Source organism: Eupeodes corollae, chromosome 2, assembly GCF_945859685.1.
Source record: "Eupeodes corollae chromosome 2, idEupCoro1.1, whole genome shotgun sequence".
Taxonomy (NCBI): Eukaryota; Metazoa; Arthropoda; class Insecta; order Diptera; family Syrphidae; genus Eupeodes; species Eupeodes corollae.
In genome coordinates, this window is record NC_079148.1 from 137,084,442 (window position 1) to 137,206,337 (window position 121,896).

Here is a 121,896-nt window from a genome sequence, read left to right on the forward strand (position 1 = left end):
AGGTGATGTTCTATCCCCTCTCCTCTGGAACCTAGTGGTGAATGAAATCCGCACTAGTCTGGATGCGGAGGGTTTCAGAGCGATAGCCTATGCGGACAAAGACGTTGCTATAGCAGTTTCAGGAAAGCATCTTAACATCATAAAAGAACTCTTACAAAATGCCTTGGACAGACTAATACTTGTGGCTGATCGGTGTGGACTGGGTGTTAACCCCACAAAACCGATTTGGTCTTATTTTCGAGGAGATAGAACATTCCATTTGTCAACCCTCCCTATATTAAACTAATCCAATTAAAATTATCAGACGAGGCTTAATACCTGGGGGTTGTCTTAGATAAAAAACTAAATTGGAAACGCAACGTACAGAAAAGAGTCAAAAAAGCTACTGTAGCTCTCTTTTCTTGATTACATCGGTAATCAGACCGATTTTAATGTACGGTGTGGCAATATGGTGGACTGCTTTAGAGAAAGGTATAAACAGGGATAAGTTAAATAAAGTCCAACGTTCAGCCTGCCTATGTATAAGCGGATCGCTTCGCACGACCCCGTCTTCGGCACTGTAGACCTTGCTCTACCTTACACCTCTTGACATATTTAGTAAACAAATAGCTGCAAGCTCTGCTATTCGCCTCAATGCTTCGTCGCAGTGGACTAACAACAACATTGGCCACTCCGTAATTCTAAGGTACTAAGAATCAATTCTAAAGCACACAGACTACACCATCCCCCAACTACAATTCGACAGAAACCTCCAGATTTCTATACCTGCCAGATCTTTTTGGGAGGATAGGACATTCCTGGAAGATGGGTCAATCCATTTTTATACAGATGGTTCAAAAACAAAAAAAGGGGTTGGTGGAGATGTGTACTCTGAACGACTGACATCAAGTCTCTCATTCCGCCTTCCCAATCATTGTAGCGTGTTCAAGGCGGAACTTTTGGTGATAAAGGAAGTCTTGTCCTGTCTTAAAGAAAACGTAATATGAACATCTGATATCCGTATTTTCTCAGATAGCCATGCCGCTATCAATTCTGTGGACTCTGTCTCTACAAGCTCTATAACAGTCCATAACTGTGTTTAATATTCACCTTTGCTTGGTGCCGGGCCATAGAGACATTCCAGGTAACTGTAAGGCAGATGAACTTGCCAGGAACTGTACAGTACACCATCCTACCACGTTTGGCAAATACTGGCATACCAATCGCTACTTGTAAACTGCTACTAATTCAAGACGCTGTGAGGAGGGCAGGCACCAGGTGGAACAACATCACCCCGTATCAAGTCACAAAACACATCTGGCCAACACTGGATTTAAACCGTTCAAGGTGCTTGCTCTCTCTAAGTAGATCGCATATAAGCTCGATAATAGGTGTCATAACCGGACACTTTCTAATAGGAAAGCAAGCCACGAGACTAGGCGTTTAATCAAATGACTTTTGCAGAAGCTGTATGGACGAGGAAGAGGCAGAAACAGTTCTTCATCTTCTCTGCACATGCCCTGCTCCGGCTCGAAAACGCAAGAATTACCTAGAAGAATTCTTCTTTAACAATCTAAATAATATCAGTATAATCAGCCTCTCACGTTTCATAAGGGATTCAAATTGGTTCCATTGAGCTTGGGAGGAAGCCTCAAGATTCATGTGGTATCACAATGGGCCATTAAACTTCCCTAAGTGTGTCCGTTTCCATCTTGGACAGCCACTATAACCTAACCGCACCTAATAACAAATACTGAAATACTGTATTTCTTACTTGTCATATATCAAAAGATGATAGCTTCAAAAATTACAGCTGCACAAATAGGGACTATTTGACATGCATTCCGGACCGTTTCTCTGATTTTTAAGGTTATGTTTTATATATAATTATTACTGAAATTTTACATTCATTGATTTAAGTAATTTTGCGTTATAAAACCAAATTCATTTATATAAACAAATCAAAGTATTTTACGTCAGCTGTAACCTTGTCCTATTTGTATTTTCTAAAAATGCAAACTTTATAGGTACCTCTTTAAAATTTATGTTGACATCAGTTTTAAATAATTTTCATAATAAAATATTTACGTGTTTTATTTTATTTCGTCTTCTTTCAATAAAATTAATAACCAAAAGAAAACAAAAAACAATGATAATTTAAAAAATAAAAAAAAGGAAAACACAGAAACAATGAAACACTTAAGAAAGTAAACTTAGTTTTTTTTTCTCGTCATGTCTTTTATTTTTATTCTTTGGCCATTGAAATAATAATTTCCGCCATAAACTTCGACTGTGTGTCGTCACGTCACCAACATTGTGGGAAAATATTTCCATTTTATTGAAAGCGAATAATATCCATAGCAACGATTTTTCTTTATATAGCTTTAGCATCCTTGCCACAGGGAAGGCAAGGGTAGGGAAGAGCGTAACATTCGCGTGATCATGAAAGGAATATCATTATTATTCCCAACAACTGCTGTTAAAGTTGATTTTATATTTTACTTTTTGTCCTGAATTTCTCTCGCTTCATTGTGTTCCATATATCGTGCTGGATGGAGTTGGAGCTGATGCTGGTGCTGGTTCTGGCTGTTCCAAGTGTCATCACAGTCAAGGATTTTGATTAAACCACTAAATCAAATGATACCTCTTCCTATCCCATCAAAACTCCCCTCGGGGTGGTTATCTTTCCCACAGCTCATCCTACCTAACCTCATTCTAAATACACGCCATTTTATATAAATTTCTACATCAATAAATATTTAATTGGTCAAATTAAAATGGCTGCCATTTGCAGCACCACCAGCAGGACCTGCAACAACAACAACAGCATCAGCACAGGATGCAGGATGCAGGAACAAGCAAGTGATTAAATATAGAGGCATGGGTGGTTTTGAAGTTGCTTTTATTGGAATGAGTATGAGTACCGAGATTTGCCATCAAAAACAGATTATATTTCTGGCTTTTATCAATAAGCTTTATTGTTTTGTTAGATGCAAAATGTGTACACAAATATATGTGTAGAGGACATATTTATTTAAGGACTAGGTATGAGTACACAGAACATAACAAAAAATATAATTATTATCGTGTGATGATGGTAAAAAGGGAGTTGTTGCCACAATAATTCGCATAAAGACTTGCACAGAAATTAGGTCAATGAGTTATGTACAATTTTATACAAGGGTTGACTTTCAATTTTGAGTAGAAAAGGGCCCAAATTCGAAGGATCCTGAATTTCTATTAATATTTTAGCATCTTTAAAACATCGTGTAATCAGAAAACTTTCAGAACTTCCACTATTTAAAACGATTCTAAACCAACAGTTTCAAAAAATAACATGTGATGTTTTCATAATTAATGATTTAGTTTCATTGTAAGGCCCCGAACCTATATTTCTCTATATGACCTATTCCGACCCTGGATGTTTTTCTCATATATTTCATGAGTGGGATATTAATAATTGGAAAAATATGGATATTATATTCTCGTTTAATTATTAAAATGTCGTCTCCTTCCACATCGCATATGCCAATTCATTCATTCAACAGAATATAACAATACCACTCATATACAAGCATACAAAGAAATATATATACATAAATGAAAGCCCTGGTCGGGACGGTCGTCAACGACAGGATGTTGTTATTGACTATTTATTGCTATTTCCGAATTAAAATACCCATTTATGCGAAGTAATTTCAATTTAATAATAATAAAAATAATAACCAATACAAAAAATAAAACAAATTAAAAATCAAACAGTGTGTGAGAAAGAAAATAAATATGGGAGAAAAAAAATAATTTTGTTTACGTAATTATTATTGGTAATTAAATATTTTTTTAATAAATAAATACATTTTTAAATGTAAATTAATAATTCATGCATAAAAGTACAGAGCTCTAAGGGTATAGTATATTTGTTCATATTTTATTTAAATACATAGAAAGGAAATAAGGTTTTTATTTATCTATATTAATTTGGATGAAAAATAAAAACCACAGGAAACAATTTGTATAAATGTTTATTTTAAATTATATAATATAATAATAATAAAGTTCCAATGCATATTGAATACTAATTATGTTAAAGAGAATTTATAAAAGTTTAAAATGTAATTATGATTTATTAAACAACATTTATTGGTTGTTTTTCAAATTTACTAAGAAAAATAATGTTCAATTATTTTTAATTAGACTTTTATTTTATTCTGATTTAGACCACTAAAGGGTATTGAGTACTCCTTATACAATTTACATTGGTGGTTAATGAAAATTCAGTGAAATTTAACGAATATATTGGTATCCTTAGCAAAAATATGTATGGTCTTCGAATAAGAGGTTTCATTTTGATATATATAAACAAACGAGAGTTTCAAAGAAATTAATGAATGTTTATTTCGATAAGGAAAAAAATGTATTGCATTAATAATTAAAAACAATATTAGCCAAATAACTGCTGCAGTTAAATTACCACATCTCTTTGATGAAGTTTTACATGGCCAATTCAGACAACAGATTATTCATCATAGTTAATTGTTCAAATTGTGTTTTTATTAGTCCTTGAATATTATAATGCTGGATGAATTAAGAGTTGATTTAAGCAACATTCGTGGGCTTAGAAAGAACAACAAACAGGCCAGCTGTTTTGGCATTAAGTGAAACTCAGATAGGTGAAGATTCCAATCAGTTGGAATCTAATCTAAATGGGTATAGCTTAGTGCCATTATTCTTTTTCCATTACGGATTAGCCGTGTATATAAGAAATGATATTGCGTACCAACTTCAACCTTTGTGTTCTTAGACAAACTTTAACCTCATGTAGTTAAAATTTACGGTTCATAAGCACATCATCCACGCATGTTTTTTATATCGAAGTCCAAATCTGGACAGAAATTCAACTTTTAACGAATTTGATGCTCTGTCCGACTCCATTCAAAGAATTTTTGCCAATTATCCTCACACTGAAATCATTATTGCGGGCGATTTCAATGTACACAATTCTTCTTGGCTTCGTTATTCTGGCCAGTCAACACCGAAAGGAAGGTATGTTGAGGTCTTTGCTGAGTTAAATCAATTAACTCAGCTTGTCGATGAGCCAACTCGAATCCCTGACGTTTCAGTTCAATCCACCAACACACTAGACTTGTTTCTTACTTCTGATCCTAATAAATACAAAATTAGTGTATTACACCGCCTCTAGGCACATCAAACCATTGTATTGTTTCTGCAAATTTCTCTTGTGCAAAAAACCCAGTTAAAGAAAAAACTCCTATGAGAACCGTTTGGCAATATGAGAAAGCCAACTGGGACTGTCACTGGTCACTATGCTTTCTCGATAGTGACGCGACGTAGATTCCAGCGCAGATATGGTTACAAATTTAATTCTTTGTGGAATGAGAAATTTTATCCCGAATAGGGTAAAATTTATCAAACCTAAAGAGAACTCATGGTTTGATTCGAGCTGTAAAGAGGTAATTAGGATCAGAGATGTAAGTTTCCAGATTTATAAAGCCAACTCTACTGAGAAAAACCAGAATAAGTTCAAAAAAGCTAGAAAGACTTGTAACGGCCACATTCGGCGAACCAAATTTTTGCATGACCAGAAATTAAAGCAAAAAAATACTACAATGTCCCTAAGGTAGTAAACATTTCTGGTCATTTGTAAAAAACGTACGAAACAGCACGTAATCCTCGGTTCCAACGCTTGCCCACAATGACGCTCCCTATGTGAGCTCGATCGATCATATTCTTATATGGTGCTGAACTATTCAGTTCTTCATTGTCTTACACCAATCGAACTATTTCACTTGCACTTCATAAGAAACATCGAAACACCATTTGCATTTTAGAAAGTGCTGTAGAAACACCAAGAAGATTTATTTAATTTAAACTGAGATAAACCTTTGGTGAAAACATTGTTTTCTCTTGCAAAATAAGCCCGTTAGTCCATTTCCATTAACAAAACTAAGTGATATCAACAGCAACAGATTGATTTGTTTCCCAATGGAAAACACATGATTCCAAATACACAACTACTAAACGCGCAGAGCTATAGAGATAACAATGCAATATCAATTGTACCAACATTTGAGAACGAAATCACATAAGATCCATTCGAGACTCGTATAAATGTCAAAAACCCATCCGTAGTAAAATTCTACTTTAACTTTTATCGGTAGTACTCATATTGCGGATGTTTTTGTTATTCGTGTAAAATCCTACAATACTATTGATACTATTGATTTTCCAACAAAACACGGGTAACATAAGTTTTTCAAATTAGCCTGAAACTATCTACAGCTGATTGCTTTCAAAAAGCCAGCTTATTTCTAGAGTTTGAATGCAAGGTAGAAAAAAAGAAGTTGTTAAAATTAATCAGAGAAATCATTTTTGGTTATTCATAACCCCGCGTTATCAAGTGTTTTTTTTAAGGTTACGAGACTTAAAAAGGCCCAGTTTTTCACTACGAGATCATCCTTGTTAAAGAGTTATGACCTTAAAACTTAGTAAGTAAAGCCAGGTTTAAATATTTAGATGTTTTTTTTACAGGTAGTGAAATATTAAAAATTAAAAATCAGTTGTAATATTTATACTGCAACTTGGGCGAATTCAGTATACATCCATACTAAATTTTTAGTTTAACTTTCGCAACCAAATCATTTTAGTGGCTGAAATACAAACACGTTTAGATTCGGCTTCGCCGGACGTTTAAGAGTTTAACCATAGGAATTCAATGAATTCTTTCACAATGAAGCTTCGACCTCACGTTTCAGTTGACAATCGTAAGGAAATAACGTACTGTTACGTAATGTGACTCCAAACGGAAGCTGTAGTTCAAATTTGCTTTGTCTAAAAGCTCAACAGCTGTGAAAAAGTCAACAAACAGAATACATTTGCTTTTTCAAAACTATTTTTTTTTTCATTTTGAGAAAAATAACAGCTGCTAATGGCAGAACTGTCATTTTAGAAATGTCATATTGGAAGTGTCATTCAAAGGGTCCTCAAAGCAGGCGCAACGTAATGCAGACAAAGCCGAAGCTGAAGCGTGTTTTTGTTTCAACCATAATTTATTTGGAGGAAAAGTTCGAATTTCGTTTATTCATATGATATAATTAAAAAAAAAAAACATCAGATTAAAACAGCGGCTGGCGTCTAACAAAAAAACATTAAAATCTCTCGAATTCGATAGTGTTTTTGACAATTGAATCGATAACGTTTCTGAGATACCAAATTAAAATATTCATCATGATGTTAAAATTAAACCCCTCCTTACAAGCTTTTTTGCAAATTTACTCTAAATTCAGGAATAGCTAGCTCTAGGCTTAACTCAGCACTAAACTAGGCCTCACTGATGTTTAAAAAAAAACTCCCCGTGTATATTTTTAAATTTTTTAGTCTCTCATTGACAGCTGTCAAAAGAAGTTACATACCTTTTGAAGTGATGTTCTTTAATATAAAAACTCAAATCTGAAAATTGGTCAGTTTATATTTTTAAGATCTCAGAGATTTTCGTACTCTCGTACAATATAAACAAACAGCAAAATTCAGAAATTTGACAAGAGATTTTATATGATTCCGTTCCTCAAAATTTTTCTATCTCACAATTCAAAAAGATTGGAAAGATTTGTAAAACTTATTTAATTGCTTTGAATTATGAATTGTGTTTATATTTCATTCTCCTGCTCAGTCAAACCGTTAAAAAAATTCTTAGTAATCTTAAAAAATATAATCTTGCCAAATATAAACAAGCTATCATTGACAGCTGCCAAAAGAGTTATACGGCGTTCAGTAATATTTGTGCAGTTTCTAATTTGCAGGAATTTCAATAAAACAAATATCGATTTTATATGTATTTGATTTGTTAAGTCATTATTTCGACAAATGGTAGTAAAAAAGGAAAATTCGGACAAATATTGATTTATTTAACAAACGAATAACACGTTTAGTAACGTGGCTTCTAAATTTTCTGAAAATTCAATACTGATCTACAGTGCTTGAACGTTGTATCCAATAAGCAATTTGACTAATTAAATTAATTTTTAACAGATGTCACTTTTCTAGTTATTTAATTGAATTGGAAGAAGAATGTTTTAAAAAGATTTAATCCATTCTGATTGTGTTTTAATTCAATTCAGCTTGTCTCAATTCAATGAAAATTTAAAAATGTTCACTTTGATTCTGTCAGATGTTGAATTTAAATCGATAACTAGAAGAAGTGTCATTAATAGAGTTTAGAATTAAGAACGCTATAAAATCAGTGATGTGAACTTAATAAAAAAGTACAAATAATATTTTACACTTAGCTTTGGAGAGAAAGGGGCATTAGTTGCTGAGGATTGTTTTTTAATTCAGAGTTATCAATTTTTTTAGGTGAGAACTACAGTTTATTGCTAAATTACACATTCTGAGAAAAAATATTGTTTTATTAGTAAGCAGAAGCTTATGGAATTATCACATATTCGATATTGCCAAAGTGCTGCTAGGTGCTTAGGATTTCTCCGACGGTGCAAGAAATTTGTCACCCCTTTTGATCTGGCTTTAATTTAAAAAGCCTTCATTCGTACAAAACTTGAATATAACCCGCATATTTGGGCAGGTGCCCCTAAAACAAGTTTAAGTATTTTTGACAGGATCGAAAAAAGAGCTTTACAAATGATAGGCGATAGAACTATAACTTATTAACTAATTACTTCACACGAACATCACCGTAATGTTTCATGCCTTTCGAACTTCTACCGATATTTTTATAAACAGTGTTATTTCGATTTAGCCAATTGCATTCCCCCCTCAAACAATTCAATCGTAATACTCGTAGTTCGAGGAATGCACATCAGTTTCACCTTGAGCTCAATTTCGGACGTACTGTCAAGTATAGCTATTCTTTTTTTAACCGCACATCGAGAATGTGAAATGCTTTACCCAGCTTTATGTTTTCCCTACCATTTTTATATTCAAAACTTTAACACCAATATGCATCGGTATCTCCTCTTTAATCCTTCCTTATTTTCCTAAAGCTCGCACTGTGTTTTAACTTTAAACATCTTAAGGTTATTAATAAGAATAACCCCTGGAGTGCCCGTTAATTATAAAAAAAAGCAATTAAGAACTTTCGATAAGCTTTAATGGCTTGTATAAAAAATGTAATTATTTGTATTTAAAGGTCAGTTCTTCAATGAAAAAAAAACTACAGAGTTCAAAAATGTAGAAAGTTTCGAGCTCCACAGGTTTTGTTAGAAAATTGTTCATATTTGCGCAACAACATAAAACAAATATGTTACCAATACAAAATCAAACAACATTTTTTTAGAAAAATTCATCTTAATTTTTAAATTTATTGATAGTATTTTGTAAAGAATTTCATTTGTTACCATTTTGTAATACATTTACTTTTCAAAGGATCAAAAATACACTAGTTAGTCAACAATCGAATACAGTATTCCTAGGTTCGCTAGGATTTTTGGAGTTATTAATCTTTTTGTTTCTTACTCAAAATAATGAAAGAATTTGGTTAACTACTCCTAACGCCTAATGTCTTACATGAAACGCTCGAAATTCGTCGATTTTTTGACTACTCATTCAAGTTATTTTCAATTTCTTTCTTTTAATATCATAGTATTGAGATAACTTTCTCAGGCACTCTTGACCTAAAAAAGGACTGTTTCCTAAGTGCGTAATAAAAACAAGTAATGAACAAAGTTACTGTAAGTAGAATCTTAAACTTTCACTGTAATTTTAAATAAAATATAAGTGTAGGCCCTGAGAAATAAACCATCAAACACACCTAAGAAATACACGTGTTTAAATTTTGTGTTTCTTATTTAAATTTTATTTTTATTTATTTAATTTTTTTTATTTAACATTAAACAATTTTTATTTAAAATTAACTTTTTTAAGTTTAAATTAATTTTTCTTTTGCACCCTTAAAAGCTTTGTGCATGATCTGTGTAAATTATTAGCTATCCATATAGAATATACCTATCAAGTACCGCTATCGCAATATAAAAATCTAACAAACTATACCGGAGTATATTATATCCAGAAAAATAAAACCACAACCGATACCAAAACCAAAATCAAAATCCATCCCTTACCATCGTTGAGTTCTACTTCTGAGCTTTTGACATCTCGTATTTTTTCCTAAACATGCTCGTCCTCTTCTCTCTGCTCTTCTTTATACAGAAAAACCCGCTTATGTCTCTACAATTCCTTTGAAAAAACAGCAACTTTTCCTGTGCTTCAATATTGTGTTGTTGTTTTTTTGTTTTGTTGTATTGTGGTTGTTTTTTGAAGATATCGATTCTGTTCTTAAATAAAACAAAAGAAAAAGAATCCTTTCTTTCAAAAAAACAAAAAATTAAAATATTTTAAAAAACCATCCACCTATCGTCATATTTGCTGTATTGATCGAACCACAAAAGTATACCACAAAACTCTCTGCCTTTACTACTTTTTAAAAAACCACCAAAATAAAGTATCTCTGTTTTGAAAGCTTCGCAATCCCCCGCCAGTGTTTTTTGTAAATATTATTATTATTTATTATACCTATACGTAATAAATATAAAATATTGTATATATTTTGTTTAAACATAACTATTTTTTGTCTCTAAATTGTGATTTGTGTAACTTTAGAGAAAAATGGAATCCCATTGGTTTTTGTGATTTTTGTGTTTGATTTGTTTTTGAATTCTATTTGAATGGCTTGAATCTCAAAAGGCATGCAGAATATTTTTCTTAATTAGTTTCTTGCACTGATACTCTTTTCTTTGCCAATGAATTACATATTTTTTCTCTTTCTATCTCTCTCTCTTTTTCATCTGCAACCCTAGTTTAATATTATAGTTAATTACACAAATTTTGTACTTTTGATTTTAATTTTTTTTTGTTTTTTGTATATTTTTATGCTTTTCAAATCAAAATTTTTTAATTGGAAAAGAAAAAAATATAAAATATGGCAAACAAAAATGGTTTCTTTTTGTTTAACTGCCATTTGTGTGTGCAAGGATTTTTTTGTTTTTTTTTTTTTTGTTTTTTATTTTTGGATTTATGTATAATTCTTTTGTTGTTGTTTTTTTAATATTTCTGAACCTATAAAACTTGAGAAACTTTTTCTTTGCAAATTCAAAGTAAATATAAATTTAAATTAAAAAAAAAATAAATATCTACCTCAGCTTTTATATCCATCATGATGCTTTTGTTGATAATATAATCCCTATAACCAGCTTAAGCTTAGTACTTTAGTTTTATTTTATTTTGTTGTCTTATTTTGTTTTCCTTTGATAAAAATCTGCTTACTTAAAGATATAATCCTGCTTAGCGAAAGGTTAATTGAATAGTTGAATTAGATTGTTAAAACAAGTCATGTTTTTTATTAGTTCTGGAGCTAAAACGTGTAATATACCTTTTGGCCTAATTTAGCTGATTTAACTATTCAAATGGACCTGATTTGCTGAATCGTTACAGTGGTGATCAAGTATATTATTTAAAACAAAAACGCTTTATTGCTTTGTAAAACATAATTGCATGTGATGTGTCCCTCTCTCCTCTGTCAAAAGATAAATATTTTAATACGACAATCTGTGGTGAAACTAATAATAATTGTAAACATTTTTAAAATATCTATGGGTAAATTTAAATTTGATAATGATATGAAATGAAAACTTAAATTTTATGGATTTTTTATTTTTCGTTGGGTATGAAATTAATGTCTTTTAATAATTCTAAAAAATGATACAAATAGGTGAGGAAAAATGTGATTTTTTTAACTCGAATCAAAATAGTATTCTTATGATATTCTTTACTTAAATAATTTCCACTTGATCCAAAATATGAAATATATTTTTTTGTTTGTTACAAAGCATTTTGCCATGTTTATAACTTTTGAAACTTGCTATGAAAGGTTTTTCTTTAATAATGAAACAATATGCAACTTTATTAGGTATTTATAAAAAAGATGACTGGTCTATACTATTTGAGTGTTTTTGTAGGCAGAACTTTAAGATTTGTTTTTAAAACCAAAACTTTAAAGATTTTGAAACAAATACTGCATGTTTATCGTATATTTTAAGCAGATTATACTATAGTAGCTTTTCAGCAGACATAATTTTAGAGTCTTATGCACAAGAAAAAAAGAAGAAAATTTGCTAATAATTGTATTCCATTATTAGCAAATTACGTGCAAGTACACGCCCCAGTGTTCTAGGTTATCGTGTCGTTTAATTAAACTTTGTCTTTGCATGTTTTTTTAATCACAAACGTCAAAACTAACTATCTTAACAATGTTTAGCGAAAAAAATAGAAGAAGGAATAAATTTACTTATTTTTCAAGTTCACTTAAAATGTATCAAAATATATAATAGTTAATAGTTCCAACCAAAGCTGAAACAGTTTTGTTGATGCTTATAGAAGAGTTTGTTTTAAGAAAACATGTTTTCCTGCTTTATAAATCAAAATTGGTTTGACTTATACATTTTTTTTCAAGTGATAAAAGTAACTCCTGTCACTTTTAAGTCAGCTTTTTAAAAAAATTTTGTACTTCTTTTACACAAAACAGCTTAAGCATGGTATTGATGCTACGGTCAGGAAACTTTTTTTACAAAGTTGGAATTGTTTTGTTCCTTGTCTGTCTCGTAGCAAGCACTGTTTTTTTGTCTGTAACATAAACACAACAATATTTATATTTATTTATTTGTTTAATCTACGAGCTACAGGCTCAACAGATGCAAAAAAGAAATAATACATAGGTATATAAAAAAGAATAAATAATTTACAATTCATGATTAATTTCTTAAAAATAGATAATACAAAAAACAATTTTGAATTTGTTTCTAGGCCATGCTATGTCAATATGACTAATTACTTCGTTGAACTCCCTAATTGACCTTGAAACTGGTTCATTCATTCCTAAATTTGTCCTATGCTTAGGTTGAAAAAGAAGGTATCTTTCCCTCAATGGTTTAATCGGGGCTTAAATACAAATTAACGATAGAAGGTTAGAACACTTTATGTATATAGTGAAATAAAATATCTCACACAAATATTATATCATGAATAGTTTTAAGCAATTTGAGAGATTTCAGACCGAGAAGATTACGTCGAGCTTCAGAATCTGGACAAAAATTCCAGCGCATTTTACAAAACACATATTTTGTGAAACAATTCTGAACTTTGACAATTCTATCCGAAAATGTCTGTTGGAAAGGATTCCATATAACATCAACATAGTCAAGTAATGATCTATCTAATGACTTATATAGAGATGTAAGCGTATAGGGATCCGAAAAGTCAGTTGAGTTTCTTTTAATGAAACAAATCATAGAGTTGGCTTTAGCGACAAAAACATTCATGTGCGGAACAAATGTGAACTTAGAATCAAGGGAGACACCCAAATCCTTTACTGTAGCAGTTATCTGAAGAGGGATACGATCAAGAGAATACGCCAACTCATAAGTTGAAAGTTTCCTAGAGATAGAGATTGCGAAGCAATTCTTGACATTAAGTTTAAGACAGTCAAACACCAGTTTGATAAATGATCGAAGTCTATTTGGAGATTAAAGCAATCATAAATGAAATTCACTAAAAAATAATTTAAGATTATCGGCATAAATGAGGCATTGGCAGAATTTTATGTTTTTGCAAATATCATCGATAAAGATTATAAATAAAAGTGGACCAAGATGACTGCCCTGGGGAACTCCTGAGGTACATTTAATAGATCTCGCGGTTTGGTTGTCAGGTTTTCGAGCACTTCGGCCGGAATAGCCCGAATTTCTTCGGAAATGTTGTCTTCCAAAGCTGGAATAGTTGCTGGCTTATTTGTCAAGACTTTAGACTTGACGTAGCCCCACAAAAAATAGTCTAAAGGCGTCAAATCGCATGATCTTGGTGGCCAACTTACCGGTCCATTCCTTGAGATGAATTGTTCTCCGAAGTTTTCCCCCAAAATGGCCATAGAATCGCGAGCTGTGTGGCATGTAGCGCCATCTTGTTGAAACCACATGTCAACCAAGTTCAGTTCTTCCATTTTTGGCAACAAAAAGTTTGGTAGCATTGAACGATAGCGATCGCCATTCACCGTAACGTTGCGTCCAACAGCATCTTTGAAAAAATACGGTCCAATGATTTCACCAGCTTACAAACCACACCAAACAGTGCATTTTTCGGGATGCATGGGCAGTTCTTGAACGGCTTCTGGTTGCTCTTCACTCCAAATGCTGCAATTTTGCTTATTTACGTAGCCATTCAACCAGAAATGAGCCTCATCGCTGAACAAAATTTGTCGATAAACACATTTCGAACCGAACACTGATTTTGGTAATAAAATTCAATGATTTTCAAGCGTTTCTCGGTAGTAAGTCTATTCATGATGAAATGTCAAAGCATACTGAGCATCTTTCTCTTTGACACCATGTCTGAAATCCCGCGTGATCTGTCAAATACTAATGCATGAAAATCCTAACCTCAAAAAAATCACCCTTTATATCATCCTGAATTCGAATAGTGACTTAAAATTTTTCTATCACATCAGATTTTTAAAAAATAAGCTATTTAAAAATACTAAAGCTAACAAAAGCTAATTTTTGAAATAAATAAATTAGTCGTGATTTATTTTGGGATTCCATTGTTTTTCCAGAAAAAAAAGATGAATTAGTGCTGTTTTTTATATTTGAAAGTTAATACAATTGAAAAAATTTCAAAATGTTTTCTTACTAAATTGTATCAACAATTTTCGAAATCCAACGACTGTCAAGTTAGCACTTCATTTTTCGAAATTCAAAAAACTGATTATGCAGTTAATTGTAGCTTTTTTGTTGTGAATTAGTTGTGGAAAAAAAAATGTAGTTCGACAATTTTTTAGAAAAGTGGTTTGTAGTGCTAAATTAGCGCTGCAAAATTTTTCGAAATTTCGAAAAATGTAATGCGAAGCCAAATATCAGCAATAATATATATTTAATTGTTGTTTGTATTTTTTTAATTTTTTAAATTGAAGCTGAATTAAATAAGAACTAAGAGATATTGGTTCGTTCGTAGGTTTTACTATGTGTAGTGTAAGTGTGGCAAATATGGCCCACCCTTAACATTTTTTTAAATAAAACCATACATTTAAGTCTAATTCATTTATTTTGTTTAAATATTCTAACAAAACATTTTTAATTCAGCTTTTAAAAACATTAACTAAAAAAAGAAACATAAAAAAAGTTAAAAACTAAAACTTAGAGGAACTTCATAAATCATATTAAAAAAAATTGCAGCAAGTATGGCCCACCTGGTTTTAAATATGGGCCATATATGTATAGATATACATTTTATAATTTTTTTAAAATCACTATACCACACATGTTAAAAAATTATTAAGCACAATTTAATTAAAAAAAGAAGTTTCCAATTTAACTTAAAATTGAATGGTAAAATTTAGAAAACTTACCAAAAAATTTACAACCAAATTAAAAAAAAAAAACAAAGCGCCCCGTATGTCTTTCCCAACCGTCGCGACACATTAAGCACGAAAGACTTAGCCTAAACCGGTTTGAACGTGTTCGTTAATCGTAATGCAACATTTTTCTTCGCATTGTAGGCCATATTAGCCACGTAGGCCACATTTGTCGCACTTACTCTACATCTTCTCGTCCAATAGTAAGGTTTATTTGTTGAAACTTACTTGTTGCCAAATGACAAACAAATATTATAGTTTATGTCTATTCCGTAGGTAAAGTAAAACAACTAATTCGATGTCAAGAGTCGATTTTATGCTTAGAAACGATGAAAACCAGATTGAGAAGTAAGATTTGAATTTTCTTATCTTTATCTTTTTGAGGACCTGGAAAAACTTTTAAAGCTTTGTCCACACCAAAAAACCTTTTCTGTAAACAATGTTTAAAAATTTTTCTGAAATATTTTTCATATGTTTAAAAAATTCAGCAACTTTTTTTGATGTGGCAGCTTTGAGAAACATGTGTGAAATGTTGCCAATTTTTGTTTCATACATTTTCATCAATTAGATAAAATTTTCGTTGTGTCCCACCTTACGCAACATTTAATATTTATATTAAAACCACTCACGCACTTTCTACCTATGTAAATGCTTAAGAAATATTTCTCTGTCTCTTCAATGTTTCAAAAATATTTATTTGGTCTTGACAAACCTTAAAAAACACCGCAGCAACTTTTAAAAACATTAGAGAAATAGAGAAACATTGCAGAAATATTTCGGAAATATTTGTCAAATGCTTCCAAAATACATATTTTATTTTGTTCGGAATTCCTGAAATGTTTCTTTGTTTCCAACGCCGATGGAGAAACTTAATTTGTTTCCCAAGCATTTATATAGGGTGAGTTCAAAAATGCAACTAGTTGCACAAGCCATGCCGAAAAAATGCATGCAATGCATTAAGGAACAGAGAAACTACTGCAAGAATGCGACAGATATAAAATATCAAAAACCATTTCTTGAATGTCATCAAAGTAGACGCCTATAAAAAAGTATGACAGAAATAATTAAGTTTTTTCTTTGAGTTACGCGAGTTTTGGTTTTTTAGTGTCTTAACCAAATTCTTTCAAAACGTTTAATAAAAATGTTTTATTAGAATGTATTTTAAATGTTTTGAATGAAACAAATTCATTCATTTCTATGAAATAAAAATATTATATTTCAACTTATTTTTGACCAATCATTTTATTTTTTGCCAAAAATTTAATAAATATTCAATTATTTTACCTACTCATCTTGTTCTTACACTTTCCTGCAGATCGGCGCGGCTTCAGAAATAAAATGACAGCAGGTTTGATCGCATTTCAGCTGCCAGACTGTATTTTTGAACAGAGTTACCGTCTGCGGTAATGCAGTGTGTTTACATTTATGAACGCAAATCTTGCATTACTTTTACTTTTTACATTAATGAACTTACCCAGAAGCTTCTTGAGTGGTTATTAATATATGTAAATACAAAATGTTTCAAAAAGTGTGGAGAAATGAATGTTACGCAATTGATAACCCATTTTGTAAAAAAAAAAGTTTTTTATGTTTAATTCTGAAGGCTAGTCAAACACCCATAAAACAATTGGCTACTCAAATTATTCAGCTAAAAAACCTTATGTTCTTGCTTCAAAAACGCTTTGACTTAAGAGATCGCACAGCTTTCTAGGACACCAGCAGGATACAAAATGCAGCGTTTTGGTTTTCCGTTAGTTTGGATGTAGCTAAAACATGATTTCTTGAAAAGTGCAACAAACAGTAAAAGTCTTAATAAGCTCTCACTGAAAAACAACATCCTCAATTTTTAAGTTTCGACGAAACATTAGTTGTACAAAAACAATAATTACTTTCTAACCATTTTTTCCTAAAACCGTTTTAGCAAAAATGGTTCAGCTTTTCTCAAAAATGTATGTAAGAATGTTGAATTCTAACGACCTATGAAGATTTTTCGAAAATCTTATAAAGAGGCCATTGGCTTAGAAACCAGTTAGGAATTTTGTTTAAAAATAAATCTACATCATAAATCTAGAACTTAAAACAATAATATCTGAAAAACCTGAGGTGATAGAATAGTTTTCAAGACTGATTGAAATTGAGTGTTACTCTACGAACCATCCAAAAGTGCTTCAGTTTTGGGAACTGTGACAGCACAATTTACCATTCTCTTTCACTTTTCAAATGTCAAAGAAAAATAGTTTTTAAAGCAACAGCTTCCCAAAAGCAGGGAATTGAAAATGGAAAATTGTTAATTGAAAAACTCTTAACCGATTTCTTTTATGATTTTTGGTTCTTGTTTCATACGTAATTTGAATATTTTTAAGATCTCAATCAAGGCAGTTTCATTATTTCTAAAAACATAGCCCAAAAGTATAGACCAGTAGTAGGTATAGTAGGAATAAATAATTTTTTTCTAGGTGTGTATTAAAAATTTTGAAAATCTTTAAAAGAATTTTTAAGTCATTTAGAAAATAGAAAAACCAAATACTTATCAAAAGAATGTCTGGTAGATTTCTATGTGAACTTCTTAAACAAATTCTTGTCATCTTCTTGTTTTTTCTTTTAATATGCATTTTCTAAATAATTCTCTAAAATTTATTAACATAAGTCTGAATTTTTTGAAATATCACCACTGTATATTTTATATACAGTCTCTAAACAAATAAAAAAACTATCAACAAAAAAAAACAATTTTTAAAAAAAGTTCACGTATCTACATCTAAAATGTACATAAAATAAAAATAATCTTAGTTAATAACATTTTAAATTATTTTTTTTTAAATATTCCTAATAATAAATCGTTGCACACAGTTTTTGTTTTTGATTTTGTGTAAGATAATTATTTTTAATATAAATATATTTTTGCAATAAAAATCAATCCAATTGGACTAAAAATTAATAATATGTTATGTTTGTTCCGTTGATTGTTTATTTCTTTTTTCGTTTTCTCATAAATTGTTTTGTTTTTTGTTAATTTTTTGATCGAATTTTATGAAACATGTTTTTTTGTTTTGCATAAAAATATAAATATTCATTATGACCTAGATATATCTATATAAATATATTTTTTAAGTTATCATATATAAAATAAAATTAACATCAAATTTCCAACAATTCCCCGCCCCTAAATAATTTAATTCCTTATTCACTCAAGACTTGTATTTTTTATTCCCACTTCGACTTCCAAAAAAAAAACAAATACAATCGAAATAAAAAACAAAATATAAAACAACAGTTCCGCCACGCTGGATTGTCGAACCAGCCGACGTAAATGTAGAACGAAATCGACACATAATGTTGCACTGTCAGGCCCAGGGTGTTCCTACCCCGAGCATTGTTTGGAAAAAAGCGACAGGTACGGGTGAGAGATGCTTTCCTTCCGGTCCAGCAGTTGTACAAAATTATTATCATGTTGAATACATTGTTCTCTCTGGTTTTTGTGTTCTGCGCATACAGGTAGCAAATCGGGGGAATACGAGGAGGTAAGGGAGCGGCCATTCACCAAATTGCTTGGAAATGGGTCGCTGTTGCTGCAACACGTCAAGGAGGACCGAGAGGGTTTCTACCTGTGTCAGGCGAACAATGGCATCGGCACTGGAATTGGAAAGGTCATTCAGCTTAAAGTTAATTGTGAGTGTTCCATGCGAGAAGGACACCTCCTTGTGTTGTGTGGCTCCTTCTTTATGCCTTTGCCTTCCATACACAACACAGTCGTGTTCGGTGTGATGTTTTTGGGTTTTTGTATTTTTGAATTTTTGTTTTTGTGTTGCAGCTTCCCCGTATTTTTCATCCACATCGAGGTCGGTGACAGTGAAAAAGGGTGATACTGCTCTGCTGCAGTGCTCGGTTAGTGGGGACAAGCCAATCAATATTGTTTGGATGAGGTCCGGGAAGAACACTCTGAATCCGTCGACGAACTACAAGTGAGTTTTGTTGTTGCTTGTTTATGGTAGTAGCCTTGTAATTTAATCGGTTACCTGGGTTACAGAATTTCGGTGAAGCAGGAGGCCACTCCAGACGGGGTGTCGGCTGAGTTGCAAATCCGCAGTGTCGAGGCAAGCGACAGTGGACCGTATTTCTGTCGAGCCAGTAATTTGTACGGCAATGACCAGCAATTGGTGCAGTTGCAAGTCCAGGAGCCACCCCAAGCCCCGACAGTGTTAGAGGCTGCTATGGTGTCCAGCAGGTCGGTAAATCTAAAGTGGCAGCCTAGGAACACAAATACTGCTGAGGTGTCAAAGTACATTGTGGAATTCAAGGAACTAGACCGTAAGTGTGAGCTATTGGCCATGGAAAGGATATATAGAGTGTTGCAAGGATTACTGATTGATCCCAATTTGTTGTTTCAGCACTTTTCATTGAGCAGTGGCAGCAGATGGAAGTCACAGACCCACCGCAGTTTACGGCATTGATTGAGAATCTGAAACCAGCGACGCGTTATTCCTTCCGCATAATTGCCGAGGGAACTGCTGGCCGTAGTGCTCCTAGTCAAGAGTTAACAATAAAAACTGAACCGCAGAGGCCAGCGGGGCCACCGCTAAATCTCTCTGTGAGACCATTATCATCCACGGAATTGCTAGTGAGTTGGGTTGCACCACTTGTTGAGCTGCGACATGGTGATATTCAAGGCTACAACGTAGGCTATAAGTTGGCAAGTTCTGGTAGTTCGTCGTTTAACTTCACTTCAGTTTCTGGCGATGGGGAGGGTGGAACTGGGGAGCTGCTGTTAGGTGGGCTCCAAAAATACGCACGGTATAATATTGTCATCCAGGCATTCAATCAGGTCGGACCGGGACCTCTTTCTGAACCGGTCTCAGCACAAACAATGGAAGATGGTAAGTTTTTGTTTTTGGAGACCCTATAGTCCTCCATGACTAAACTTGTATGTTTGTTTTATTTTATAGTTCCTAGTCGCCCACCGGATGACATTCGCTGTGCGGCCCTAACCTCTCAATCACTTCAAGTTTCCTGGCAACCACCACCAATCTACCACACCAATGGACTACTTCAAGGCTACAAGCTCCTGTTTGAGCCAATCTTAGATGATTTCTCGCCAGCAAAAGACGAGATAGAGAGTCGTAAGACAACTGCCCTTACCACCGTCTTAACGGGCCTCAGGAAATACACAAACTACAGCATACAAGTTTTGGCCCACACACGAATGGGCGATGGAAGTCTATCGAATCCACTTTACTGCCACACCGAAGAAGATGCCCCCGATGCACCAGCGGATATCAAAGTCGTTGTCAGTTCACCACAGTCCTTGTATGTGTCATGGCTGCCACCAGTTGAACCCAATGGAGTTATAACTAAGTTTAATCTCTATACAAGAGTGGTTAACGGAAGGGAGGAGTTGAACAATGAAAAACGAAGCCTGCCCTCGCAACAGGCCAACTACGAAGCCAAGAACCTCCATCCTCACATTGAATACCAGTTCTGGGTTACCGCTTCGACTCGAGTGGGTGAGGGCAAGAGCTCTCGCGTGGCATCTCAAGTAACTACAAATAGAGTTCCTGCACGAATAGTGTCATTTGGAGGTCCAATTGTCCGTCCGTGGCGTTCAACTGTCACCCTCCCCTGTACGGCTGTGGGAAAACCCAAACGCGAATGGTACAAGGCCGATGCACCACTCCGACAAGGTGGACTCCATAACTCACAACTACTTGACTCAGGTGATTTGATTATTTCCAGCCTCCAAGTGGCTGATAGTGGCAATTATAGTTGTCAAGTTGACAACGGCATCGGTACCGATCGCCTCACGCACGTCCTCATCGTGCAAGTTCCTCCATCGGCTCCAGTTTTGTACGTTACAAGTGCCACTTCCAGCAGCATTCTTATGCACTGGAAATGTGGCTTCAACGGGAATGCTCCCATCACCGGCTACACTCTATTCTATAGACGATCGGTTGGCAATTTGGAGGAAATGCATTTATCAAGACATGCTTCCAGTCACGAATTGAAAGGTCTAGTTTGTGGAAGTACATATCAGATACATTTAACGGCGCACAATAAGGTTGGTACATCACCGGCTAGCATAACACTGCACGTCCGAACTCAGGGCCAATCACCTGGGATGCCAGCAACTGCCAATTTAATATCCCCGAATTCTACTTCGGTTGCTATAAGACTGCACACTTGGCCGGACAATGGCTGTCCTATGTTGTATTTTGTATTGCAATATAGACCCGTAACGGATGGAATAAACAAAGACTGGATATTAGGTAAGAGAGGCTTCTATTTTAATGCAAACATTCTGTCAGGATATAATCCCAAATGATTTCATTGAAATGGGTCATTAATCCACAATGACTTCGGAGGGAAGTGGAACGTAATTTCCTTTTTCTAAACTTTTTGTATGAAAACTTCATATATGATGTGACTCAACCCAATATTAATAGTTTCAAAAAATAACAGTTAATTTTTTTCCTCATTTCTTAATTCCCTTTTGGTTCCTTTCTTGCAATGACCAGCTCTTAGATAAGTGCAAATATCAGAACATTTCTTGCATTTCGAAAATGAAGAGACTTCAACAGAAGAGAAAATCCATTATGGCTGAATCACAAACACGATGCAGCTTCGGCTTCGTCAGCGTTACGGTGGCCTTGCTTCGAGGTTGCTTTGAATGACATTTCTATTATTTTATCACTATAAAGAGCAAATATTTTGTTTGTTGATATTTTTTACAGGTGTTGAGCTGTCAGACAAAGCAAATGTTCAGATAATTTAACTAGAGCTTCCGTTTGGAGTTACATTACGTTACATTACGTTCTTTTCCTTACGATTGTCAAACGAAACGTGAGGTCGAAGCTCCATTGTGATATCATGCATTGAATTCCTCTGCCATCTGTCAAAGTGGTTCGCCTTAGAAAAGCTCTGTAGAAAAACTAAGAAGAAGTCGATATTTTCTAAAAGAAATTCAAAAAGTGCTTGTGAAAACCTAAATAAACACAATATTTACGTCTGCGGATTGAAATATTTGTAAGCCATAGCATTTAAGACACTAAAATCAAAATTTAAAGATCCGCCAAATATAAGCCTACTTATGAACAAAAGAGCACGTGACAAAACTTCCCCTGTTCATTTGAATAATCCAAAAAGAGGTCCATCTAAAGTTCTAGTAGAAATGTCCGGAATCAGTGCAGACCAAATAAAGGAAATCCTAGCAAAAAACAATTTAAAACTTGTCTCAGAACTTGTTTCGAAAGCCGACTTTCAATTGTTCCATGCCGACTTCTCTGCCCTAAAAACAAAACAAGACGATTTATCTGCAAAAGTTGTCTTCCTGGAAAGTCAGAATAAGATACTCGAGACACAAATTGATCGACTTATGCAAAAAATTGTCGAAGGCAACGTTCTAGTACATTTGCCTACTGATCTTCACATCGACCTAGTTGAAAAAGCCAAAACCATATCTGCTGGAAACGCACCCACTGCTGTAATTGTTGTCAAATTGAAGTCCCCAGCAACAGCTTTAAATTTTTTACGAAACGCGAAGAAACTTAAAGGAACAAAAATAAGTATCAACAAAGATTTAACACATTATGCCCGCCAAAGAAGAAATAAGATGGTATTAATAATGAAGGTACTCCCAGAGTCAAAACCTAGAATGAAAATCTTCGTAAGAGACGATGGGCTGCATGTGGAATGGGCTCAAGAATGGGAGCAAAAAAGACAGTTTGGCTGTAATAAAACACTTCATGGGGAAGATTCCTCATTCTTTTACAACATTATTAATTAAATTGCAATCTGAAAATATAATCAACAATAATGAAGTGCCAATGTCAGCCACTGATAGAAACGTCAAACTGCAAAATGCAAGAGGTGCAACCACAATGGAACCTAGAACCGCTGTACAAATTGTGAGTGTATGTTCACACAGTACTTCATCCAACTGAGAAGAATCCGTCTGCCAGGCGAACTTTAATGTTTCAGAACTTAAAATCATAACCTAAAATGTCGGAGGGCTTAAAAACAAAAGTTTATTTACTGAGTTTTTTAATTACGAGTATATTAAGCAATTTGAGTATTGATTTTGATGGAGATAGCTAGTTTTAAGAATATTCTCATGAGCTACGAAATTGAATTCATACCAGCTGTTAAAAGTGACATATTTGGGAGAGGAAGTGGTGGTGAATTGTTCGGGTATAAAAGGGGACTTAAAGACGCTGCAATCAATTTTAAGCAATCCCGCTTTTTTCAAATCAAAATAGAAGAGAGTATTCTTTACGTTGTTCCAATCTACTTGAACTGCAGCCATTGGCAGCGCGATTTTGACAAATTTCGAGACATTATAAATGTGGTGGGACCAGCAAATCTCATGTTAATTGGTGACTTTAACGGAAGAAGAGGCATATGCCAAAATAATTTTAATAGCGGAGTAGACAGAAACCATACTCATGCGACCGTAAATCAAAATGCGATTCAAAAGGGACCAAAATTCTTGAGCTGGCAGATGCTGTGGAGTGGCGAGTTCTAAATGGAAGCTGTGAAGTTGATCGCAATGGTTAACTCACTTTTACCCGCGGAAAAGTTGGATCATTGATCGATTATTGTTTTCTGTCTGGAGATTGGTTCCTCTTTTTTGATGGTTTTAGAGTAGGAGTAAAGACATTTTCGAATCACATGCCGCTAGAGTATCCTTTAAAATAAAAACATCTCGTATGAAGACAACTGAACCTGCCCTTACTCTTCTTCCATAGCTTCAATGGAAAGACAGCTACATAGAGCTATTCCAAAGAAACCTAAACAGAAAGCTCTTAACTAATCTAGACATGCACATGTTAAAGAAACATTATCAAGAATGCAGCGCCCATCCCCAAACACATCGGTTTTGGCAAATAAGCAAAAGTGGTTTGAGAGCTAGAAACCTATCTTTTGCGTACTTGAAATTATTCAGAACAACCAATAACCTCAATTTTAGAATCCTCTATACAACAGCGAACAGCGAAATCTTTGTACAGCAAAAAAGGGAAATTTTGACGAAAAAAACATCGAAATGGTAAAAAGGCTTGTGAGTGGAAAAAAGATTCCAACGGCTACAGTACTGCACATTGAACAATTGAAAATCCATTTACAAGTTTGCTCAACACTCCAGTTTCTGTGTGCGCCTATATCCGAAAATAAGGTAAAAAATAGTGATTGAAAAAGCAAAAAAAGATGAAGCACCAAGGGAAGGTAGAATAATTTATGAATATTTTAAAAATTTAACACCAGATTTCTTACGGCTTCTAACTTTGGAGTACAACAGAATTTTTGACACCGCTGACGTCCCCGAGAGTTTTCTAAAGGCAATTATTTTTCCGCTACATAAAAAGGGTAATTTTGAAGATCCATTAAATTATAGAAGCATCTCATTTTAATAGACTCAACGAGTGGTTCGAATCTGAGCAAATATTAAACGAATTCCAAGCTGGCTTTAGGAAAAACTACTCGAAAATTGACCAAATTTGATTAATAATAAATATTGCTGATATCTATAAAAGTAAAGGAAAAAATCTTTACGCTTTTTTTGTGGATTTTCGAGCAGCCTTCTATTCAATTCCTCGGAAAGCACTTTTTTATAAGCTTTATAAATATGGAATCTCAACTAAACTTACATCTGTCATTAGAGCTACGTACGAAGAAAATGTCGCACGAGTTTGGGATGGAAATTCTCTTTCAGCTGAGTTTGGTACGTCAATGAGCGTTAAGCAAGAATGCGTTTTAAGTACTCTTCTCTTTATCTTATACATAAATGACACAACTGAGGGAGAAGTGGACGTTTCACGAGGAACCGATAGAAATAGCAAAGGAATACAAATATCTGGGAGTTTTGATTGCATCTAACTCGGATCTAGAAAAACATTTACAATCCAAGTTATCGGAAACAAAGGGTGCTGAGTTTTGGCGATGGGTGACGAAAGAATTCCGCGAATAGTAGCGTTAAAGAGTGGAAGAAACTGGCAATTGAATGCTCAACAACTTTTTGAATACCAGCAGAAAAAAGTCGGCAACATGATGTACGATAAGTTTATGAGTGAAGCTGAAGCATATATTTACAGATCTTACTACAGTAAAGTTAATCATTTCTTGAACCACAACACCTACTTCTTGGCCAAAAACAGTACTCAAAAAATCAGCTTGGTACTTAAAGTAAGAGGTGAACTCATCAATTTGAACTACATTCCTCACCGTCCAGAATTGCAAATATTGTGCGATTCATGCAATCGTAAAGAACGGGAAGATACTCAAGGAGTTCCGAAAGAGCTAATTTGGGATAGATGTACTCGGTTTAGAAGAAAAGATCAAAATCTTGAATAGAGAACTAGCTTGGGACTTACTGCATGAATACTCATTGAACGCTCTTCGTTTTCAAAGTTTGAAAATTATAAAGATTATTTTATTGAATTGCATCTAATCAGCTTTTTTCCGTATATATAAATTTAAAACAAAAATGTCAGTCTGGTAGACGGCCTTCGGCCAAACCATTTAAAAACTTGTGTAATCTTACAATTAAGAATATAATGTTTTGTTCTTGTATCTTTTGAAGTCAATAAAACTAAACTAAACCATTACAGAAGCGTTGTGATGGTTACGTTTGACCCTTAGAAAAAAAGATAAAATGGGTCATAAGTCCACAATGGATTCTCCAGGAATCTACATCGATTTAGTATGAAATTTTTGACTCATCAGAATAAGCTTCAAGTTCTCAATTGATATGTAGATATATAATCTTCAAAAACAGTTAAGAAACATACATTTTTCACCTGTGGACTTTTGACCTTTTCCCAGATTTCGTATTGTTGACAATTCCACCAAAATGTTAAGTGAATTTAATAAACTCCTTATAAATTTGTAAGCATCAGCAACTTTCTCTCAATTGGTTAACCGACCTGAATAAGCAAGATAATTTTCAAACACATACATACATATATGCTATATGTATATAGGTAACACATTTCACCGGCCTTAATTCATGATTTAAAGCACTCGGAAGTGCAAGTTGATGGGATACCACAATAAATATTCATGCGTTCAGGACGTTCTTCGTCGAGTATTAATCTTTGAAATTATGCATATCTCCTTGTGTCATGTTCATGTTCATTGACCTGGTTGTATACTTGATCTATAGCATTTCCGGTTGCAAAATTTATCTACAGACATAAACCTTCTTATAACAATGCTCCATGCTTTTGCTCACTGATGATGTGGTCTCTGCTTCTTTAACCATAATCTCAAAGTCCCATACATACTTGAGAAATTTATTCACCTAATTATCCTTGCGTATACATCATGATTCTATTCTTAAGACTCATGTTCCATTCCATTCAACTTCAACCATTATATTATCTTATAATGCTGCATCATCAGATTTTCTTATTTGTTTTTTTATTCTTTCTTATTTTTAAAACAATATCCTCTTATCTTTTCCTCATTCTCCAATCTATGCTGCTGCAGTGTCAAACGCACTTAAACCACAACGAAGATTCATCATTTCTGGACTAAGCCCATCGACTCTATATCAAATGAAAATGGAAGCCCACAATGTTGCTGGAGTCTCGAATGCCGACTTTACATTTGTCACCTTGACCAAAGACGGTGACCCACCACCACCCGAGATCGTTCAACGAGGTCATCGCTCCAACATATTCTATGGCAACATCAATCTTTTGATTCCCAGCATAGCTGCTGTCTCGGGAATGATTTGCACCATAGCCCTTGTAGTTATATGCTACCGGCATAGTAAGTTTTTAAGAGGACCCTTTTTCTGTTGATATTTGTACGTATGAGTAATTTTTTCTTCTATTTTAATGGTCTCGTCCCGCCAATAGAACAAAGCAATCGACTACAAAAGGAGTCCTTGGAAAATCGACAGAACAACGAAGCTGCACAGCGTGAACGCTACTATGCAACCATTCATAAAGTGTCCCTCCAGAACAATGAGAAAATTCCTGGTAAATTAAAAAAATATATATACGAGTATGAATGTGAATTTGTAAAACAATTACACTCAATCCCAATTTATGCATATTGCACATAAATTATCTGTAAAGGAACGCATGGCGCGAGCGTTTCCATTCCATATAGTAAATGCAATGCCCTGCGGCTCGCTGCACGGAGCACAGGACTAACAATAACTTTAACAACTATCTACAGCTCATCTCTCAGCTTTTCATTTTCAATTTATTTATGTATGTTTTTTTTATGTTTTCCATTCCAACAGAGACATCTGAAGACATCTCGCCGTATGCGACTTTCCAATTGTCTGAGGCCAGCACTCTGGCGCAGCCCCATCACACCGGACCTGCCAACACCTTGCTGCATTCGTTCATGTACCATGAGCGGGCCCTTGCAGAGGGTTGCTCGTCACCACCACCACCCGCGGTACTTAAATCAACCACCCGACACAATTCCTCGTCCTCACCATATTACAATATCGTGCGTTATACCGTTGTTTTCGGTTTGAGTTCATTTTGTTTGTATTCTTCTTCTTCTTATTCTATTCTGTACTGCTCGTATTGTAGTATTGTACTATACTATTTTTGCTCTCGTTCGTAATTGGCCGCTTCATTATTATGTGACTTTCAATTGTTTTGTTCGTATGTATTGTACAATTATCTGTCATCTCTCAGCAGTCAGCTATAGTCCTGGTACTTGAAGAGCAGTTCCTGAACTGAACGTGAACTGAACTGATGCTTGATGCTAGTGTAGTTGGAGAGTACCTATACCAATAAAGATATAGCGAGCGCTTGGTATAATTTACATTGCAGTTCACTTGGTTAGGTTTACTTCTAATGAATATTTATTTGAATGTTTAATTTTTTGTTTCAGGTAAACAATTTGTTAAGTACTGAATACAATGTTAAGGGACTTCACGCCACAGGTCTTGGGTTTGATCCCTGCCTATGCCATCTAAAGTTTTCTTCACGGGTTTTGCTTATTGCGAGGAATTGGCAAATCCTCCAAGAGTAATTCTTGTCATAGAAAGTGCTTTCTCAAAAAAGCCGTTCGGATTCAGCTTAAAACTGTAGGTTCCTTTAATCCCTGACAATATTATCCGCACGCAGAAATGGTTGAGATCTCAACGGACTGTTGCCCCACCTAATTTTTCATTTAGATCTTTTAGGTTGGCAGCACTTTTTTGTCTGATGGCGGCCATTTTGTCAGCTGTCAAGTGGTAAATTTTTAGTTTAGTTTGACATTTCAACATAAATAGACTGACGCTTGAACACAGTTTCCAAAGGGTGCGGAATATGCACAAAACAAGATTTCCGTTGATTCCAATTTTCATAAATGAATTTTGTTTAACGATGGAGCTCCCTTTTGCTTGAATGGAAAAGTCAATAAACAAAAGTATCGTATTTGAAATTAAGATTATTCTAAAGTGTATGTTAAGAGAACGTAGTATCAAAAAAAACTGACTGTGTGATGGGTTGGTGGAATAGTTGGTAGTTTAAAGTTCTTTAAACACAACGCTGGCCAGAATATCACAGTCAATGATGACCGCTATAAAGCCTTGATTACTGACTTTTCCATTCAAGTCAATAACCAACAGCTATGATGTGCACACAGCTTGTGCCAAAGGAAACGTTTGGTAGTCGAATAGTTTCACGTTACCTATCCAAGAATTCTCCAAGACTTCAAGATCGACCGATTTGACGTCACTCGACAATTTTATGTTGATATATGTGAAGTTAAATACTGAAATTAATCGAAAATTATACCTCGACTACAACCTATATAGATAGCTTTAAGGTTTAAGTACATGTGTCAGAAATCGTATTCAAATTTTAATGCCGGAAGATAATTTTTCGAATATTCATTTTAAAGTTATGCACCTTTAAAAAAAAAAATCTTTATATAATTACTGCCTTGTACCCGTGGCATGATGGTTAGTGCGTTGGACTATCATGCTAGAGGTCTTGGATTCGATCACTGCCTATTCCATCTAAACATTTTTCACGGATTCTGCCGCTTGCGAAGAATTGACAAATCCTCCAAGAGTAATTCTTGACATGAAAAGTGCTTTCTCAGATTAGCCGTTCGGATTCGTCTTAAAACTGTAGTTTCCTTCTATCCCTGACAATATTATCCGCACACAGGAATGATTCAGAGTTTTAAGTCAATAGGCCCTAGTTCTCAGCGGACTGTTGTGCCACCTAACATAATTATTTAGAACTTTTAAGCTGGCAGCACTATTTTAACTTATGGTGCCATTTTTTCAGCTGTCAATAGGGTTTTATTTTTATTTTAATTTGACATTTCAACATGAATAGACTGGCGAACATAGCTTCCAAAGTGTGCAAGATATGTACGAAAAATATGTTTAACAATGAAGCTCACTTTAAGTTGAATTAATAAGTCAATAGGTAAACAAAAGTATCGTATTTGGAGTGAAGATTATTCTAAAGTAAAGGTTGGTGGAATAATATGTAGTTTTAAGTTCTTTAAAAACAACGCTGGCCAGAATATTGCAGATTAAATAAGATTAATTCTTTATTATACAAATAATGGTTTACAAATAGTATTTCTTAAGAATAAGAGCATGGCTTTTCTGCCGAGTATTACAGTCAATGGTAACCGCTATAAAGCCTTGATTACTTACTTTTCAATTCAAGTCAACAATCAAAAGCTAAAATGTGCACACAGCTTGTGCGAAAGGAAACGTTTCGTTGCCGCAAGTTTCACGTTACTGATCCGAGAATTCTCGGAGGCTCCAAGATCGACTAATTTGACGTCGCTTGATTATTTTATGTTGATATACATATTTGAAGTTAAATGTTGAAAGTAATCGAAAATTTGACCTCGACCTGTGATATGTAGATAGCTTTTCGAATGAGGTAAATTTTATGTAAACTTAAAAAAAATATCCTTTTTAACAATTTCAAAGTTATGCACCCTTAAGAAAAAAAACCTTTATATGACTACTGCTACACATTTACTTATGATTTCTGTATATAAGTTTTGGCAAAATGGCTAAACTATTAAGGAGAATAATTTGTTTTTAAAATATTCCAATGAATATTTTTTAAAAGACATAAAAGGAATGTATATTCAAAATTTTAAATAAATCTATTTAAAATTTCCCGAGTAACAATTTTATCAAATATCTCACTTCCGCTTTTTTGCTCTTTATTCATAAAATTTATAAAAGTGTTACTGTAATCAGATTTAGTTCAAATATAAGCCATTTTGTTCGATAATCTGTTTCCATCTAGACGGCAACTTCATAATACCCAATTCTGCAGATAGTTTCAAATGGTTTTGTGACTAACTGCCATCTTCTGGGCGATGTCACATGCCAGTCTAACTGAACGTATTCCATGATTTGGTATTCGTCGTCACCGGTCTTCTGCCGGCTGGCTTATCCACGGTGTTGTTTTCACCAGTTCTGAATCGTTGAAACCATTTCTCGGCGGTTCAAAATGATAGAGTACCATTCTCCAGAACGTGTCTTTAGCTGATTTGCCTTTGACGAAGGAAAACTTTAAAATAGCGTGATCATTCTGCGTTATAAACTCCATGTTTACACGTCTGTAACTTTTGAACCCAATATCCAAACTAATCATGCATAGCGTCATTTTGTAGGTTATGTCGAACCCTTTGAAATGATGTATAGTATTGGCAAACACAAGCTCTGTAACGCCTTTTACCCAGGCGCGAAATTCAAAAGACAAAAAGGCGGAAGAGAGTTATTTTCCAACTTTTTAAGAGTGCGTCTACCTTTTTTTATTGAGATAAACACGATTAAAGTTTTAAGTAAAATTAAAAAGGGTGAGGAATTTTGTAATACCTTAGATACTTAGATTTGAAAACCGAGTAATTAAAGGTTTTTCCCAAAATCTTTTGACATTGAAATTTCAAAAAAAGTCGATTTTGTAAAAATTCTAGTGTGGCCTTATTTCTTTATATTTCCGGGAATATTTGTCATTTGAAATAAAAAAAAAAACTAACTGGAAATGATAAATTTAGTTAAATAAATGTTTGTATTTAAAAAAGGAGTAAGATACTAAACAATATCTCAGGTTTAACCGTAACTCCAAAAGCCGTTTTTAATAAATCAGTAAGAAAGCTGAACACTCTTAACATGATAAACTTAGCTATTAAATTATATTCATCTTGTTTCACAGCCTTTTCCTTTGTTTAAATTTGTACTCCTAGTTTAAATTAGGTATTAAAAGTGTGTAATCTTAAATAAAGTATATTTGAATATACCTAACCAAGTAAACCGCAGTATATGTATTTTATTTTGTATTTAAATCCGCCACTGAATGGCGCGTGTTGTTTAATTTTTTATATATTTTTTTTTATTTTTTATTTTGTAATTTCTTCCCTTTTCATATTATTTTTATTGTTTTTTTTTAATATTTTTATTTTAATGTATGCGTCGCTTATTTTGTAGTATTTAATTGGTACTTTTTTTTAAATACGTGTACTTTATGGTAAATGACTTCTTTTCTTATTTTCCTTTCTTTTTTTGTGGGAATATACACTTAAAAATGTTGTGTAGACTTCGAAAAACCGCAGAAGGCATTCACGTAAAACTGAACCAGAAAGTGAAGAATCTGAATCGGATCCAGACCAATTAACATCAAGTCGAACGGAATCATCAAATCAGCATGAAGCCAAAATAAAGCATAGTAAGTTAAACCGAGCTAAGTATTGTTTAAATTATTATAAAAGAAAACAAACAAAAAGTTGATACGTGATTGAGTGAATGCAAAAGTATTTGCATGTATAAAGCCTCATTTAATAAAAGCGGGAGATTTTGGGCTTTGTCAACGGTTTTTGGCTTTAGATACTTGTAAGCAGACATCAGCAATAGCAAAATCGCATAGTGTAAACAACACTTAAATGAGTTGTGTTCGTTCATTATTAGAAATTGACAGCCTGATTGCCTAAATCACGAACATACCATTGTCAGGAATTCCGTACGTCAACCCGTCAAAATTCAGTATTTAATATTATTTCTCAATTTTTGCCGGTGTAAACATTAGAATCATTTGAGGCCGCTCGTTAAAGTTTCTCTTTATTTTGTCTTGATCACAATTCCTTACATTTGCTATTGCTGTCAATAATGATGACTTTTAGTTAGGTATATTAAGTTTAATAACCTCTTTTTTGATTTTTTATTATTAAAATATTCAAGTCAAACCTTAGATGACAGATTTTTCAATTTAGATTTATGTATATTGTCATTTTATATCTGACGTTGAAAAATGATGAACGTACCCATTGGCTGGGTTCAATCTCAGATCAAAAGAAATTCTATTATGTGTGACTACTTGCGGAACAGCTGTCAGCTTATAGTTATTAAAGTTATCCGTTGAAAATATGATTTTAAAATAAATTTAACACTTTGTCTGCTTTTTGTGAAAAGCTGAAAGTTTATTTAATTTTGACATCTTTCAGCTATCCAACTCGTTCAATGTTGTATCTTAAAATGTTTGAACGCAGCCATTTAAAATTTTAAGATGTTTATCAACGAAATCTGACAAAAAAGTGCTTAAACTGAACGACAGTTGAAGTTTGAGAAATGAAACCTTTTTGTCAGTGATGCCAAATGTAATGATTTCACTTAATAGATCTCTGTCTGAAATAATAAGGCCCTACAAATCTTTTTTTTACACATAATTACATCTGTTTTCAATTGAACAAAAGAACTAAACTTAAATGTTTCTTTTCAAGATATTCGTTTTTGATAAAAACTTTAAGAAAACGAATTCAGCCAAATTTTCTAACATTTGTTTCGAGTTTTTAAAAACCAATGACGTTTGTCAAAAACTGACGACAGAAAATACCTTCCCATTCAAATCATCCATTTAACAAATGTTCACTAGCCAAAACAAACCTACCTTACCGGCAAAACCTTAGTATTTAAGACTTATCTAAACTTAACGTTATCGTTAAACTAGTTTTTTTTTTGTTGCATTCATTTTCCAGCCCAGCACTAAACATTTCACAAATTTTAGTTCTTTTTTATGTTTATCTCACCTCTCTACCTTGTTTTTATGTTTAATATCATATTTACAGGTATCATCTACCATGGAGCACAATCAAGCACATCCTCCGATCTATCACCAATGTCCGAACAAAAATCATTGCCACGTCGCGGCAGATCAAGGTATCATCAACAATATCATTTTACGACAAACACCACACCAAGACACACTAAAACCACCAATCCGAATAGTAATAAACAAATTCTATCACCACGTAGTAATAACAATTTGAAATTGTCCAATACGTTCAAGTCTCAAGACTCAATTCAGTGTAATATCTCGACATTAGTCAAGTCGCCAATAACACCTAAGCCTGGTGTTGGTGGTGGTGGTGGAGGAGGAGGTGGCGGCGGTGGTAATCTGCCACCGCCACTGCCACCAATGCTGCTTGCCCCAAAGCCATCATCGACAAAAATCGATTTGTTAGATAGTAATAATCCAGCTTCCCAATTCCGACCCATACCCCACAAGACAATCCCCTCCAATACGGACACCATCCTGAATCCTTCCACGGCACCATTGTCGTCGAAATTCTTCTCTGCGACAACGTTGCAAAAATAAAAAGAAGAACCAAGACGCACAAAATATCTGTTTTGTTGGTACTCCTTGTGATGATGAATGTCACTGTCACTGTCACTGTCACCTCACATCAGACACACCACAGCTTCTTATACTCTCAATCTCAATCTACTGTCAAACCTACATATAAAGTTATAAACAATATGATTGCCATCAGGTGCGCGGGCTGGGCCCCGGGGATCCTGTTAGGATAAATGTAGTATATTTTTTGTTCTATATGTTAATAAGGTTTCTGTAGCATCATTTAAGCATCATCATTCATTACGAATCAGTCCAAAACATATAAATTAAAAATTTAACAAAAAAATAAAAAAAAAAAAACACACACTGCCATCTTAAAATGTCAAATGTCAAAAATAAAAATAAAAAACGAAAAAGATGTTGAGTTGATATATGAGAGATATACTGTGCTGCTTATCCCGAACAGGGGAGGAGCCATGCGAGCACTACTTCCTTTGCAATTACAAGAGAATCTCGCCAGCGGCATCGGAGCTGGCAGTGGCTTCCATCAGATACCAATCGAAGGAAGCACTCCCGATAGGCCGGAGCTTTCGGAAGCCGAATGCGATATTGATACCTTGAAGAAGCTGAAGTTGGGTTTGCGATCATCGTTGTGGTCGCGACCATCATCCACTGTCAGCAGTGTTATCCAGCATTACCACCCACAGCAGCACCATCCACCGCCAGCACCACAACAACAACAACAACAACAGCAGCAGCAACAACAGCAGCAGCTACAGCAACACCAGCAGCTTCAAGAGCAACAACAGCAGGGATTACCTGCAAAGCGTCACTCCGATTATTCGATAGCGGTGTGAAATACAAACCAAGCTCTAATTTTTTAAGCCCACGCATAAAAGGCGACTTTTTTAAAAGGGATTTGTGTTGTTCTTCAAATGTGTGTTTTTTTTAAGCATTATATTTAGTTAGTGTTTTTGGAACGAGCGATTGGTTGGTTGTATCGGGGATATGTCAAAAGGCCTCGATCATAATTTAGACGAGAAGTTTCTGTCAACTTTTTCTTCGAAAGAAAGCCTAACGAAAGTTACTTCAAGCTAAGTGACAGATCATGTGAAAATAGTTTTTACCACTTGTTTTGTTAACCGCTACAACTTTTGGACTCCAAACAATCCTCCCTGTAGCTTTGATCCGAGCTAGTCGGCTTGAAGTGGATATATTTGTATGTATAATTTTAATAGTTTGGCAACACTTTTTTGTAAAATTCGTAATGCAAAGGGGCGTACAAACTAATCCAAGATTTAATTCACACACTCCAAAGATCTGCGATCTACTCCTGTAAACTGTAAACCTGGTCAGAACTTTAAGGTCTTTTCTCTAAATGTCAAAATAAAAGCTAAAATTCTAGAGCCAGTTAAGTTTTTCTACATATGTTTACCAAAAAAATCTATTTTCAACCGGCTGCTCTGGCTAATACTCTGTAGCTTTTTTGTGTTCGTTGAGAAAATGTCTGCACTGACTTTTCTTGTTTTTGACGTATGACGTTTTAGCTTAAGCAGGCTTATATGGCTCTGACAGTTATCATGGCTTTTTTCTAGTTGAACAAAACTATTTTTTGAAATTGTTTTGACAAGTCCCCGGTGCTAACTGCTCACTCATTTGTTCTCTAAATAATTTTTTCGATCGTCAATTGATTTCATCTTTAAAAAATACTTCTTTCTATCTTTATCTCTCTCTCTCTATCTCTCTCACATCATTTCCATCATCATAAAATTAAAAGAAAAACAAAAATTAAAATTAAAACATATTTGGCAAGTTTTTTAGGACAAGAAAGATTCAAAATTTTTCGACAATCATTTTCACTTCAAAACAATAAACTCACCAGCAGCAAATCAAAAAAAATAAAGAATAAAAAACATTAAAACCAACATAACACATAATTCACAGTCCTTCATTTCCCCTCACTAATTCCAGGTCCCATCCCCAATATACCCCTCCATTATTCCACCATCAACAAAAGTAAAGAAATTCCTCCAAAAAAAATCTACTTATTGCAAAATAAAGAAAAATTAAAAAAACAAATAAATAAATAAATAATAATAAAATAAAATAAAACTTTAACTGAACTGATTTATGCAAGTAACTATGTATCTTTTTCTAATGTATATTTATATTTTTTTATACACATTCCAATGTGAATTTTTGGTCTATCCAAAGTAAACTAGTAACATTAATGAAAAATAACAAACAAATAAAAAAGGAACGAAACCAAACAAAAAAATAGAGCAACAACAAAAACAATGACAAAACAAAAAAGTTAAAAAACACAAAATGAAGAAAGAAAAATAAAATAAAACAGATAAATTTAGACTTAAAAAAAAAAAAAAAACAAATGAAAAGAAAAGAAAAGAAAACTTAAATCAAATAAATTGTAGTTATATAGAATAAATATTAAAAAATTGTTAGTTTCTTGTTTAAATAAATATTTAAAAACAAACTTATAAATAGATATACAAAACAAAGATTGAAAATAATTGCCAAAACAAAAAACAAAAACATAAGTTAAACTATAAAAAAAAATTGTAGTAAAGTAAATTAAGTAATAAAAAAAACAATAATAATAATTATTTAAAGTCTACAACAAAATGATATGTGTAATACAAAACAACAAAAACAAGAAACCAACTGAATGTTACAAAATACAAGCAAAATATATAAGAAAACAAAAAAATACATTTTTAAAAATTTTAAAATAGGAATTAACAGAAAGAAGAAAATAGTTTTTCACACGTTTCGGAAACCATGTGCCAAAATTTAAATTTAAATTAACAAAAATAGTAAACAAAATAAAACAACATACAAAATATTTTTTTTTTATAAAAAAAAAATTCTAGTTATACTCTCGATTTTTATTAATACAAATTATATAATAAATATATATATATACATATATATTTCTATATATTCAAAATTAGTATTACATAAATCAAAAAATTGAAAATAAAAATAAAACTGGAGAAAATAAAAAAACAAAGAGGAAAATAAGAAAAACATTTTTTACAAATTCAATTTATGCAAAAGTGAATGCAGCAAAATGAATAGAAGAAAAAATTGATAAACTAAATCAAAATAAGAGAAAAAAATAAATATATTGTTTATTATAGAATGAATGTGTTAGCAAAGTTTTAAACAAAAAATGGGGAATTTATCCGTAGATGCCAACTATTTGTTTAAACAAAAAAAATTAAATGAGAATTTAATTTTGACGAAATCACGAAATTATCCGTTTTTCCATTAAAAGCTTTTCAAATGTCTTATGTTAACTCAATTTGTTTTTCTTATCATTTGTCAAGCATATCATTTTATATTTAGTTAGAGATGTCAAAATCATGATTTTTGAAGTTTGGCTTGCCCGTTCAAATAAATTAAATGAACATAGACCTTAACAAAATCCGATAAGTCATAAAACAAACTCTAACTTTTTGAATTGGTGTCATTTGAAAAAAAATCAAACAAGCAAGCACATAAAATAAGATCAAAAACCGAAAAAGTGTTCCATTCGCAAAGAAAAACTCAATTCGGAGCAAGAATCCTAATTTAACAATAGAAACAAACTTATGCAAGTAAGATTTAAATGAAAATTTAGGTTAAATGCATTCAAATCTGACTGAATTGAGTTTTGAAAAGTTAGAGAAATACAGGAAGTTCGATCTATCACAAAGTGATTTCAGTAATGTTGTAGCTGTCAAATTTGCATTCAAGTACGTACACATTTCATAATCGAACAAATTCAAACTGACAGATATGATGAAGGGTCAATACTCGATGAATTTAAGATCTGGAATTTTGATGTTTAATTAAAAGTAAATCAAATTATTTTGTCAAATGAAACTAATGTTTTAGGTTTCTGAACAGTAATAATATTTATTTTCAATACATCAAACATATGAAAATTAGTACAATTTGATAACGATAAAATAAACTATTCATAAAAAAAACATAGTTTAAATTAATTATTTCAGATCCCGTGTTTAGGAAAACTACACAACAGAATACAAACATTCAGGATTCAAATGAAACGGTAGGCAACTGGATTTAATTTGAGTTCGAAAAATTCTTATTCCATGGTGTACTTTTCCTTAACACGGGAGCTGAAATAACTAACTAACACCCCCACCAAATTTTTTACTTTTATACCAATGAGAGTACAACAGTTGTTATGTTTTGTAGCAGGGAGTCCTTTGGTTAGAACATCAGCAGGCATCTCTTCATTTTCAAATATTCTACTATTCATTTATTATCTTGTATAAGACCTCGAATGAAATGTTGCCTTATATCGATGTGCTTTGAACTTGCGTGATAAATGTTGTTTTTAGATATGTTTATTGCACTCTTGTTATCGCATTGCAATATAAGTTCTTGATTCCAATTAATTAGGTCTCGCAATTAAGATTGAAGCCAAAGTGCTTCTTTAGATGTTGAGGCTAAGGCCATATGCTCAGCCTCTATGGTGGAGAGAGCGACAGTAGGTTGTTTCTTTGCATTCCACGAAATAGGTCCTCCATGGTATTTAAAAAGAGTCACTAGCCCAGTCAGCATCCGAAAATCCTTCTAAACATCCTTCAATGTCTCGAGTGTATTCTAGCTTGTAATTTATTGTTCCTTTTATATAACGGAAAAGTCCTTTAACCGCTATCCAATGATTTTTTGAAGGATTATTATTAAATCTTGATAAAGCCCCCACTGCGAAGTGGGACTGGACAAGGTCCAGGCCTAAGCGCCATAAATGAGAACCGGGATGATGAGTGTATCTATAAGACACTGTATCTATAAGACACTCATCATCCCGGTTCTCATTTATGGCGCTTAGGCCTGGACCTTGTCCAGTCCCACTTTGCAGTGGGTGATTTTAGATGCTCGAGAGGACTTTACTTCTCAATTGCCTTCTAAGTAAAAAGAAGTAGAGATTTGCAAGAGTTATTCTTCGTTTAATTTCAGCGCTATTGTAGTGGTCTGTGTTTATCGCGGTGCCTAGATAGGCAAAGTCCTTAACTACCTCGAAGTTATAGCTGTCCATGGTGACGTTTTGTCCAAGACGTCGTCGTTCTGTCTTGCCCTCATTGACCACTAAGCCCATCTTCTTCGCTATCGTCGCAATGCTCAAAAACGTACCACTGACATCACGCTTTGATCTTACAATTATATCAATATCATTCTGCGTATTCGAGTAATGGATGGACCTTTGGAAGATTGTGCCTCTAGTGTTGACGGTTGAGTATTGCACAATTCTTTCTAGAACGATGTTAAAGAAGTTGCATGACAGTGCATCGCCTTGTCTACAACCTTTTTTGACCTCAAATGCATCGGGAAGATCTTTTCCGACCTTAATAGAGCGTGCATTCTCCATCGTCATTCTGCACAAACGGATTAGTTTGACAGGGATCCCAAAACTAGACATTGCTCGGTAGAGCTCTTCCCTTTAGATGCTGTCATACGCGGCTTTAAAATCGATAAAAAGATGGTGGGTATCGACTTGAAGTTCCTGTGTTTTTCCAAGATCTGCCGTAGTGTGAATATTTGGTCGATAGTGGACTTTCCTGGTCTGAAGCCACACTAATAAGGACCAATCAAGTTGTTGACGAATGGCTTCAGACGTTCACATAATACGGCAGAGAGGATCTTATACGCAATGTTAAGGAGACTGATGCCTCTGTAGTTGGCGCAGTTTAGAGGGTCTCCTTTCTTATGTATCGGGCACACTATGCTGAGATTCCATCGGCCATGCTTTCTTACGACCATATTTTGCAGATGAGTTGGTGCATGTACCGTACCAAGTCATCGCCTGCTGCTTTGAATAGTTTGGCAGCGATCCCGTCAGCTCCAGCAGCTTTGTTTGACTTAAGTTTAGATATAGCTATCTTCACTTCGTCAAGGTCGGGTATTTGATCTGCGTCGCGAGGTTGAGTGGTTCTATCTCCCTTACAGCGGAATTCGGTTCGTCATCGCCGTTATATAATTTGGAGAAGTGATCTTTCCATATTCTCAGCATCGACTGCGGTTCTACTACGATGTTCCCCTGATCGTCTTTACAGGCTTCGGTTCGTGGCTGGTACCCTTGGGAGGTTTTTCTTACCTTTTGGTAAAATTTACGAACCTCATTCCTGTTGTGACATCTCTCTATCTCCTCGATCGCGCGCTTCTCATGCTCTCTTTTTTTCCATCTAAGAAGCCGGTGTTCCTCTCTCCTCTTCTGCTCGTAGAGCTCGCGAGCAGCTCTAGTCCTTTTGTGCAGCGCCGTATGTCCGTTGGTCTATCCATAACTTTTCCTTTTATCGATCGCGAGTTATTTGCATACCAAGCACAAATTTAGTTTCTCCAAAATCTTTCATCGCGAATGACTTAGCCAAATGTTCTTTGATAATTCTTTTTTCATCTTTGTTATTTGTAAAAATCAGTATTTCGTCTACGGAAATAGCGACGAAAGTTTTATCGGTGCTGTTTGTCTTGTAATAAATACACGGATCGGTTTTTGATTGTTTAAGTCCAATTTTCTTTAAAGCTTCATCCAATTTTTTTTTTTCAAACTCTGCTAGCTTGTTTGAGACCGTACAGTGATTTCTTGAGTTTACATACTTTATTTTGAACATTATCAATATTTTCAGGGAGATTCATGTACATTTCTTCGTTAAGTTCACTTTGTAGGAAAGCAGTCACAACATTCATTTGATCGATATCCAAATTATATCGTACAGCCACACTTAAAAGTACCCTTATGGACGTGTACCTTACGACGTGAGAAAATATTTCTTTATAATCGATCCCTTGACGTTGTGAATACCCCTTTACGACCAATCTAGCTTTAAATTTTTTGGCATTACCACTTGCATCTTTTTTTTAAATGTCCATTTGGAATTTATGGCTTCCTTTTGGTAAAGAAACTTTTCCCAAGTGCCATTTTTTCAAAGAGCTGTATATTCATCGTTCATTGCTTTTTTTCCAATCAGACATATGTTCGCTCTTCATTGTCTTAGCGACTGTGGTGGATTTCTTATTCTGATAGATTGTCTTATTCCTCTCTCAGATATGATTCCTTCTGAAGATTCTTCAACAATGAAATCATCTTGGGCATCCAAAAAACTGTTTTCACTTGCTATTTCGTCACTTATTTCGATTGGTATTTCATTGCTTCCGTGACGGAAAAACATCATAACATCGCATTCTTCTTTTCTTGATGGTTCTTATTCTTTTTTGGACATTTAGCAGCAATATGGCCAAATTCGTTGCAGTTTTAACATTTAGGACCCTTAAAGTTCTTATTCCCAAAGTTTTTCATGTTCTTGCCAACAAAAGGAGTATCTTGACTTGCATTCAAATTAAATTCTAGAGAAGTTTGGTTTTAATACTGTCTCCTGTAATAAAAATCCCAGAGCTTTGGATTCCCACTATCGTTTGCTTGTATTCTTTGGGAAGACCAGCTAAAAGCATTGATTCTATCCATTCTTCATCTAGGTAAAGAACTTGTACTATGTATTTAAAGAGAAATCTTTCAATTTTGTAGAACAAAACTTTTGGATGAGCCCAACTCTCTTCACAAGACCAGAACATTGAATACTTTTGCAATGTCTTATATGAGGATAAATGGATCTTTCAACAAGCAATATAAGCCTTGATTTTGCGTTTAAGAGCTTCGTTGCATCCTTCTCCGTCTCACTACCATCAGGAACAGCCTTTCAAAGTCCTTTCATTTAGAAATAAGCTTCAATGGAAAATTTCCAGTCTTCGAAGACTGAATTTCGTTTCAGACATCTTTTCTCAATACAAATTTCTTTATTATTTTGTATTTAGATTGTTTTAACTGATATGGTTTGTGACCTGTTCGATTATATAAGAAGCATTTTTAAGCATCTTGCACATGAGCTACGAACTGCGAACTGTGGATGTTCGCATATTTTGACTTTTCTTTCACATGAGCTTTATTTCTATTCACAGACACCGACGAATTGTCAATTTACAATTACCCTTTTCTCTGTATTTCCCTCAGCCATGATCTTTCACACAAAAAAAAACAAGAGTGGTATAATTGTGAGGTTAAGTTGCGCGCGAATAATTTATTCGTTGCAGTGTGGATGGTATGTGGAACGCGAATAGAATTTGACAGTTCGTAGCAACCACACTGCAATTCGTTTCTACAAAATTGTTTTAACAAAATTGTATTGTTTTAGAGAACAAAATTGCAAATTTTATTATCCTGACATAAATGTCAATGTGGTTTCTTATAATTTAAATGTGTTTTTGTTTCAATTGGTCCATTCGTTAATTCGTTGTTCGCTCTCATGTGCAAGGCCCTTTAAGTTAAGCCCAAATCAAAGCGCCCTGTAGTGTAAATCACGATACAAAAATGAACAAATAAATGTCTTAGGTGGAACTCACATCAAATTTCTTTTCTTTTCCAAAGTACATTGAAAAAAATTAAATTTTAACGCAAATTTGACAGCTATACCGACACTTCTATAAAAACAAACAAAATCATGATTTACCAATAAAAAAAGCATAAAACTTATAGCATTGTCACCGATGCGTTATGACTTCAACAAATGTTCAAGATAAACAAATGCAAATTTGATAAGAGATAAAAATGACATTGACATCAAATAACTATTCATAAAGCTATCACTTCTCATGATTGTCAAAATGGGAATGTCCATAAAAGGCCAACGAATAATTGAGGTTTAAAGAAACCAACACTCAGTTAACATGATATTCGTCCGTATCATATAATTCGTCTAAGAATGGCAAAAAAAAGTGACCAATGATAAGACCGAAAATAAGCCAAAGAACAAGACTCATAAGCTTATATTCATTTAACCATTCTCACCATTGATTTATTAATTTATATTTGATGCATTTACTAGAAGTAAAGCATTGAAGAAAAACATTGAAATCATAAAAACGGATAATGGAAATGAAAATGTTAATTTTAAATAAATTAGAAACAAAAAATATAATCAAATTTTAAAAGTTATTATTGGCAAAACAAAAAATTGCCTATAAGAAAAATTTTACATATTAAAATATATCTATATATATATTGAAAATATTTGTATAGTATAAAATGACCTATTTCTTAAAATAATTTAACTATACATACAATAAAACAAAACAAAAAAAAACAAAGAACAAGAACATAAAAGAATTGTAAATGTTATCAAAAATTAAAAAAAAAAAGAAAAAAACACATGAAATATTATAATTTTTAAGGACTAAACTGTTCCATAGAATTTAAACAAAAAAAATTACATAATTGACTCTGAAAAGTTATATATCAACAATAGACGACTTTCAATATTTTTTTCTTTTTCTAACTCAAGAAAATAAAAATATAAATAATAAAACAGAAATCTGCTATATGTGTTTAATGGCCAAATTAAAGAAAAAGAAAACAAAAATATTTTTAAATTATATCAAAACAGAAAACTACAATAAGCTTGCTTAGATCCTTGGTTTTTCCATGTAGCCTTGCAAACTTCAATATAATTTAGTTAAACTCTAATAAATTTTTTTTGTATCTCTCCAAACTAACCATTTATAAACAAAATATACCTTAAATCAAATTTACTTAAAAAACAAAAACTCCTGAAAATTTCGGCCAATGACAACAAAATCGACCACAATTTAAAACACAGAACAAAAGAACTTAAAAACGCATTTATTTACGATACATATTTTTAAAAATACTAAATTTCCAAAAACACAAAACCAAAAATAATAATTATGTAAGTATTATGTTGATAACACATAACAAATAGAAAACAAATTTGTTCTTCCATTTTTATTCAGGTTATAAAAAGTTTTATCCCAAACATATTATTATAAGATTTTTTCTTTTTTTTGTACAAAAAACAACTAACAACAAAAAAATATTTCTTTATATGTAATTATATAATTATTATTATTATTAATAAAACTTGTTAATTGTTTTTATTTTTAATTTTTATACATAACTCAAAAACAAAATATTATTAAAAAAAAAAAAACAGAAAACCACGATGAAGTTAAACAATATTGTAAATTTATAGAAATAATAACAAAACCAAAAAATTAAACTAATTTACTATAAAAATAATTAACAACTTAATATTAACACATCGAAGAGTACGAATTTATAATCCAAGAAAAAGAAATAAGTAATTCAAAACAAACAACAAATAATTTAGTATTATTATATACAGATACACAAAGAGACACACACACACACATTACAATCAAAATGAAAAAAAAAAATATAATTAAAACAATTAAAAAAAAAAACAAAAAACATCAATGATTAAAATTACTATTAATGATAATAACAATAAAAGTGAAAATGAAAACAACCTCAGAAAAATCAAATTAAGTTGTTTTATTGCTGAAAAAGAAAATTCTTCAGGAAAAGCATTCGCTCCTATAAAACCTATTTTACAAGCCAATTTCCCCCCCCCCCCCCTCCAGGGTCCACACGAGATCAAAGAAGACAAGTGGTGAGATCTGCTAATTTGATTGGTGATTGTAATCTTCATCTGTGGTCACCTTTAATTTTCCATGTGGTCAGGTTATCGCAAATTAATACAAAACTTGGCATCACTTAAGAAGAAAAGCTCTCTCTGTTTTGCTCTTATTAATTTAAATTTTTTAGGCGAACGCGTAGTGTTCTGTGAACAACAATAACTGCGTTTGTTGGTATTCCATATACAGTACAGTGAGAAATTGCCAACAAAACGATCCGCAGTAGCCAGATTTTTGTATTTAAAAATTGGTACAACTGAAAGAAGATCTGTCAAAACAATAATAAAAACAAAAAACACAAATAGAAGAAAGTTTTGTTTGGCTCAACTTTCCATTACCGCAGCACGAATTTTGACTCGCGGTTTTTTTATTCGATAGATATGTGCAAATAAATAATAACTATAGCAATTTTAAAGCGAGGAAACATTTATTTCTATTTTTAATTAATTTTTAAAGTTCACTTTTTTCCATACAAAACAGTCAAAAATGGTTGATTTTGACATTTCTTCCCTGTTTTTCGTTCAGTGCTGCCATACTTGTTTTTTTTTTTCTTGGTAATTTCTTTTATTTTAGTGCTCAAATGGAAAAGTACTTTGCATATACCCAAACTCGCACCCACCCCAAATCCTATAGTGACCCCAAGCAGGGGGGTTGCAGGGGGGGCAGCATGCCCCCCCCTTACGTACCTAGCTGTTAGTACGCCGCCGCGCCGTGATATCAATTAAAAAAAACTTGTTTTAGGCTCAAAAAATGCAATACAAAAAAAGTAGGGTTAAGTCCGAAAAAGAAAATATTTTTTTTTTATGACTTAAAGTTGTTTCCTCGCCCTAATATTTAAAACATGTTCTATTGAGACCCCTACCTAACTGTAAAAAAAAATCAGAAGGAAATTCGTGCTGCGGTAATGGAAAGTCGCCCCTTTTGTTTTAATCAAATGAAAAAAATTAACTTAGCCAAAAAACTAACTAAAACTAATAAAATGGACAATTTTGAAGAAGAAATGGTAAGATAACATTTGGAAAAGGAAATTGAGATTCTATAAAATGAAGTTCATTGAACAATTGCTTCAAGGAAGGGGTTTGTTCGTAGACTACTGCATTAACATGTGGTGTTGAAGCTAGCTTTAAGCTCTCCTCAATTCTTTATATACCTTATATACCTGAGTCGAGTTGAAATGAGCTTAATTCGCCTCGATTCCGTTCGAAGAAAAACCTGTGTGAAGGAGTTGGTTTACAGATAATACGTTATGGTCTGTTTATTTGCATGTTTGTGTACAAAAAATATAGTTTTGGTTTAATCAAATTTTAAAAAAATTTCACATGGAGAAGGTAGCATATTCTTATATGGTGGCAAACTAATAAGTTTTTCATTGTTTAAAACGAACCAAACTATCTGACTTGCAATTCATAAGAAAAATCGAAACACCATTTGCATTTTGGAAAGTGCTGTCAAAGTTAATCATTTTTAAATCTTCTTAGCGGGTGGAAACACCATAAAGATTTTTTAAATTTAAACTGATATAAACATTTAGTGGAAACATAGAAGAACTATTCTATTGTTTTGCCTTGCAAAATAAGCCCAGTTAGTCCAACTAAATAATATCAACAGTAACAGATTGAATTTTTCCCCAATGGAAAACACATGATTCCAAATGCACAATGCAATATCAATTGAACCAACATTTGAGAACGAAATCACATAAGATCCATTCGGGACTCGTGGCGAAAAGGTGAACATTTTGGTTAAATTTAAATTAAATTTTGGTTGTCGCTATGCAGGCAAAATGCATTAAGTCAAAAAAAGTAGTTTTGACTAAATCGATTTTTAAGATTATTTCTCTTGTGAAAATTCAATATTAACTGTTATTTGTAAAATAATCCCATTAAACACAAACTCAACATTTTGACATTTGTTTCCAAAAATTTATTTCGTTTTTGAAAAACCAATATGATAATTATGTGAACGCAAATGAAAAAAGTCGCGACTTAGTGCCTTTTACCTGTAGTGATTTCCAATTATTTGTTTGTAATCAATAGTTTTCTGACATATTATAAAGTTAAAGGAACAACATGATTTTAGTCCAAAAGTAAAGACAAGAGCTTTATTATAGGTTAATAAGTAATTTTACAATACAAAACAATTAAAAACTAAGTAATGAAAGAAGGTTTTAAATATTTGAAGGTTTTAAAAAGTTGGAATTTAAAATAATAAATTATTCAATATCACTTTCATATAATGCATCTGGTTCTGGCAGGTAATCTTTTAAGTTACATTGTGACGGTAATGATGAAAACCAAGAATGAAAAATTTCAGTAATGACGCCTTTATTACACATTTCGATGAGGTGTTTTTTCTTAGCTGAGCTTATTTTAAATGGTTCGGTGTATAGTTTTGGCCATTTTTTAACCGGCATATATTTAAGAACAGGGTTTCTACCTCTACGACAGCTCTTAGAAACGTTCAAGCTTCGAAAATTTTCGCCAAATTCATATTTGAATTGAAGTATCCCGAAACCATTTAATTTTAAGCCAGTTAACTTTTTGGCCGTCAACGTCAATTGTCTTATTTTTTATAAGGTTTTCGGCTAATAACTTTAAGTTGTAAAAATTTTTAAATTTCATTTTAATAGCTTCGTAAGGTTTTTTTTTTGGATCTCGAACCCTTGCAGCTTTGAATATATTTAGCCAGTCATTGATGCAATAAAATGACATGAACTTTTTTTGTTTTTCTATGGCACTATGCATAGAATCAACTTCCATATAAGAATGACCACTTTCTAAAAATTTTTGGTCAACAATTTGCAAATTAGATGTTTGCACTAAATTTAAAAACAGTGCAACAATATTTGCATTCCTGTTTTGGCCGGCACAAGTATCCGAAAATATTGAAAGCTCTTTTACGTGTTCAGGTAATTGCTCAATGTATTTCAGAACACAAGACCCGACTTCGCAGCTACCACCTTTGCCATTTACCTCTGACCAAGCGTAACAAAAAGCATTATTTGGCAAACCCGATTCATAAACTGTAAAATTATGAAGTATAAGTTTCCTCTTATAGTATGTTAAAGAAACATCAGTTGTTGGTATTTGAAGCACACTTTGCATATCCATCGAAATTGATCTAAAGCTCTCATCCACATTTGACCTTTCTTTGTCAGTTTGTTTTTCATCAAATGCCTCTTTTTTGCGAGGTAAATGGCTTTCATACTCGACTTGCATATCGAGCTTTGCAGCTGTAGATGAAATTTTATATTTATTGCATAAAAGACATTGATCTTTTTTGGGTACGAAAAAAGATAAATTATAATTGTTGCAAAATGTTCTCCTATATGTGGTTTCGGATATGGTACTTTGAGGATGCTGTTTTTTGAATAAATCGTACATTTTTCTTATTGAAAGCTGACTGTCTAAATATTTGCGTTGACTATTTTTCCAGCAGTAATGGCTTTCCATCGACGGAAAACTTTCGATATGTTTTTTAACATTGTCAATTATCTCTTGGCTTGTTTTATTGATTGGAGGTTTTTTGCCTCTTTTATCTTCTGCAGAAAAGTGACCACCAAATTCGTCCCTTCCTAAGAATGCAAATTATATTTTCCTTCTGTAAAAAAGATGTCGATATGTATAATTTCTCCAGGATATCTAGGAATTGGAGTTGGTTGTATCGGAACTTTATTCGGGTGTCTTTCGTATTTATTCTGTTTGCAAATAAGGCATGTTTTGGTAATTTTTTTTAATTTTTTACTTAATGAAGGACAGAAATATTTTTCCAAAATTTGTGCTCTGTTTTCTCTTTGGTTCCTATGAGCACGATTGTGTTCTTCAATAACTAGATTTTCTTGATCCTGTTCGTTCACAATATCTTGTACTAGAAGTTGTGTAAATCGGATTTTGGTTGAACTGAAATTATCTTTGTAAATGTTTTGTATCATACCCATAATGTGTTCAGTTGTTTTAATTCCATTAGTTACGGATGGATTAAGGATTTTCTTTAAGATTTGGACTAAGTTCGATTCGGAGTAATTGGGCTCTGTAATAGTATGTCTATGGTATGTTGGAAATATTATTTGGAAGTTTTGGCTGGGAGGTGTACCTTCTAACAGAAAAATTTGATTTTTAAAACAATTTATAGGTGATTCCACACTATAAATGAGTCTATGACTCGATGATTCATCGCTATGAATGGTTGGGGTTAGAGAATTACATTGTGCTTGGGTAGCTAGTGGTGGTCTAGATAGAGCATCCGCCACAACATTAGTACTTCCAGGCTTGTATTTCAACTCATAATTTTACTCTTCGAGTTGAGCTTTCCAGCGTTTTAGTTTCGTGTTTTTATTTTTACTACTAAGTGCGTAAGTTAACGGCTGGTGATCGGTAAAGATTATAACTTTCGCAGAACCGTACAGGTAATTTCTTAATGAATTCAAGGCCCACACGATAGCGAGCATTTCCTTCTCATTCGTGGCATAGCTTTCTTCGGTTTCTTTCAAAGTCCTAGATATAAAGGTGATTGGTCTATTTTTTTGGGACAGCACAGCGCCTATTGCGTGATCTGAGGCGTCAGTTGTAAGTTCGAGGGGTAAGCTGAAATCGGGGTAACTTAAAATTGTGTCTTCTGACATTAAAGATCTCTTGATTTTATTAAAGGCTTCATAGGACTCTTCATTTAGATGTATTGATTTTTTACTTGATATATTTTTTGACATGCGTCCACCCTCCCCTCTTAAAAGGGATGTCAGGGGCTTTGCGATTTTCGCATAGTCTTTGACAAACCGACGGTAATAACCTGGCATGCCAAGAAAGGATCTTAATTCCTTTAGAGTTCTTGGAGGTGGAAAGTTTTTGATTGCGCTTACTTTTTCCGGATTGGTCTTAATACCTTTAGAAGAAACAACAAAACCCAAAAATTCTAGTTCTTCTTTAAAGAACTCACACTTATCGATTTGAACTTTCATATTTGCTTCATTAAGTGTTTTAAAGATTTTACAAATATTTTCAAAATGTGTATTTTCATCAGGACTAAAGATTATAATATCGTCGATATACACGTAACAAATTTTCCCGATAAAGTCACGAAGTATATCGTCTAAAGCCCTTTGAAAGATTGAAGGGGCGTTTTTTAGTCCGAATGGTAACCTGGTAAACTCGTATTTTCCGTGGTTAACAGAAAATGCAGTTTTTTCCATGTCTTTTTCCTTCAAAGGGATTTGATGGAATCCGCTTTTAAGGTCAAGAACAGAAAACCAAGAATTTTTTCCGAGATTGGCTAAAACCTCATTGATTTCCGGGATGGGGTAGCGATCGGCTATGGTGATTGAGTTTAACTTTCGGTAATCTATGACTAATCTGAATTTTTTATTTCCAGATGAATCGGTTTTTTTCGGTACAATCCAAACAGGAGAATTGTACGGAGATCTTGATCGCCTGATTATGCCATCTTGTAATAGTGTCTGTACCTGTTTTTTCTAATGATTGCTGGTTGTAGGAATCGTCTGTATCTTGTTGTGAAAAAGTTTCAGAATAATCTTGTGGATAATGGTCGTGACATTGATCTTCGTTTTGAATGGTTTGTTCGTATTGTTGTTCCTCAGTTGGATCAGCTGGAGAGGTGTTCACATGAAAATTTCTTTGTAATTTATTGGGATGTATTTGTTGAGAAGGGGGATTGTTTGGTCTTTTAGGAGCTGATGGCCTGTTCATATAATTAACATTATTTGTTTTAATAGTAGAAGTATCCATTGGTTCGGGCTGTTGGTATTTGGTATTGTTAGTAAATTGAGGACGATAAAAGGGTTGTTGAACTTGAGGACGATAAAAGGATTGTTGGATAGGTTTTTGTGGTAAATTCGGTCTTGGTTGAGAGTATTGAGGATAGTTAGCTTGGAGAGGATTTAATTTGGGTTGGTAATTATTGAATGGGATATTACCTTGATAACGAATTGGAATTTGTCCCCTAGGTGGTATTTGAGGTGGAAAAGATGAAATTGGAGGAGGAACAGGTTGCATTTTTCTAACATTATTATTTGTAGCAGCAGCATATTGCTGCCGAAAGGTTTGATTCTCAAGTTTCATACAAAGATGAAGGGCTTGAGGTAGATCAGAGGGCTCTCGAATGCCGAGGAGTCTAGGTAGATCTCCTTTAAGGCTTCGAATAAAGGTATCGAGTGCCTTTTCTCTGTATGAATGCATTAAAAGATTAAGTGCTTCTCCACTGACTTCCATAGCAGATATTTTATTTAATATCAGTGAAAGGTGTTCATACACTGAATGATAGAATTCTTGTACAGATTTATTGCCTTGTACCAATGATGTCATTTGGTACTCGAGCGTTCCTAAATCTCTCTTGTCTGGATAGTGCAGGTTCAAGCATCTTGAGATATTGTTCCAATTCAATGGAGTATTGTATGCTTCTAGTATATGGTCGGCATGACCAACGATTTTGTTTCGAATGACATTAATTATGCCGAAGTATTTGGGAGATCCTCTAAGGGGTTCGTAAATTTTGAGGACCCTTTCTACGCTTTTGCGCCATGAACTGAATTCGCCAGGTTGCCCTGAGAACTCGCGTAGGCTTCGTACTATATCTGGAAGCTTGTCCATTTCACCAATATTTGCCATCTGATCTTGGTTTATACCTTGATCGATGCCTGCAAACTGATCCGCATTGGGATTCATAATCGAGTAGACTAATTGTCTACCTTCCCGTTGCATGGCTTGAGTTATCATTGCTGATATTAAATTTTGCAAAGCAGGTGTAGCAACACCTGGTTGTTGTGGTTGATCATTCGGAGGAGCCATGATTAGGATTATTTAAATATGTTCACTTGATATTAGTTTCACCAGTACAGTTTAGGATTAATTGAATTTTTAAATTTTTTTTCTAATTAATTGCTTCTTAATTAATTTGTTTTTGGATTCATTTAATTTCTTAAATTTGCTTTTGGATTTACTTAATTTCTTATAAAGATTTGCTTTTGGATTCACTTAATTTTTTTTTAATAATTTGCTTTTGGATAAAAAATAGTAGTATAGAAATGAAAATAGTTTCTTAAATACTAAGTCTTACTCTAATAGAACCAGGAACGTTATAACTCCCGCTGGTGTGAAAAACATTCGTCCTGTTTGCACTGCTGTACTGCTTGACTGCTACTAGGGTATCTTTCAATCCTGATATGATCTAGTTCTTGTTGTGGGTTCGTGTTGGCTTAGTCGCGGCGAGGTACTTAACGTCGTCTTATGCGAGCACTGACTTAACACACGCGGCGAGGTACTTAACGTCGTCTTACGTGAGCACTTAATGTCTTATGCAGAGCCACACTTAGTTGGGCGCCAATTATACTTTCCTTAGTTATTTTCTTTTAAAAAAAATATCTTTATTCTTTGAGAGTCAAACTTAAACTAAATTACAATTCAATTCTTAATTCTAAAGTCACCTATTGCCACAGGTGAGTGTCCGGTGCATCCGCTGTTGCCGACGCTAGGTCAGCAGAAATGATGAAGCTTGTGTGAAATGTTGCCCTAGTTTCCCACGCGAAGCTCTGCTTTTCAGCTTATTTGGCGTTAACTTGCACTAATTACACATCGATTAGAGATGTTTAATGTACTCAAGAAAAATTGTTGGCATACTTTTGTTTTGATATCATTGTGAATAAAAAAATACTTTTTGGCAGTTTGTCGCGGAATTGCACTTTCGTTTCTTGGTCGCCTGTATTTTGGCGCAAGGCATTCAACATTCTGAAGAATAAAATTGTTTTGTTCCACAAAACTCAAAGCCCAATATGATTTACATAGTTTTAGTCGAGAGTCCTAATTAATATTCGAGCAGTTGAATGTGCATTTATGGGCCGGATTCTGTTTGGGTAATTTTGGTTTTAAATTACCTTTATTATCCTTGTATGGCAAACACTTGGATCTCATTTTTTTGTTGACATTTTTTTTTTCCAATTTTGTGGAAAAGCTTTTCTCCATCTGTTCCTTTTTGTATGAGTTTCTTCTTCCGCTGTGTCTTGATTGGTATGTAATGTTTGATCTTCCATGTTGGCATTTGATCCGACCTCATCTTCGCAATTATAACTTGGATCCAAGATGCAGTCTTCGATTTCTTCTGTTGCTTCTGTCACGGCTTCATCAAAATTAAAAAAATTCTTCTTCACCTAGGACTATTCAAAACCAATATTTTTATGCCTTATTAATAAATTCAATCATCTAACCAAAGTAAATTTCTTGCTCGAGGGTTTCATCTAGAACCAAATAATTTTGAATTTCTTGTTGCGAAGAACATTTTTTTTCAACTATTTTAAAGTAAAACACCGGTTTTGAATAGAACTATGATTACCTTACAAAAATAGACAACAACTTACCAAAAGTATTTGTATTCTTTTTAGCCAATTGGAGTATTGCCCAAGAACGAGAATTCTTATTCATTTTTAACTTCCCATAGGAAGTTATTGTAATGGGTCCGATTTGTCAAATTGAAAATTTTGACATTTCTCGACGTTTCAAGGTCCCTAGAGTCGAAATAATAGATTTTTAGAAAGATGTCTGTTCGTACGTGTGTACGTACGTTTGTACGTCCGTACGTTCGCGACGTTTTTTTCGTCGTCCATAGCTCAAGAACCAGAAGAGATATCGACTTCAAATAAATTTTGTTATACAGATAATAAGGCAGAAAGGGCTCTTAACAAAATTGCGTGGGTGGTTTTTTTACCATAGCAGTTTGAAAAAAGGTGAACATTTTGGTTAACCCTAAATATCTTACGAACCAAAAACGCTAGAGACTTGAATTAAATTTTATATAATATATTGTAACGTGATACCAAACAGATATATTTTTTGAAAAAAAATCAATACAACGGTTTTTTATAAATCAATAAAACTGAAAAAAAAAAATTTTTCACCTGCAATATTTTCGACTGAAATATGATTTCACCTCTAAAACAATTTTGTGCTACGAAGAATAATGTTTTTGACATATGATAAAATTTTGAGAAAAATCGAATTGAAAGTTTTTTTTTATAAAAAATAAAAATCTAAAAAAAAACATTACTCAAAGTTCGTAAAAATTGAATATCGATTCAAATATCTTTACAAAAACTTTAAATTTTGGCTTCAAGCTCATTTTATCTTATAAAAAATAATGTTTTTAACATTTTAAAAAATGTTGAGAAAAATCGAATTGACAGTTTTTTTACAAAAAATAAAAACCTAAAACAAAAAATGTATAAAAGTTTGTAAAAATTGATTTTCGACTCAAATATCTTTTCAAAACTTTGAGATATTGGCTTCAAACTAATTTTATCTTATAAGAAATATTGTTTTTAACATTCGATTAAATTTTGAAAAAAATCGAATTGACGGTTTTTTTTACAAAAAATAGAACTCTAAAAAAACAATACTAAAAGTTGGTAAAAATTTACTTTCGACTCAAATAGCTTTTCAAAAATTAAAAATATTGGCTTCAAACTTATTTTATTTCACAGAAAATATTGTTTTTGATATTCAGCAATTTTTTTTATAAAAATCCAACAATCCGTTTTTTCCTAAAAAAATAAAATCTACAAAAAATTGGACGCAAATTTGGTAAAAATTGATACGAGTACATATAGACAAACTTTTAAGCAAGAAAAATCGACAGACGGGATGGGAAGTTATCAGTGTGGGTCGCATCCCAGCCTCTTTTTCATTTAAGGTTTTGAATGATATTCGTAAACTGTAGACATCTTTTTATTTTTTAGTTCTAATCCAACAGCTTAAATGAGCTTGTATTAGCTATACTCAGAAAAAACAATAATTTTCCTAGTGTTCAAAGGTCAAGAATAAAACCTTTTAAATTGTCCTAGCAGGATAAACATATTTCTGAAGATTTAATTCCGGGACAAAATCGTAAAAATTTACTTTCTTCCAAGAAACTTAATTGAGTCAGCAAAATTTTCGACTTAAGAAATAAAGAACTCAAAAAATAAGTTTTTTTTAAATTCATGGGTATATGATTTATCAATATAATTTCACTTTAAAAATAAATGTCTTCTAAATTATTAATAACCAAATTTAAATAAATTAAAATTTAAGACAAGACAAGATCTAGAAACAGAATGCTAACTAAGTAAACTCTGAATCTTTAAAATCCTTCACGTAAAATGTACATATACTAATTCACCCCCCAAAAAAATGCCAAGAAAATAAAAACCAAAATGTTATCTCAAAAATACATATGTAGCTTTTATTTCTACTAAAATCTTAAAACTAAAACACAACAAACGAAATAACAAAACTTAAAACTTATTTTCTCAATTCTTTCAATTGTCTCATGAATCCTGTATTTGGTTGAATACACTCTCTTTTCGACTTAACTAAATTGTAAGCGTCTTGAAAATTATATTTACACTTGATTATCAAGTATCCTATGACTAAACTAGCAGAACGCGATACACCCGCATTGCAATGCACCAAAATCTTTCCTTCAACTTTTCGAGCTTCTTCAATAAATTCAAACGCCAGCGGGAAGACATCTCGCGTCAAATCGGTCTCTGGCAAATCCAAGCATTCAATAAACTTCAGAGTCAAGATGGAGTCGATTGGAGGACTTGGTATTCCAACGCTTAGAATATGTGATATCTTATATTTTTGAACATTTTCAATGTTCACAGAATCCTGAGAGCCAAGATATAAGAAATCCTCCAAAATGCAAGCTGGGATAAGATCAGGTTTTGTGTCAACCACAAAACCAAATGAATTTTCTTCGAGAAGTTTTATCTGTCTTTGGCTGCCAGCACCGCCACCGTCGTCGTTAGAAGGTGATTCGATGTATTTGCTTCCGCTTGCCGTAGTGATTGTGGTGTTAGTTGGCTTGAGCTTGTCTTTCTTTGATTTCAGTTGTTCCAGCAGACTCATGATTATCAATGGCGGATGAGTCGTTCTCAGATTGTTTGAAGGTAAAATCAACTTCGTTGTAGTGAACTTTGCAGAGATAAAGACCAAATGGTGGAGCCACAACAGATTTCGGATGCCAAGATTCCTTGGAAGGGATCGTTAGCATTTCATAAATATCTTTGAGACTTATCCTGCCACAAGCTACAGACACTAAACTTCCTACAATTCGACGAACCTGAAACCGTAAACCCTCTGTCATTAGAGTTTTTATTGATTAGCTTCAAAACAAATTATTAACCTGTTTGTATAAGAAAGATCTTCCAGAAATCTCCAAGTCCCAGTAATTGTAAAGAGATTCAGCTTTATCTGCGTCTAGATGCACAGCCAAAGATCTCCCAGGATACACTTTTATATCAGAAATGGATCGGATACTGAACATAGGTCCTTTCTGAAAAGAAACTTCTTTCAAATTAGTCCCCGAAAGAAAAGCAATTTCTATTCTTAATATACTTTGCTCTGCTTCATAGTGCTCATGAAGGTACGAAAGTCATGTCGTCCTTTGAAAAGTTCTGCTGCCGCCTTAAACTTTTCTATGTCAAATTCGTGATCTCTAAGAAAAACACACCACAAAAAAAAAAACATCTTTAGAAATTCTTGATTAAAAAAACACTCAACTCACTGCAAGAAGAAACAACGCTTATACTCATCAACTGGGATGAAATTTTGATAGTTCTTATTTTTTAGATGTGCATTAGGAGAGGCGTACTTGGCCACAGCTAAACGGTACAAATAAGTTCGTCCTTTGGCTTGATATCGACAATGGAATGTGTCTGGAACTCGTCTCGTGCTTATGACACGAATTGGCAGATCATGTTTATCTAGAGTTCGATTAAGAACACCAGTTATTACGTGCTCCTTGTAAGGCTGTCCATCAAAGCGTTCTAAATCAACGTGAATTGATGATTGCAGAGCATGAACTCCCGAATCTGTTCTAGAATTCATTACAAAATTGATGGTGAATTTGCTTTTGTTGTGATTAATCGTGTTTCTTTATTTACCGACTGGACAAATGTGTTTCAATTGGATTCACAGGACGGAATACCTTAAGAGCAAGCTCTAGACTTCCTTGAATCGTTGATGTGTCTATTTGAGGGACTCCTTTAAAGACTGGTTTTTGGATACCCCTGTAGGAAACTAGTTATGTCAATTGCATTTGAGATAATAAGAAAGGTTTACCTGCCTGAATCTTGTACCAATATATGATATATTTAACAAATATCTGTTCATAGTTAAATATTTTAAGTATCTAAATACATAAAATTATTAAATATTTATGGGAAAAACGAGGAAAATAAACACCGTCTGTCAGTACTGTCAATAGAACTGTCAACTATTTCTTTGACAGTCATATAAATAAAGTTTGAGAAGCACCGTAGAATTTTATTCAAAACTAAGTACAGTACAACATGAAATTTAATTGTCGACTTTCTTTCATGCAAAGCAATAATATTTCTTAACTTTGTCAATTTAAGGTCGTTTGTCAAACGAAGGTAAAAATTTAGAATTCGTACAAAAAAAACCTTCAAAATAATGTGACAGACGTTAACTTCTTATCATGTTTCACAGATAGGATATATAAAGTTATCCAATAAAAGTTTTTATTTGGTTTTAAAAAACGAGTGTAAAATCATGTCAGCGCAGCTTCTACGGTTACGGTTAAGCAGTATTCACATGAGCGTGACCAACGAACGACGAATGAATTACTAAATGTGATTAATATACGTTTGAAGACATATTTCCACACAAATTCTTAACAAAACGATAGAAATATAGTTTCTTTTTGATTTTATTTACTTTTCAATATCATATATTAATCAATTTAAGAAATCAAATTTAGTTGATGCGAACTGTCAAATTTTATTCGCGTTCCACATTATCCACACTTGCAACGAATAAAATAATCGCGGGTACTTAACCTAAAAAAACCATTCTTGTTTTGGTTCATTCGAGACGAATTAAAAACTCTCATGTGAAAGAAATGTCAAAATCGACGAATATTCATTGGTCCTTGGTCGTGCTCATGGTAATATTGCTTTACAGGACCATATCCATTTCATGATATTTTTCATAACGAATTGAAACATTTAGTAAGTAAGTATGGCCTCGATAACGGGATCGATTGTGGAGTATTGGCATAGACCCCATCTTTCACGTATCCCCAAAGAGAACATGTTAAAGATGTTTAATCACAAGACGTAATCGGCTAGTTGCAATCATCTTTGCGAGCGAATGAACTGTTGTTTGCAAAACTAACTGATATTGAGGGCGCTTTCAATAACGTTGACACATCCGCTATCACTTCTGCTATGACGACCCTAAACGTCGAATACTCACTCTGTGAGTTGATTAATCTAATGCTAAAAAGCAGGTCCATCAATTCTAAGATGGAGGATTTTTGTACGAAAAGGTCTCTCGGTAGAGGCACTCCGCAAGGTGGTGTTCTGTTTCCTGTTCTGTGGAACATAGTGGTTAACGAAATACTAATATCCCCTGAGAGGGAAGGCTACAGAGTGATTGCGTATGCCGATGATGTTGCTATCGCCGTCACAGGAGAACATCCTAATACACTGAGAGACCTCCTCCAAAACGCACTTAATATGCTCACTAGATGGGCTGATCACTGCGGACTTAGTATAAATCGCCAAAAAAGAGACGTTGTCCTTTTTACACGGAAATACAAGATCCCAATAATTGTACCTCCTTCAATAAAAGGTGCACCACTAATTTTTACCAACAAAGCCAAATATCTTGGTCTGATATTGAACAAAAAATTAAGTTGGAAACCTAATGCTCAGGAAGGAGTTAAGAAAGCTACAGTAGTTTTTTTCCTTTGCAAGAAAACCAAAGGAAGCAAATGGGGTTTTCAACATCGCATAACCTATTGGCTATTCACATCGGTCATCCGACCAATACTTATGTACGGGGTTGAAGTATGGTGGACTGCACTTTAGAAAGTCACTTACTACAACAAATTCAGCAGAGCCGAACGCACTGCATGTCTTTGCATAAGCGGGGCATTGAGAACCACACCCTCAGAAGCGTTAGACACTCTCCTCCATCTGACACCCTTCGACATCTTCAGAAAACAAGTGGCAGTGAGTACAGCTATAAGACTCAACGATCATCTCAATGGAACAACAACAATGTGGGGCACTCCATCATTTTGAACCTCTTTGGTTCTATACCAAAGTATTTAGACTACACTATTCCAAAACCCAAATTTGGAAAAAAAACATCCAGGTATCCATTCCGTCCAGAGGTGAGAAGACAAAAAACTCCTGGATGACAAAAGCATTCATTTTTATACAGATGGATCCAAGACAAATGAGGGAGTTGGTAGTGGTAAGTACTCAGAAAAGCTTGATCTAAGCATCTCGTTCCGCCTCGCTAAGAGAAAACGTGATATCAACTCTTGATATCCGCATCTTCTCTAACAGTCAGGCTGCTATTAAATCTCCTGATGGAGTCTCAACCAAATCTTTAACAGCCCTCGATTGTCGACCGTCTCTTATGGAGATGGCGCAGCAATTTAACATTTACCTATGTTGGGTGCCGGGCCCCAGAGACTTCACAGGAAACTCGCTTAAAATGAAACCGTCATACCTATTTCACCTGAAAGGGAGAAGATAGGTATACCGATAGCTACATGTAAACTTGCTCTAAAAGAAACAGCTTTTCCAAAAAACACTCTAGGTGGCACAATTTACCAACATGCGCAGCCACAAAAATCATATGGCCTTCACTGGACCTAAAGCGCTCTAAAGACTTGTTATCTCAAAGCAGACTTCATATTTGCTTCCTAATAGGTGTCCTTACGGGACACTGTCTTATGGGCAGACACGCAATACGACTTGGTGTAGCCTCAAATGACTTCTGCAGGAGCTGTATGGACGAGGAAGAAGAGGAAAGAATCTCTCACCTTCTCTGCACTTGCCGTGCTCTTTCACTAAGACGCAAACTTCATCTGGGAGTATACTCTTTTGATAATCCCAGTGAACTATCTAAAGAGGTTATCAAATATATTCTTCGCTTTATAAAAAGCTCAAAATAGTTCTACTATTAAGAAATAATTCTCTAGATTCATGTAGTGTCACAATGGGCCTTTTCTTTTGGCCTAAGTGTGTGGATTCTGAATCCACAGCCAATTTAACCTAACCTAACTGTGATATTTTTGAAATGATTGTAGTGAATTGTAATAACTTTCAATGCATTTTGAAAGCACATTTGGTTCCATTTTATTAGAAATGGAGAAATTTTTACTTTTCAAATGTAAAAATGACAGCTCCCCAAAAAATAGTGGACTAAATAATGTCAAACATCTCATTTTAAAACTTTGGTATTAAGGAGCTAAGCTAACATTAAATTTGATATGACCAAGTGTTTGAATATAATTTAACTGTGTTTCATTTTGATTAGATATTCAAAATAAGAACTGATGGAATGGAAATAACTTGAAGATTTTTTAAACATGCATCATTATATTTTCTTGCTGCAAATTTTTTATTTTTCAAAAGTTTATAGCATGGTTTGCAATTAATTTTATACAACCAACTTATCAATAACCAATCATCGAAAAATTCATAACAGTTCGATTATAAAGGGTGTTTTTTAAGGTATAGGAAAGTTTTTCAAAAAAACATAGAATTCAGAAAATTAATGAAATCTTTATTTGGATCGATAGTATGGCCCATATAATTTAATACTTGAAGATTATTTCATGCTAATCTTGACCTTGACTACATGTCAAATGGTCCATCCGCTTAATACAAATTTGACATAATCTTTCCAAACATTTCGGACGGTATAATAACAATAACCTAAATTCTGTGTTCCAATGTGCTTGTCTGTTAAACATAAGCTCTTGTATAGCCTCACAAAAAATAGTCTAAAAGAGTTTAATCGCACGATCTAGGTGTGCAATTCTCCTCTTAATAAGTCCATTGTGGCGCGTGCTTTGTGGCATGATGAAACCACATGTCATGCAAGTCAAGCTCTTCCGTTTTGGGCAAAAAAAGGTGGATATAATCTCACGGTAGCGCTCACAATTCACAGTTACGTTACGATTCGCATCATTTTTGAAGAAGTACGATAGAATGATGCCACCAGCCCATGAACAGCACCAAACTGTGACTTTTTCTGTATGCATTGGTAGCTCTGGCAATGCTTCTGGCTGATATTCACTCCAAAATCGGCAATTCTGCTTATTTACGTACCCTGACCATATTTACAGAAGTGACTATAAAATGGAAGAAGTGCGATAAACGTTCTTAAAAAAGTACGCATTTTGATAATAAAAGTCGATAATTTGCAAGAGTTGGTCGTTTGTAAGACGATTCATGGTTAAATTATAAACCAAATTAAAAATGTTTGACAGTGAAATAAAACACGAAACTTGCGTCAGCTATTTGAACCAGTGTTGCCAAAAAGATAATAGCTAAAAAATCACCCTTTAGTAACAAGCATTTTGTGTTATGTCTCATCGTTGGAATAAAAACTGTTCATTCAAACTTATCATAACTAAAAACTTTGAAATAAACTACAAGAAAATTTCTTTTTTTAATTAAATACCTGTTCGAAAACATATCTATAAAATTACATATAAAGACCGTTCGATTGTGAATAAACACGAAATTACTTTTTGTTATCTCTGGACGCGTTCATTCCTACTCTCAAAGTCCAATTAGAATTTTGAACCTGAAATCCAAAATGTCCCAATACAAAAATATTTTTTGACAATTTAGCTGTCAAAAATTTTCGAAAAAAATTAATTTCTGTGATTAGTGATTCAGATAAGTGAACAGGCCGGTTAAAAAAAAGAAAACCAATAAAGACTCCCGGGAATCACAAAATCAGAATCAAATTCTCATCAAAATCATCCCAAAACCCATCAAAGCAATCATTTAATTCGATCAAAAACTAAAACAAACCCCGAAATGGACCACAACGACTCAACACAAACAATGAGCGATCATGAGAAGGAGGTTAACGATTGGATTCGTTTTGGTTTAAGACTAGGAGTCAGTGCAGCCCTTCATCCACTCGAATATTCCAAAGTCCTAATACAAGTTGAGTTTCTCATATAAATTATTAAAAGGTTACATCATTCAGTAGAATTATAATTGTTGTTCTCTTTTTGCAGCTAGGCTATGAACCCATTGCTCCTCGACCAGGAACCTCAATTCTCGGCAAACCCATCATGTTCCTGCCGAATATATTTCAATATGGTGAGTTAAGAGAAGACTTTAGACCCAAAGCTACTTTTGTGGTTGTTTCAATTGAAAATACAAAAACATTGTAATTTAGCGGGTTACATAAGACAAATGGATGGCTTCTTTGGTATGTACCGCGGTTTGACACCAAAACTGGTCGGTTCCATCGTGGGGATGCTGTGCAGTGAGCGGATCGCTGACAAACTAGGTCTCCCGGCTGAGAAGAACGATGAATCCATATCGGATCTTACTGTGGACACAAAATGGCAAGAAGGAATCGTCTCCGATGAGGAACTGTATGCGTAAACAAAATTTCTTTGTCGAGAAACACTTGACTAATATTCCTTTCAAGGTACATTCAATTCAAGACAGCTCTGAAGCGAGATGTGGTCCTTAGTGTCAGTGGGCTGATAGTGTCCCATCCATTCCATGTGATTTCGGTGCGAATGATGGCCCAGTTCATCGGAAAGGAGTCTCTGTACAAATCGATTTTCGGTTCGATCAAAGAGATCTTCCGCAACGATGGTATCTTTGGCTTTTTCTCAGGAATCGTGCCGAAATTGCTGTGTGATGTAGCGTGTCTGGTGTTGACCAGTTCCACCGTCTATATGGTGAGCAAGTATCTGGTTAAAGATAAAATGTCGAGGACATATTGCGCTGGTGGAACTCAGGTAATTTTGCATAGACATTTAAAATCTAGATATTCACGTTTTTTCTTCCTTAGTTCATCTTCGCGAGCATCTTGTATCCTCTGCAAGTCGTGTCCACCTGCATGGTTGTCACAGGATCAAGGTAAATATATCTCAAAGAGTTGTGGATGCTTCAACTTTGACTTATTCATTTTTAGACTTATGGCTGGACGTCCCCCAGTTATGCCGGAGTACGACGGCTGGAGGGATTGCTGGAATGATTTACAGACTCGTGGTGAGCTAAAACGTGGAAGCTCAGTGTTTTGGAGGTAAAAAAATACTTTGTTTTTGTATTGCTTTATATTTATTGGAAAAAACTTTCCAGATACGTCAATCAACCTGTTTCAAAACGTCCGGGCAACAACATGGCTCCACTGCCTATCCTATCAAAATATTACTGATTGATAAATAACAACGTGTTGCATTTATGAAATTGTTGATTGAATAGTTGCATTTGCAAAATGAGCGCCAACTATTTGATAATTTATTATTATTTTATTTTTTGGTTTTCCTTACAACAAAAAAAACTTTACTCCCAGAAAAGCATTTGGTCAGTTCTCGCTGTTCCATCCCAGACGAACAAAAGGGAGCAACATTCGATTGACTTTGTTCTTTTATTTTCTTTATCACTGAGCAAAGGCATTTAGCCGTTTACTCGCTCGCGTTTGTCTCGTTAAATAAAATGTAAAGAAAATTGATTATGTTTTTCTTTCCTTTGGAAAGGTACCTATTTATAAAAAAAATAGGTAAGTTTGGTAAGTCGGAGATTTAGATTTAAGAATGAGCATAAAAGAGATGGCGCATGAAGACCAACGCTCCGGTCCAAAAGTCTTCTTATACAGTTATACACCCACAGAGCAGTATCAGCATAGAAGTTGGTTGTGTGAGGTTCTGGTTTAAATAGCGCCATCTTTTGATTAACATACATTTTAAATAAATGATAACGGGACTTGTGCTTACGTCAATTTTGACACAGTTGATTATGATAATGGGCAGGTTCAGGCAACATTAGGGCCTTCATTTGCAATCAACTTCATTCTTTGAACGTAAATTTTGACCAAGGCGACTAGTTAGTTTTTCAAGTGTCATTAATTTAAAACTCGGAACTGTACTTCACAAACCTCTACTTTAAGTTTATAGTACAAAGAGTACCAACACAATTTTTTTCTACAAAAGTATTCCTCAAGCGAGCTACAAGTTCATCGCGATTTGTATTTTGTATTGTTAAGAAATATTAGTTATTTCTTTTCAAAATTGACAATAAACCCTTTTACAAATATCATAACATGAAGTTGTTCAGAAAATAAATAAATCATAGAGTAATAAAGTTCAGCTTTTAGTTGAATTAAAAAACATGATCAACTGTCATTTTGACATGAGTTGACTGGACTTGATAGTTAGGGAAATTTTTCTTGACTTACTTTACAGTCAACTTTCATTAAAGTTGCCTTAATTGGAAGTTAATTATTTGGCAGCTAGCCAATCAGATACCAGAAACTTGCCTAACTTTCAAGTTCCTTATGTCGACAGAACCTGCCCAATGACTTAATAATTAATCTTTGATTTTGACCTCTAGTATAAACCAAAACATATTTATTTGAATCAATAATAAAACTTAAACTAATTGTTTTATAAAATTGATGCTTTTCTTCTCGTAATGAAAAAAAAGTCTACATTTCAACTTTAGGGTTAAGCGATTCGGTGCTTAGGTCCCTTTTGGCAAGAAATTGAATTTCCTATACAATTTTCCATTAAAATAACGTAATGAATATGAATATGAATATGAATATGAATATAGCTAGACATTGACATCTGTCAAACTAAGTTATTAAACCATTTTTGTTTTTTCGGTTGAAAGTCTGACATTTACTTAAATGGATCCTTTAATTATCGTACAACGCATACTATTTGTTAAAACCTTCTACAAAAATGTTGACTCTGCCACAGCCACATATCGTGCTTAAGAGGATATTATGGCTTACACAATCGTCTAACTACGCAAGCAATTGGCAAAATTGTGAAGAAATTTAAAGAGACTGAATTCGTTACAGATATTGTAAATTGTAGATTATATTTTTTTTTTGTTAAACGGACAGTTGTATTTTTATATAAAAATTACTGAATATCGAAAAAAATTTTTTTTGTGAAATAAAATAAGTTTGAAGCCAATGTTTTTAATTTTATAAAAGCTATCTGAGTCGAAAGTAAATTTTTACCAACTTTTATAAATTTTTTTTAGGTTTTTTGTAAAAAAAACTGTCAATTGGATTTTTCTTAAAATTTGTCCTAACATATACAATATTTCTTATAAGTAAAAATTAGTTTGAAGCTATTATCTCAAATTTTTGAGAAGATATTTGAGTCGAAAATCATTTTTTACCAACTTTTGTTATTTTTTTTTTCGGTTTTTAATTTTTTTGTAAGAAAACTGTCAATTCGATCTTTTTCAAAATTTAACTAAATGTTGACAACAATATTTTTTGAAAGATAAAAGTAAATTAAAGCCAATATCTCAAGTTTTTGAAAAGATATTTGAATCGATATTGAATTTTTACCAACTTTGTTTTTTTTTAGATTTTTATTTTTTATAAAAAAAAAACTGTCAATTCGATTTTTCTCAAAATTTTTACATATGTCAAAAACATTATTCTTCGTTGCACAAAGTTGTTTTGGAGATGAATTTTAGTCGTAAAATTTTGGAGGTGAGAAATTTTTTTTTCAGTTTTTTTTATTTATAAAAAAAACCGTTAAATGGATTTTGTTCAAAAAATATACTTCTTTGATATCACGTTACAATATATTATATAAAATTTAATTCAAGTCTCTAGCGTTTTTGGGTCGTAAGATATTTAGGGTTAACCTAAATTGTCACCTTTTTTTCAAACTGCTATGGTAAAAAAACACCCATGCAATTTTCTTGAGAGCCCTTTCTGCATCTTTCTGCCTTATTATCTGTATAACAAAATTTATTTGAAGTCAATACCTCTACTGGTTCTTGAGCTATGGAGGACGAAAAAAACGTCGCGAACGTACGGACGTACGTACACACGCACGCACAGACATCTTTCTAAAAATCTTTTATTTCGACTCTAGGGACCTTGAAACGTCGAGAAATGTCAAAAATTTTCAATTTGACAAATCGGACCCATTACAATAGCTTCCTATGGGAAGTTAAAAATAAAAAAAATATTTTATATGTGTTTTATTTACGTTTACTTTTGAAACCTGATGGGTCATTCCCTAAGACAATATCGTTTCGACGATAGTCTCACTTCACGTAAGACGATAATCGTCAAAACGATAGCGTTTGCACGATAGCTAAATAGGTATCATCTGTGATTAATTTCCAAATTCAGCTAAGCAAATTGAAATCAAAATGTTTCGACGTAATTTAGTTTTGTTACAAAGTGGAATATACAAACGAAAATATGTTAATATTACTTATTGTAAAATAATTTAACAAAATTGTAGTTTTGTTCAACGTTTTCGAATTTCAAAAAAGGCCTTTATAATGATACTGGTAACAATAAATTTGCCAGACGGTTGTCGTTTTACATACATACCTTCAATATTAAGATTTGCTATAACTATTGAGACTTTGGGTGGCGTTGGCGTAGGGTACCAATGGTTGACAGGCAACGATTTTGGACTCGCTCTTGCACAAAGCATATTATCCAAAATAGTTTCGGAAACAACAAATATTTTGAAAGCCAAGCTATGTCCCCTGTGGATAAAAACGAAAAGTCCGAAATAAAGCAATGGTTTTATCAAAAAATTTCAATACCAGGAGGTTAAGTATATAACGAATATTGACAAAAATCATAAATTGCAAATAGTTATTAATTAAAAATGTACTTATAGTTGTTGGGTGCATAGATGGCACCCATTTTTTTAACGAAGACCACTGGAAGACGATATCGGTAAGCATTATGGGAAACTACAAATTAACTTATTCCAAGACTTCAATACACATCTTTGGAATCCTCAGGTCTCCATCGACATTTCTCTTGGAAGAGAATCCTGCTCATATCGCTCTCTCAAAATGTTCAATTATTTTTTTTTTCCTAAAAAAATTAATCATTTTCCTTTTGAGCATTCATTAATTCATTTGTATCCTTATGTTTTCGTCGTTTAGGCTGCCACAAACGGGGTAAAATGCCTATATTTCATAGGAAGAACAATATTTATAATGTAAAAAGCTAAAAACATTTTAAGAAACCAATTTTTTTCTATTTTGTACAGGATCATTTCCTGGGAAATGCGGTGGACTTTTAACTATTCCTCTTAATATGCATTCTACATTATCTTCATAATTTATTTTTGAATCCTAGGAAGATGGGGCTGTCGATGGTGATGCTGCTGCCAACGGCGATGCAACTGATAGAGTTGTTGCGGCTGTGGATGGTTTTGGGCTTGGAGCACTAAAAGAAGGGCACTACAATCCGGATACTGCCTTCCGAATTGATGTCAGCTCAATTATTTTTTCCTCATCATCCGTAACTTTTACTTCTTCGAATGGCCCACCTCCGGTTTTTTGCATGGACAAAACATTTAAAAAATCACAATTATATTTACCTTCCTCCAACCAGCAATGTTTTTCATAGGAGGGCCATTCAAATTCCAAATTTCAGCCAATTCGGCCCACAACTTACTAAGGTCCGCCTTTCCTTGTAATGAATTAAGTCTATACCCATTGGCCAAGGAAGGATGCTCAACAATAAAGTTGATACATATTTGTAGCCGATTTTGTGTTACTGACCTATGTATTTACAAAATTATGTATTTAGCTTTATAAATCTACAAACATATCAGACACAAAAACTTACATTTTAAAACTAGAATAAAAACACTAAAAGTAACAGTAACAATAAACATTACAAAGTAGTTGGCACGTTTGGTAACATGACATTTTATACAAAATTTTAAAATTTCTCATAGAGAAAAAGCATGTTTAATAATATTTTCAAGTTATCGAACAAGCAATATCATTCGTTGAGTTCATGACTCCCCTGCAGAATGGATAACGGTATTTTTATAGTGTTCTATTCCATTAAATTTAAAACTTCGTAAGTGTTTCAAATTTGTGAAGTGAAACAATTAAAAACGTGTGTAGACCGTTTTTACGTTACTTTTTCAAAAACTCAAGTTAAACAGCTCATCTGTTGTATTCGTTCCGCGTAATGTGTTCTCATTTGACCAAGTAACTTAATTCCCAGAGAAATTCTCGAAGTTCGAAGCCGAACACAGTTTTTTTCTCAATTTAAGAGAAAATTCCGAAATTCTAAAAATCAACCTATTTTCTCCCCCATCATGTAGCTTCCTTGAAAAATAATCTCTAGTTTTCCAACAGTCTCTATCCAAAAGATCTCCGAAGAAGATCTTAAAAACCTCTATACAAAAAACTTCGTTGGACACCGTGCGCCGTGCGTGTATTTTCGGTATTGAAATCAAAGTGTGTCTATACCCTACACATACCTTTTCATCTCATGTGGTTATTTATTTTTGTTTTTTTTTTTTCAAAATACCAAAATTACCTATAAAAACTTAATTCAATTCAAAAACAAAAAGAAAAAACCTTAAGTGCGGAAGCATGAAAAATAATTACATTCAATGATAATGGGATATAAAAATTGAACAAAAAACTGAAAGTTATTTATTTATTTGGCGTTTTTTGTTTCATTAAGAAGAAAAGTGTTTAATCTGAGTTTTTTTTTCGGTTTTTTTTTCGAGTACCAAAAATAAATGAATGGACATCGCATCGTGTATTTAGTCTCTCGCCACTCCTGGTGTCTGTCTCGACGATGCGATGGGATCTTGGGGTTTCTGTATTTCGTCATATGTCTTATTCTGAATCTTGCTCTCTACAAATTGTTGATATTGAGTTGTGTAGTGTTTTTCTTTAAATACCTCAAAACTCTAGTACACCTATAGACATCAGAGCATAGAGAGAACGTATCCGTAAAAATAAATCTTCAAAGTGATTGACATGATGGATTTTTTGTTTATTTATATTATGTAGCTTTTTGTTTTCAAAAACAAAAAAATTGAATCACCTTTAACTCTGTCACGTGTGTGTTTTTGTGCTTAATTGAAATATCATGGCTAAAAATATTGGCGGGACATACTGAAGGCAAGGATTGTAAACTTTAAATAGGTTTTATGTTTTGTGACTTTAAGAAACAAAATCTTTTAAACAAAAATTAAAGCAGTTTTCGAAACAAATTATGGTCATTCAGAATCGAAAAATAGTGTTTTAATAATAATGATTTGACTTGAACAATTTCGATAACACTGAAATCTAATTTAATCGCTTTTAAAGCGGGAAATAGCTTATTTAATTTTCACTCCCATTTTCGAAGACCTTTTATGATAATTTCAAGATCTGGCTGTAACTCAGTGACTGCTTGGATCGTATTGGCATTTATTGTTTGACCCGTTTCCTGGTTTTTCAAATAGCTTTGATCCCTAACGGGATAATACAAAAATTAAAAGGGGTTCATTGACATCGCCAAGATGTCTAAATACATACGGGTGTTTTCTGTCAAATGTTAATTGACATTTTCAAAGAAAAATGGTCCAATGATAACACACCTCTCCACAATTCGCACCAAACTGTCATTCCATTTTTATACATTGCCTTTTTTCAGTAACGTGATGTTTTACGCGTAAAATAACAGCTGATCAAAAACAGCAGAGATGTCAAAAAAAGAAATCCAAAGGTATATAAGAATTTGTGGGGTATGTGGTATATGACAGAACAGCTGATTTTAGCTTTTTGTATTTGTTGGTAAACAAAAAGATACAAAATGTTAATTGAAATTGTAATTGAGGATGAGACGATAAAGAAGCTATTTGCCTCCGAATTTCGAGATTTCGCAAGTAAATTATTGATCGTATAGAATTCCAATTGAGCTAAGAGGAAATTCAACATTGATTAAAGATTGTTACGCACCTATCAATTCATCATCGTCCGACGAATCAGTTGAATTATCCATTAAATGTTTTATCTTACAACAATTTTGACTTCGAAGCTTAAAAACATTGTTTTTTATTGGACAACTGAAAGTTGTTTTAAATTTTTGACAGCTATCCAACTCGTTTAACAATTTATCTAAAAATCCACCTATCCAAGATACCCTATCCAACACGAGAACGCAGCCATTATAAAGAAAAAGTCATCACTATGTTAATTTGACAGGAAACCCTTTTACCTTTTAAACCTTTAAACAAAATTGTGCAGTAAATAAATAAATCACACAGTTATGAAGTTCTGCTGAAGAATGTGATCAGTTGACAGGGAGATATAAGTAGGTAAGGGCGATTTTTCTAGAAATTAATGACATCTGTAGCTATCTGTTTTGTTCTATTTTTGCTTTCAAAGAATGCAGTTAACTCCAAAGGAAGTCTCTTATCTTTTGTAAAAATGCAAATTGTCTTCTTATCAACATTTCAAACAAGAAACAGCTGGTTAGTTAATTCTTAAGATGTCTTTAATTTCCAACTTGGAAGTCTATTTTACTATCTTTTACTTGCAGGAAGTACCAACAACATTATTACCTTCAAAGAAAAGCTACTTATACAGATTAAAAGTTTATCATAAGTTGAATTTTGTATTGTAAAAAAAAGTATTTTCCAATATGAAAACTAACCCTTTTACGCAAAACTTAAAATTATGCTCTAAATAAAAATAAACCACACAGTTATGAAGCTCAGCTTTCAGTTGAATTTAAGAAAAGAACATGGCCAGTTGACGTTTTGACATAAGTAGACTTGACTTGATAGTGAGGTAGATTTTTTCAAACTCACTTTTCAGTGAACTTTTCTATAAAGTTGGCTTAATTCAAAAGTCAAGTTTTTGACACCTGGCCAATCATATACTAGAAACCTGTTTTCCCTTAAAGTCGCAGGTTCAGGCAACATAAGGCAATTCATTTGCAGTCAACTGCATTCTTTGAACGTAAATTTTGATCAAGGAAAATAGTTAGTTTTTCAAGTGTCATAAACTTCAAAATCGGAATTTAACTTCTATAACTTTTACTTTCAGTTGATCGTGCAAAAAGTACAAAAAACATAATTGTTTACAAAACACTCCTCGGGAAAGCTAAAAGTCCACACGATTTGTATTTTGTATTTTTAATAAATATTACTTATTGCTCTCCAAACTTACAAGGAACCTTTTTACAGAAAGCATTAAATAAAGTTATACAGAAAATAAACAAATCATTGAGTTATAAAGTTCAGCTTTTAGTTGAATTAAAAAAACATGATCAATTGTCATTTTGACATGAGTTGACTGGACTTGATAGTTAAGGAGATTTTCTTGACTAACTTTCCAGTCAATTTTCCAATAAAGTTGCTTTAATTGGAAGGCATTTTTTTGGCACCTGGCCAATTAGATGTTATAAACTTGCCTTACTTTTAAGTCCCTTATGTCGGCTGAACCTGCCCAATGAGGAGGCAATTTTTGGGCAACTGGCCAATCAGATACAAGAAACTTGATTTACCTTTAAGTCCCTTATGTCATCTGAACCTGTCAATTGTCAGAATCTGTCAAGTGTAAAAATGACCTTTGATTAGAAAAGAAACAAAAAATGGCCCACGGTATACAAATTAATAAACAGTTTGTAGTTAAACTACCAACGTAAGTGAAGTACATTTATTCATGATTGCGTTCACAAAAGATTGCACTCTTTCGGAACTTTCAACACAATTGTAGATTTTTTCGGAAACTGCAAAACGAAATCTGAAGTTACTGGATAAGAACTGGATAATTTTTCCTCAATTTACGAATACTAAAGTAAAACACTATTTGTTCTTTTTTAATTAAATACAAACAAATTAGATGAACTTATTTTTCTGCCAATTAGAAGTAATGAACAGAATAATTATTACTAATTCATTAAAATTATGTTTTTAATAGAAAACTCTTCATATTTTTCCATCATGGACAGAAATAGAAATGTGTTAATTTGATGTCGATGAGGATGCGAGACTATATCTAAACAACATTTTACATCATTTTTACCGCCTTTAGCAGCGGATCAAAAAGATTTTATTTCATGCATAGACCAAATTCCATCCATTTAATTATTAAACACAAAATTGTACCCACACTATATTTTATTGAAAAACTACCAACAATAGTAAAAAAAAACTTCCATAAAACAAATATTTTCGAAAATGTCTTAGAATGTTTTGAAAACAGCGTGTGTGTTGTAATTTTTGAAAATATTATTTTCTAGACCGCAGAGTTTTAAGACAAGTAGATATTATTTATATCCATATTTTTACACGACACGGCACGACATTCAAAGATGCATGCATTGATGAGAGACGTATTATGATAATTTTTCAAAAAAATAAAATAAATAAATTAAAATAATTTTTGAACGTGATTATTCGAATTGAGTTCGCTTCATCAGACGGCTGTGCTGTGCGTGGTGGCAGCAGTGGCTAGCGCGGCGCCATATGTGCCTCAAAATAAAAACAAGTCTTATTAAAAACATCGCACAACGCCACCGTTGTTTGTTGTAGAACAATGTCTGGACGTAGGGGACATTCACTTCCGCCACAAATTATGGAAAAACCATCTCGTGGAAGATGTGTTACAGCCATTTGCTTCTCCTGGAAAGTTCTTACGTGCATTGTATCGCACGTGACACTTATTTCTCTGGTGGTTGGATATTGTGTAGGAGGAGCTTATTTGTTCTCGTTTCTGGAACAGCCCCATGAAGCCAGTGTAAGTTAAAAATATAAGGTACTTTTCATAGGGTTTTCCAATAAGATTTTTCATTCTACGTATCGCGACTGGAAAATGACTGGAAAATGTTGAACCATTCATCGTTACAGCTTAAGTAATGGCGTAGTTTTTACTTGTCAAATATCAAAAGCTTTAAAGTAACAATTGCCCAAACAAAGTTGAATTCAAAGTTAAACATCTTATTGGAAAACCTTATAATAAAATAAAATTAAGCACTGTGCCTTTGAAAATATTTTATTGGAATTTACTTTTTCTATTCGTTTTTTAGTTAAATTCCAAATTCTTCTTTTTCAAGGTTAAAAAAGGCATCAAAGACATGCGTTTGAATATCACCGATTCAATATGGAAAATGACAGAAGCTGAGAATTTTCTACAAGAAGATGTCTGGACAAATAAAGTCAAAGACCAACTTGCAACTTTGGAGAAACAAATTCTAACAGCAATGAAAACACACGGTTGGGATGGAAATGAAGACATCGAACAATCACAATGGACATTTGCCGGAGCATTATTTTATTCGATTATCGTTATAACAACAATTGGTATGTACAAAAATGTCTTATATTTAATAATTTTAAACTTTTCTATTGTAAAAAAAAATTCTTAATAAAAAATCTTAACTTTTACAAGCCTTAATTTCTAAAAAAACAAAACTTCCACTTTTCAATCTTCTCTTATGCTTTTTTATGTTTATGTAATTTCGTATCGGATGAATTTTGCTGTGAACTTCGTGCAGAATTGAAAGCTTTTCCTTCAGCTTTTAGGGCACTATTTGTATTGTCAGTGCCATTTTTGCTCAAGTCTTCATAATCATCAGAGGGGGATAGTGCTTGTCCCCCTGCATTGCTGTTGTAAGGTGTGACGCCATAAGGATTTCCCGCATGATGAGGATGTGCAAAGGGTTCTGGGAAGGAGGGATACTGTCCTATTCCACCTAATCCAGATGGATAGGGGTAGGGAAATTGTCCAGGGTATTGACCAGGTTGTTGCGCCTGCTGTCCACAACCTCCAAACGGTCCACAGCCATTGTATTGTCCGATCGGAGGTTGACCACCTGCTCCTTGAGGAAATCGTGATCCTCCGGGAAATTGACTTGGGTATCCAGTTTGAGAAGGGAAACCGCCTTGACCGGGATAACCTCCAACTTGCTGTTGGGGATAGGGTATTCCGCCCAAGAATTGTCCTGGAAAGCCTCCTTGCCCCTGGAAACCACCCTGTTGGCCCTGGAAACCTCCTGGATAAGCCCCTGGATAGCCTCCTTGTGCACTTGGATATCCCTGTCCTGATGGCTGGGGAAATCCCTGGATAGATCCTTGATTTGGGTACCCACCCTGGTTGGGGAATCCATTTGTAGGAATCTGTGGATATCCTCCCGGATAGCCACCACCTGCAGATCCAGGAAAACCTTGCTGCCCGCCTGGATAAGGAAAACCACTGTTTGGATTACCTTGTACCGGAACATTCGCACCTTGTTGAGGTCCATAACCAGGAGGGAAGTTATTTGTCGGAGCTCCTCCTCCTTGACCACCGAACGGCGGGTTGTATCCAAAATTTGGTGGCCCATTGTAGTTTCTTAGATCGTCTGGATTTAAATAGTCCTCCTGAGATGTTTGTCCTGGAGGTGGTTTTCGCGTGGTTGGTTCACGATCTTTCTCACGAGCATAGAAATTATCATATTTAGGCACTTCATCGTTACTAAATGATGCCCGTTGATTACGGTTGCCCTTTCCCCAGACCCATCGACTGTCTTCGGCTCTGATCGCACTGGCACAACACACAATAAGCAACACAATCCAAAAGCGCAACATTATCTAAAATAAAAAAAAAATAATATTATAATTTTCAATGTTTTCACTTTTATGCACCAAAATCTAAAAACTGATCACCTTTTTTGAATCAAAAGTCTGTAACTATTTGAATAAAGCCCCAATTAAGTTAGCAATATAGAACAAAGATATTGCGCTGCGATGTCTCCAGTCTAAATGACTCGGTTGAAATAACCTGCAGTTGGTATATCAACTTCTTTTATAACTTTACTTTTTGTTCTCTGGGCTTTACTAACTATAGGTAGGCATGTAGATAGGTTTATGTACCTACCTTTAGAAGACACAACTTCTGATGAGTGGGCGAAGCAAAGATAGTTCAATGGAACATCTTCGAGAAATTGAGTTATTTTTTCCCACTCTGACCCACATCGCCAAGTCACAACTTCTGAGTTAGAAGAATTCAAATGAAAAAGTGTGTAGTTCATCAGAAGCCCAAAAAAAAGTTTATAGTAGATATGGCTTTACTAATTCAATGTCGATTTAATTGTTTTTGTTTATATGGACAATTAAAATTTGTCATAAGCGAAAATCTATAATAAAGAGAACGCTTTAGTGAACACAATGAAACTGGAAGTGCGCATAAAATGTATATTTGTTAAAATCAAATTTAATGTTGGTAGTTGAAGATTATCTGTATATTGTGGTTGAACTTGGATAAATAAATAGTTCATTAATTACAGGCACACATTTTGAAAAACTACACAAAAAATATTATACATTCAGTTTCCAAAATAATTACCCTTTTCCAATAATATTAAAGGGAACGGGTTTGGTTTTCATATTCCATTGGTAATTTAGAAGTAGAAAACACCAACAACTTGAACTAGAACTAATCAATTTTGAAGCTAATGAAGTTTTTATGAAGGTGTAAATTCTGAACTCAAATCCAGCAGTATTTTTTCCTCTATCTAAAAAACAAACCGTCATTTTGTTGGGTTCAGAAGGTTTTCGGATGACTAGTTAAAAGCGTCATTAGGTTCGTTCATTAACTTTTATCCACTGAATGAAAACCAAAAGCAATCCAGTTCAATATGTCAAAAATTTACCTTCGGTAATAAACGTCAAACTCGTGACTTTTGAGAAATTCGACTATCCTATTGTAAGGTATTTTGCTACAAAATGGCTGTTTTCAATTATTATCCGGATACCCTTTTGTTAATATTGGCTGCGTTTAATCTCGTGTTGAATAGGGTATGTTGGGTAGGTGGATTTTAAGATACCTTGTTGAACGAGTTGGATACCTGTATTGAGATAGCTGTCAAAAAAAAAAACAACTTTCAGCTGTTCACAAAAAGTAGAGAAACATTTAAGCTTCGAATTTAAAATAGATCATAATTCCCTTCTGAAATTGGGAGGCAAATAGCTTCTTCATCGTCTTTTATGTACAGAACATCCTCAAATATAACTTCAACTAACACTTTGTACCTTTTTGTTTACCAACAAATACAAAAAGCTGAATTCAATTTTCAAGTTTCTTGATTTTCAACCATGTGTTGAAACAGCTGTTCTGTCAGATACCTACATACCCCAGAAATTCTTGGATACCTTTGGATTCCTTTTAACAACTCAGCTGTTTTGGATTATTTTTCACGTAAAACACTAACAAAAAAGTATCTGTTTACCCTATCTGTCTGAGATTGAACGCAGCCAATGTATTTCTGCACAAAAATCACTGTGCACACCAAAACATGCACTTCTACTTAGTTAATGTACAGGTCTAGATGACATAAAGGGACTTGAATGTATTTGATTGGCCAACTGTCAAAAAATCTTGGCAACTTTATTGGAAAGTTATTCAAGGCAAATCTTCCTATTTATCAAGTCAAGTCTACTTATGTCAAAAAGACAGTTGATTATGTTTTATTTCTTCAAGTGAAAGCTGAACTTAATTACTCTGTGATTTTTGTATTGTATGCACAATTCTATTTTAAGTTTTGTGTAAAAGTAATATTTGTCATATTAAAAAAAAAATGAGGACTTTTTCTTTACAATACAAAACACATCTTATGATGGATTTTTAAATTGTGTAAGAGGTTTTTTTGTAGATAATAATATTTTTGGTAACTTTTTGCAAGTGAACGATAGTCAAGAAAAGTTACAAGTTGACATCTGACATGACACCTGAAAATTTAACCTTTTTTAATATAAAACACAACTTATGGTGGATTTTTAAACTCTGTAAGAGATTTTTGTGTATATAATAATATTTTTGGTAACTTTTTCCAAGTTTACGATCCTCAAGTAAAGTTCCAAGTTGACATCTGATATGACATCTAACTTTTTTTAATACAAAACACAACTTATAATAGATTTTTAAGCTGTGTAAGAAGTTTTTGTGTGAATAATAATATTTTTGGTATCTTTTTGCAAGTAAACGAAAGTTAAGTAAAGTTCCAAGTTGACATCTGATATGACATCTGAAAATTTAACTTTTTTTTTAATACAAAACACAACTTATGATGGATTTTTAAACTGTGTTAGAGGTTTTTTTGTAGATAATAATAATTTTGGTAACTTTTTGCAAGTGAACGATAGTCAAGTAAAGTTCCAAGTTGACATCTGTCATTACATCCGAAAATTCAACTAGTTGCTGTTCAAAGAATGCAGTTGACTGCAAATGCAGTAACTTATGTTGTATGAACATGCCCAATAAAACCTCTTATTAGGCGTTTTTAGTTTTAATCTCAGAGCAAGAAACTGAGCTGTCAAAATATGATCTGAACAAATGACAAAACTTAGTAAATAATTTGACAGCTAGACGTCATCAATAAAACAAATGGAGAAGTTGTCATTACTATTTGAATGGCTATATATTTGTCAAACTATTAAAATTATAAACGGGCTTCTCTTTGTTGGCGATGGTGTTGATGTAGTCATCAAAATTTCTGTTGAATGCACTTCAAAAAAGAAAATGAGATTGATCTGAAAATTCGTCATAATTTTTTAGAATTATTAAAACCTTAAAATATTTATAAAATTAATTAAATTAAAAGAGTAAATCTCTCAAAAATTAAGTATATTTTCGATTGGAATGGAAAACTCAGCATTTTATCATAATAAAGCAAAATAAATTGATTTGATTGTCCCAATGGAAAACTCCATAAAAAATCATAATACAATAAAATGAAATCACAAACAATTTTACAAAATCGGCTTTAAAGCATATGTAGTTATTTTAAATCGTAACTGTAACCATTTTAAGAGTCTCTTTAATGTATAAATTCTTGAAAATACTTAAAACCAAATTTTACAGTGTGATTTACTCAAAGCATAAACTAAATAAATTCGTATTAAATTATTGTTGACGAGTATTTTATTTGCAAGTCACTTGATTTGATGATTGATACTATAAATGCATAAATTTATTTCTGTCATTCACCTCAAGTCGAATCTTGTGGTTTATGGGATCACGTATCCTAAGTAGGCACATGAAATTCGTATACAAAGAATCTTCTGATTCACTGTAGTAGGTAAAAATTGAAGCCGACTATGACTCTTCTTATCAAAACCCGTTGTGAGTTGTTTGGTTTTACGTTTTTTGAAAATAACCTTTAAAACTTTCAGTTGGATGCAAAATAAAACTAAATATTGAACTTCCGCCCGGCACAAAAATCGCATGCAAGATAAAATGGCTAAAAACATTATTTGCATACTAATTTGGAAAATCCAACTTAAGACGTTTAAGGTTCGTCAAACATGGGCACAAATATGATTCAATTTCATTTTAATATTATTATTGTTATTATTTTTTTGGTGGTAAGAAATTTAAACAGAATCACAATCTCTTCTCATCACCTCACAATTAATTGTTCGTAAACAGCACATAAAACATTTCCATTGAAGTCTTAGCTGCCGAACGGCCTCAACAAAGTTTAATTGTTTTTGTTGTTTGTATATTTGAAAAAATCACAATAATTTAAGTCGAAATTTTGACAAAATATCATCAGACACTCATGTTAGGTTTTTATCACAACCATCATGATGATGATGATCATCTTCATCAACAAAAACAACTCAGGGGTATTACGAAGAAAATTAAAAATATCAATCAGTAGTAAGTAAGCAAAAGCATTTGCAACTTATAATTCTATCACTGGATGATGCCTTCGAAAAGACATATGTCACCCAACTGTGACGTTAATGACGCAACATTGCAACTTTAAAGACCAAATGAATGACTTATTGCAGTCAAAATGGTCTATAACCAACTATTGTCTTTTCTGCTAAGTTGCAAAGAACAATAAAACAAAATTGTGTTTCATGCTCAAATAAGCCCACTAACGATCACTTGTTGTATGCGGATTGCAAAATTGTAGGCGTACCATGTGTCAGTCGTTCTTCATGAATTCAAACATAAAAAACTTAAATGATTTTGCGGAAGAATTTGTAACCCAGTAACCTTGTGTGAAACAGATTTTTTCGGTGTTTGCTAATCCAAAAAAGGAAATTGCTGTTGCGTAAAGTTCAATGTTACTCGTGGTTCGCGTGTCATTGAACGGATTTGGGAAGTTTGATTGTAAATTTTGGTAGAAGTAAAAAATATTCTTATTTTTGGCGAGAATACGAGATGTCAAGTGAAAATTAAGCTTCCTAAGAAAAAAATCGTATATATTAAGATAAATTATGCGGATTCTGATCTCAATGTCACAAAAATTGATTTTCTTAATTTTTTCAGTTAATTTTATTTGTTCTATAAAAACATGACAGGACTAATCAAAAAATCAGAGTAAATGAACAGAACTTTTGTGATTTTTCGGATTTACATATGTGTCAAAAAAGAACTTTCATTCTGCTAACTAGGTCAGTGTCGCTATACAGCTCGTACAGTTCGTCGTTATATCTTCTCCTCCAGTCTCCATCTATGCGTACGGGACCAAAAATCACCCGAAGAATTTTTCTCTCGAAGCATCCTAAGACGTTCTCATCTTTCTTTGACAGGGTCCAGGCCTCAGCGCCATAAATGAGAACCGGGATGATGAGTGTCTTATAGATGGTGATTTTAGATGATCGAGAGAGGACTTTACTTCTCAATTGCCTTCTAAGTCGTTTGATTTCAGCGCTGGTGTCGTTGTCTGTGTTAATAGCGGTGCCTAGGTAGACAATGTCCCTAACTACCTCGAAGTTAAAGCTGTCCATGGTGACATTTTGTCCAAGATGTCGTCGTTCAGTGTCCTTTTTTGATGACAGCATATACTTGGTCTTGCCCTCATTGACCACTAAACCCATCTTCTTCGCTTCCGTCGCAATGCTCAAAAACGCTCCACTGACATCACGCTTTGATCTTCCAACTATGTCAATATTATCTGCGTATCCGAGTAATTGGATGGACCTTTTGAAGATAGTGCCTGTAGTGTTGACGGTTGAGTTTTGCACAATTCTTTAAAGAACGATATTAAAGAAGTTGCATGACAGTGCATCGCCTTGTCTATAACCTTTTTTGACATCAAATGCATCGGTGAGATCTTTTCCGGCGTTGATAGAGCAGCGTACATTCTCCATTGTCATTCTGCACAAACGGATAAGTTTGACAGGGATTCCAAAAGTAGACATTGCTCTGTAGAGCTCTTCCCTATAGGTGCTGTCATAAGCGGCTTTAAAATCGATAAAGAGATGGTGGGTATCGATTTGTAGCTCCTGGGTTTTTTCCAAGATCTGCCGTAGTGTGAATATTTGGTCGATAGTGGACTTTCCTGGTCTAAAGCCACACTGATAAGGACCAATCAGGTTGTTGACGAATGGCTTCAGGCGTTCACATAATACGGCAGAGAGGATCTTATACGCAATGTTAAGGAGACTGATGCCTCTGTAGTTTTCGCAGTTTAGAGGGTCTCCTTTCTTATGTATCGGGCACACTATGCTGAGATTCCACTCATCGGGCATGCTCTCTTCCGACCATATTTTGCAGATGAGTTGGTGCATGCTCCCTACCAAGCCATGGCCAACTGGTTTGAATAGTTCGGCAGCGATGCCGTCAGAGCTCCAGCAGCTTTGTTTGACTTAAGTTTAGATATAGCTATCTTCACTTCGTCAAGGTCGGGTAGGCGGAATTGTTGATCTGCGTCGCCTAGGTTGAGTGGTTCTATGTTCCCCTCAGCGGAATTCGGTTCGTCGTCGCTGTTATATAATTCAGAAAAGATATTTCCTTATTCTCAACATCGACTGTGGTTCTGCTATGATGTTCCCCTGATCGTCTTTACAGGCTTCGGTTCGTGGTTGGTACCTTTTGGTAAAATTTACGAACCTCATTCCTGTTGTGACATCCCTCTATCTCCTCGATCGCGCGCTTCTCATGCTCTCTTTTTTTCCATCTAAGAAGCCGGTGTTCCTCTCTCCTCTTCTGCTCGTTGAGCTCGCGAACAGCTCTGGTCTTTTTGTGCAGCGCCGTTGTGTATGCCTCTTGTTTCGCTGCGTGCGCTTGCTGCCATTCGTTGTCAAACCAGGGGCTTCGCTGTGGTGGCCGTGTGAAACCTAGCACTTCAGAGGCGGGATCTCTGATGGCTGCAAGGCAATGTTGCCACTGGTTTTCGATGCTTAATGAAGGCAGCATAGGACTGCTTAAGAGGTTATTAGAGACTCGATCGAAAAAGGAATTTGGCAATCTCTTGCGATTGTAGCCGTCTAACGTCGAAACTTCTCACAGTACTTCCTTGTTTTGGCTTGGACCTGGATATCCGTAGCCGAACCTTGGCTATAACAAGGTAGTGGTCCGAGTCAATGTTGGCCCTCGGAAATTTCGGATATCCTCTATACTGGAGAAGTGTCGAGCGTCGATCGCAATGTGGTCAATCTGGTTGACAGTTGATTGATCAGGAGAATTTCATGTCCCCTTGTGGATATTAAGATGTGTGAACTGCGTAATAGCTACCAGAACGTCTCAGCCTGAATCCGTTGTCGGAGGTTGTGGCGTGCAGTCTGTGTCTCCCGATTGTGTCCCCAAAAATGTCTTCTCTTCCTGGCTTGGGGTTAAAATCTCCTAAGATAATTTTAATGTCATAGCCAGGGCTCTGCTAAGTCTTGTCCAAGAGCTCCGCTAATTAAATTAAGGACCTAACATTCCACGTACAGATCCGAAGTTCGTTGTCCTTATTTCATTTGCTTGGGTTGTCAACAGTGAATCCGTCCGTATCCGAGGCTTGTTGGTGCTTCGCAACTAAAGGTATTTTTTATGTGGCCAGGAAGTGACCCCGACGGCACAACGCCAAGACCGGGGAGCCGGATAAACCGCTCCTTACAGGCCTGGGCTCCGAATATGTAGACGCCACCGTTGATTCCATCTCGAGAATTCGTCCGCTTTATAATTCGAGGTGCCTTAGTGGAAACACCTCCCGCCCCTCTCTTGTTTGCTACCTCCAACAACTTTCCACTGGGGATGGAACCCAATCTCCAGTTGAGGTACTAGGCACCCAATGTTCACCGCAAGGAGGTGAGAGTAGGAGTTGATAGACAGGGGTGGGTTTTGAGAAAAACCTGTAGACGCTTGTGTCCTCTTGAATGCACATTTTTACCATTTGAACATTCTCATTCAACATATAAAGTATATGCTTAATAGGTTTTCATAGCACTTATACCTCTGAAAAATAAATATCTAAATGTCCTTATTAAAAACCGTTCTCTTTTAAGAACATTTTTATTTTGTTTGTACTTGGCGCCCAATGTGAGACCTATATCTTTGCTGCTTTACTTTTATATTTGAAATATTTGGTTTCTTCTCTTAAGCAAATTGTATGTTTCTCTTTATAGGATATGGACACATTTCTCCACGAACTGAATGGGGTAAAGTCTGTACGATATTTTACGCAATTGTTGGAATACCATTGATGTTGTTGTGTTTGTCTAATATTGGTGATGTAATGGCAACATCATTTCGGTAAACATAAAAAAAATACCTCACATAAAACATTTCACTAATTTCACAAACTATTTTATACTATTTTTAATTATAGATTTACCTATTGGCGTGTCTGTTGTTATGTCTGCAGCCGGGAGCCTCGACGCAATCGAAGATCAAGGGCCCGATCACGAGCTTCAAGTTATCGTTACTCGTCACGTTCACAGCCGGCTCCATTTCGTAGATCTATGAAAATATCTCCCCGTTCAGCTGATTCGGGTTTTGGGACATACGAACCAGGTCTGTCGCATGCCTATTCTGATCCAGAACTAAGAACAGCTGGAAAAATGGATAACATGCGCGATTTCTATCGGGGTGGGTCGCATCAACCACCACACAGTATGCATCATCACCATCATCAGCATCAACATCACCATCCTGGACGGGGACCACCGTCTCGGGATAATCGTGCGAGTCGGCAGACAATGTACGAAGAAGAAGAATACGATGACCGCGGATCGATGAACAGAAACTCACGGTTTAGCAATCGACAGAGAAATCGTGATCGTATGCGGGATCGACATACAGTGGAGCGGGAACGTAATTTAGGACGGTCACGGCAGCAATTTGATTCGACTGAAGACTTTGAGCTGCCCCCACACAAAAGGGCCCAGAGCGTTCGATCGGTGCGAGGTGGAAATAACACTCCACGTGAAATGAACAGGAATTACTCACAAACTCTTCCAGCGAATACTCGTGGGCGATCGATGCCAAGCGCTCCTAAGATTCGAGCTAAATCCGTTGATCATCGTTCATCGGCTCATTATGAAGATGTCGATGAAGAGGTTGTGCGAAAAACTCCGATTCTTTGCAACCGCTACGCGATTGATGAACTTGATCGCAGACTATCGAACGACCACAGACACCACAAGAACTCTCCTCGCTCACAATCAATGCCCAGGCACCCTAAGAGCAATATTGATCAACCAATTCATATTCCCGGAACACCCCACAGTCAAAGACGTGGAAGTTTAAACGCACCAATGCCATCAAGATATGGCAATCGGCTAGAACTCCCAGAACCTACCCCAATGCCAAGGAACCATAATAAACACCATCAGCAGCGTCGTCCATCACGCTACGAAGATTTTGAAGAAGACTTCGAGGACTTCGATGGTTCCTATGATGATCTGCCAACGCATGTGCCACGTGAACGAGATCGAAGACCACGTCGGGAAAGACAAGGTAATCTTCATACCTATTGTCGAATTGGGATTAACAATTAAAAGTATTTTTATTCTAGAACCTCTGCCGCCTTCACCTAGAATTATGTCACCGATGGGTTTTGCAATTCGTCGGCAGACTAGAGCCCGTCCAATATATGACGATGAAGATTCGTATTTTGAAGAGGAATGGGATAATTATGGTGACATTTCACCCAAAGACCGGCCCGTTCCAATATGGCTGTGTGTATTCCTTGTCATCAGTTATATCATAGCTGGAGCATTTCTCTTTCATCAATGGGAGGGTTGGACTTTTCTCGATTCAGCTTACTTTTGTTTCATAACCTTAACAACTATTGGTGAGATTTCATTAGCCTAAACAACCCTTCATTTAGGAATGGAATAATATCAAAAATATATTTTTATTTCAAGGTTTCGGAGATTATGTACCCGCTAGAGGAGTTAAAGAAAACTCACGTGAATCAATTGCTCTATGCTCACTGTATTTACTTTTTGGAATCGCTCTGCTTGCCATGAGTTTTAATTTGGTTCAAGAAGAATTTATAGCGAATGTTAAAGAAGTTGCTAGAAGACTTGGCATTCTTAAAGAAGAAGAAGATGATGAAGATTAATGTCTAAATTATTTTTAATAAATCTTCTTCATTCCGAGATAATAAAATAAATTTGGAATCAAACAGATCTTCTTCTGATGACACCGTTTGGAATAAATGTTAAAATTTATTTTAATAATCAGTTTTTTGAATTCACTGGAAAGTTAGGATTTAATTAGTTTTTTTAAGTAAGTATGTGAGCAACTCCTTTGCCTTTGAAATATTCAAAGCTATCGAAAACTGATTTCACTTTAGAGCAGCTCTTTTTGGTGAATAAGTAATGGATTTTTGTCTTTAATATTGAACAAAATGAACAAAATTAAAAACTTTTATTAATTTCAAAAGAAAAGAAAATACACAGAGTTTTGCTCAAAAAGTTAAAAAAAGCTTTTAAAACTATGGAATTACTGGTTGAAAATTCATTTTAATTTGACAAAAAGTTAACAACAGCATTTCATTTAAGATTGAAGAAGTTTAAAGTGAATATTTATTTAGTCAAGTTTTTCTAAAGCTTATAAAAATTCTGTACGACGTCATAATGTGTAATTTAAAATTAAAGTGAAGTGGATATTTATATGTTTCCAAGATATTTGGAGTCAACAAAATGTCCCCCTTTTTAGATTTCTGTATGCAAAAAGTCGTTTATGCATATTTTTATAGTACTATCTTTTGTACAAAAATGTACTTCAAGTTTTTATCTTACTAGCTCCTTAAAACTTTGAGAAATGTAAAGATTTTCAATTTGACGAAACATTCCGATTAAATAAAATCCAATAGAAAGTTAATAAAAAAACATCGGGGCGTATTCATAGAGAATTGCTTAAGTCCTGATTTCTTGATCCATAGTTTAAGACCTGTAAATTTTTGTTTTTAGTTTTTGAAGACGAAAGACTAAGATGGAAAATATATTCAAGTTTTTTTTGTCAAAAAGGAACAATGCATTTAAAGTTTTATTTAATTTATAAATCTATTTTGATTTTTTTAATGATGAAATTTTATTTTACTGAACAGCTGACTGCCAAAAGATAAAAAAAAACCATTTTGTTTTTACTGTTCCGATTACGTCATTAAAAATTTGACTGATAAAAAAAAAATTGTCGATGTTATGTTTGAAAGAAAACAACATTAAATGACGTAAATTTGCTAATTGCTATAAACCTTCTTCAGTAAACCATTTCACATTCCTCCTGTTTCAAATTTTAGCTATAATCGGCCCCTTAGCTAGCACTCTTCTATTTTTCGGACGGACATTTATTTTTCTGAACAGCTGGTACTTTTATGTTAAAAGTTGAATCGAATCGTTTCACTGATTTGTGTTCCAATTTCACACAAATAAAATGACTTATTTTTGTCAGTAAAAGTTTGTCGGTGGCGGTAGCCGAGAATAAAAGCCCCGATGACTATTTGCGGCCCTAGCGGTTCTTTTATGATCCTCCAGAGTTTCAAACGCTCTTTGTTAAGCGAGGAATTGGAATTCATTATGGCAACTGGCGTGATGACCCCAAGGCCGAAGAAGACTTGTTTTTTTTTCTTTTTTTTTTCTTTGAAAATTGAAATAGTCGACATAAAAAAAAAGACATGGAGAAATTGCAGCCTATCAGCTTCAGTGATCTCTTTGGATGAGTGTGATTTTGGTACGAATCTGAAACTAGGAATTGACCTTTTCTGCTCCGGCCATAAGGACCTACACTAAATCGTTCAGAATCTTCTCAACCCCGCCTATAAGTTGCTCGGACGGCCACAATATATGGCGATTCTGAAGGCACATTTGGCCAACAGAAGCAATTGTCATAAGCTCAGTATTTTGGATTGAATTTGTTGTGAAAGAAGAAGAATTTTTATTTTAACAGTTTCGTTTGTTTTTGATTCTATGCTATATTTTTTACACAATTAGCTTCCCCTTAGTGAATTTTTTGGACCGGTTGAAGTGAATTAAGAGGATTGTTGTTTCATGTCGTGAGCCTATTCCACCCGTCCCCAGTTCAGTTCAACTTCAGTTGAAACACTTTTTCTAGACGAACTAGCGTTACGTTAAAATCAATTTAAATTGGTTGGGTTTAATTTCATTTTCACAGACGGTGGTAAACAATCTTAAATGTCAAATGAAAACGTGAACGTGTAAATGTTCGGTGTGAACGATTTTCGGGTTTCGAAAATATTTTTGGTGTGAAAAGGTCAGTTGTTCGATGTTTTATTTATTTCTGTTATGAAACTTTTAAAGCAAAATAAATTCCCAAAGGGATCAAATAAAGTCACTATATTCAGTTACTAATACAAATTAAAAATAAATTTTCATATAATGCCCACAGCTAGAAGAAAACCATATACTTTTTATAATGTAAATACGCTTAAAGGAAACGCAATTTTGTGTCATATGGTGGTTGGCATAAGTAATTGCAATTTTCCATTAGAATAATCAAATTTTAGCAATTAAATTATCAACCAGAAAAGCTCTGTGAAACCCACAAAGAGACTAGGGGTATTCACGATTCGATGCAAGTGGTCTTGTATCGTTGCAAAAGTGCAAAAGTGTAACATTTTCTTGCACTAAAACAACAAAATATACAGACTACAATTTTGTTACACTTTTGCACTTTTGCTATACCCGAACCCTATTGCAACACAAAAATACAACGGTGCAAAATTTGTCTGTTGTAGTTGACAGTTTGGCAGCTGTCATTTTATCAGAAATTTTGGTGGGCTTTAAGTTTAAATTGAATTTGAAGTTATTGCCGCATTTATGCCAACGACAAAAATCAGAAAAAAGAATGGAAAAAAAAGATTTAGATCTAAGGAATATAAAGAAGTGCCATCGACGTGACAAAGCGGTAAAAAAATGGACGGAAAAAGAAATTTTAATTATATTAGATTACATTCAAGAAGCTGGAAACTTCGAGGTAAGATATAATCAAAATGTTTCAAAATGTTTTTTGCTCAAAAAACATTTTATTTTAGAAGCCAACAGCACAAATATTTTACAGAAAACTGTTAGAACAGAAGCCATTAGACGGCACTTGGGAGTTGATCAGGTGGAAAATGAGAAGCCTGAAAACTTCATTTTCTAAAGCTACAGAGTGGCAGAAATCAACTGGTGCTGGTCTCATGGAAACAGAAAACGGACTTGGTACTGTTCAAGGTGAGACAACAATTGAGATTTAGATACAATTTTGTATACGTTCCTAACAATTTTGTGTTTATTTCTTATTAGCAAATGTTTCAATTTTTTTGTGTCATGAGAAACGTCATGATTTGACGTTTTTACTATAGTATTGCTATGTTTAGAAAAGGTGTGTTCACGATGTAAAAAAAAAAACACAAATTTCGCAATTTAACATTTTTTGTTTCATCGGATCGTGAATACCCCTACTATTTTTTAAATTCAGTTCCTTAGTTCCAAATATAAAAATAAAAGATTAAATCGAAAAGGCTTATTAGCCACTTTATAACAAGAGCAAAATCAAAATGCAATTGTACATGTATACAAAACATAGATGAATATAAAATATTGTAGTCGAACAGATCTTAAATATAAATGACAGCTGAATTTGTTTAGGATGAATACGTTACGTTACGTTCTACTTCAGTGTTGTAAAAATGTAAACAAACAATTTTATAGCTGTAATTAGCAATTATTGTTCAATTTTTGTTATTTATTTCTTAACAAATTAAAGTTATGAAATGTTTTCCATGAGAAAAATATAAATATGTTAGTAGGTTGACATGAAATGTGCATGATAGATTATTTTGAATTATTTTTCTGTTGATTTGTTCGAATTTTTGCATTACAACTTGTTGATTGTATGGAACAAGGTGTCTCGTATTTTTGTAATATGGTAAAAAACTGTATGTAGCTAAACAAATAACTCATATGAAACATTTAAACAGGAGTAGATGATAGGGAAAAAAGAGGCTGGGATGCGACCCATACTGAGAACTTCCCATCCTGTCTGTCGATTTGTCTTGCTTAAAAGTTTGTTGGTTTTCGTGTTGGGTTAAAAACTTGTGAGTTGAATTATTCTTAAAGATTTTAAAATTACTAACAATATTTTCCTATAAAGAAATAGTTTAGTTTGAAAATCTAGTTTTGTTAAATAAATTTTTAGTCGAAAAACGTTTTAACCAATTACAGTAGCATTTCTTAAAAGTTTTTACAAATTGGATGAATAAAATTAATTTGAGAGATATACAGAACCGAACATCAAGTTTTAACAAATTTAAGTACTATTTTTTATGAAAAAACGGACTATTGGATTATTATAAAAAAAACTACTGAATACCGAAAACAATATTTTCTGTGAAATATGAAAGGTTTGAAGACAATATGTTTAATTTTTGAAGAGCTATCTAAGTCGAAAGTACATTTTTACCAAGATTTAGTATTGTTTTATTATCTGTATAACAAAATTTATTTGGTTCTTGAGCTATGGACAACGAAAAAAAACGTCACGAACGTACGTACACACGCACGCACAGACATCTTTCTAAAAATCTTTTATTTCGACTCTAGGGACCTTGAAACGAAAGTAAACCCAGATTATATATTTTCATATTTTCCCTTAAAATAAATTATTTCAATTTTAAACATTTCTTTTCAGCAACAACACAACGGGATTTTTTAATTCGCTTGGGAATTGGCAAACCTTAAAGAACAAGAACATCACAGTCTTCGCCAATTGGATCAAAACTTTTGGGAATGGTTTACAATATGCTAACTATTTGTTGTTTCTATAAACTAACTCAATACGAATTTGTAAAACATTACAATAAACAAATTGTTTTTTTTTTTTCTTAAATCTGTTACAAATTGAATTATGTTGATATCCATTTATCAAGTCATTAGTTTCAGTTTCAGTTTATTTATTTATAACGCTTACACAGTAAGATAATAGATATCATATAAATTTGTGAAAGCCTATTACTTACCTTTATATAACAATTAAAATTTTTTTAAAAATACGGTAAGAAAATAATATAAAATTAAATTATATACAAAAAAAGAAAATAACAGTAATTTATAAATAAAATATTAATTGACGTTAAAATAGAAATAACAGTCATTAAAAAACATACTAAGCAGAATCTCTTGCAAATGTGAAATACAGTGAACATTGGAAAACGTGAACTAATTCAAACCGAGGGTGTTCATGTTTTTGAGGTTGTTCATGTTTTGGAATGTAACATTTTATGATTCAAATTATATTCCTACCGTATTTCTTACTATTTCTTTTAAAATAAAACACATTTTCTTTCATTTTATCTTTTTTTTGCTTTAAATCATAAATATTTGTACATATTTTCAAATAAAACGTACATACGGCGCATTAACAAAAAAAACAAAAGGTTTATTTAACAAAAAAAAATCAGTAATTTTTTCTGTTGTATTCTTCCCAACATTTGAACAACTGCATTTTCTCTTAGACGTCTAAGTACGTTTATCATTATGGCATCAGCAGTTTTTTACAAGGGTTACAACAACACAAACAAAGCCGGATCGCTAAAGATACGCAGCCGAACCCGCCCATTGTCAATATTATGGGGTTCCCCGAATACTACGCACTGTCTACACATAATATGGGATCCCCCAAAGTTTTAAAAATGAATTCAGTGTATTTTTAAGTAGAAATGTTAAAAAAAAATTTGTTCATGTTTTAGAGCAGCCAATGTAAAAAATACAGTCTTCACGTTTTGGGGTAGTTCACATTTTGGGTGGTTCACGTTTTCCAATGTTCACTGTATGGTCGTACCATCTTAAGCCAAAGATGTATCGAATGATACTATTGAATGCTATGTTTAATTTATGTTTGCTGATGGAATCGCAGTTGTAAATAATTTCGCATCCATGAGTGAGAACAGGTATTACAAGGGCCCTTGCAAGCATTAGTCTGGGTTTAAATGGAGTGGTGTTTTGGGCGGTCCACAGCGTTCCATAAGTTTTACCTACTAATTGGTTGATGTGGTCATTCGAGGTCAATGTTTTATTGAAGATTACTCCTAGATTTTTTCCTGGAATTTACGAATTCTAATGGGTTCTGTTAAGTATGTTAAGTCTAATTATTTTCTTGATATGACCAAACCAGGCATTTGCATTTGTTTGCATTAAGAACCAACCCATTGCACGACGCCCAGTAGGATATCTTTTCTAGTTCTTGGTTCAAAGTGAAAGCCCAGTCGTCAATTAAACCCAAAGGACAGCTTTTGTAAATTTGAATGTCATCGGCATAAAAATGTTTTGATACTTCATTTATAATGAAACCGATTTCATTCACATATAATGAGAATAGAAGGGGGGATAAAATTGATCCTTGAGGAACTCCTTGTTGAACCGGAAGAAAATCGGAGAGATTTCCATTCAAGAAAACCGCTTGCTTTCTATCATTCAATAAGGAAGAAAGTAGTTTAATAGCTTCTAAAGATATGTTGAATCTGTGACACAGTTTATTCACAAGTATCGAGTGATTCACCATGTCGAATGCTTTTGAAAAGTCTGATAGGACTAAAAAAGTTACATTATAAATATCGAGTTCAATCCTTATGTCTTCAATTAAGTCGTAAGGATTGAATTTATTACATGCAACTTTGTCTACGGCGTTCACACAATCGAAATTGAACAAAGTATCTGTAGAAGGTGGAGGTATGGTATTAAGAGATACATGGTCTCTTAGAGTTATTATAGGCGTAGAAACAAATTTACTGTTTAGCTCATGCAACGTTTAGAACTTCCATAGTCCGTATGGTAAACTGGGGTACATTCATCATCGGGGCACATTCGTCAAAGTCATTTTCGGTTGAATGCACTCTGAATTTAGAAATGGATACAACACTGAACGCATCCTTTACTGAATTCATGAATACGTTCTTAGTTTGACATTTCTGGTTTCGCGGTAAAAAAAAGTTGTGTGTTGTTTTGTCTTTTTGTGATCTCCGTTGTGATTTTGGGTAGTGAACAAGTAAGTGATTTATTTATTGAAAAATTAACTGTAGCAGGTGCCGAATGTACCCTGGGTTTTCAAAAGTTTCCATTATTTTTAATTTTACAGATATGGTTCGAAATTATAAAAGAAAAACGGATAGGAATCTTATAAATGAAGAATCGATCAAAAAAGCAATTAAGGACGTATTAAATAAAAGCGAATCAATTTCATCTGCTTCAAGAAAATACGGATTAAAACGTTAGACATTGCAATCAAGGCTTAAGAAACGAGATCCTTTGAAAGGATCATCGGAATCCGAGGACGAAAATGAAATCAAGTTTCAGTCCAAATACACATCTAAACAAGTTTTCACAAAGGCTCAAGAAGAAGAACTAGTTGCGTATGTAAAAAAGTCCGCTTTTCACCACTTTGGTTTAACATATTCTTCATTTCGAAAACTTGCGTATGAATTCGCATTTAAAAATAACTTGCCACATCCAAGCAATTGGAACACACTTAAAGAAGCTTCTGAAGATTGGCTTTTTGGATTTTTAAAGCGGAACCCGAGTCTTGCATTGCGGAAACCAGAAAATATAAGTGTTTCTCGCGTTAAAGCGCTAAATAAAGCAGCCGTCGAGATTTACTTCACCAATCTTCGGAATCTTTATGCAAAATACAATTTTCTTCCAAAAGATGTCTACAACCTGGATGAATCGGGAATAACGACCGTGTTGGATACACCAAAGGTAAAATGACACTTCATGCTGATTGATTTTTAAATTTAAATGACTTTTTACAATTTGGTAACAGGTGCTTGCCCAAAAAGGGCAGAGAAGTGTTTGCCAGGTCACTTCGGCAGAACGAGGCACACTCGTCACGGTTGTAGGCATCATTAATGCGATTGGGAACCATATACCACCTGTATATATTTACCCCCGACAGAGAAGCAATCCAAGGTTTGCGATCGGAAGCTTTCCAGGATCATTATTCCTGCTAAGCAAGAGTGGTTGGATGGTATTTAGTTTTAAAGTGAAGAAAAATATTTTTGTAACTATAAATTTTTTTAAGTTTCATAATATAACCTTTTGTTTTGTTTATATTGTTATTTTAAGGAAATATAAATACGTTTCGAACATAATTTTCACGAATTCTTAATACTTTTTTTCAATGCTGAATGTTCCCCATTGAATGACGAAACTGCCCCGGCCCGGGGCACTTTCATTAAACAGGGTTGAATTTTTAAAAACGTTATTCTTACGTTTTGGTAAGTAAAATAAAAACTTTTTCTTCGTAAAACTAAAGTTTAATATTGAATCCACCTGTTAAGCAAAAAACAATATATTCGAAGCATAAACAACGAAGTTATAGGCTAGTGAAAAAAAAATTGCCGAATGTGCCCAGTTTACATACATTTGGTCATGAGGAGCATGAAAAAAGGGAAAAGTTACATACATAGCTTTGGACGTTTAAAAATTCTTACTGACTAGTAACTAGGCACTCATATTCCGACAAAGTTTAATTTTTTAAACCGAAACTCCCTGTTGATTAAATAAATATTTATTCAATTTCTTTTTCTCATACGCAAATACTATAAATGTATCTTTATAATTTTTATCTTAATTCATGTGTCTGTCAGTTCATATAACGAGTAAAATCATCTCACTATCTCCAATAACAAACAATAGATTACCTACACACCTTAAAACTTCGTCCAAAGACTGATTTTTCGTTTTAATTATTAAGGCAGTACATTTCGAATTGTATCTCTGTATAATAACCATTAACCAGAAAGACACCTTAAAGTGCACCTAACAGTAAAGCTTGACATAGATAAAATGATAGATCTTTGGTTTTTCATAAAATAAAAAAAAATATATTATTTACGAGTGTGCGCCTCTGATAAAATAATTTTAATAACCAATTATAATTCTCACATAAAAATCTTGATCAAACCTGGAATCTTCGCTTATCTTAAACTAACAAATAATTTAACATTTTGATTATAAGAATTGTTATTAGAGTTAATTTCCATTATATAAAAAAATATCGTTTTTATTGCAAATTGTGTGATTATAAAAAATAAAAATCTCAAACGAAAATTTATAAAAAGGAAAATAATAACGAATTTTTTGTTGAATTTCAAAACCAAACCGAAACATGAAAGTTTTTCTTTTCGTTCAGCTAACGACCACGTTAGCTTTGATTTCAAATAACCATTATGTATACGCCCAGGAGCCCTGTTGTGAGGATTATTGTCTAGGGAAGGATAATGATTACCGACAACAAAGCAAAAAGTTCACTTCAAACTCGGTTTACCAATTTGTTCGTGGCAATGATTTGGATATAGGTTTTCAAGTCCCAAGTAAGTAACAAAATTCAAATCAAGTATTGATAGACTTAAATCTTTTATTCGCCTTTAGATTGCACAGCTACAAAATTTTGGGTGACAACCAGACACGGCACTAGACTTCCCTACCGCAATATCATACTTAATTCTCCCAGACTTGAAGAGGTGAGCGTTTTCGGTTCTAAAGATCCTCGAAAAGTGCTTTTACAAATAATATCCCTTAACAGAAGTCTTAAATTTTAGTTTTATGACTCGAATAAAATAAGTATCTTTTTGCGCCAAAATGTATCATGTGATATATGACTCAGTATGGTTTCCATTTACGATAGAGATAAAGACTTCTCACTAATTTATTAGGGGAAGTTTGCCCCTGTTCTATTTTTAAGATAACATGAATCTCATCTCATGACGATGACAAAAATAAGTATTTTTTCTTTTTGTTTATTTTATGCAGCTTAAGGCCCAAATACTCAGGAATTATTTAGTCCTACAAACAAAACCAGACACAGGAGCCTTGTGCATGGAGGATTTTCTATCAATCCAATCATGGAAATTCAATTCAAGTATCAAACCGGATATGGCAATACATTTAGCAACTCAGGTTCTTATCTAAGACCATAAAATATGATCATTTGATTTTTACTCGAGTGTACTTATAAAATAGGGCTATGAAGATTTGAAATACTTGGCCAGAACATATCAACAAATTTTTCCCGATATCCTCGTCAAAGAATATGATCCTAAAAAATACGTGGTACGATTTTATCAACATTAAATTTTTAAATACTTTATTTCAGTTTTGTTTTTTCTGTGTAAAATTTGAAGTTCCACAATACTCAAAACCAAAGAAATGAAGAAAGTTTCAAGGCGTTTTCTGAAGGCCTATTTGGACCTGATGTTTATCAAGAAATCGATAGGTATTTAGTTCCAGATGAAAATGACACCCTACTTCGGGGTTATAAAGGCTGTCCGGCTTGGAAAGAAAACAGCCGGAAGACTTATAATTCAAACGACAATGAATACGCTAGGTTTAGGCAAACAGCTCTTGTGAAGAAAACTATTTCGGATATTTCAAGAAGACTCGGGTATGGTAGCTGTTGAAATAATTCATTCAATTTTGTAACAGTGTTTTGGATTTTCTTTTTTTTAGATTCCAGGATTCCCTTGATTTCAAGGACATCGCACTTATGTGGGATACGTGCCGTTTGGAACAAGCTTGGTTCGTCAATCGTTCAAGTATATGGTGCGCAGTGAGTATACTTATTTTTATTGGAATTGTTATTTGGTGTAACGATACAAATAATCCGCTTAGGCTTTCACCCCAGCTCAATTAACTGTCTTGGAATATTATGATGATTTAAGGCTATACCGAAGTGTCGGCTATGAATATGAACTCAATTCCCGGGTTTCTTGTAATCTGGCCAAAGATATGCTTGTGAGATTGAATAAGGACGGTGATCCAAGTGCCATTGTATATATTTCACATTCTGTCACTGTCGAAACATTGATTGTCGCTCTTGGAATGAGAAGAGATAGCGTTCGGCCTACAGCCAATAACTATGAAGCTATGGCTAATCGAAAGTGGAAGACAAGTGAAATAAATCCATTTTCTTCAAATTTTGCTGCTGTTAAATTGGAGTAAGTAGGAATCATATAATTTCAATAATCAATAAGTTAACAAGATTTTATTAATAAATTCACAGATGTTCATCGGAAAACTCGAATAAAACGAGTGAGAAAGCAATGTTTTTCCTAAATCAAAAACGTGTTGAATTTGATTGGTGCAAACAAGGCCTTTGTGATTGGCAAAGAGTATTGCAACAATATGAACATTTGTACCATGCCAATTGTACAGAATACTTCTGCAAAGCTACTTTGCCGTCCTCGTCGCATTCGGGAGGTGAAAAACTAACAACTGTTGGGCTGGGAATGTCTTTGTTTATATTTTTCATTTTAGTTCTACTTAAGTAAACATAAGAAGTAAATTATTTAATTTTTTAAAATTTTGAAATAAACAGACAATACATTTTTGTTTAACACTTTTACTTTAAATACATAGAAAAAACATTTCTTTTACCTTTATAACTTATAGCCCAGTTAATAAAGGTTTTCACCTAAAAACAAAATCCAACAGTTTTGAAACTTGGCACACTTACTGAGGGATGTCTGGAGATGACCAAAAAAAAGTCCCCAAGAAACCGACGTGAGCTCTAGCGGCAGTTAAGAGAAACATGGTGCTTGTTTCAGTTAAACGGTGATTTTTTAAGAGCTTGAGAACTTTAAAAAAAAAAAACGCATAAAATTTGCAAAATCTCATCGATTCTTTATTTGAAACGTTATATTGGTTCATGACATTTACTTTCTGAAGATAATTTCATTTAAATGTTGACCGCGGCTGCGTCTTAGGTGGTCCATTCGGAAAGTCCAATTTTGGGTAACTTTTTCGAGCATTTCGGACAGAATAGCCCGAATTTCTTCGGAAATGTTGTCTTCCAAAGCTGGAATAGTTGCTGGCTTATTTGTGTAGACTTTAGACTTGACGTAGCCCCACAAAAAATAGTCTAAAGGCGTCAAATCGCATGATCTTGGTGGCCAACTTACCGGTCCATTCCTTGAGATTAATTGTTCTCCGAAGTTTTCCCTCAATGGCCATAGAATCGCGAGCTGTGTCACATGTAGCGCCATCTTGTTGAAACCACATGTCAACCAAGTTCAGTTCTTCCATTTTTGGCAACAAAAAGTTTGTTAGCATTGAACGATAGCGATCGCCATTCACCGTAACATTGCGTCCAACAGCATCTTTGAAAAAATACGGTCCAATGATTCCACCAGCGTACAAACCACACCAAACAGTGCATATTTCGGGATGCATGGGCAGTTCTTGAACGGCTTCTGGTTGCTCTTCACTCCAAATGCGGCAATTTTGCTTATTTACGTAGCCATTCAACCAGAAATGAGCCTCATCGCTGAACAAAATTTGTCGATAAACACATTTCGAACCGAACACTGATTTTGGTAATAAAATTCAATGATTTGCAAGCGTTGCTCGTTAATAAGTCTATTCATGATGAAATGTCAAAGCGTACTGAGCATCTTTCTCTTTGACATCATGTCTGAAATCCCGCGTGATCTCAAAAAAATCACCCTTTATCTTATAGTCCAGTTAATAAAGGTATTCACCTAAAAAAAACCAACAGTTTTGATACTTGGCACACTTACTAAAGAATGTCTGGTGATGACCGAAAAAAAAGTCCCCAAGAATCCGCCGTGAGCTCTAGCGGCAGTTAAGAGAAACATGGTGCTTGTTTCAGTTATTCACGTGTATCTCGAAAACTATTTATCGTATCAAAAAATGTTATTCCACAAAATTAAAGCTCATTAAATTTTATAAAAAAAAGCTTTAATAATTTTGTTCGTATCTGTTAAAGTTTTTTAGTTTTTGGGGTTTATCTTAAAAACTATTTGTCGTATCAAAAAAGTAATGAAAAGGTGTAGACGGCTTGCTGGTTATAACAGTAGTGAAACGATATATTTAAAAGGAATAGAAATACAAAAGGGAGAAGATACAACGTCGAACGGCTACAATCGCCAGAGATCGCCAAATCCTTTTCCGACCAAGTTACAAGTAACCTCTCTCGAAGTTCTCTGCCGCCAACACAATGTATCGAAAACCAGTGGCAACATTGCCAAGATGCAATCATAGAAGCCGCCTCTGATGTGCTGGGTTTCAAACAGCCACCAACAAGGAACCCCTGGTTTGATGAGGAATGTCGGCAGGCAAATGCAGTCAAACAACAGGCACGAAAAGCGGCGCTGCATAAAAGAACGAGAGCTGCTCATGAGCTCTATGAGCAGAAGAAGCGAGAGGAACGCCGACTTCTCAGAAGGAAAAAGAGAGAGCATGAAAAGCGTGCGGTCGAAGATGTTGAGAGGTATAAAAGCAAGAATGAAGTTCGAAAGTTTTATGAACAAGTGAAACGAAATTCACAGGTACATAAACCTAGAACCGAAGGCTGCAAAGACGAAAGTGGAAACATCATAGTGGAACTGCAGTTAATGCTGAGGATATGGAAGGACCCCTTCTGCAGACTGTATAACGGCGACGAAGAACTGAATTCCGCTGTCAGGCAGGATGATCCATTCAATATAGACGACGAAAGCCAACAATCCCGTCCTCCCGACTTAGACGAAGTAAAGATTGCCATATCTAAGTTGAAATCTAATAAAGCCCCTGGAGCAGATGGCTTGAATGCGGAGCTCTTTAAAGCAGCTGGAGATAAGTTGGTTAGGAGCATGCACCAACTTATCTGTAAGATATGGTCGGAAGCGGAAGAAAACATGCCCGATGAATGGAACCTCAGTATTGTTTGCCCGATCCTGAAAAAAGGAGACCCTCTAAACTGCACCAACTATAGAGGAATAAGTCTACTTAACATCGAATATAAAATCTTCTCTGCCGTATATGTTTAAAGCCCATCGTCAACAACCTGATAGGTCCTTATCAGTGTGGTTTTAGACCAGGAAAGTCCACAGTTGATCAAATATTCACATTACGGCAGATCCTGGAAAATACTCAAGAACACCAAATCGACACCCACCAATTTTTCATCGATTTCAAGGCCGCATATGACAGCATCTACAGGGACGAGTTGTATAGAGCCATGTCTAGTTTTGGCATCCCTGCCAAACTCGTCCGTTTGTGCAGGATGACCATGGAGAATTCACGCTGCTCCATAAAGGTTGGAAACAACTTAACAGAACCTTTTGATGTCAAAAAAGGTTTTAGACAAGGTGATGCGCTGTCATGTGATTTTTTTAACATCGTGCTTGAAAGAATAGTGCAGAGCTAACACGTCAAAACTCGAGGCACTATCTTTCAAAAGTCTGTCCAGTTACTGGCATATGCTGATGACATTGACATAATCGGAAGAACTCAGCATCATGTCAATGCGGCTTTTGTGAGTATTGAGGCAGAGGCGGTAAAAATGGGTTTTACGGTTAATGAGGGCAAAACAAAGTACATGCTGTCGTCTAGAAAGGACATACAACACCGACGTTTTGATAAAAACGTCACAATCGACAGACGTAACTTTGAGGTAGTCAAGGACTTCTTCTAGCTAGGCTCCGCTGTATACGCAGAAAACAACACCAGCGCTGAGATCAAACGCAGAATAACTCTTGCTAACCGCTGTTTCTTTGGACTAAGAAAGCAATTGAGTGGTAAAGTCCTCTCTCGAGGGACCAAAGTGTTGCTATATAAGACCCTTATCATCCCGTCCTGCTATACGGTGCAGAAGCATGGACCATGACAAAAGCGGATGAAAGCACCTTGGGTCGCTTCGAGAGAAAAGTTCTTCGTGTGATCTACGGCCCTGTATGCATCGAAGGGGAGTGGAGGAGAAGATTAAACGACGAACTGTACGGGCTGTACAGCGACGTAGACTTAGCCAGAAGAGTAAAAGTCCAACGACTAAGATGGCTGGGTCACGTAGAGCGCATGGAAACCAATGCTCCGGCCCGGAAAGTCTTCGAATCCGCACCCACAGGACAGCGCAGTAGAGGAAGACCGCGGATCAGGTGGCGCGCACAAGTGGAAGGTGACCTCACCCAACTTGGAGCGCGAAACTGGAGACATCTAGCTAGGGACCGAGCTAGATGGAGAAGTTTGTTGGGTGAGGCCCTAGTTCACACAGGACTGTAGCGCCACCTTAAGTAAGTAAGTAAGAAATACAAAAGAGATGAGATCATATAAAAAGGAAGAGATAAGAAACATGTGACTTATGTCTAATATAGGGTGACTCCAACACAATGGAACCAGTTTGAGTCCTTTAAGAAACGTGAGAGGCTGATTATACTGATATGATTTAGATCGTTAAAGAAGAATTCTCCTAGGTAATTCTTGGGTTTTCGAGCCAAAGCAGGGCATGTGCAGAGAAGTTAAAGAACTGTTTCCTCCTCTTCCTCGTCCATACAGCTTCTGCAAAAGTCATTTGAAAATACGCCTAGTCTCGTGGCGTGCTTTCCTATTAGACGGTGTCCGGTTATGACACCTATTATCGAGCTTATATGCGATCTGCTTAGAGAGAGCAAGCACCTTGAACGTTTTAAATCCAGTTGGCCAGATGTTTTTTGTGACATGACACGTGGTGATGTTGTTCTACCTGGTGCCTGCCCTCCCCACAGCGTCTTGCATTAGCAACAGTTTACAAGTAGCGATTGGTATGCCAGTATGTGCCAAACGTGGTAGGAGGGGTTGCACTGTACCGTTCCTGGCAAATTCATCAGCTTTGCAGTTACCTGGAATATCTCTATGACCCGACACTCAGCAATGGTGAATATCAAACTGTTGTGCCATCTCCATTAGAGATGATCGAAAGTTATGGACTGTTATAGAGTTTGAAGAGACAGAGTGATTTGATAGCGTCCTGGCTATCAGAGAAAATACGGATATCAGATGTTGATATCACGTTTTTTTTTTAAGCCAGGACAAGACTTCTTTTATCGCCAAAAGTTCCGCCTGGAACACGTTACAATAATTGGGAAGGCGGAATGGGAAACTTAATTTCAGTCGTGCAGAGTACACACCTCCACCAACCCCTTCTGTTGTTTTTGAACCATCTGTATAAAAATGGATTGACCCATCTTCCAGGAATGTCCTATCCTCCCAGAAAGATCTGAATTACTGTAACGAAGCTTTGAGGCAAATAGCAGAGCTAGCAGCTTTTTGTTTGCTAAATATGTCAAGAGGTTTTATCTAGAGTAAGGTGTCCAGTGCCGCAGATGGGATCGTGCAAAGCGATACGCTTATACATAGGCAAGCTGAACGTTGGACTTTATTTAGCTTATCCCGGTTTTTGCCTTTCTCTAAAGCAGTCCACCATAATGCCACACCGTACGTTAAAATCGGTCTGATTAACGATGTGCATAGCCAATGCGTGATTCTGGGTTGTAAACCCCATTTATTACCAATAGCTTTTTTGCAAGAAAAGAGAGCTACAGTAGCTTTTTTGACTCTTTCCTGAACGTTGCGTTTCCAATTTAGTTTTTTGTCTAAGACAAGACCCAGGTATTTAGCCTCGTCTAAGAATTTTAATTGGATTCCTTTAATATAAGGAAGGTTGACAAATGGAATTTTGCATCTCCTCTAAAATAAGACCAGATCGGCTTTGTGTGACATTTTGTAAGAGTTCTTTTAGGATATTAAGATGCTTTCCTGAAACTTCTATAGCAACATCGTCCGCATAGGCTATCACTCTGAAACCCTCCGCATCCAGACTAGTTAGGATTTCATTCACCACTAGGTTCCAGAGGAGAGGGGATAGAACACCACCTTGCGGTGTCCCTCTACTAACGAATCGTCTACAAGAAGAGTTGCCCAGTTTTGAGTTAATTATTCTGCTAGTCAGCATTAAATGAATTAAATCCCGAAGCGAACTCTGTACGTTTAGCGATGTTAGTGCAGATGTGATTGCAGATGGTTCCACGTTGTTAAAGGCACCTTCGATGACAAGGAAAGCAACCATAGCGAGCTCTTTATGATGGAGGGAATATTCAACGGTGCGTACTAAGGTGTGTAACGCTGTTTCCACCTATTAACCTTTACAATAGGCATGTTTAGAAGGAAGACAGACGTCTTGTATCGATACTTGCCCTTAAATGGATATCAATCAATCTTTCCAAGGTCTTCTGAAGTAATGATGATAGACTTATAGGTCGTAGATCTTTAGGATTGACTTGGGAGCAATCCTGCTTTGAGTATAAAAACAACTTTTACTTCTCTCCATGCAAAGGGAACATGGACCAGGTAAAGACAGCTGGTAAAAATTGCCTCAAAGATTGGTGCAATTATATCAGAAGTCTTTAGTAATTCGGCTGGTATTATTCCATCTGGTCCTACAGATTTGAAAGGTTTGAAGCTGTTGAAAGCCCATTGTAGCTTGCCCCTTGAGATCAGACTTATTGGATGTGTATTGGGACTTGAACGTATATAACTGTTGCAAGTTCCGGTAAGAGAACTACCAGGAAAATGAGTATCCAATAGTAAGTTCAGCGATTCATTACTTGACTTTGTCCAGGAGCCGTCTGCATTTTTCAAGCAGCTTGGCATCGCTTGACTAGTTGAAAGAGTTTTCCTTAACCTAGAGTGCCACAGAAGGACCGCCAAGAAGATCGCTATCGATTTCTTTACTTTGTATATAAAGAGGCTGGTCTAATGTTACTACCAAGCATTTTTGGTCAAATTTGCAACACAAATGCAGTGTGAAGTGTATTGGAGAGTTTGCATTTTTATTGAGTGCATGTACCCTTTCCATCCTGGAGTGTCATATGGTTTTGGCTGTAACATTTCTTTGGAACGCGCATTCACATTCTAAAAAACTGACATTTGTTTTTTGAAATGTTTCCAAAGGAAGTACTCCAAGTTATCCAGTTAATTTAGCACAAGGTAGTGTTTTCAGCTTTTGCCTTGGTGTGTCGGTTTCTTTTTCTATGGAAGTAGATGCAGCGATTCCCAAAGAATGTATTGTATTTAGTCCATCTAAAGTTCTGACATTAAAGTCCGCATTATCAAACAGAAATTGGTTAAATGAATCACTGGAATCTGGTCGCGTGTGGCAAATAGTTGATATCCCCAACAACTGTGGTTCATAGTATGAAGAACAAAACCGTAAGCTTGATATAAGTTTTACCAACTTCTTAGAACCAAGCTTTCTTAATATAAATACGGCAAGGCTGCTTAGTGCTTAGTATCTGGGACGCAGAACTGATATAATGCTTTGCCCTATTGCGATGCACTTCCTTTTTCTATTTTCAATGTTCGTTTTCTTAAGTATAAAATTTTCCAGACACGTTTTTAGGGTTTTAAGTACACAATCGTCATCAACGTGTTTAATGTTTTCCTTACATGCCTATAGTTATTTTACATACTAAAACAGGTGCAAAGAAATTTCTTTAGGAAATTTAATGAGCTTTAATTTTGTAGAGGAATATTTTTTGATACGACAATAGTTTTTAAGATAAACCCGACAAACCGAAAAAAACGTATGTTTCTCTTCACTGCCGCTAGATTTATTTTATAAACTATAACAGATACGAACAACATTTTTTATATAGAATTTAATGAGCTTTAATTTTGTGGAAAAAAATATTTTGATATGAGATAAACGTGAATAACTGAAACAAGCACCATGCTTCTCTTAACTGCCGCAAGAGCTCACATTGGATTCTTAGGGACTTTTAATCCGGCCATCACCAGACCCAAAAAAAGTCCCAAGTTTCAAAACTTCTGGATTTTTTTCGTTCATTGACTGGACTTTTAAGAAGGATCAACGAATACAATAAAACACAGACAAAAATATATTTTATGTTTTCTTAAAATAAAAAAGTGCATTTTATTTCTTTTCGTTACAATAGTAAAAAGCTTTAACTTTAATATTTTTAGTAAAGATTGTTTTTTTTTTGGTTGTCATTGTTTTGTAAAAAATAAACTATTTTGTTTCAAGTTTTGTTTGTTTGTTTGGTTTTGTTTTCTTATTTTTGATTGTAGGTACTCAAAATATTAGTTTAATATTCTATTGTTGAAAGCAGTCATAAACATTTTTAAAAAACAAAATAAAAAATAACTTCATTCACCGCTATTTCTGTATAGTGTCCGTCCAAAAACTAGAACTTTGATTTGGCATGACGTAAAAAATAAAGATCTTAAAAAAAATTACATAAGTATTTTTTCAATAAATTAAGTAAACTATGGCAGCGACTAGGAGGGACGATAGCGATAATAGGGATGATATACTTGAAGCACCTGATTGGCAAAACATTTCTGCACAATTTCCGTTGTAGAAATCGTTGTAGTGTTTCATGACCGCCGACCAATCACACAATCCGACACTGCACCAATTTAAGCTAACTGTGTTCTGGTTAAGAAGGAAGAGAACTTTTTCAGTATCAACGCTATCTGCAGGACAACTGAAAAAACAAATTTCGTTTGTAATTTAATAAAAAAGACAACGAATTAAAAAAAAAACTAACTCATATTTAACTGCAACCAAATTTGAGGCAAATGGATCAATTTTACTGATTCTCCATTGGCGATTTTCCATGCTTTCGTAATTGCTTGATGTTGGTGCTTCCTCATCCTTGTACCAACCCAGAGCTGTGACCATTGCCTGAATTACAGTTGAATGGGCAAAGTATGTAACGGCGTTGGGCTTAGTTTTGCTATTGAGATGGAAGAGCATGTCCTTAATCACTTCACATGGCAATTTTGAGTTGATTTCACTTCCGTATCCTGATTTCTTGTAGTATCTCAAATCATCGTAGTATTCTAGAACTTTAAGTTGTGCTCGAGTAAAGGCCTTGAAAAAAAAAACATTTCGATATAAATAAAAGATTTGTCATTCTTCGATGTTATCGGTTGACTCACCCCACACCATGCACTGACACGGTCGACATTCCAGGCTTGTTCGTATCGACACATGTCCCACATCAATTCAATGTCCTTAAACTCCAAAGAGTACAAGAATCTATTAAAGTAACGAAGTAATTAGTAAAAATTCATCATTTTAAGAAATGATGGAACTAACCCCAGCCTAGTTGAAATATCTGCAATTGTTTTAGTCATTAGAGCTGAGTTTTTGAAGTTCTCAAATTCAGTGCCCTCCTTTTGGCTGTTGTTTTCCTCCCATTTGGGGCAATAGTCATAGGGTCGTAGTAACGTATCGGTACCATTGACTGGTCTCGAAACATGGATGTTTTGCCAAACATTTGGCCCAAAGAGACCCTCAGCATAAGCCTTGAAACTTTCTTCTGTCCTTTGGATTTCAGTGTGACGGAACTATTAAGTTTTGAAAATGAAAAATGTACGTTTTTTAAGAATGTAACAATCATTTTTGTTGTTTTTTCTTACCAAAAAGTTTTCAGATCTATAATCTTTGGTAAGAATGCTTGGATATTGACGTTGGTAGGTTTTTGCCAATGATTTCAAGTCTTCCCAACCCTAAAAGTAAAATAATAAAATAAATGTACTGACTTTCTACTTTTTTCAAAGTTAAAAATGCACTTCCTTGAACGTGTTTCTTAAAAAATTTAAATTAAATTAAAAAAGTTCGATAAGTTTTAAATGAAATTAAGAAAAAGGTAGATTATGTTATTTGCTTTTAAAAAGTGCCCTAAAATAAACGCAAAGTTTCAATTAAGTATCATATGCGAAGCAAAGTGTCGTAAAGTTTAGAGCCTTTGGGGAGGTTCAGACGAAATAAGGGACTTGAAAGTAAGGAGAGTTTCTAGTATCTGATTGGACAGCTGCCAAAATATTGCATTCCATTTAAGGCAAATTTATTGGAAAGTTGACTGGAAATGGAAACTAAGTCAAAAAAAATCTTCTTCACTATCAAGTCAAGTCTATTTATGTCAAAATGAAAGTTCGTCGTGTTTTTTCAAATAACTGAAATATGAACTTTATTTCTCTATGGTTGATTCATTTTCTGCACAATTCCATCTAATGTAATATAGTTCCTTGTCAAATTGAAGAATAAATAATTAATATTCCTTTGCATTACAAAATAAAAATCGTGATGGGCTTGAAACTTGCCTGAGGAGCGTTTTTTAGACAATAATGTTTTTAGTAGTTTTTGTACGATGACTTGAAGGCAGAAGTAAGTGAGGTAAAGTTCCAAGTGTGAAATTTATGACACTTGAAAAGTAAAAGAAAACTATGTCGTCTGAACTGACAATTCACTTTGTGGTTCAAATTTAGTTGTGCTGGCAAATGACACCTGTCATTTAAAGTGTCATAATTTTAGCAGAATACTTGTCTTTTACGTACGGTACTGAATCAGAGAGAAAATAACTAATCGAGAGAACCAACTTCGACGGTAGGTCTCTTTTTGCCTACAAGCTATGATTTGCACACGAACTTGTATATGTATTAATTTCATATAAAAAAAAGAGGCTGGGATGCGACCCACACTGATAACTTCCCATTCCGTCTGTCGATTTGTCTTGCTTAAAAGTTTGTCTATAAGTACTCGTATCAATTTTTACCAAATTTGCGTATTATTTTTGGTAGATTTTATTTTTTATGAAAAAACGAACCGTTGGATTTTTAAATACAAATTACTGAATATTGAAAACAATATTTTCTGTGAAATAAAATAAGTTTGAAACCAATATTTTTAATTTTTGAAAAGCTATTTGAGCCGAAAGTAAATTTGTACCAAGTTTTAGTATTGTTTTTTTTAGAGTTTTATTTTTGTAAAAAAAAACTGTCAATTCGAATTTTTTAAAAATTTTACCAAATGTTGAACACAATATTTCTTATAAGATAAAATTTAAAATTTTTGGAGAGATATTTGAGTCGAAAATCAATTTTTACCAACTTTTATACATTTCTTTTTTAGGTTTTTATTTTTTGTAAAAAAACTGTCAATTCGATTTTTCTCAAAATTTGTCTTATTGTTGAAAACAATATTTCTTATAAGAAAAAATTAGTTAGAAGCTATTTTTCAAAGTTTTTAAAAGATATTTGAGTCGAAAATCAATTTTTACCAACTTTTGTTAATTTTTTTTCGGTTTTTAATTTTTTGTAAAAAAACTGTCAATTCGACTTTTTTCAAACTTTAACTGAATGTTAACAACAAGATTTTTTGAAAGATAAAAGTAAATTAAATGAAATATCTCAAAGTTTTGAAAAGATATTTGAGTCGAAAATCAATTTTTACCAACTTTTATACATTTTTTTTAGGTTTTTATTTTTTGTAAAAACTATAAAATTGATTTTTTTCAACATTTTTCAAAATGTTGAAAACAATATTTCATATAAGATAAAATAAGCTTGAAGCCTAAATTTCAAGTTTTTGAAAAGATATTTGAATCGATTTCAATTTCTACGAACTTTGAGTAATGTTTTTTTTAGATTTTTATTTTTTATAAAAAAAAACTGTCAATTAGATTTTTCTCAAAATTTTATCAGATGTCAAAAACATTATTATTCGTTGCACAAAATTGTTTTAGAGATAAAATCATATTTCAGTCGTAAAATTTTGGAGGTGACAAATTTTTTTTTTCAGTTTTATTGATTTATAAAAAAACCGTTATATTGATTTTTTGAAAATTTTTTGGTATCACGTTACAATATATTATATAAAATTTAATTCAAGTCTCGAGCGTTTTTGGTTCGTAAGATATTTAGGGCTAACCAAAATTTTCAACTTTTTTTCAAACTGCTATGGTATAAAAACCGCCCACGCAATTTTCTTGAGAGCCCTGTCTGCATCTTTCTGCCTTATCATCTGTATAACAAAATTTATTTGAAATATATATCTCTTCTGGTGCTTGAGCTATGGAGGACGAAAAAAACGTCGCGAACGTACGGACGTACGAACGTACGTACACACGCACGCACAGACATATTTCTAAAAATCTTTTATTTCGACTCTAGGGACCTTGGAACGTCGAGAAATGTCAACATTTTTAATTTGACAAATCGGACCCATTACAATAACTTCCTATGGGAAGTTAAAAATGTGGGGACGAATACTTATGCAAGAAGATGTGCATACTCACCACCTCTAAAAAATGGCGATCACCTTTGAAAAATGCCGGATGTAGTCAGCTGTTCAGAGGTGTTCAAAGAAAATTCAAATTGTGGGTGAACAACTTTTTGGTAGTCTCATTGTGTTCGTTTGGGAGTAATATCATTCGAATATGAAGTGAAATTAATTACTCTTGTTAGCTGCCGGAACAATGAAGATATAGAAACAATTCTAAAACGCATTTAGAGAAATATTAGTTAGAAGAAGACAGTTAAAAAAAAATTCAGATTTGTGTCAATTTTCAGAGTTTATCGACTTAATTTTGTCGATGCGAGAGTTGCAGGAACATTGAAAACGAGAGTTACAGAATGTAAACATGGATCATGAAAATAAGACAACGCAGGATCATTGAAAAAATTTGTATATACTCATCTCTTTTTTCAATTCCTATTTTATTTGTGTGTACTCGTTTGTTTATTTTCTTAACATTACTCACGACATTACCAAAATGTTCAAAATAAGTGATTTAAGTAGAGACAAAGACCGTCAACTTGTTACTTCTGCTGCCAATTTTGATAAGCTATTCCTACTGCTTTCCACTTGTGTTGCTTTTGAAGGCTTAACTACATAAGCCGAAAAGTACTTATGTACAAAAGTATAAATTTTTGTATTCTCGCTAGGTTAGTGGTTTTGTGAAAAGAATATATAAATTTGTTCTTCAACCAAAATTTAAGTCTTATGCATCATTTTTATAAGTTTTCCAGTTCTAACTATTTATTTCTACCTTTCAGTTATTATATCGAGCCCTTCCCGCAAATTTATCGTAAGCCCCAAAATAAATTTTATCGTAAACGACAAATCAAAAGCTTACTGCTGGTTCTTGAAACAACTTGTACCCGTAGTCGGTATTGGAAATTTTTAATTATGCTTAAGGTAAGAAATGACAAAAGCCTTCAAGACTCAAGTGTTATTAGCAAATTTTAATAATTAAGTTTTCATTTTTATTGAAAATGTCGCTTACGATAAAATGGCGGGAAGGGCTTGATATAGTGACAAGGAAAAATCCGTGAGGTAAAGTTATAACTACAGTTTTTCTGAAAGTGCATTGGAGCTTATTCATAGATGTTTGCTAAACTTTTTAGGCTATTCATAAATAAATGCAAATCAAAGTTAAGGGCTAAACCTGAATAACTATAAACATAAAAAATTCTGTGTTCAAGTAATTATTATCGCAGCCAAATTTCATAATTGATTTTAATTCATGACAAATAAATGTTACGTTAACACTAAGTTCCAGAAATTATCGATTGATACCGCATTTGCAGAAGATATAGATATTTTTTATAAATATTCCCGGTAAACTGTAGAACTTTATTATTTCCGCCTTTTATAATTCAATATAAAATAATTTACTATTGAAATAAACATAACATACATTTATAAAAAACATGTACTCGTTCATAAATACAAATAAAGTCTAATCTAAGAAACCTTAACCTTGTTACACTGTTTCTGAACACATCATTTCTTGTTTTGGTTGTTAATGCCATCTATGTGTAACTCAGAGAAAGAGAATTGAAAAACAAATTCACCACGATCTGCCGTGATAACGTTTACCGTAATTTATTGACAAAAGAACATTTTCTGCTAGAATTAATATGTGAAAACGTTTTTGAGTAAAAGTGTTAAATTAAAAAATTAAATATTAAGGAAATTGTTTTGTTTTCTAATTCGGCGAGAAATGTCAAATGTCTCAATCTCTCAACTGAAGTTTTTTCTCTCTCTGCTCTCCGAGGTGAAAACATGTATGCACCATACGAATTCAACACGCTATATAAAAATGATAGTAAGAGGTTTCAAAGGGACCATAGAGAAATATATCTACCAAGAGAACCGACTTATGGGGTTTGCTCTCTTTCGACCTACAAGCTCTACTGCGCACATTTTGCCCGTTAGCAAAAGCATGTGTTAGTTGTCTCGTGCATTTCTTATGGAAAAATCCAGATTCTATATAGATGTTTTGGGGTTTTGGGGCTCAGTATGCACAGTTAGGGGGTACACAATGTGAGGTGAACTCAGCAGTTCAAAAAAGACATCCGTTGAATTCAAAAATTGAAAAATTAATCCCATATTTTAAGAAAAATAAATTGTGATACTTCTTTTGAAAACTTTGCTAAAAATAACACTTGACTTCTTTTGACATACAAATTCTATTATTTGTATGAAAAGTTTTGCTAAAAACAGACAAAATAATACAGAAAGTATAGGCGGGCCCTAGAACTGTAATTCAAGCGTGGCCCAATTTGGGTTCGGCTCAGTTTTGACAGATTAAAAACGAGGTGAGGTGTGACAAGTCACAAAAATTCCATAAGTTGTTTTTTAGCTCAATCCCCCATTTTGCTTTTTTTCCACCACTCACATGTATTCACCAATAGCAAATTTGAGAGAGTTCACCTTAAATACAATTTTAGGGTTTCAGACAAGACGGGTACCGGTCGGTTCTCTTGGTAAATATATTGCGCTATGAAAGGAATGGAGGTCTGAAATAAGGAAATTTGACTCTCTCGATTAGTTTTTTCTCTCTGACGCTATGATTGGTAGGAATATTTGGTAGTCATTGTATTATTTATTATGTACCTCTGGCACTTCCAATCGAGGTAAATATTTGTTTTTCAGATAAAGTGACAAAAAGAGGTTAGGTTAGAAAGTCTCAATTCAATGCTATACATAACTTTTCAACGTTTACACCCGATGGGCCAGTTCAGACAACATAAGGGACTCAAAAGTAAGGCAAGTTTCTAGTATGTATCTGATTGGCTAGCTGCCAAAAACATTTCATTCATCTGAAAGCTGAACTTGATTTATTTATTTTCTGCACAATTTCCTTTAATCTTTTATGGAAAAGAGTTACTTGTTAAATTGTAAAAGGTAATACCTATTTATTTAAAATACAAAATAAAAGTCGAGATGGACTCTAAGCTTGCGTGGGAAATTTTTTGGAGACATTTATGTTTTTGGTAGTTTTTATACAATAAACTGAAGGTACAGGTTAGTGAATTAAAGTTCTGATTTTCAAATTTATGACACTTGAAAAACTATGTATGTATAGTTGTCTTGATCAAAATTTACGTTCAAGAAATTCATCAACTGCAATTAAAGTTCCGTTAGTTGGCCAGGTTCAGCCGACTTAAGGGACTTAAAAGTTAGGGAAGTTTTTATTATCTGAGTGGCCAGCTGCCAAAAAATGGCCTTCGAATTAAGTTTACTTTAATGGAAAGTTGACTGGAAAGTAAGTCAAGAAAAATCTCCCTAATAGGTAAAGTTTTTTTATTCAAGCTGAACTTTATTACTCTATGGTTTATTTATTTTCTGCACAACTTCACTCAGTGCTCTCTGTAAAAGGGTTCGTTGTCAATTTGTAAAAGAAATAAGTAATATTTTCTTACAAAACAATATACAAATCGTGATGGACTTGTAGCTTGCCTGAGTAGTGTTTTGTAGACAATAATGTTTTTGGTAATTTGTGTACTGTGAAATTAAAGGAGAGGTTTGTGAAATAAAATTCTGAATTTGTAATTCATGACACTTGAAAAACTAACTAGTTGATTTTGTCAAAATTTACGTTCATAGATTGAAGTTGACTGCAAATGAAGTTCCTTATGTTGCCTTAACCTAATCGTTGTCTGAACCTTTCAGCCTCTATTGGTCATAAGAAGGAAACACTGTTTTCTGGTGTAATTCCCGATTTTAACTATCTCTTAACTTTCAGCTGTCAAAATGATTTTTTTAGACCTATAAGACTTCTAAGCCTGATTCAAATATATTATACATTGGGGATTTATTTTCAGACTTTGTATACCATTTAAAAATAATTTTAAACTTGTTTACAATATTAATTGTTTTTACCTGAGATGTCAACATATTCTCCTTTTCCGGGGTGATACTTGAATTGAATTTCCATGTTTGTATGGAGAACAAATCTTCCATACATAAGGCACCAGTGTCTGGTTTTGTTTTAAGAACTTTATAATTGTTTACAATTTTACTCCGAATCTAAAATTAAAAACAAACAAAATATTATTAATTTCAAAAGTAAAAAAAAACGTAATTAATTTTAATACCTCTTCAAGATGACCTGCTTTTTCTATCGTTTTAGCTGATGGTAACCTTGTTCCATGTCTGCTTAGGGTCCAAATTTTTGTTGGCGAGCAATCTAAAAAATTAAATTTAATTATTTTCCTTGAGATAAGGTTTGAAACATGTAAATACAAAAGAAAAAAAGTTGTAGCTCATAGTATTTTCAAATAGACTATTTATAATAATGTAACGAAGCAGAAAGATAATAATTTGTGGCACAAGTTTAAAAAAACTACTTTAACTTAAACTACAGCTAGAGCTTCATACATAATTTGACATTTAAATGAAGAGACTTTTGTAAAGTCGTTATGTTATTCTTACTTGGAAGTATATTTCGTTCTACATCCTTGCCTTTGGCCAATAAATAAGCAGTTTTTGAGGTAAAGCGAAGAGTTTGAGGCCGATCTTTATCAGTTCCAAAGCAGTATTCTTCGCAGCATTGTGGTTGCTGCTGTTGTTGTTGTTGTTGTGCGTGAGCTTCGTATTGACTTAAAGCTAGTATCACTGTTATCCAAAGCACTTTCATTTCTAAGAAACAAAAAAATGGAAAAAAATATGCAAATATTATATCAGGACCAATCTTTCGTTAATAAAAATAAAATAAAAACAATCTTAAGAAGACCCAACAAATTAAATAGAGATTATAAGGTTTTCCAGTAAGAGGTTTCATTTTGAATAGTCCGCTATTTTCGTAGCTGTAACTTTTAAAGTTACCATATTTTGACATTTGACTACGCCATTACTTAAAACCGAACGATACACCTTAATGGCTGAAAAACAAAACAAGCTTCGGCTGCGTTACGGTGGGCCTGCTTCGAGGTTGCTTTGAATAACATTTCTATTATTTCATCACTCCAAAGAGCAAATATTTTCTTTGTTAACATTTTTTTACAGCTATTCAGCTGTCAGACAAAGCAAATGTTCAGATAAATGAGCTAGAGCTTCCGTTTGGAGTCACATTACGTTACATTACGTTCTTTTCCTTACGATTGTCAAACGAAATGTGAGGTCGAAGCTCCATTGTGATAGCATGCATTGAATTCCTATGGCTGAACTCGTAAACGTCTGGTGAAGCCGAAGCTGAAAAGTGTTTGTGATTCAGCCATTAAACGCTTAGTGTCGCAGAAGTAAGGAAACAATAGCAATTTTGCAAGAAAAGTTTCCTGACCAAGTAATTCTGTTGACCAGAATTCGCACCGCGATTTTGGGATTTAAAACGTTTACATATTTTTCTTTAAAACCACGTGAAAGAGAAGATCTACAATCGAATGCAAATGTGGGACATCAATTAATTTCTTTTTTAAAAATACAAATGAATTTTGTAATTGAAACCTTATAGAATAGAAAAAATTTTGTTTTCATTAACTTGAAAGCTATTAAGTACCAAAACTATCTTTACTCTAATGTGCCATGTGTACGAACGTTTACTTTATCCAAATTAATTAATCTATACAAAAAAACACCACTAGCTTTTCGACTCCACAAAAAAGCGCCAATAATTGTATTTTGTTTTTTTTTTTTTCCTTTGTCAATAAATTTATTAATTCAATTTCAATTAACCCTATCCAAACCAAAAAAAAGTTGTTCTCGATATGGGGATGGCGCTTAGATAAAAATTATTGGCCTAAGTGACACACATCTTCAGGCTTCTATGGGCTTTAACTATTTTTTTTAATTTTGGAAAGAAGGGGTTCAATTTATTAGTGAGATAAAGTGATAAAGATATTTTACTGTAAGCAAGAAAAAGAACCTTTAATTTTCGTTCGAGGACACGTGTTTTAAATATCTTAAGGCTTTTTGTTTTATGTTATTCGTACAAATTATACATATTGAAATAATTGTTATCGAAATAGAAGATCTGTTTAGGAAAATTAGAAAATATGTACAGTTCGTTGCTGTCAGGAAATGAATTATTGCTATCGACTTCAAACATTTTATAAGCGCTTTTTGAGAGCAGCGTCTTAAATGCCGCCTCGTTTTTGTTTGTAAAATTGTCTCTTAATTGGATAGCATTATTTGCAATAATTCATGATCAAGTTCAAAAACCATATGGATGAACAGACATTTAATTGAATGTACATTACGTATAAAAATAGACAATTGGTTAGGAACATATAAACTATTAAATGTTTATTTTTAGATAATATTTTTGCAATTCATAAAGAAAGATACAATTTCCTTTGTGATTTCGTTGTTCACTTAAACCTTTACTATCTAGCCCTTCCTCTAAAGCTAATGAACTTGACAACAAAGTCAATGAGCTGACCTCAGCTATGAACAGATCGCTGGAAATTGCTTGCCCACTTATACACATAAGAGGAAAGAGGAAACCACAAAGGTGGGCCTCAGAACTTGACTTGCCCAAAGATACAAGACTAGCCTCTCACTTGGACTCTTACAAAGAATCCCTAAGAATTTACAAGAAGGCACTAAGGAAATCTAAGCGATCTTCTTGGCGATCCTTCTGTGGCACGATAGAAGAAACTTCTGAAGCCTCTTGGTTACAGAAAATTCTTTCAACTAATCCAGCAATGCCAAGCTGCTTGAAAAATGCAGACGGCTCCTGGAAAAATTCAAGTAATGAATCGATGAACTAACTATTGGATACTCATTTTCCTGGTAGTTCTCTTACCGAAACTTGCAACAGTTATATACGTTCAAGTCCCAATACAACATATCCAATAGGTCTGATCTCAAGGGACAGGCTACAATGGGCTCTCAACAACTTCAATCCTAAAGATCTACGACCTATAAGTCTATCATCATTACTTTTTAAGATCTTGGAAAGATTGATTGATATCCATTTAAGGGCAAGTATCGATACAAGACTTCTGTCCTCGTCTCAACATGCCTAGTTTAAAGGTAAATCGGTGGAAACAGCGTTACGCACCTTAGTGCGCACCGTTGAATATTGCCTCCATAATAAAGAGTTCACTATGGTTGCTTTCCTTGACATCAAAGGTGCCTTTAACAACGTGGACACGTCTGCAATCACTTCTGCACTGACATCTCTAAATGTAGAGAGTTCGCTTCGGGAGTTAATTCATTTAATGCTTACTAGCAGAATAATTAACTCAAAACTGGGCAACTCTTCTAGCAGACGATTCATTAGTAGAGGGACACCGCAAGGTGGTGTTCTATCCACTCTCCTAACTAGTCTGGATGCGGAGAGTTTCAGAGTGATAGCCTATGCAGACGACTTTGTCATAGTAGTTTCAGGAAAGCATCTTAACATCCTAAAAGAACTCTTAAAAATGTCTTAGACAGACTTATTCTTTGGGCTGATTGGTGTGGACTGCGTGTTAACCCACACAAAACGGATTTGGTCTTATTTTCGAGGAGATTCAAAATTCCATTTGTCAACCTTCCTTATATTAAAGGAATCCAATTAAAATTCTCAGACGAGGCCAAATACCTAGGTCTTGTCTTAGACAAAAAACTAAATTGGAAACGCAACGTACAGGAAAGAGTCAAAAAAGCTACTGTAGCTCTCTTTTCTTGCAAAAAAAGCTATTGGTAATAAATGGGGTTTACAACCCAGAATCACGCATTGGCTATACACATCGGTAATCAGACCGATTTTAACGTACGGTGTAGCAGTATGGTGGACTGCTTTAGAAAAAGGTATAAACAGGGATAAGTTAAATAAAGTCCAACGTTCAGCCTGCCTATGTATAAGCGGATCGCTTCGCACCACCCCGTCTGCGGCACTGGACACCTTGCTCTACCTTACACCTCTTGACATATTTAGCAAACAAATAGCTGCAAGCTCTGCTATTCGCCTCAATGCTTCGTCGCAACAACAACATTGGCCACTCCGTAATTCTAAGGTACTTAGAATCATTTCCAAAGCACACAGACTACACCATCCCCCAACTACAATTCGACATAAACTTCCAGATTTCTATACCTACCAGATCTTTTTGGGAGGATAGGACATTCTTGGAGGATGAGTCAATCCATTTTTACACAGATGGTACAAAAACAGTACAGCCCATCCTACCACGTTTGGCAAGTACTGGCATACCAATCGCTACTTGTAAACTGTTGCTATTGCAAGACGCTGTGAGGAGGGCATGCACCAGGTGGAACAACATCACCACGTGTCAGGTCACAAAAAACATCTGGCCAACACTGGATTTAAAACGTTTAACGTGCTTACTGCTTGATCTCTCTAAGCAGATCGCATATAAGCTCGATAATAGGTGTCATAACCGGACACAGTCTAATATGAAAGCACGCCACGAGGCTAGGCGTATTCTTAAATGACTTTTACAGAAGCTGTATGGACGAAGAAGAGGAAGAAATACGTCTTCATCTTCTCTGCACATGCCTTGGTCTGGCTCGAAATCGCAAGAATTACCTAGAAGAATTCTTCCTTAACGATCAAAACATTCTTAATCATATCAGCATAATCTGCCTCTCACGTTTCGTAAGGGACTCAAGTTTCATGTGGTATCACAATGGGCCATTAAACTGGCCTCAGTGTGTCCGTTTCCATCTTGGACAGCCACTTCAACCTAACCTAACCTAACCTTGTGATTTCGTTAAGCAAAAGTTATCGTTCATTGAACCCTTGTGTTTTGGTCATCCATGAAATTAATGACTGTCAAAATCAAGGTAAGGTCATAATCGAAAGAGATAGCGAAGAAGCTGTCACAACAAAAATGTGATAGTATTTTTTTCCAACGAATATGACGTTTCTGTTGAAATATGAATAAGGAATTGCCAGGTCCTAAGAAATAAGAACTACAACATTTTCACGGTTATCTTTTTTCTTTTTAAAAATATTCATTTGAACAATAAAGCTTACAACTTTTATTTCGAAATATTTTTGAAACAGCTTGAGAATTTTACCATGGCTATAATTATTTTGACAATTCTAATTGTAAAGTGGGTGATAATTACAATTGGCTATGGAATATGACAATCACTTAAGCCAATACCTGTTCCTTTGTTCAAGTTTTGAGCCAAAACCCGGTTTTAGCGAAATTATCGGTTTTCGCCTACTCGTACATCGAAAACTAAAGTTTTCCCATACATTTTTGGTAAACCACAATTTTTCATAAGCCACAAGTTTTCGTAAAGCCACATGTTCTCGAAAACTAGTAGCAATTCAAAGTTAAACTAAACAAACAAACCTTTCGAAACATTCAGCGCTCAAACTAATGTAAACAAAACAGCTGATGGCTGATGTCAAAACAAATATTTCATTTTGAAATAAATTTGGTCGTGGTAAGTAATATTATTTATACAATTTACTCACAAAATAAGAATTATTTCTTTTTGTTTTTTATTTACAAAATATAGAAGGGGAAAAAAACAAAAGAAGGAAACTTTGGGGGAGCTGTGTGGCAACAGAATAAAATGCCAACGTCGAGAATGAAAGCTCCGGTAACGATTTGCACAATATATGGCGATTCTGAAGGCACATTTGGACAACAGAAGCTTATGACTACATAAGCTCAGAATTCATTTTATTTTCACAAATAATTTGAGAAGAACAAAACTTTTTACTCTCACATTTTTTCATCAATACAAAATTTGACAGCCGGTGTTAAACAAATTTAAATGTCAAATGAAAACGTGTATTTACACGTTTACATTTCGGTGTAAACGATTTTCGGGTTTTCGAAAACATTTTGCAGAAAACCCGGTTTTGGGTTTGGTGTGAAAGGGCTAATAGGGAGATGATGGGCGAAAATAGAACGTCATTCGGCAACAATCGCAAGAGATCGTCGGATGCTTCTCCAACCGATTAACATCTTTTGAAGTTCTCTGCCATCAACACAATGTTTCGAGAACCAGTGGCAAATTGCCAAGATGCAATCAGAGAAGAGCCCTCTGACGTGCTGGGCTTCAAACAACCACCAACAAGAAACCCCTGGTTTGATGACGAATGTCGACAGGCAAATGCAGCCAAACAACAGACACGCAAAGCGGTGCATCATAGAAGAACGAGAGCTGCTCACGAACTCTATGAGCAGAAGAGGCGAGAGGAAAACCGGCTTCATAGAAGGAAAATGAGAGAACACGAGAAGCTTGCTTGATGTTCAAATGGACACAAGCGTCCACAGGTTTTTCTCAAAGCCCACCTCTGTCTATCAACTCCTACTCTCACCTCCCTGCGGTGAACATCGGGTGCCTAGTACCTCAACTGGAGAATGGGTTCTTACCCCAGTGGAAAGTTGTTGGGGCCAGCAAACGAGAGAGAGGGGAGAGGTGTGTCCACTAAGGCACTTCTCCTTATCCAGACGGTGGCGTCTACAGTTCCGTTAAGGTTGAACTACTAAGTGAACACCTTAAAGAGCTTCTTCGATATATTCGGAGCCCAAGCCTGTAAAGAGCGGTTTATCCGGCTCCCCAACACCAACAAGCTTCGGATACGGACGGATTCACTGTTGACAACCCAAGCAAACGAAATACGGACAACGAACTTCGGATCTGTACGTGGAATGTTAGGTCCTTTAACAGACCACGTGCAGCCGAACAAATATCGGGATCCCTAAACTGCTGCAAGGCAGATATAACCGCCATCCAAGAAGTGCGATGAGATGGACCGGGCAAACTAAAAGACTGCGATATATACTACGGCGACTGCTTCCGAGAACAAAGACAGCGTCTATTTGGGTGTGGATTTGTTGTTGGAACTAGACTCAGGCAAAAAGTCTTGAGTTTCATCAGTGTGAGCGACCGCATCACGACAAATCCTATCAGGGCTTAATTCGCCAACAAAAGGCTAATATGCGCACATGCTATAACAGAGGAGAAAGAAAAAGACACCAACATATTCGGGAGATACAGCCTGCACGACACCACTTCCGGCAACGGATTCAGGCTAATCGTTTTCGCTGCGGGGCGAGACATTCTGGTAGCTAGTAAGCAGTTCACACATCTTAATATCCACAAGGGGACATGGAAATCTCCTGACCAATCAACTGTCAACCAGATTGACCACATTGCGATCGACGCATGACACTTCTCCAGTATACATTATATCCGAACTTTCGGAGGGGCCAACGTTGACTCGGACCACTACCTCAATTCAAGGTACGGCTACGGATATCCCGGTCCAAGACAAAACAAGGAAGTGCTGTGAAGAGCTCTACCGAGCAATGTCTAGTTTTGGCATCCCTGTCAAACTTATCCGTTTGTGCAGAATGACGATGGAGAATGCACGCTGCTCTATCAAGGCCGGAAAAGATCTTACCGATGCATTTGATGTCAAAAAAGGTTTTAGACAAGGCGATGCACTGTCATGCGACTTCTTCAACATCGTTCTGGAAAGAATTGTGCAAAACTCAACCGTCAATACTAGAGGCACAATCTTCCAAAGATCCATCCAATTACTCGGATACGCAGATGATATTGACATAATTGGAAGATCAAAGCGTGATGTCAGTGGAGCGTTTTTTGAGCATTGCGACGAAAGCGAAGAAGTTGGGTTTAGTGGCAAGACCAAGTATATATGCTGTCATAAAAAAAGGACATTAAACAACGTCACCATGGACAGCTATAACTTCGAGGTAGTTAAGGACATTGTCTACCTAGGCACCGCTATAAACTCAGACAACGACACCAGCGCTGAAATCAAACGAAGAATAACTTTTGCAAATCGCTGCTTCTTTGGGCTTAGAAGGCAATTGAGAAGTAAAGTCCTCTCTCGAGCATCTAAAATCACCATCTATAAGACACTCATCATCCCTGTTCTCATTTATGGCGCTGAGGCCTGGAGCCTGTCAAAGAAAGATGAGAGCGTCTTAGGATGCTTCGAGAGAAAAATTCTTCGGGTGATTTTTGGTCCCGTACGCATAGATGAAAATGTAGCAGAAGATATAACGAGGAACTGTACGGGCTGTACAGCGACACTGACCTAGTTAGCAGAATTAAAGTCCAACGGCTTAGATGGCTAGGTCATGTAGAGCGGATGGACATCAACGCTCCAGCCCGGAAGGTCTTCGAATCCAATCGCGCAGTAGAGGAAGACCGCGACTCACCTTAGAAGTAAGTAAGAGAAGCATACAGTCGAAGATGTTGAGAGGTTCAAATGGAGAAATCAAGTTCAAAAGTCTTCAAAGCATCTGGAGATAATTTGGTTACGACAAACTTATCTGTAGAAAATGGTAGGAAGAAACCCTTTTCCATGCAATGCCCTTATCTTAGTCCTTGAAGGAATAATGCAAATCTCCCACGTCAATACTAGAAGCATTTTATTTCAAAAGTCAGTTAAATTACTTGCATATGACGATGAGGATGACATAATCGGAAAAGCTCAGCGAGGGTTTTTTTTTGTAAGAAAGTCATAATTTGAAGACAAAAATTCAACACTTCAATTTTTGTATAACGGTGTTTAAGTTAAAATAACAATTAAAACAATGTTTTTCCTTTAATTTTTTAGAATAATGGAGCTATTGCAGTCACGATGTTCATTTTTTAAGGTGTTCCATATATAAAATAGGACAACTTTAACCTACATTCAAATCAAACGAAGAATTATATATTTTTATTAATCCACATAATACCCACAGTTTATGAATCTTTATTACCATTATAATTTTTTTTTACAGGATAATTTATCTAACTATGATAAAATACCCCTTTTCTTGTATACGTTTCAAAGCTATGAAAAATTTCGTAGTAATTTGTGACCCTTATGTCTTCACCCTACATTATTCTATTATTCACATGACATCTAGATTAATGTCACAATAATTAATGAATAACATTGTCCTGCCCTATTTTACTTCTTTGTTCTTTATAGTGTTGTTTAAGACTTATCGTTTAAGTATGTAGAAGCACATTATTAATTGGCTTAAACATATCAATTAAATCACAAAAAGAAAAAACCGAAATGAAATTTATATCCAGCTACCTTACGAACAAAATTTGAAGATTTATGTTTTCATAGGGTTTTCAAGTTCTTATGAAATTTTGAATAGATATCAATTCTTTTAGAGTTATTTTTTAAAACGTTAATGAATCTTTTATCATTGCAAAATATTTAAACCGATACAAATTCCAACACTTCGATTTCCCAACCTCTCATCGCAAAAACTTCACCTAATTTAGTAATTAAATCTAATGGCTCCAATCAAGCCAGAGGCTACAAAAAGAATCATTGGCATTTTTGTAACCAACCATATACGAACCTCCAAAGCCTTATACGAATGAGGACGAATCGATATTTTATGATGACCAATAGATCTCTTTGAGGTTTTCAAAATTAGACCAGACATAAAGATAGAGTCTTAGCACATAATCGTTTCTGTACGTGGGACGACGAAGACGTAGGGGGTATACGCGACTCCATGCAGTGTTCAACATTTTGTTAAATCATCCATCCTAAGCTCCTTTTACTATCCTCATAATGTAGGTCACACAACTTTAACCCCCGAGAGGACTACTTTGCTGATTTAACTATCTCATGTTCCGTGCCAGAGGACTAATAAATGGTCACGTCGTTGTAGATAAAAGCGAAGGTCATCATCGCAGAGTATACTACATATATGAGGCTTATAGTTGGATAGGTATGTATGGCCATAGCGTGTCTTCCTTGAAATTTATTTATCGTCTTTTATACGCGCGGTCAGTCATGTTTTTCTTCTTGTTACTATAACTTATCTACAATACTCCATGTCGCGGCCCGGCCGCCTCGTAGTTCCGTTGACTCCTTGTCCTTATATTGTGGGCTTGGTCGAGCCATAGAGCCATTGTATACCTACTCCAAATGATGCAAACAACACACATGTTCTTGTGATTCACTTTGCGAGTTCCGCGAAATCTATTAGGTCAGGTTAACTGGGGCAGGAGGAGAAATAACTTTCTTTATTTTTGCTGTTGTTTTGCAACACTGTGTTTTACGTTTTACGTTTATTGAGTTTCCAAAGTCGCCGTAAAAAGTATGTACGAGATTTTTTCATGGCACCGACCCACGACGACGACGATGAAGTGTAGAACGTGGAAAAACACATGAATGACCCTAATTGAAAATTGTTACATTTTTTAAGGATTACTATTAGAGTGTCCTCGCAGTGGTGGTGGTGGTGATGGTGTGTAATTTTCATGATTTTGTGACATGAATTAAAGTTAATAGTGGTTCTGGGTTGATTTGAAAAAGTTGTCAATTACCTCATTATTACCTCAATTACTTTAGTATAGAAAAGTTATTTTTAGAAGTATAATATTTTCCACTATATATTTGTTCATTATAGAAAGGGTTTATTGCTTACATTCGCGGTAAGGCGTGAACAAGCTATGTTTTTAGGTCAAAAGACCATATACTCTTTGAATTTTATTAGAATTTAGGACGTATTGGTCAGAAACAGGGTTACGAAGAACTTATTTTTACAAATTCCATACATTTAAAGGACTGTATTCTCATATTTAAATACACAATGTAAGCCTTGAGGAAATTAGTAAAGGGTTTTATCGGGGTTCGGGGATACGGATATTGTACAAATTGATCGTAAAAAAATGAGGGTGAGAAAAGCAGAGTAAAGTAAAGCTGTCAACATTCTTGATGTGCTGCTGAATAAAGAAACTCAATATATAAAATTATATTTAACATTCTCATTGTGCGGCTGAAAAAATAATTTCCATACTTGACAGAATGTTCTGAAATCGAATTTAGGTTTAGAATTCTACATTCTTGATGTGTGGCCGAAAAAAAAATATCTATACAAATTGATGGTCATTTCTGGAAGTAAAAGTTACTTACGAGTACTTACTTAAGGTGGCGCTACAGTCCGGGCGGATGTGGGCCTCAACCAACAAGCGTCTCCAGCCAGCTCGGTTCCTAGCTAGCTGTCTCCAGTTTCGCACGCCAAGTTGGTTGAGGTCCTCTCACCTGGGTGAGCCACCTGAGTCGCGGTCTTCCTCTACTGCGCCGTCCCTCGGGATTAGATTCGAAGACCTTCCGGGCTGGAGCGTTGATGTCCATCCGCTCTACATGACCTAGCCATCTAAGCCGTTGGACTTTAATTCTGCTAACTAGGTCAGTGTCGCTGTACAGCCCGTACAGTTCATCGTTATATCTTCTCCTCCATTCTCCATCTATGCGTACGGGACCAAAAATCACCCGAAGAATTTTTCTCTCGAAGCATCCTAAGACGCTCTCATCTTTCTTTGACAGGCTCCAGGCCTCAGCGCCATAAATGAGAACAGGGATGATGAGTGTCTTATAGATGGTGATTTTAGATGCTCGAGAGTGGACTTTACCTCTCAATTGCCTTCTAAGTCCAAAGAAGCAGCGATTTGCAAGAGTTATTCTTCGTTTGATTTCAGCGCTGGTGTCGTTGTCTGCATTAATAGCGGTGCCTAGGTAGACAAAGTCCTTAACTACCTCAAAGTTAAAGCTGTCCATGGTGACGTTTTGTCCAAGACGTCGTCGTTCG

The 121,896-nt window shown here is 34.3% G+C and overlaps 7 protein-coding genes across 15 annotated transcripts in view; 4 read left to right on the forward strand and 3 right to left on the reverse strand.

The window, feature by feature from the left end:
- LOC129945954 (cell adhesion molecule Dscam2) overlaps nt 1-36,334 on the forward strand; it is a 297,467-nt gene extending 261,133 nt beyond the window's left edge. For 2 of the 7 annotated variants that reach the window (XM_056055941.1, XM_056055945.1), the window contains exons 11-22: nt 18,681-18,800; nt 18,902-19,075; nt 19,218-19,368; nt 19,434-19,714; nt 19,795-20,280; nt 20,350-21,666; nt 26,882-27,166; nt 27,256-27,378; nt 27,648-27,862; nt 31,935-32,064; nt 33,458-33,548; nt 34,433-36,334. In XM_056055941.1, coding sequence (XP_055911916.1) covers nt 18,681-18,800; nt 18,902-19,075; nt 19,218-19,368; nt 19,434-19,714; nt 19,795-20,280; nt 20,350-21,666; nt 26,882-27,166; nt 27,256-27,378; nt 27,648-27,862; nt 31,935-32,064; nt 33,458-33,548; nt 34,433-34,823 — 3,764 coding nt within the window. In that variant the 3' untranslated portion in view covers nt 34,824-36,334. Of the gene's footprint in view, nt 1-18,680; nt 18,801-18,901; nt 19,076-19,217; nt 19,369-19,433; nt 19,715-19,794; nt 20,281-20,349; nt 21,667-26,881; nt 27,167-27,255; nt 27,379-27,647; nt 27,863-31,934; nt 32,065-33,457 lie in introns of all 7 variants that reach the window. The other 5 variants (XM_056055938.1, XM_056055939.1, XM_056055942.1 and 2 more) reach the window with 3 other exon arrangements.
- Nucleotides 36,335-55,203: 18,869 nt separating this feature from the next.
- Nucleotides 55,204-56,715, reverse strand: LOC129945672 (tRNA pseudouridine synthase-like 1). Its single transcript, XM_056055517.1, has 6 exons — nt 56,614-56,715; nt 56,432-56,557; nt 56,053-56,364; nt 55,884-55,983; nt 55,672-55,821; nt 55,204-55,608 (listed from the first exon to the last, which is right to left on the reverse strand). The coding sequence occupies exons 1-6, from the start codon at nt 56,658-56,660 to the stop codon at nt 55,342-55,344; spliced, it is 1,002 nt and encodes a 333-aa protein (XP_055911492.1). The 5' UTR covers nt 56,661-56,715; the 3' UTR covers nt 55,204-55,341.
- Nucleotides 56,716-61,188: 4,473 nt separating this feature from the next.
- Nucleotides 61,189-63,029, forward strand: LOC129944754 (mitochondrial carrier homolog 2). Its single transcript, XM_056054419.1, has 7 exons — nt 61,189-61,498; nt 61,573-61,657; nt 61,737-61,938; nt 61,995-62,313; nt 62,367-62,434; nt 62,490-62,600; nt 62,657-63,029. The coding sequence occupies exons 1-7, from the start codon at nt 61,367-61,369 to the stop codon at nt 62,730-62,732; spliced, it is 993 nt and encodes a 330-aa protein (XP_055910394.1). The 5' UTR covers nt 61,189-61,366; the 3' UTR covers nt 62,733-63,029.
- Nucleotides 63,030-67,690: 4,661 nt separating this feature from the next.
- On the forward strand, nt 67,691-83,681 carry LOC129945996 (uncharacterized). Of its 2 annotated transcripts, none has more exons than XM_056055997.1 (7): nt 67,691-67,783; nt 71,574-72,070; nt 72,387-72,633; nt 81,658-81,784; nt 81,861-82,990; nt 83,049-83,327; nt 83,401-83,681. In XM_056055997.1, the coding sequence occupies exons 2-7, from the start codon at nt 71,870-71,872 to the stop codon at nt 83,598-83,600; spliced, it is 2,184 nt and encodes a 727-aa protein (XP_055911972.1). In that variant the 5' UTR covers nt 67,691-67,783; nt 71,574-71,869; the 3' UTR covers nt 83,601-83,681. The 2 variants fall into 2 exon arrangements, with proteins under 2 accessions (XP_055911972.1, XP_055911973.1); XM_056055998.1 differs by having other exon boundaries at nt 67,691-67,769.
- On the reverse strand, nt 72,576-74,752 carry LOC129945997 (collagen alpha-1(IV) chain-like). Of its 2 annotated transcripts, none has more exons than XM_056056000.1 (2): nt 74,657-74,752; nt 72,576-73,902 (listed from the first exon to the last, which is right to left on the reverse strand). In XM_056056000.1, exon 2 carries the CDS (start codon nt 73,897-73,899, stop codon nt 72,766-72,768), a length of 1,134 nt encoding a protein of 377 aa, XP_055911975.1. In that variant the 5' UTR covers nt 73,900-73,902; nt 74,657-74,752; the 3' UTR covers nt 72,576-72,765. The 2 variants fall into 2 exon arrangements, with proteins under 2 accessions (XP_055911975.1, XP_055911974.1); XM_056055999.1 differs by lacking the exon at nt 74,657-74,752 and adding an exon at nt 73,978-74,335.
- Nucleotides 83,682-92,226: 8,545 nt separating the features above from the next.
- Nucleotides 92,227-94,874, forward strand: LOC129948188 (multiple inositol polyphosphate phosphatase 1-like). Its single transcript, XM_056059068.1, has 8 exons — nt 92,227-92,852; nt 92,911-93,002; nt 93,292-93,438; nt 93,502-93,591; nt 93,663-93,922; nt 93,988-94,087; nt 94,150-94,475; nt 94,541-94,874. Exons 1-8 carry the CDS (start codon nt 92,648-92,650, stop codon nt 94,806-94,808), a joined length of 1,488 nt encoding a protein of 495 aa, XP_055915043.1. The 5' UTR covers nt 92,227-92,647; the 3' UTR covers nt 94,809-94,874.
- Nucleotides 94,875-102,190: 7,316 nt separating this feature from the next.
- LOC129945968 (multiple inositol polyphosphate phosphatase 1) lies at nt 102,191-111,031 on the reverse strand. Its single transcript, XM_056055965.1, has 8 exons — nt 110,825-111,031; nt 110,488-110,579; nt 110,273-110,419; nt 103,741-103,830; nt 103,418-103,668; nt 103,258-103,357; nt 102,864-103,189; nt 102,191-102,800 (listed from the first exon to the last, which is right to left on the reverse strand). The coding sequence occupies exons 1-8, from the start codon at nt 111,027-111,029 to the stop codon at nt 102,563-102,565; spliced, it is 1,449 nt and encodes a 482-aa protein (XP_055911940.1). The 5' UTR covers nt 111,030-111,031; the 3' UTR covers nt 102,191-102,562.
- Between the last annotated feature and the right edge of the window lie 10,865 nt (nt 111,032-121,896).

Excerpts from the sequence above, each read along its gene's own strand:
- LOC129945672 (XM_056055517.1), bottom strand. The coding sequence starts at position 56,660 with ATGAACAGATATTTGTTAAATATATCATATATTGGTACAAGATTCAG. Across the intron at positions 56,558-56,613 it reads TATATTGGTACAAGATTCAG|GGGTATCCAAAAACCAGTCT; the intron begins GCAGGTAAACCT and ends AGTTTCCTACAG. Across the intron at positions 55,822-55,883 it reads GCACTATGAAGCAGAGCAAA|AAAGGACCTATGTTCAGTAT; the intron begins GTATATTAAGAA and ends GTTTCTTTTCAG.
- LOC129945996 (XM_056055997.1), top strand. The coding sequence starts at position 71,870 with ATGTCTGGACGTAGGGGACATTCACTTCCGCCACAAATTATGGAAAAA. Across the intron at positions 72,634-81,657 it reads TATCGTTATAACAACAATTG|GATATGGACACATTTCTCCA; the intron begins GTATGTACAAAA and ends TTCTCTTTATAG. Across the intron at positions 83,328-83,400 it reads CATAACCTTAACAACTATTG|GTTTCGGAGATTATGTACCC; the intron begins GTGAGATTTCAT and ends TTTTATTTCAAG.
- LOC129944754 (XM_056054419.1), top strand. The coding sequence starts at position 61,367 with ATGGACCACAACGACTCAACACAAACAATGAGCGATCATGAGAAGGAG. Across the intron at positions 61,658-61,736 it reads GCCGAATATATTTCAATATG|CGGGTTACATAAGACAAATG; the intron begins GTGAGTTAAGAG and ends ATTGTAATTTAG. Across the intron at positions 62,314-62,366 it reads ATTGCGCTGGTGGAACTCAG|TTCATCTTCGCGAGCATCTT; the intron begins GTAATTTTGCAT and ends TTTCTTCCTTAG.
- LOC129945968 (XM_056055965.1), bottom strand. The coding sequence starts at position 111,029 with ATGAAAGTGCTTTGGATAACAGTGATACTAGCTTTAAGTCAATACGAA. Across the intron at positions 110,420-110,487 it reads AAGCAGGTCATCTTGAAGAG|ATTCGGAGTAAAATTGTAAA; the intron begins GTATTAAAATTA and ends TTTTAATTTTAG. Across the intron at positions 103,831-110,272 it reads AGAATATGTTGACATCTCAG|GGTTGGGAAGACTTGAAATC; the intron begins GTAAAAACAATT and ends TTTTACTTTTAG.
- LOC129948188 (XM_056059068.1), top strand. The coding sequence starts at position 92,648 with ATGAAAGTTTTTCTTTTCGTTCAGCTAACGACCACGTTAGCTTTGATT. Across the intron at positions 92,853-92,910 it reads TATAGGTTTTCAAGTCCCAA|ATTGCACAGCTACAAAATTT; the intron begins GTAAGTAACAAA and ends ATTCGCCTTTAG. Across the intron at positions 93,439-93,501 it reads CAATACATTTAGCAACTCAG|GGCTATGAAGATTTGAAATA; the intron begins GTTCTTATCTAA and ends CTTATAAAATAG.
- LOC129945997 (XM_056056000.1), bottom strand. The coding sequence starts at position 73,899 with ATGTTGCGCTTTTGGATTGTGTTGCTTATTGTGTGTTGTGCCAGTGCG.